Raw genomic sequence first — 114,767 nt, forward strand, 5'->3', positions numbered from 1 at the left:
TTTCAATAGGGATAATGGCAATATTACGAAGGTGAACAAGCAACACTATGGAAGTGAAATAATTCAGTTTTGTGGTTGGGAGTGAATATTGGTTAAAAGTTCAGCTCAGGGTCAAATAGGGGACTGGGATTGTGAATTGACTAGTTTGTCTGCTTTAGAATCCCCGGTGTTGGAATAGGCCATTCAGCCCAATAAGTCCACACCAACCCTCTGAAGAGCATCCCATCCAGACCCACACTATCTCTGTAATCATGCATTTCCCATAGCTAATGGACCTAACCCACACATTCTTGAACACTATGGGCAATTTAACATGGCCAATCCACCTCGCCTGCACATCTTTGGACTGTGGGAGGAAACTAGAGCACCTGGAGGAAACCTACACAGACATGGTGAGAACGTGCAAACTCTGCACAGACAGTTACCGGAGGCTGGAATTGAACCTGGGTCCCTGGTGCTGTGAGGCTGCAGTGCTAACCACTGAACCACCGTGCCGTCCCAACTAGCAGTTGAGAAACAGGAGACCAAAGTTGAATCCTTTGGGGACTCCAGAAGCAATGGTGTAGAAAATTCTGTAACTGCAGTTGGACAGTTGAGCATTGAACCAGGTAGGAACAATCCCAACTACAGGATAAAGAGGCGTGTTTGACAAGGTAGTGCGGTCAAAGGTGGAGAAAGTAACAGACAAGAGGTATTATGTTTCACGATCAACCAGAACATCACCTATGACAGCCTGCTGTGTTCATCCAGCTCCACATTTTTATCTCAGAATATCACCTATGATTGTGTTAAGTGTCGATTGAGCACTGCTGCAAAGCCAGAGACCTATTGAGAGGACTTAAAATGAGTTTGAGAGGCGACAGTATGTCCATGGACATGGTGAGGCAAAGAAAATTGCACAGCGGTAGGTCGGATTTGCAAAGATTTCGAGATATACATCTCTACCTCTCCATTGATTAAAAAGTCATCTCTACGAAAGGCCATCCTGCCTGACACACACTCGCTTTCTCACCAATCCCCACAACATGCCGCCCGACCCGAGCGCTCTAGGCGCTTGGCGGAGAAAGACTTCAAAATCCAGGGTTTTTGTTTTAAAAACCAGGGCAACTTCTATTCGTACTGACCTGAAAATGAAGCGATAAATAACGTATGAAGAGAATGCCTAGTAATTTCAAACAAAGTATATGTAAGTGTTGGCAAATTATTTACATCACGTGCTATTAATTACCTGTTGATAATTTTTTTTGATCCAAAGATCTACTTTTCACCTAAAGCTGGGAGAAACGAGAATGCAACTAACCGTTCCAATCTCCTGCCTGCTCTCTAAAGTTTCCTTCCGGGTCACTGCTGATATGTACTTCCGGGTTCTGACAAATATGGCGGGTCCTGTTCGATGGTAACGGTATCTGTTCAACGAGTGCGAAACAACAAAATCCGGAGTTTACCTGCTGGGAGAGAAACCAAATCGTGGCCTTTGCCGATGGAGCGAGAACTGCCTTTCCGATAACGGCTGGTGATCGACAGGAAATTGTAGATTTTTGTCGGGGCAGTGGGACCTGTGCTGCGAGCTGAAAATGGCCCCGGTTCAGGTGGAGAGCTCGCAGCTGGTGTCTGCTGCTGGCCCGACCTCTGCCCCAGCCGCTGCAGCTACAACGGCTGTAGCCGCCAGCCCCGGCGTCCGCCTTAGCATGTTGATCGAATTCCTGCTGCAGAGAACCTACCATGAGATCACGGTGCTGGCCGACCTGTAAGTAGGAATAATTGTACCCAAGTAATCCAGCGCCCTGAATCAGTTAACTTTCTCCAAGTGCTCTTGCATTTGCTAGTCCTGCCCTCTTTTCAGACATTCGAATTGAGTGAGAAGCTCGCTTTCCTCATCTTTTTTCGTTTTAACTTCTACCCTTTTTATACTCACCTGTGTGCTCTCTTAATGCTTGGTACCCGAAAGCATTATTTGGCATCTCGTGGTACCTTAACTTGCGTTCTAAAGTTATGTACCCTGACTAACATTTCTATACTTTAAACTTTTTGAAACTTTAACAGCATTTTTACACTAAACAATATTGTTACAATTGTTTAACCCAAGTCTGTCTCAAATAGATATTGGAAAGTGAAATAGTGCAAAGTAAAATGAAATAATAAGTGAATTTAACTTCAGAACATGATTTTTTTTACACTTGGGTAAAATTTCACAAGAAGCTCAGTCGTCTGGCAGCATCTGTGGAGAAAGAAATGTAGCTAACACATTGAGTCCGGTGTGACTTCTTCAGGACTGAAAGAAGCTGGAAAATGGTCTTTTTATACTTTTGTCAGAGGAGGCGGAGCAAGTGAACAAATTGTGATGGTGTCTCGTGCAAAAGACAACAGGAGTGATCATGTTTTAATGGAGAAAGAATTGTTAAATGGGCATGAATAAAAGTGTGAAAACAAGAAAATGCTCACAATACATTTTCCTTCGCATTGGTGAGACCAAATACAGACTAGGTGACTGGTTTACAAAATGTATTCGTGCTCTCCGTCATGATAACCCCATCCTTCCATTTTGTTGCCATTTTTGGTAAACTACTTTGCTCCCATGGTAACATTTCCATCCTTGGTCTGCTACAGTGTTCTAATAAAGTTCAACCCTAACTGGAAAAGCGACATTTCATTTTCTGCTCTGACACTTTGCAGCTTCCAGGACTTGATACTGAGTTCTGTAACTTCAGAGCATGACCTGTGTCTTCCATTTATCTTACATCACCTGACCCCTGCCGGCACAGTCCACCAATTTTCTCCGTCTGATAGCTTCACTTACACTCTTTTTAGATCCCCTTCTTCTTTTGAGTATTACCCTTTGTCTTTTATTTGGGAAGCACCAAGTTTGTTGCACTTGCTTGCCCTCCTCTGGGTGTCAATAGCATAGAAAACACTGCTTTCTAGCTCCTTTCAATTATGAAGAAGTGTCAGACTGGAATTGGAGTGTTAACTGTCTCTGTCTTCACAAATGCCAGACCTGCCAAGTTTCTCCAGTAATTTTATTTAAACTTCAGATTTCTAGCATCTACATTTAAGATTCCATGTGGCTGTTGATTGCTAATACCTTCCTAAAGTCGATGTTCAGGTGAAAGTCTCTACATTTAAGCTTTAATATACCATCTGAGAATGACCAAGTATTGCTATATATTGTCACCTGGCAGGAACATATTTCAGAAAATAACCAGGAATTTTTAATCTTATAATTTATTTGGCTGTGATTAGCTTTTTCAATGCAAACTGCGGTTGAATTTGGGATTTTCTTCTGTGATGATCAAATGGGCTATTCCTCAGCTATGATCTTTGCAGAAATGATAGTTTTTTTTGTGCGTTAATTATTTTCTAAATATTGGTAAGGGGAGAAAAAGCAAGGAAGTTATGGAGTCACTTTATAAAACTCAGGTTTGGCCACAACTGGAGTTTTGTGTCCATGCTTTAGGGCATGTATGAAGAGGTCCAGAAAAAAATTTACAAGAATGGCTGCCAGGATGAGGGACATCATTTACATAGAATGAAAAATTTCAGCTCATTTTCTTGAATGCAGAGAAGGTTTGAGAGAAAATTTAATTGTATTTAATGTTAGAAGTCTGGATAGAGCAGATACGAAGAACCTGTTCTGATAGCAAAAGGGTCCGAACCAAAGGTCTTTTAAGAGGCGGTTTAAGGTAATTGGTTGACAAACCCAAGGCAAAAGAAGACTTTAAAATCTTTGAGAAACCCCATTGAGTGAGGATCTGGAATTCATTGCCTGAGAGTGTCATGAAGACAAATTTGATTATCTGAAGAGAGAAAATTGCAGGAAACTTGGACAAGTTGCACTACAAATAACCAGAAAGGACAAGATGGACTATATGTTCCCCCAGTCCAAAGATGTGCAGGCTAGGTGGATCGGCTGTGCTAAATTGCCCATAGTGTTGATGAGTGTGTGGGCTATAGGGGGATGGGTCTGGGTGGGATGCTGCAAGGGGCGGTGTGGACTTGTTGGGCTGAAGGGCCTGTTTCCACATTGTAGGGAATCTAATCTAATCTTTGCTGAAACTATTGCTGATTCTGTAATCTAACTCCTTTTTAGCAACTAATTTAGCTTGTCTTTGTGATTTAGCAATGCAACATTACAGATATTGATCAAAAGCTTTTGAACATCCAAATTAGGAACAGCAGTAGGCCATTTGGCTTCTGAGCCTGGTTTGCCATTCAGTAAGATCATGGCAGAATTTGTTTGGATTCCTCTATTCAGTTTACTATCAATAAGCTTAGCATTTTATTAGGCAGAGAAATCAATCTAACTCTGCTTAAAAAATGTTCAATGACCCTGCCTCCACCACTTGCCTGAGATAGAATCATAGAATCCCTACAGTGTGGAAACAGGCCAATCAGCCCAACAAGTCCACACCGACTCTCCAAAGAGCATCCATCCAGACTTATCCTCCTACCATATCCCTTAACCCTGCATTTTCCATGGCTAATCTGCCTAACCTACACATCCTTGGATACTATGGCCAATCCACCTAACCGGCACATCTTTGGACTATTAGAGGAAATAGGAACACCTGGAGGAAACCCATGCAGGCACGGGAAGAATGAGCAAACTCCACATGGACAGTTACCTGAGGGTGGAATTGAACCAGGGTCCTTGGCACTGTGAGGCAGTGGTACTAACCACCTAGCTACTTTATCGACTTGGAGTTCCAAAGTCGCACAACCCTCGGAAAATCTCTCTCCTGAAAGGGTGACCCCGTCTCTTAAAAAGTGACATGTAGTGTTGGACTTGCCCACAAAAGGAAATATCTTTTCCACATCCATTATATCAACATCATTCAGGATCTTCTTTTGGTGTATGGTGTATGGGCTTGACTGGCTAGGGCAGCGTGTATTGTCAGTTCCTAATTGTCCTGCGGAACATTATGAAAGAAACTGTTGAAAGAGCCCTTGTATGAGCCTTGGTCAATTACTGCAGGGCACTTTAATTGTACACCTTGTTGCTCCTGTGCATCAGAGGTGAAGGGCAAGCGTATTGACGGTGATGAATGCAGTGCTGATCAAGCTGACTGCATTGTCCTGGATGGTGTCAAGCTACTTGAGTGATGTTTGAGATGCACTCATCCAGGCGAGTATTGAGTATTTCACCAAACTAATGACTTGGGCTTCTTGATGACACGGAGGCATTCAGCAGACAGGAAGTGAGTTACTTAGCGCAGAATTCCTACTTGCTGCTTAGCTCTTGGAGATTGTACGGCTTGTTCAGTTTAGCCTCTGGTCCTAAAAACTCCACAGATGTTGATGATAAAGCTAGGAGTCGGGATTCATGATAGTAATGCTATCGAATGTTGAGGGGCGATGGTTAAACTATTTCTTGTTGGCGATTATTATTGACTAATGGACATTACTGGCCATTTATCAGCCCATGTCTGGATATTATTCGGATTTTGGAAAAGATCAGCAGGTCTAGCAGCATCTGTGAAGAAAGATCAGCGGAGAACATTTTGAAGGGTTACCGGACCTGAAATGTTAACTTTGATTTTTCTTCACAGATACTGCTGAGCTTTTTCAGCGACATCTGCTTTTGTTTCCCATTTAAAGCATTCATAGCACTTTCAGTTTTTGTTGTTCAGATCTGACTGTATTTAACTGTTTGAATATTTGAGGATTCTAGAATGGTGCCAAACATTATGCAGTCATCATTGTAAATACCATATGTCTTTACTTTTCTGTATTTTTGATTGTGGATTGAAGTGGTAAAAGGATGGTTTTAAAAACCAAAGATTTTGGAAAGAAGTACTGTATTTCTTTGAAAATTGGCTACTGACCCTCATTGTAAGTGCCGTTTATGCTACTGTTGGTCTTTACAGTGGAGGAGATTTAGTTAAAGTCAAGTTAGAGTTCATGGGTATATACGGAGAAAAATTTGGCAGGCAGCAAGTAGCTGATTTGTGGAATGGTGACCAGTTGTTAATGACGCAGATCTTCTGCCAGCCAACAACTGTAAGTTAGTGTAAACAATAAATCAAAGATTTTATAAGTGTGAACCAGTTGCTCCATGCCTTCTGCCAGCAAGTGAAAGTACCACGAAGGAAAATCAATTCAAAGTCCTGACAAGACAAAGATAATCTCAAGAGAACCCTGTGGTGAGGGACCATTGAAAGGTGTTTTCAGTTTTACCTTCCAGTCATAACCTCCATGTTTTTTTTGGCTTGTTTTTGTGTTTAGGGAGAGTTTTATAAGAAGGTTAGAATTTTAAGTGGAAGAGTTATAGGTCAGTAGTTCATAATTGTTTCAGTTGTAGCTAGAATCTATTTATAATGAATAGTAGTTTTTGTTCAGTGTAGAAACATTGTCCTTGCTTTTTGTCAACCAAGCTCTAAAAGACAGATAAATTGGGCAATTTTGCATATATTTATAAGACCTTTAACTTTTGAGATGACTCCAGGAGTAGTGGTGCGTGATCCTAATTGAGTATAAAATCTGTGAACATCGCACTTCTGACCTCCTATAGTGGGAAGGTGAGAGGGTAGGAGTGAAGTGGACCTAACAAAATCCAAACTGAGAATTAGTGAGCAGGCTATTCTTTTACAAGTGCTGCTTAATTGCATTGTTTACAATCTCTTCCATGACTTTTATGATTGAAGATAGGATGATAGTTGGTTGGTTTGGATTTATCATGCTTGTTGTGCATACCTGAGCAATTTTCCACATTGCTAGGTAGATGCCAGTCTTATTGGAACAGCTTGGTTAGGGACACTTAGTTTTGGAACATTGAATTGCTGGAACTTTGTCAGGGCCCAGAGCCTTTACAATATCTTGTATCTTCAGCCTCTTCTAGATATCGTAGATTGAATTGGTTGCTTGAAGAATGGCATCTATGATGCTGGGAGATGCCTGAAATGGAGCACCCACGTGGCATTTCTGACTGAACATGGATACAAATGTTTCAATCATGTCTTTTTTATTACTCTGAGGATGGGGATGTTTGTAGATGCTCTACCTTCTGTTAATTTAGTTCTCAACCACAGTTGATTGACTGTGGCAGGATTGCAGAGGTTAGATTTGACCAGTTTATTGTAGCATTGTTTATCCTTGATGACTCCATGCTCCTTCCACTATTTAGCATGCAATTAGTCATATGTAGCTTCACCAGGTTGTGACCTTATTTTCAAGTATATCTAAGTTATTGAACCAGGATGATCTTCTGGCTGGATTGTAATGGTAGGGTAGCAGATATGGGAGGCCATGAAGTACTAAGTGTGTTTGAGTACAGTGCTATTGCTGCTGATGGCCCATAGTGCCTTGTGGATGTCCTGTTTTTGAACTGCTAAATCTGTTAAAAGTCTAGCCCATTCTAGCACAGCAGTAGCACATGGCAGATTATAATGGGACGGTAAAGTCACCTTAGTCTGATCAAACCATTGGGCTGCTCTATCATTAAAGGCAGACGAATGGTGGTTAATTGATCTGGGAGTCACCATAACTCAGGCGAGGGGAGAGGTTGAGAAGGAGAGTCCTTCATGGCAACCTCAGCTGCTGCAAGGATTGAGTCCATACAGTTGGCATCACTCAGCATTGCAAACCAGCCATCCAGCCAACTGGGTTTCTGACCCCCTGAAGGAATATATCCTGAATGTGAAGATGGGAATTTACTTCCAATATGGATGCATCAATGACAGGTAGATTTGTGGGAATGAGGTCAAGTATGTAATTCCCTTTTGGTTCCATTGCCACTTGTGGTGAATCCAGTCTAGCAGCTTTAATATGCTTCAACCAAGCTACCCTTCACTCTTCTAAATCCAAGTGAAAACAGGACCATAAAATGTAAGGCTGGATGAACACAGCAGGCCCAGCAGCATCTCAGGAGCACAAAAGCTGATGTTTCGGGCCTAGACCCTTCATCAGAGAGGGGGATGGGGTGAGGGTTCTGGAATAAATAGGGAGAGAGGGGGAGGTGGACCGAAGATGGAGAGAAAAGAAGATAGGTGGGGAGATAGGGAGGGGATAGGTCAGTCCAGGGAAGACGGACAGGTCAAGGAGGTGAGATGAGGTTAGTAGGTAGGAGATGGAGGTGCGACTTGGGGTGGGAGGAAGGGATGGGTGAGAGGAAGAACAGGTTAGGGAGGCAGAGACAGGTTGGACTGGTTTTGGGATGCAGTGGGTGGAGGGCAAGAGCTGGGCTGGTTGTGTGGTGCAGTGGGGGGAGGGGACAAACTGGACTGGTTTTGGGATGCGGTGGGGGAAGGGGAGATTTTGAAGCTGGTGAAGTCCACATTGATACCATTGGGCTGCAGGGTTCTCAAACGGAATATGAGTTGCTGTTCCTGCAGCCTTCGGGTGGCATCATTGTGGCACTGCAGGAGTGATCCTGCAGTGCCACAATGATGCCACCCGAAGGTTGCAGGAACAGCAACTCATATTCCGTTTGAGAACCCTGCAGCCCAATGGTATCAATGTGGACTTCACCAGCTTCAAAATCTCCCCTTCCCCCACCGCATCCCAAAACCAGTCCAGTTTGTCCCCTCCCCCCACTGCACCACACAACCAGCCCAGCTCTTGCCCTCCACCCACTGCATCCCAAAACCAGTCCAACCTGTCTCTGCCTCCCTAACCTGTTCTTCCTCTCACCCATCCCTTCCTCCCACCCCAAGTCGCACCTCCATCTCCTACCTACTAACCTCATCTCACCTCCTTGACCTGTCCGTCTTCCCTGGACTGACCTATCTCCCCACCTATACTCTCCTCTCCACCTATCTTCTTTTCTCTCCATCTTCGGTCCGCCTCCCCCTCTCTCCCTATTTATTCCAGAACCCTCACCCCATCCCCCTCTCTGATGAAGGGTCTAGGCCCGAAGCATCAGCTTTTGTGCTCCTGAGATGCTGCTGGGCCTGCTGTGTTCGTCCAGCCTCACATTTTATTATTTGGATTCTCCAGCATCTGCAGTTCCCATTATCACTGAAAACAGGACCAGTCTGCCCACCCTTTCCTCATAACACAGCTTGGTCATTTCAGGCTGGATGAACACAGCAGGCCAAGCAGCATCTCAGGAGCACAAAAGCTGACGTTTCGGGCCTAGACCCTTCATCAGAGAGGGGGATGGGGGGAGGGAACTGGAATAAATAGGGAGAGAGGGGGAGGCGGACCGAAGATGGAGAGTAAAGAAGATAGGTGGAGAAGGTGTGGGTGGGGAGGTAGGGAGGGGATAGGTCAGTCCAGGGAAGACGGACAGGTCAAGGAGGTGGGATGAGGTTAGTAGGTAGCTGGGGGTGCGGCTTGGGGTGGGAGGAAGGGATGGGTGAGAGGAAGAACCGGTTAGGGAGGCAGAGACAGGTTGGACTGGTTTTGGGATGCAGTGGGTGGGGGGGAAGAGCTGGGCTGGTTGTGTGGTGCAGTGGGGGGAGGGGATGAACTGGGCTGGTTTAGGGATGCAGTGGGGGAAGGGGAGATTTTGAAACTGGTGAACCTATCCCCTCCCTACCTCCCCACCCACACCTTCTCCACCTATCTTCTTTACTCTCCATCTTCGGTCCGCCTCCCCCTCTCTCCCTATTTATTCCAGTTCCCTCCCCCCATCCCCCTCTCTGATGAAGGGTCTAGGCCCGAAACGTCAGCTTTTGTGCTCCTGAGATGCTGCTTGGCCTGCTGTGTTCATCCAGCCTCACATTTTATTATCTTGGAATCTCCAGCATCTGCAGTTCCCATTATCTTTGGTCATTTCAGGTATCACTCTGGTAAACTGCTGCTTCCAATGCATTTACACCCTCTTTCCTTCAACAAGGAGAAAGTAAATGTGATCAAGATGTGGTCTTGCCAATGTCCTGTATAACTGAAGCATAACATGCTTACCATGATAACTCAATTCCTCGCTTCATAAATGATAGTGTTCTATGAGCTTTAAATCCCTTTGCATCTCAGTTCTGCTGTTGTTTTCCAAAATGAATAACATGACCAAACAATGGCTTTAATAGATGTATTTTGTCCTTTCTTTCTAAAGAAAAGTTGAGACAGGTGACGAGTGATCTGCCCAAAGCCAATAGAGTAAACTGCTTTTGAAGTTGGGATTTTCTTTAATAGTTGGAACAACAGAAGCAGCCTAAATGGGTGCGTCAAGCTTCCACAGAACCAGGATTCTCAGGTTTGGCTTTTTGTGGTCTTGAGGCTGGATGTGGAAGCTGTCATTCCTTTCTTGGCTACAGCTAAAAGCTGGGGTTCTGTTCCTGCAGCTAGAATTGCATGAGACACAAACTGTTTTACTGTATTTGCCTTTGCCAAGAGTGTGTTTATAGGACTTTACTATATTGGAGCAGTTATTTAGTAGTTATAGTTAAGCCAATTCTTTTGTTTTTCTGTATTTTAAACTGTAAAAATAAAGTATTTTTGCATAGAGTTGAGTAGTTTGACCAATCAAATTCTGTCTGAAACACAATGTCTTATACTTACCTTTAAAATATGAAAAAGTTAGGGTCTAGACTACCTTCTTAATATATTTTGAGGGGGTTTGGTCTGGTACACAAGAATACTTTTTTTTGGTTTCCTGCCAAACTGAATGACCGTCCATGGTCTTAACTTGCATTCCATCTGCCAGATTTTGCCTGATGCTGAACCTATCTGTTAATGTTCATCCTCTCCACAACAAATTTTCATATCTGTCTTTATATTCTGCAAATTTAGCTACCATGCCTTCACTCCCCTAATCCAAGTCTTTGATATAAATTGTAAAAAACTGAGGCTTCTTCAGTACTTCACTTCTTGTATCCTGCTAATTGAAAAAGACCCATTTATGCAGACTGGTCGGTTGGAAACAACCTTCTGGTGATACGAGCATATTACTTTCTATGTTCCTGTTTGGATGACTGACATATTTTACGTTGACCCAGGCCTGGAAAGCTCTTCTCAGTGTAAAATGTCATCTAACTGACCTACTGTAAAGTTTTATGGTGCTTGAACAGTATTGTTGTTTATGCTATTTTCACAGGACCCTGACTTTGAAATTGCATGTTGTTACATGAAACATGCAATTTCAATGTACACTCCAATTTTACCTGAATGTTATCAGTAAAGTATCCTGTGGAAATTGCTATTCCATTGTATTCTGTATTTTGTGATTTTTTTTACTTATGAAGCACCAACCATTGAGACAACAGCTTAAATTGAAAGAAATCTGTCCAATATACATCCTAAAGTTATTTGTTGAAGTAATAAATCCTAAGGTTAAATGATTGTAGCTTTACTGTGCATTTGAAAATGCCAGCAATCAAATTACATTGCTGCATTAACTGTACCTTTTGAAAAAGGCAGTATTAAAAATGCAATGTCTACAAAATCTTGTGGATCATTTTTGCTTGCTTGCTTTTGACGCAGTGCCTCAAATGATTCAGTGTATGGTTAGAATTGAAATATATTGAGGATGCAGTGCTCACTTTGAGCTGATGGTGCTAGTAACAAATGGAGTATGTTACTTAATAAGTGGGGCTGTTGTGCAGTCATACCGTCCCTACCTATTGGTCAGGTGGCCTGGGTTCAAGTCATACCTGTGCCAGACATGTATAACATGTCTGAACAATTTGATTAAAAAATAGCTAGTTATTTCATTTATAGATGCATTTTGACTTTACAACTGATTAATTATATTATAACTGTCTAACACAAGGCTCATGTAACTATTTTTCTGCAAGATTGTCCTGTTCACCCTGCTGATGTTGCTGTTCTTCCCCATAAGTTGTATTGGTTGAGGTAAATCTTCAGAGTCCTTGTTGAACCTTTGCTTTTCACTCTATTTTCTTTACGATCCTTCAGTGTTTTATAGAACACCTGCTTAGTCACCGATACATTGTGGCAACAAAACAGCAAATCCAAGAGAGCCATGTATTGGCTATTATTCGTTTATACCAAAATATTTCCTCTTAGAAAAAAAAAGGTTGTGACATAACAAGGAATGTATGATTATTAAGTTAAAGGGTGATGTGGCAGTGGAACAGTCTGCAATATCTTACAATTCATCTACATATTAGTTTAAAGAATTTCTGTTTAAAATGTATTTTAAACTTGAATATATTGTGAATACATTTGTGATGTTATTGGCTTAAAGTTGCTTACTTTATTCTGGTAATAATGCCAACAGCCTTTGGAACAGGACCCCATACGTTTGTTGAAGTCTTTACACCATAAAGTATCTGCCGTACTCTGCATTGATACTGAAATAATTAAGAGAAACAGTAATTTCTAAGCTGCTAACTTTGAAATGACTGTTCTGCGATTTGAGAAAGGGAATAGAATATTAAGAAACAGTGTTTCAATTGACGTAGCTGACTATATACACAAAATAAATAAGAACTCTCTATTTGTTTTATCCTGTAAAATGTTGTACTTACAGTTACAGCACCTTTTTAACAAATGTTAGTCAAATAAAAATTCAAAACAAATTAAACTTGTCTGGTGGCTTGAATATATTGTTTCATGTTATTTATAAATAAGAATGTATTCCATCACAGAAGTTCCATGAATAACTAGCTTAAAAGTAGCATTTTGTCATGATGAATGAGTCTTTGAATCGAGCTATGGTTGCTCACAGTTTTCTAGACTCAGAAGAAATTCCAAAAAAGACGCAGACATTTGTATGCCCTGTCTAAAGATTTGACTATTGTACCCTGCCTTCTAGAACACTTTGGAAAGCTTCCACAAATCTTTATCCTCAATTGTCTTTGGTTATCACCCTAAACAGTCTGAAGTTTTTAATGGCAACACATTTTTTGCCATGACAAAGCTCTGAGATGTTTTGAACAATGAATGGCAAGAGGTTTGAAACTGTTAAGTATAAACTTTGTAGTTAAAATATATAGTTTTCATCTGAGAGTAAACCATTTGAAAAGCTTTTACTTGCATTGGTAAGTAACTGATCTTCTTCTGTTTTTTAGATTGCCTCGAAAGACTGACATGGAACGGTAAGTGACTATTTTCAATTCAAGTTATTTCATGAATTTAGTTTAAATTTTTAAAAAGCTCCTTCTATGTTTTTAAAAATGGAGACAATAGCAAGGTATCTCAAGATGTTGACATTAGTTTAAACATTTTTTGCCAATTGATAGTCAGTTTTATTTTATGAATTGAACTAATTTATTTCCCAAAAGTGCTCTTATGATCTGGAATTAGCATTGCATTTAATTAGTTTAAGATGCAGGACTACAGACCGCTGTACCAAAAACAAAACACTTCTCACGAACTCCACAAAGAATTAATGAGTTGTTAATAAAGGTTGAGCATCTAGGTGCTGTAGTGGACTATTTGGCTCTGCTACTGGATTTTTTTTTTTAATATTCATTCATCGATGTGTGTGACTTTGGCTAGAGCAGACTTGTTGCCCATCCCTATGAGTCTGAAGTCACATGTATGTCTGACCAGGTAAATATGGCAGATTTCCTTCTTTAAAGGACATTTGTGAACCAAATGGGTTTTTCTCCTGACAATTGGCAACAGTTTCATTGTTGTCATTTCACCCATATTTCCAGATTATTATTGAATTCAAATTCCATTATTTACCATGGTCAGATTTGAACCCAGGTTCTCAGAACATTACCTGGGTTTCTGGATTAATAGTATGGCAATAATACAATTTGCTGATCATCCAACTCTAACCCTGTTCCTGATCTCTCCCCATACCCTGTATCTAACTCCTCCTTGAAAACAAATGAAACCATTTCAACCTGTCTCTGCCTCCCTAACCGGTTCTTCCTCTCACCCATCCCTTCCTCCCACCCCAAGCCGCACCCCCAGCTACCTACTAACCTCATCCCACCTCCTTGACCTGTCCGTCTTCCCTGGACTGACCTATCCCCTCCCTACCTCCCCACCTACACCCTCTCCACCTATCTTCTTCACTCTCCATCTTCGGTCCGCCTCCCCCTCTCTCCCTATTTATTCCAGTTCCCTCCCCCCCATCCCCCTCTCTGATGAAGGGTCTAGGCCCGAAACGTCAGCTTTTGTGCTCCTGAGATGCTGCTTGGCCTGCTGTGTTCATCCAGCCTCACATTTTATTATCTTGGAATCTCCAGCATCTGCAGTTCCCATTATCTCTGAAACCATTTCAAGCCAGGATATTCCCATATTAAATTGTGGTTCCACTGAATCTCTATTCTTAGCTGGGTTAGCAGGGAGAGGTTATCTATTTTTTTGGCATAGTTGTTAAGCCATGGACTAGTAATTCAGAGTTGGGCTAATATTCTACATATATGCAATTTAAAAGCTAATCTAATGTTGACTGTACAACCATTGACAATTGCCATAAAACCCCACTGGTTCATTAATGTCCCCTTCTTAGGGAAGAAAATCTGCTATCCTTACTTGTTTTGGACTACACATGATTCCAGACTTGGAGCAATGTGGTTAACTCTTAACTGTCCTCCGAAATGGCTTAACAAGCTGCTCAGTTTAAGGGTGATAAGGGTTAAGCAACCAATGCTGCCCTTACCACTAATGCCAACAATCCATGCAAGTATCTAAACAAAAAGCTTCATTAGAAAATTCCTGCCCTTGTTAATGCGTTTCTTGCAATAACCTGTATGGAGGCACAGGAACTGACCAAATGTGATTTTTCTCTCTCTTCTCCTAGTACAAATTGTTTGCCAACAATTACTGGCCAAGTTTGAACATAACAAATAAGTGAGTTTTTGGGAGATGAATTGAAGAGCACTGGCCATCCATAGACCCACATCCCATCAGAAACTAAAGCTGTTGGAGAGAATGGGAAATAATTTGTGAATAACATGATGAAACCTCCACAGGCTCATGCAGTAAACTGAAGAAGAGTTCATGGAGGTCTACAGCATGGAAACAAGTGTTCAGCCCAACTTGTCCATGCTGCCCAGTTTTCACAAGTAATCTAATTCTATCTACCATATCCCTCCACACCTATCCTATCCATGTACCTGTCTAAATGTTTCTGAAATGACAAAATTGTATTCTCTTCCACCACTATCCTGGCATCCTGTCCCAGACACTCTCCACCCTCTGTGTGAAAAAAGATTCCCCCCCCCCCCCCCACCCCGGGACCCTTTTGTATCTCTTCCCTCTCACCTTAAACCTATGCCTTCTAGTTTTAGACTTCTCTGCCATGGGGAAAAGCTGGTGGTATCTATCACTCATGATTTTCTTGACCTCTATAAGATCATCCCTCTGTCTGCTCCACTCCAGGGGAAAACGTCCCACCCTACCCAACCTCTCATTATAACTCACACCTTCCACTCCTGGTAGCATCTTCGCAAATCTTTTCTGCGCTCTTTCTAGTTTAATAATATCCTTTCTTGGGTAGGCCAACCAGAACTGCACGCAGCTGCAACAAGATTGTCCAACTCCCATACCCAATCCTCTGAGTGATGAAAGCAAGCATGCCAAGTCTTGTTCTTCACCCTATCTATCTGTGCCTCCACTTTCAAGGAACTATGTACCTGAACCACTGGATCTCTTAGAAACTAACTTTGTTTTGGAACAAATAACAAGTATTGTCCTACAGCATTATGGTATTAGCTAAATTACCGATGCTAAATATCTCAGTGCTGCAACCTTGCTTTCTACTTGTCACCAAATAATTAAGTCGCACCTCAAATGTAGCATGTTCTGAAAGCACTCCTTGCTGGAGTAACTCTAACTGTTTGTCATGGCACTTTGAAGTTTATTTGAATTAGGTCCCCAACCCTCTATATTTTAACTCCCCACGTGGATTGATTTAATTGCTGAAATGACCCAGAACAGCTGATAGTCTTTGTCTTCCAGCTATATGCACTTCTTGGTAACCCCTTGTCACTGACTGATCATTATCTTCATTTCTTTCTGCAAAATTCATGTATTTGATCCTTTTCTAAGTAAGATTCTCCAAATAGTGTAAGTTTTCTTTTTAATTGCCCTCATAATTTGGAGCCTGCTTGTAAGCTGTGCTCTGTTACTGTGAAGGTTTCTAGTTAGCATTGTGGCATGGGACTTGAAGTAGGTGAAAACCAGACACTGACAAAATTTGTGCGACAGTTGCTTTCTCCATTCATCAATTTCCAGATGCTAGCTTACAACTGATTATCGTTATTGAATTTCACTTCACAATTCACCATGGTGGGATACGAAATTTGCAAAGTTGATTTGCGACTTCACAAACTTAAGTTTTTGACCACTGTACAATTATCTGTCATTTATTTGTGTGAAATATTTACACTCAAATAACTTACTGGGTCAGAGTTACAAATGAATTAGTTAGCGAAAGACTGGTAAAGTGTTTGACTGCTTTGGAATTATCACTGTTATTATGGAATGACAAAATGCTGATCATGTATGTTTATGCAGAAAGGCACGGAGTATTCGCTGCATAGCTCATCACAATTGAAGTAATTACCAGGGTTACTATTGATTTGCATTTTGACAGCACTGCTTTCTGCAAGGCAAGTTATTCCACCGACTTTAATAAAGGTGGAATTTCATGTATTTTAAGTCAGAGTTGTACAGTGCAGAGGAGGCTGTTTTGTCCATCAAGTCTGCAGTGACGTGACAAAACCATCGCCTTTTGACTGATTTCCAGCCCTTGGCCTATAGTCTTGAATGTTATGACATTTCAAGTGTTGATTCAAATATTTTTTAAAGGTTGTGAAGTTTCTGGCCTCTACTACCCACCCAGGTAATGCATTTCAAATTCCCAGCATCTTCTAGGTGACACAGTTTTTTCCTTAAATCCCTCAAATCTAAATCTCCTTCCCATCACCTTTTAAAATTATGCTGCCTCATGATGAACCTTTCAAAGGGGGAACAGCTGCAGTGTGTCCACCCTATCCGTACCCCCCTCAATTTTGTGTGCCTCTGTCAGGTCCTTGCTTCACCCTTCTCTGCTCTAAACAAAGCAACCTGATTCTATTCAGCCTCTCTTAGCTATACTGCTCCAAACTAGGCAACATCCTGATGAATCTCCTTTGCGCCCCTTTCAGTGCAGTGATATGAGTCGTATAGTGTGCCATCAAGAACGGCACATAGTATTCCAACAGTTGCCTAAATGAAGTTGAGTACAGCTCCAACATAATCTCCCTGCTCTTCTCAATTGTGGCATAGATTATTAAGGCAAGTATTCTATATGCTACCTTAACACCCTGTTAACCAGCCTGCTGCCTTCAGGGATTTGTGGACAAACAGTCCAAGACTGCTCTGTTCCTCCAAACTTCCTTGTATCCTGCCATTAATTGACTACTCCCTTGTCTTGTTACTTCTTCCAAAGTGTAGCACCTCGCAACTAAGAGGATTCAATTCCGTTTTCCACTGATTGGCACATCTCACCAACCTGTATATATCCTTCCGTAATCTACGGCCTTCTTTCTCATGCTTCAACATTTGCTCAATTGTTATGTCATACACAAACTAACTTATCAGCCCCCAATATTTTCATCTGTATTGTTTATTGCAAGCAGTAAGGGACCCAGCACTGATTCCTGTGGTATGCCACCAAACACCTGTTACCAGTCACACAAACAGCCATCAGCTACTGCCCTCTGTCTCCCACCACTAAGCCAATTTTTGAGTCAACTTGTCAAGTTACCCTGGATCTTGAGGGCTTTTAACTTTGTATCAGTTTGCCATGTGGGACCTTGCCAAAGGCTCTCTCTCCAAACCATATAAGCTGCATAACCTGCACTGTTCTCATCTACATACCTGATCACTGGCATCACAATAATTAATCACATTTGTCAGGCATGAGCTCCCCTTTGATAATGCAATGCTGACTGTCTCTGATCAAACCTTGCCTCCCCAAGTGAAGATTAATTCTCCCTTTACACTAGGACTGTTGCAGTTAATGTTGGGCAAGTTACCCCATTATTATTACACAGCTCAGTGAATTGTCTATGTATCTGCTGCTCTATTGCAGCTGACCACTTGTAAAATAATAAATAGTTTGTGTAAAAATCCAGAGTACTAAAGCTGTTCATGTGCATTTTTTTGAAGAATATTCTTCAGTTTTTGAAAGTGATGAAATTTGCAACGCTTACAAGCATTTTGACTTCTTTCCACAGAAAAATTGAGATTGTTCAGTTTGCCAGCCGAACACGTCAACTGTTTGTTCGTCTGCTTGCGTTGGTAAAATGGGCAAGTAATGCTGGAAAGGTGGAAAAGTGTGCGGTAAGAGTGGAAGTATTCATGTATTTACTAGTAGGTGGATGTTTACCTTGATGCAAAAGTAACAGATTTTTAAACTTTTTAGTCTGGTAGTATCCATCACATTCACTGGGTGTCACTTAATCATCTCAAAGTATAGCTGCTCGAATTTCTACATTTCATTGAGATTTTGTATGAGTGATAGTAAGAACATATTATCCCTAAACAGGAACTTAATTTAACACCCAGACTTAAGGTAAGAGGTAACATTTTCACAGCGGGTGGTGTGTGTATAGAATGAACTGCCAGAGGAATTGGCAGAGGCTGGTAAAATTTCGACATTTAAAAGGCACCTGTATTGGTAAATCAATAGGAGGGGTTTAGAGGGATATAGGCCAAATATTGGCAAAAGGGCCTCGATCAGTTTAGGATATCTGGTTGACATGGAGTTGGACCGAAGGGTCTGTTTCTCTGCTGTATAACTCTATAACCTCTAATTTTGCATACACATGCTAAATGGAACCAACTGAATTTGCCAGTACAGAACTTTCATAGGCTTTCTGCTGAAACACCACATGAACTTGAAGGGAATTGGCGTGCCAATCCTGCAGGCTGTTTAGACAGAATCCATGTTCAAAAACACACATAGACTCAGTAGTGAGGCCATATGCCTGGCCAGTTACCTAAAGTGTCTTGGTGTCACTTTACTGCTGGTTAAGGTATTGAGTCTGATGTCATGGGTTGACTTGCCTCAAACCTCAACACCAAGTATACCAATGTGGAGACCCCTCAAACTCATGAGAAACTTGTTTTCTTTTCTCCCTTGCTCCCAAGGGGTTAGTTATTGGCTGCTAACTGAACAATTGATGATAAACACATTGTAAGGCCTTCCTTTGCAGTTGTTGGATACCAGGATTGACTGCCAGAGGGGTCATAGTTTTAAGGTGTTAGGAGGAAGGTATAGAGGAGACGTCAGAGGGAGGTTCTTCACCCAGAGAGTTGTGAGCGCATGGAATAGTTTACCAGTGGTAGTCGTGGAAGCGGAGTCATTAGTGACATTTAAGCGAATGCTGGACATGCACGTGGACAGGGGGAATTGAGGGGAATGTAGGTTAGGTTATTTTATTTTTGGATTAGGAATATTCCACGGCACAACATCGTGGGCCAAAGGGCCTGTAACTGTGCTGTATTTTTCTATGTTCTAAATAACACTGATCACGTGATTTGAAGCAATAGCACTTCTGAAGGGTGTACACGGGAATGCCAATCATTTGTCCGCAGCTTTACCTTTGTATAGCGTCGTTTCCAACCTCCTCATCCCAAAGCCAATTAAACACTTTTGAAATATGATCACTGTTATTATCGTGCTGACTTTTACCCATCATTTCTCCATTTTGGGCAAAACTCATCTTGATGACTAAAGAACTCCGATTCCATGTATTTTAAATCTCTTAGTTTAGATTAATTGTGCTTCTGAGTGACTTTAGCTGTCAGCGGATTGAAAGGCACAAATCTTGAGAGCAGCTCCTTATTTCATGTTTGTTCGTTTTGCAGTGTCATTGTGCAATTTCATTGCACTGTGCTGCGCATCATTATTAATTCTTCTTTTGTTTTTGCATGCAGATGATTTCAAATTTCTTGGATCAGCAGGCATTCATCTTTGTGGACACTGCTGATCGAATGGCTTCATTAGCAAGAGATGCTTTGGTTCATGCACGCCTGCCAAGTTTTGCAATTCCTTTTGCTATTGATGTTCTTACAACAGGGTCGTACCCTCGCCTGCCCACTTGTATTCGGGTGAGCTACTGGCCTAGGCTCATGAGACTAGGATTGTGATCTATTTATTAAAGGAGAGTTCTAGTTATGATTTGAGATAACAAAGTGTGGAGCTGGATGAACACAGCAGGCCGAGCAGCATCTTAGGAGAACAAAAGTTGACGTCTCAGGCCTAGACCGTTCATCAGCAAAGTTTTCTGATGAAGGGTCTAGGCCCGAGACGTCAACTTTGTGCTCCTAAGCTGCTGCTTGGCCTGCTGTGTTCATCCAGCCCCACAGTTTGTTATCTTGGATTGTCCAGCATCTGCAGTTCCTATTATCTCTAGTTATGATTTGTTTGTGTTATACTCTTGATTTTCTATGAATTAACAAACTCCACTTTTTTTAAGATGTTGGTAGGTTACATCAGTCAAGCATATTGTTATTTAGGTTGCACATTTTGACCTAACTTCAAAATAATGAAGAATTTGGTTGATTTAAAAAGGGAGAAGTTGTTTCCAATGATAAATGAGTGTGTAATGGAGGACATAAGTTCAAGTTCTCATTAAAATAATGACAGGTGACATTAGGAATTTTTTTCCACTTTTTTTTTGTACGTGAAATGCCCTACCAGAAACAAAAGTGAAGGTAGATTTTAACAAAGAAATACATGAATATTTAAAAACGAAGAGCGTTTGAGATTAGTATAGTGGAGTGGGCTGAAGTAAAAGACACTGAACAATAAAGTGATCATATTACTACTTAAGTAAATAAAAATAAAACCTTATGCAGGACTCAGCTATGAAACAAAGTTAGTGAGTAATGTATATTTTGGCTGAATTAATTCCTTTTTTTAACATGGAGAGAAACAGCATTTTAATTAAACTAAGTTTGCAATTGTAATAATAGTGAGCATTAAACTTGCATAACAGCAACCTGATTCCTTGGGTTTACAATTGATGCTTCAATACAAAGCTCAATGGCTTCCAAATAAATTATAATGAATAGTTCTGAAATTTGTATTGCTCAAATTGTCAACAGGATAAAATCATTCCTCCAAATCCAATTACAAAAAGTGAGAAACAATCCACACTTCATCAACTTAATCAGATTCTGAGACATCGACTGGTGACAACAGACCTTCCTCCACAGTTGGCAAATCTTACTGTTGGTAAGAATTCTATACAGCTTGGTTTCAGTTAAGTTCATTTAAGTTTCATATAAGACCCATTATTGCGAGAACCCATAGCAATCAATGTTTAAATCCTCAATTTTTTTTAACCTTTACTTTCTTCGAATGAAACTCCTGTTGAAAAATGTAATACCGCCTTTGTTATTGTCTCGCTTGGAATTACTTTAGGTTTAAGAAAATTTCTATTTATAACCCAATAATGAGCGTTCACTTCAAGTGGTTTTTAGATTTGCATTAGGAAGTGTTCTTCTAAATTTTCAAATTCTGAACTTATTAAATATTTGTACTTTGTATAAAGCCAATGGACGTGTGAAATTCCGTGTTGAAGGTGAATTTGAAGCCACACTTACGGTGATGGGTGATGATCCTGAAATACCCTGGCGGCTGCTCAAACTGGAAATACTAGTTGAAGATAAGGAAACAGGAGGTAATTTGAGGCTAGCATGAATCAAAGATTTACGTTCAAAGTAATGTCACTTACAGCTTTACACTAAAATATGATCGGGGCCATTATCATTTCTTGTTGATGAATCCAAGAGACTTTCACCTTCTTATTAAAAAAAAATTACACTTCTCCATTTCAATGAGTTTAGACTTTTACCTTGTATTCTAGTCAACATACCACAGCTCATGAAATAATGAATTTTATACTCGAGTCACTACAATACCATGAGAAATCATTACAAAACATTCTTTGTTTGTGCATATCAGCTTGAAAGCATCCTAGACTACAATTCAGCAGCCCGCTTTTGTTTGGATTTGTCAAACAAAAGTTATCCCTCTGTATTGCATGGTTGGTACTGGCTTGCTTGCTAATTCCAATATTTCCTGTGTAAACCATCATTCTGCTTCTGGTTAACTATTTATATTTATTATAATCTGTAAAATTATGTGTTTTAACTTTTTTTTTCCTAGGAATGCCCTACTGATTTTCAAATTGTAGTCATATTAGTTAAACATTAAGTCCAATGACTGAAAACTTATATGATTTATGTTCATTTGATACCATATAGATGTACTGAGATAAATGAGTAGGCAATTGATTTCTATTCCCAATGAGTGTAAAGGCTTTCTGTCTTCTGTTAAACATTATATTTCATTGATTAGCTGGGAACTTGTTTATCAGATCAATATTCATGTGTTGAATTAGGCAAGAAAAGACAGCTATATAGCACCTGCAGTTCTCCTATCTCCGATATATAAGGATGTTGTTGTAAATCTATAATTTAATGCTCATCAATTTCTGCCTTTCCTTTCTAGTGCCTGTCACTGTTTAGGGAAGAACCAGTCCTTTTCTTTTTGTTAATTTACCCTGCTCAGACATGTTATGACACAACTCAGTGCCAGGTGGGATTTGAACTCCGATCTTCTGGCCTAGAGGTACAAAACCAGAAGGCCCTTGAGAAAGAATTCAGCTTTGTTTTTTAATAACTCAGCCTTTATTTAAAATTACCTACTGCCATAATAACTAAACATTTAATTAAGCAAGGGGTGGAGAACTTTTTTAAAAAATTCATTTATTTTAAAATCAACCTCTTCGTGTGTATTATAACACACACCTCTGGAACAGATAGAACTTGAATCTGGGCTTCCAGGCTGTGTTAGGTACACCACAAGATGGAGGTGCAAGGGTTGGCTATGCAAAGGTTGGCCATTCAGCCCATTGAACCTGCTTTGTCATGGTTCACTGAGATTGTGCTGTCCTGATAATCCTGAACTATTCCTCATAACCCCAGATTCCCTCACTGAATAAACACCTGTACATTCCAGCCTTGAATATACTTAACCCAGCTTCGACTGTCTTTTCTGGTGAAGAATCTACAGATTCACTACTCTTTGAACGAAGACAGTCCTCATTGCTGTCTTAAATGAATGACTCCTTATTTTGAGATGATGCAGTCTGATCCTTGACTCTCCAGCAAGGCGAAACAACCTTTTCACATCCATCTTGTCAGGCCCCCTAAGAATCTTGCATGTTTCAATAAGGTTATCTCTCATTCTTCTAATTCCGTTGAGCACAGGTCAAGCCTACTCAACCTCTTCTCATAAGACTGTTCCTCCATACTTGATGTCAGTCAAGTGAACCTTCACTGGACTGTGTAGTGCTAGTGTATCTTTCCTTAGAGTGGCACATAACTATTCATAGTATTCCAGCTGTGGTCTGACTTGTACCTTGTATAGTTTTAGCAAAATCCCCCTGCTTTTAAACTGCATTCCCTTTGAAATAAAGGTCAACATTCCATTTGCCTGCCTTTATAATCTGCTGAAATTGGATGCTAGCTTTTTATGATTCATGATGCAAACATATAAATCTCTCTGTTTTGAAACTTTCTGCAGTTTTTTTCAATTTAAATAATATTGAGCCCCTTTATTCTTTCTGCCAATGTATGACTTCACATTTTCCCAGATTATATTCCATCTGCCAAGTTTTTGCCCACTCACTAAACCTGTCTACGTTGTTCTGCAGACTGCGTCATCCTCACCACTTGCTTTCCTACCTATTTTTATGTTACCTGCAAACGTGAGGATCAAACATTCATTGTCTTCATCCAAATCATTGTACATTGGAAATAATTGTGGCCCTGGCAATTGATCCCTCTGGCACACCACTTGATACACTTCTGTTACAACAGGTGGCTTTAAGAACCCAGCTGTTCCTTTTCATATTTTGAAAACCTAACACAAAATCAATCAAAAATCCACATAACAAATGGCAAGTGCCCAAGGCACTGTCACAGAACCTAGCCCTTGATATTTCTAATTAACCTGTTCAGACACGTTGTGACAATCTTCTGGGGCAGGTGGGATTTGAACTCTACCTTCTCAGCCCAGAGATAGGAACATGAGTCTGCACCTCAAGAGCCTTTTTTTTGTCTGAAAAGCCACTACAAAAATCACCCAAAAGCCTACTGCATCTAGCATTACCAGACAGTCTCCCATCCAAGTACTAACCAGCCGCTGACATCAAATGAGTTTGGGCATTTACAGACCAGTATGGCTAGATGAGTGCATTTTTTAAACCAGGAATTATCAAGCACTGCTTACTGGGTCAATGCAACAATAACAATAAAAGTCTTTATTGCTTAAACATTTTTAATCAACATGTTCAAATCTGTTCTGGCACATATATCTGGGGAGGTGGGATGTGAACCCCGACTTGTGACCCAGAGGTAGGGCCACTGTCACTGTGCCACAAGAGCCCTGAAACCTTATCTCTTAGACATTTTCTAATCAATCTGTTTGAATATGTTGCTGCACACTCCTGGGGCAGGTGAGTGTTGATTGTGGGGAATCTGGCTCAAAGGTAGGGATGCTCCCACTGTGCCATTAGAACCCTAAAGTCGACATTTTAATCAACCTGTTCAGATCTGTTAAGACGCACTGATGAAGCAGGTGGAACGTGCATCCAGGCCACCTGACTCAGAGGTAAGGATACTGCCACTACACCACAAGAGCCGTTCTTCCATTGAGCTTCACCTGTTGGTAATCAGCTCTGCAGTTGTTTGTTTAACCTGCACTTCTAACTCTGACAGTCTTAAAAATATAATTGTATTTACACAGAAGTGCATAAATATGAAAAATGTCACTTCAGATTTCCACTATCACGTTGCGAGACATACTTCTTCTGGAAAATTCAAGAGTTATTCTGTAGAGGAATTTCTCATAATGAAGCATTTCAGTAGTTGATGACTATATCTACCCACCTAAGCTGAGAGATTTCTTTCTTTATCATCTGCTTTAAACTGATTATACCCCAACCCAACTCTCTCATTTTTTGGTGACAATGGCATTATCCCACAAAAACTCAAGTATCTATGTTACATATTCTGTCTTTTCAGCCCCTTTTACATTTTGCATTTCCTTCCTTATCTTGAAGAAATAAAACACTGTGCCGACATCGAGTTGGAATTGGAGCAGCGGCTGTGCTCTTCACCAATCTTCTCATCACCTTAGCCTCTTTTCTGAATTTCTCCCACAAGAAATATCTCAAATCCTCTGCACTTGAAATTCCATCACCACAATTTTCATGTGAGGCAACAGTTGAGTCTTCTGTTTGAGAAGCAGGAATACTATCATTGCATCACAACAGTCTTAATTCAGTGCTTATTTTCTCATTAAAATGTTCGGTGAAGTTATTTCACACTTCTGGAGCTGATGGGACTTTAATTTAGATCTCCTGGCTCCAGAGTTATGTGCATGAACACTGTGCCACAAGAACCCTCAATACATAAATTGTTCTTATTTTTCAATTAACCTGATCAGAGATGAGGAGTTGGAACTTGAATCCAGGCTTCCTTGTCCAGAGGCACGTACACCAACACCAGACCACAATAGCTGCCCTCCAATGCTGCTGTGATGTTTTCTAATTTACTTTTTCAGTGATGTTATTATTCACCTTTGAACTAAATGGGACTTGACTCTTTATTTCCTGGTTCAGAAGGAGGGTCATTACCCCTGCACTGTAAGAACTCTCAATACAATAGCTGCTCTTGATCAACTTTTTAAGGTACCTGGATTTTTACCACTACCAAATTGAATGTACCATGTTGGGAATTGAACTAACCACAGTGAGGCACAGCACATAATTTGAATTTCTGGCATGCCTCTATGTATGCATCTCTTGTCACTTGGAAAATTTCAGATTGAGCTTTAGTGTTTATGCTTAGTAGTTTCTAATGCGTCTAAAACTATTATTTCAGATGGTCGTGCTTTGGTTCATAGTATGCAGATCAATTTCATCCACCGACTGGTACAGTCCAGACTCTTTGCTGATGTGAAACCTCTGCAAGACATGTACAACTGTTTACGTATCCAATTCTTAATAGTATACACTACTAGCAATTTTTAGTGAGAACTTCAGTTAAATTCTTCTCAGAAAGTTGTTTTTAATAAGAAAATTTTGCTTGTCCAAATTTGACAACAATAAAAACTTCCTAACTTGCATTGTGACTACACCATATGTAATGAGAAATCCTGCTGAATTATAGTGACCACAATTGTTTAAAAGACATGAGCAATCTTCTGTAACAGAAGTAACCCCCAGACAGTCCAGACTTAGAACTGTATCACTAATCTTTCATTGTAGCTGAGTAAAAACTGCTCAAACTTCCATCCTAACTGTACAGAAATGCAGTGTTTCAAGAAGGCAGTTCTTTCCCAAATTTTCCAGGGCAATTAGGGTGGTCAGTAAATGCTGGCATCATTGCTGATACACAGATCCCACGTATGAATGAAAAGAAAACTGATCATGTCCTTCCCAAAAGCCTTGGCAACTACATCTATACTTTTCACAGGATCAATGTTTTTTGTCTCCGTTGAATTTTTTCCATCTTTGGCTCTGTCGCTCAAGTGAGAACATAACCATATTGACACCTGACTTATTCACCAATGGCAAGTGACATTTTCAGGTTCTCTTGAGTCGTAGTTGAATTGTAAAGTGTATTTTTTGAAATTTTTGTTTCGTTCAAAATTTGGTCTTTACTTGGATTTACTGTTGTGTAGAAATATCTTTAATATGAGATCAATATCTGCAACTATTAGCTCATGATCCTCCTTGTTCCCAATCTTGATTTGCTCTGTTTTCTAAAATCCTGCGTTTCCTGGAGTTAATCATCATTATGTGCAAATATGTGTAATTAATATTTATGCAAAATACACACATTTTCTTATTGCTAACATGGAAATATTGAGACTTTGCACCAATTTATTTTATTCTGACTAACAGTGTTTTCTTTGCAAGTGTTCCTTAACCTATTACCTCAGATTCGTTCTGTTTGTCACTGCAATTGGAAGTTTTACACTCTCAAGCGCAAATGCTAATACGTGAACGTTGGGGTGATCTTGTTCAGGTCGAGAGGTATCAGCCTGGAAAGTGCCTGACTCTGGTTGTTTGGAAGTGAGTAAATTATAGCCATCACAGATGTTGCAGTGTAAGATTTCCCAGAGATGATGGAATGCAAAACTGAGATGTAAACATGAAAACATTATGATAATTAAGCACTTTTTTTAAGGTCGATATACTGCTCCCTATTCTGGTCACAGAATATTATAATTTTAAATAATTCGTAGAACCTGAAATAACAAGATCAATATGAAGTAGTTATTGAACTAGTGTTAAATGGCTACGAAAAGAATATGACTTTCTTCTGATTATATTAGCAACTTAACTTTCCAAAAATGTATTTATCCAAATATTCTTTAGACAGATTGGGTAGTACTTGAGTGAAGAATACATTGCCCCATTATGCAGACGAACAGGTTGACCAGAGGTAACGAGATCTACTTCGGCTCATTGTTCGAAAGTATGACCAATGCTTTAATCGTTTTCACTTTTATTTTGAAAGAAATTTGCTTCCAGTTGTTCCAATATTCATGTCTTGCTTTGATTTCACTTACATAAAAGATACCATTAGAACTTGGACCTGTATACTAATCAAACGTAAGATGGGCTTGATGCAGGAATTTCTCTTTCTGCAATTAAAGTTTAAGAAATATTATCAGCATTAAGAACTTTGACCTGAAACAATGGGCTGAGGCCAAACTCCACTCTTGAGACTTGAGTGTCGAGTTCAAGCTGAAGATTCCTATTTTTTTCCTTTTTGCTGTTGGGAATGAAGCCCCATGAGTGCTGTTTTTAAGGAGTAGTTTGATTGAAATTGATCTTCAACAGCACACAAGATGGGCAATTAGCAAAATTAGCAGGTTGTGCCAAAACATGTCCATAAATGTTAAAACGTGTTTTCAAAGATATGCGTGTTAGCTAGATTGGCCATGATAAATTTCTCCTTTTAGTGTCCAGGAATGTGGAGGCTAGGTATTTAGCCATGGTAAATGTGGGGCTCAGGGGGTAGGATGGAGGGCCAAGGCTTGGGTTGGATGCTGTTCAGAGGATGGCTGCAGACCTGATGGGCTGAATGGCCATTTTCCACACTGTAGGGATTCTGTGATTTTATGTACAGTGTGTCAACTATGATATAAAATGAGTTGCTGATTTGGCTACGTAGCTCATATTGCGCTACTAATGAAGCCTAATTTCACCTCCCTATCTTTTCTCCTCCAGACTGTGCTTTTGTAAACAATGAGGATTTTATTTTTAGCTTCCACAACTCATTGCTTAAGAACAGGGGAGAAGGGGATTGGAAGAAATGAAGTAAAATACCATTCATAAAAAACAATATATTACCTGTACATCAATGAGTTAGATGTCCCCAATTTCTAGTGCACAGTTCAGGAAACCTCACTTAGAGTTGTCTGTATTCAAGCTACTTTTTTTTTCGTATGATGAAAATACCATGTCTCTCACTCACATTGAGAAAAATTGATCTTTTATGAACAGAAATAGGCTTCTACTCCTGTAAACCTGTTGCATCGCACAGTACCTGACCTGTGGCTGAAGTCCATTCCTGCTTTTGCTCCATATCCCTTCATGGCTTTGGATCCCGAAAATCCATCAATCTTCTTTTTCTGTTAAATGAATGGTGTAGTCGAAGTTGCTACTAGCAAAAGAGGGTTCCAAGCTTCTGTTATTCTTGGCATATGGAATTGTTATCTATTTTCATTCCTTAAGAGGCCGAGACTTCCCAAACCTGACCTGTTTTCTTTACTGTCTAAAAAAGTTTCATCAAACAAATCCTTGAATTCCGAAATTCTAGGCAATACAACCCTAATTTGTGTAATCGCAGAATAAACCCTTGGATTCCGTCTGTCATTTGAGGAAACTATGTGGCAGTCTCTTCAAGGCATGTGTATCTTTTCCACATATGATGCCTAGAACTGCTATTGATATTCCAGCTGTGTCTGAGCAGGCCTATGTCTTAGCAAAACCTGAGTTCAATCTCTTTCTTTGTTAATCAGTAGGTACAGAAGCTGGTATTCTACTAATGTTTTTCACTATTTTCTGTACTTCTCATTGCTTTTTATTTATTCGTGGGATACAAGCATCTCTTGGCAAGGCCACCATTTGTTGTCTTCCCTAATTATCCTTGAGAAATGATCTGTCCATCTGGACCCTCATCATTATCAGATTTTCATTTATAATTCTGTAATGTTGTAATGACATCTAAACCAACTTTAATCTCAAAATAAATCTGCAGTTTATTTGCTTTTCTCAGACAATTGTTGAATGCCTGCTTTGACAATTTTTCCGTCTTGTAATCCATTCTGTCCTGATACACCTTGCAATAGTGTTGGGAATAAAGTTGCACAGCCTTGCAGCACGATGCCAACTTCATAATGAGAGGTTTTTTGACGTTGCTTTGAATTATTTTATGGACAGTGATAATCTTACATTATTAAATTTTATAGTAAAGCATTAAGCCCATTGAACCTATCATAGAATCCCTACAGTGTGGAAACGGGCCCTTCGGCCCAACCAGTCCGTACCGATCCTCAAAACATCGCACCCAGACCCACCCTGCTATAATCCACCTAATCTACACATCCCTGAACACTACGGGCAATTTAGCGTGGCCAATCCACCTAGTATGCACATCTTCACACTGTGGAAGGAAACCCACGCGGACACAAGGAGAATGTGCCAACTCCCAAAGACAGTCGCCCGAAGGTGGAATCAAACCCGGGTCCCTGGCACTGTTAGGCAGGAGTGCTATCTACTGAAGCACCATGCTGCCCAATATGGGGCATCCTGTATGGCCTATATATATCCTATATGGATTATATTGGCAGCTAGCCAAATAAATAGTTGAATAGGACCTGGAAATGCTAGTTATAATAATGGTGACATGGTGAATTTTAAATCAACTAAAAGTATGGGGCACTTGTCCCCATATTTTCAGATTCTTGCCAAAACAAAAATTGTCTATGTTCATTTTAAAATAAAAATCTGTACTCTACCTTTTGAAGCAAAGACCTTTGGCTCCCAGTCATTTTAACTTGCTTGGTTTCATGTTTTTCAAAGCTAAAACATCAGCACAAACAACTCATGATGACCAAATAAAAACTACAAGAACTGCGGATGCTGTAAATTAGGAACAAAAGCAAAGTTGCTGAAAAAGCTCAGCTGGTCTGGCAGCATCTGTGGAGAATAAAATCAGAGTAAATGTTTCGGGTCCGGTGACCCTTCATCAAACCCTTAGTCATCGGTCCCAGAATGTAAACTCTGATTTTTTTTTTTCTCCAGAGATGCTGCCAGACCTGCTGAGCTTTTTCAGCAACTTTGCTTTTGTACTTGATAGCCAAAGAATTTTGTCTGAACCAGAAACTATAAATGCCATCCAGGTCAGGCAGATCTTTTCTTTTATCTTTCAAATTCTACTACTTTTACTATGTGCTTGACATCCTCACTTCGTACTGTTTTTAAAAAAAAACACTCCAGTAGTTTAGTTATTAAGCAATAAATAGCACAGTAATGTCAGTTCTATAGCAAGCTGGAGCTGAGGAGAGTTGAATTGTTTGAAGACTTGGGATCAAATACCTATTTAGGCAAGCATCACCTGAAGTAATAAGAAAACCCTTGTTAAGCTAACTGCTAACGTGGTGGGTAATAACAGCTGCATGTATGCAACCTCATAACACTTTAAAATATTTTTGAACCGAGCAAATCTATAGGGGCTTATAATAATTATTGTAAACTCAACCTTTTGAGTATGAAGTTGTTTTTGCTTAGTATCTTTTAAAATTCAAAAATGTGCACCTCTTTAGGCCATGTGAGGTTCCATCAGTGGCTTCTATTATTAACTAGCTTGTTCTCCTTTCATCTTACCAAACTGGTCACCACTGACCTAAGCTAATGCTGCAGGACAGTACTGAGCAGATGTTTCATTTTTGGAAGTGCCATATTTCCAATGAGATGTGCATCCAAGGCTCTGACCCTACCTTGATAAAACCTGCCCCTCAAAATACGAACTTATTTCATTGCTTTATGGAGATTGCTGTTCAAGTTTGCTTCATAAAGGTAGCTACAGTTTAAAAATATCTGATTCACTTTGGGGTGCCCTGGCCATGAAAGACACTAAATGAATAAAATTATTTTAGTTTATTGAAATCATACTTTTGCATGTTTGCTGCAGAAGTTAGTTATCAATCATCTAATTTTTGGATCTTCATGTCTTAACCACTATATAAGATGATTTACATCACAGTGATTGTTTCATACTTTTTATGATGAACAGTCACAGACCTGAAACACTAAATATTTTCTCTCCACTGATGATGTCAGATCTGAAAGTAATACTTCCAATCTTTTCTGGTTTCATTTTTGTTCTAGATTACTAATTGATTGGTTTTATTTTGTTTCTAGCCAACAGGTCTTGGGGAGAAAAACTGGCAGTGCTTCCGTTCACAAAGTTTTGATAAAAATCGATGAGAGTGACTGTTCAAAACCCTTACAGATATCGCATGATCCACCGTTACCAACATGTGATTCTAAATTAATTGAACGTGCTATGAAGGTAAAAGAAAAAAATTCTTGTTGACAAATCAATGAATTCCTGTGGGTTTACTGCCATAATTTATAGTTAAAACAATAGTTTGTTAGCCTGAGTTTTCTGTGCTTTTGTATATATTACCAATGTCTTTCAGTTTGCATTGGTTCCATAAGTGCATATGAGTATTTTATACTTCAAAAAGGCAGCTCATACCACCTCCTCGAGAGCAACTAGGAATAGACAATAAATGCTGGCACAACCAATGAAGTCCACATCCCGTGAGTGAATAATAAATGTATATTTTCATTGTGTAGTAAATTAATGCAAACTTATTCAGTATGGCAACCAAAATATCACTAAAGTAAACCTGCATTTAAATTTAATGTAGATATATTTTAGTGTACTAAAACTTGCTTCATGAATGCAATGCAACCAGGTTTTTCAGGTTTATATCACCTTGTTTTTACTATGTGTGTTTTTAGTACCTTGGAAGGAAGTGGTGCGGAGAAGTTTTGAATATTGTTGTCATGGCTGCAAGATTATGATTCTGCATGCTTTATCTCTCAACTGCAGCTTATCAATGTGACTGTTTTCAAAAAATAAAATGCTCATTTACTTGTGCTATGAATATTTACTTCAGATCATTTGTAATTTTATTGATGTTAAATACTGTTAGATGAGCAAATTGTTACAAGAAGACAGTCATAACCTTAATGTCAATCAATGTTACCTGCTTTTCAGGTTGATCATTTATCTGTAGAGAAGCTTTTGATTGACAGTGTCCATGCACGTTCCCATCAGAAACTGCAGGAGCTGAAAGCCATTCTCAAGAGCTACAATGCCAATGATAACTGTATGTTGAACCATTTAATTTTTTTCTCAATCTCAAATTATTGCCTGACCAGCATTACTGTTTTTATTGGTATTTTTAAAAAACTTTCTGCATTACTATAACCGCTTGCAAATCTTAGCTGTGTTCAATTTGATGCATAGCTTTTAAGATGAGTAGTTTGTGTTGCATCCAATGTGGCTACATGAATAAGGAAATACAAATTGTCTTGTTCAGCATTCTAAAATAAAAACGTGTGCTGTAGTTAAAGCTTAATTTGTTCTGAATTGGCTGAATTACTCGAGTGAGCAGAGAGGGTGAAGGAGGAATGTACGATAAGTAATCTAATTGTCTTGTGATTTTCTATGAATATAACTTTTCTAGTCTTCTGTGATTTCATCGAATAAACAGAGATTAAAATAAATATTCTGAATCAAGGTTTAATGTTTTATTTTATCCGTCACAGCCTTTGTAGAGACACCCTTGCCTACATTGGTTATTCCTATCTTAGAACCTTGTGGTCGCTCTGAGTGTCTTCACATTTTCGTTGATCTTCATTCTGGAATGTTCCATCCAATGTTATATGGAGTTGGTAAGTGCAGAGATCGGTGAAATGCTGTGAACAAAACCAAGTTCATTTGAAGATTGAGGTGTTCTTAATCAGGTAGGATTTGATGTATGAGAAATATGGAGTACAATTTTGTCCTCTTGCCAACTCCGTATGTCCAGTTGGGGTCACTTTACCTCTCACTCCCAATCCTGACCATCTTAGCCCTCCACTTTCCACATCTGCCTCCTTCAAGGACTGCCAGCTTGGTGAGAACTCCACTGCCACCAACACAGCTTGCATGAACTAATTACCTCTGCTGTGGAGGACAGATTGCTGGAGTGTACACAGGAAGGATTTCTACAACAGTTTGTTGAGGAACCAATTGGAGATTGGCCAATTTAGATCTAGTATTGCAAAATGTAAAGAGCTACTAATAGTATCATAGTAAAGGAACCTTTGGAAAAATTGACTACAATATATGATGGAATTTTACATTTCTTTTGCAAGAGTCTTAAATTTAAACAAAGGAAACGGTGAAGGCACATTGGTCAGATTGGCTGTGCTACATTGGAAAACTACTTTCAAATGCATGTTAGCTGGCAAACTGGTTAGCATTTGACAGATTAATACCTTTTATGGTTTACAACAAATATGCTTTTTGGGATATGAGGTTTCTCCTATAACGCATGTTCTCGCAATGCGAATTTACTATAGGCAATTGATGAATAGGGGAATGGTATTTGTAAAATGCAAACTTTGTGTTGCCTATTAAATGATTCAAATGTTGACATCACACAATTGGCTCATGGGCTTTGTCCTGAGCATGTGCGGGAAGAGTCCCCACTCTGGCATCAAGTATCCTCATGCTTTCTGTGAGCAGTTACTGTACAACTCTGCCATGTTACCCACAAAATGCGATGATTTGGAGCTGGGGACTAAGTGTGGTGTGTCAAAATTGGCAGATGACACTAAGGTGAGTGGTAGAGCAAAGTGTGCAGAAGACAAAGTCTGCAGAGGGATATAGATCGTATTAAGTGAGTGGCCAAAGGTCTGGCAGATGGAGTACAATGTTGATAAGCGTGAGAGAATCCATTTTGGTAGGAATAACAGCAAAATGGAGTGTTTTAAATGTTTAAAAAATTGCAGCACTTGTGTGTCCTTGTGCATGAATCGCTGAAGGTGGGATTGCAGGTGCAGCAGGTGATTAAAAAGGCAAATGGAATTTTGTTCTGCCATTGCTCGAGGGATGGAGTTTAAAAACAGGGAGGCTATGCTGCAGCCGTATAGGGTCCTGGTGAGGCCACACCTGGAGTACTGTATGTGGTTTTGGTCTCCTCACCTGAGAAGAGATATACTAGCACTGGAAGGGGTGCAGAGGAGATTCACTCAGTTGATTCCAGAGTTGAGAGGGTTGGATTATGAGGAGAGACTGAGTAGGCTTGGCTTTTGCTCATTGGAATTCAGAAAAATGAGGGGAGATCATATAGAAACATATAAGATTATGAAGGGAATAGATAAAGTGGAGGCAGGGAGGTTGTTTCCACTAGTCGGTGAAACTAACACTAGAGGGCATCACCTCAAAATAAGGGGAAGTAGATGTAGGGCTGAGGTCAGGAAGAACTTCTTCACCCAAAAGGTTGTGAATCTGTAGAAGTCCTTGCCCAGTGAAGTGGTTGAAGCTACCTCACTGTCTTTAGAGCAAGGCTAGATAAATTTTTGAACAGTAAAGGAATTAAGGTTATGGTGAGTGGGCGGGTAAGTGGAGCTGCGTCTCAAAAATCAGCTACAATCTTATTAAATGGCAGGCAGGCTCGAAGGGCCAGATGGCCGACTCCATCTTATAAAGAGGTATGAACGATAACAAGAAGTGTCCTGGTGATAAAATTGCTGGTGGTGTACATAAAAGAAAGGCTGTAACTCTGGAGGAGAAGCTAGATGTGATAAAATGTTTTGAGCGTAATGAGAGAACGTGTGATATTGCTCAAGCAAAGGAATGGAGGAGCCTACCTTATGCTCTATTAGAGACAGTGCAGAAGAGATTAAACCAATTTGTATTGCTGGAACAAGTCTGCGTGCTAGCAAATCTGGGAGGTTATGGACAAAGGGACGTGAGGAGATGGTGCAGCTTCTAAGTGGAAGGGCAAACGAAGAAGTGATCTGGGACTATGCTTCTCACCATAAAAGAGAAAGTCTTAACAATTTATGAGGATCTAACAAAACAGGCCAAACCTCCTGCCGATGTGCCTGCCTTTAGTGATAGAAGTGGCTGATATACTGGTTTTAGGAATTACTATGCTCTTCATAACGAAAAGTTATGTGCAAAACTGCCGGCGCAGACAAGGGTCGTACGATGGGATTTCTTTCCATAGTAAAAAAAATTAATTGACGAAGAAGGCTACAACTTCGATCAAATTTGCACTTAGGATGAAACCGGTTTATACTGAAAGTGAATGCCATTAAGAACCTACATTTGTATGAATGAAGCACATGCTCCAGGCTTTAAGCAGGGGCCTGTCGGGAAACCGATGAGTGACTGTTTTTGAATCTACAAAAAGCTTACCTCGTGAATAGGCGGAGGTACGCTGAGCAGGAGCGGACAAGGGACTGGTGAGTAAGTGAGGTAATATATTTGTGTGGTTGCGTTACCCGAAACACTACTTGGGTAGTGTCTCCCACCCATCCTCCTCCTCTAACCAAAAAATAGGTTCTGTGTGCCTGATTGGTAAAGTAACAAGTTTATTTTTTTATTCTTCATTTTTTAACAGTCTTGGGAATTTAGAATAATGGGAATGGAGGTCAGGGCAGTTGAATGTTCCTCCTGCATAATGTGGGAGGTAAGGGTCACCACTAGTGTCCCTGCTGACTACATCTGCGGGAAGTGCACCCAAGTCCAGCTCCTTGAAAACCATGTCAGGGAACTGGAGCTGGATGAACTTCGGATCATTCGGGAGGCAGAGGGGGTTATTGAGAGGAGTTACAGGGAGGTAGTCACTCCTCAGGTACGAGAAGAAGGCACATGGGTTACAGTCAGGGGACAGAAAGGGAACGGCAGGCAGTGCAGGGATCCCCTGTGGCCATTCCCCTCAACAATAAGTATACTGTTTTGGATACTGCTGGGGGTACGACTTACCAGGGGAAAGCAGTGGGGCACAGGTCTCTGGCACAGAGTCTGTCCCTGCTGCTCGGAAGGGAAGGGGGAAGAGGAGCAGAACAGTAGTCATTGGGGACTCCATAGTTTAGGGGGACAGGAGGTTTTGTGGGGACGAGAGAGCCTCACGGTTGGTGTGTTGCCTCCCAGGTGCCAGGGTGCGTGATGTCTCTGATCATGTTTTTGGGATCCTTAAGGGGGAGAGGGGGAGCAGCCCCAAGTCATAGTCCACATTGGCACCAACGACATAGGTAGGAAGAGAGACGGGGATTTAAGGCAGAAATTCAGGGAGCTAGGGTGGAAGCTGAGAGCTAGGACGAACCGAGTTGTTGTCTTTGGTTCGTTGCCCGTGCCACGTGCTAGTGAGGTGAGGAATAGGGAGAGAGAGGAGTTGAACACGTGGCTACAGGGATGGTGCAGGAGGGAGGGTTTTGGATTCTTGGATAATTGGGGCTTTTTCTGGGGTAGGTGGGACCTCTACAAAAAAGATGGTCTTCGCCTGAACCAGAGGGGTACCGATATCCTGGGGGGGGAAATTTGCGAAGGCTATTCGGGTGGGTTTAAACTAATTCAGCAGGGGGATGGGAACCAAAATTGTAGTTCGAGTATAGAAAATGTTGAAAGTAGGGTGGTCCAAAATAAAGTTTCAGGGATGCAAGATGGCACCGGCAAGCAAGAAGTTGGTTTGAAGTGTGTCTACTTCAATGCCAGGAGCGTTCGGAATAAGGTGGGTGAACTTGCAGCATGGGTTAGTACCTGGGACTTTGATGTTGTGGCCATTTCGGAGACATGGATGGAGCAGGGACAGGAATGGTTGTTGCAGGTTCTGGGATTTAGATGTTTCAGTAAGAACAGAGAAGATGGTGAAAGGTGGGATAGTGTGGCATTGTTGGTCAAGGACAGTATTATAGTTGCAGAAAGGATGTTTGGGGACTCGTCAACTGAGGTAGTATGGGCTGAGGTTAGAAACAGGAAAGGAGAGGTCACCCTGTTGGGAGTTTTCTCTAGGCCTCAATAGTTCCAGAAATGTCGAGGAAAGGATAGCAAAGATGATTCTCGAAAGGAGTGAGAGAGACAGGGTAGTTGTCATGGGGGACTTCACCTTTCCAAATATTGACTGGGAACACTATAGTTCGAGAACTATAGATGGGTCAGTTTTTGTCCAGTGTGTGCAGGAGGGCTTCCTGACACAGTATGTGGAGAGGCCAACAAGGGGAGAAGCCACATTAGATTTGGTACTGGGTAGTGAGCCTGGCCAGGTGTTAGATTTGGAAGTAGGTGAGCACTTTGGTGATAGCGATCACAATTCTGTTATGTTTACTTTAGTGATGGAAAGGGATACCACTGGGCAAGAGTTATAGCTGGGGGAAAGGCAATTACGATGAGATTAGGCAAGATTTAGGGAGCATAGGATGGGGAAGGAAACTGCAGGGGATAGGCACATTAGAAATGTGGAGCTTATTCAAGGAAAAGCTCCTGTGTCTCCTAGATAAGTATGTACCTGTTAGGCAGGGAGGAAGCTGTAGAGCGTGGGAGCCGTGGTTTATGAAGGAGGTGGAATCTCTGGTCAAGAGGAAGAAGAAGGCTTATGTTAGGATGAGATGTGAAGACTCAGGGCGCTTGAGGGCTACGAGGTAGCCAGGAAAGACCTGAAGAGAGAGCTCAGAAGAGCCAGGAGGAGACATGAGAAGTTGTTGGCAGATAGGATCAGGGTAAACCCTAAGACTTTCTATAGGTTTTTAAGGAATAAAAGAACGACGAAAGTAAGATTAGGCCCAATCACGGATAGTAGTGGTAAGTTGTGTGTGGAGTCTGAGGAGATAGGGGAAGCACTAAATGAATATTTTTCAACAGTATTCACTCTAGAAAATGACAATGTTGTCGAGGAGAATACTGAGATACAGGCTACTAGACTAGGTGGGATTGAGGTTCACAAGGAAGAGGTGTTCGAAATCCTACAGAGGGTGAAGATAGAGAAGTCCCCTGGGCCGGATGGGATTTATCCTAGGATCCTCTGGGAAGCCAGGGAGGAGATTGCCGAGCCTTTGGCATTGATCTTTAACTCGTCATTGTCTACAGGAATAGTGCCAGATGACTGGAGGATAGCAAATGTGGTTCCCCCGTTCAAGAAGGGGAGTAGAGGCAATCCTGGTAATTATAGACCAATGAGCCTTACCTCAGTTGTTGGTAAAGTGTTGGAAAAGGCTATAAGGGATAGGATTTATAATCATCTAGAAAAGAATAAATTGATTAGGGATAGTCAGCATGGCCTTGTGAAGGGAAGGTCATGCCTCAAACCTTATTGAGTTCTTTGAGAAGGTGACCAAACAGGTAGATGAGAGTAAACCGTTTGATGTGGTGTATATGGATTTCAGCAAGGCGTTCGATAAGGTTCCCCACAGTAAGCTATTGCACAAAATGCGGAGGAATGGAATTGTGGGAGATATAGCAGTTTGGATCAGAAATTGGCTTGCTGAAAGAAGACAGACGGTGGTAGTTGATAGGAAATGTTCATCCTGGAGAGCAGTTACTAGTGGTGTACCGCAAGGGTCGGTGTTGGGCCCACTGCTGTTTGTCATTTTTATAAATGACCTGGATGAGGGCATATAAGGATGGGTTAGTAAATTTGCAGACGACACTAAGGTCGGTGGAGTTGTGGATAGTGACTAAGGATGCTGTAGGTTGCAGAGAGACGTAGATAAGCTGCAGAGCTGGGCTGGGAGGTGGCAAATGAAGTTTAATGCAGACAAGTGTGAGGTGATGCACTTTGGTAGGAGTAACCGGAAGGCAAAGTACAGGACTAATGGTAAGATTCTTAGTAGTGTAGATGAGCAGAGAGATCTCGGTGTCCATGTACACAGATCCTTGAAAGTTGCCACCCAGGTTGACAGGGCTGTTAAGAAGGCGTACAGTGTTTTAGCTTTTATTAATAGAGGGATCGAGTTCTGGAACCAAGAGGTTATGCTGCAGCTGTACAAAACTCTGGTGCAGCTGCACTTGGAGTATTGCGTACAGTTCTGGTCACCGCATTATAAGAAGGATGTGGAAGCTTTGGAAAGGGTGCAGAGGAGATTTACTAGAATGTTGCCTGGTATGGAGGAAGGTCTTATGAGGAAAGGCTGAGGGACTTGAGGCTGTTTTCATTAGAGAGAAGAAGTTTGAGAGGTGACTTAATTGAGACATATAAAATAATCAGATTGTTAGATAGGGTGGATAGGGAGAGCCTTTTTCCTAGGATGGTGACGGCGAGCATGAGGGGGCATAGCTTTAAATTGAGGGGTGCAAGATATAGGACAGATGTCAGAGGTGGTTTCTTTACTCAGAGAGTAGTAAGGGAATGGAACACTTTGCCTGCAACGGTAGTAGATTCGCCAACTTTAGGTACATTTAAGTCGTCATTGGATAAGCATATGGACGTACATGGAATAGTGTAGGTTAGATGGGCTTCAGATCGGTATGACAGGTCGGCACAACATCGAGGGCCGAAGGGCCTGTACTGTGCTGTAATGTTCTATGAGTTTTAAGATGACAAAGGATTTTACAGCTGTGCTGCTGGGTGTCAATGCTAGTGGAGACTTCAAGCTTAAGCCTGTGGTGGTGTCCCACCCTGCCAACCCACGAGCCTTGAAAGGCTACTTTAAGTCTACTCTAGGCACCTACTTTTAAGTCAAGCAAAAGAGTTGGATGACTGGGAAAATTTGTTCTGACCTTTTATTGTTGCTGTTTTTGAAGAAGTTTTAGAAAATATTGCTGGAAAATGAAATGAGGATTTCAGGATTCTCCTCATCCTTGATAATGCATGAAACCATCCTCAGACCATTGGTGAGCTTTCTGAAAACATCAAAATGTGCTATTTCTCTCTCCCCCCCCCCCCCCCCCAAACACAACTTCTCTCCATCAGGGTGCAATAGTAGCTTTTAAAACTTATTATTTAAGGTACACATTTAAGAGCCTGAGGGGGATAAGGACAGTGTTCTTCAATTTTGCAAGAGCTTTAACATCAAGAATGCAATTGACATTATTGTGGAGGCCTGGGGTGATGTCAGGAAGGACTGCTTGCATGTATTTGGTGGAAGCTCCTCCCAGATTTAAAAAGCTTGATCAGTCAGAGGATTTTCCATGAATCAAAGAACATTGTGCTGATCTGGATTTGAATGTGGATGTTGAAGAGTTGCTTGAGTTCCAGTTGATCATCGACATTTTGTTGCTGAGGGGGAAGTGGAAGCTGGAGATGAAGACAAAGTCCAGGCATACAACACCATGAGAGCTTTCCGCATCTGTTTTGTCTTCGTTCCTGAGGGAAACTGAAAAGTAGTTCAAACGATTGGAGGACATTGATTACAATGCAGAGTGCAGCAGTTTGTGAAATAAGATCTTCTTTGGCACCCTATGAACTGCTTCTTCATGAATAAAGAGAAAGGGCAAAGCAGCAAAAACTGGATGCCTGTTTTAAATCAACCACCAAGAAGCAGTCAGGAGACAATGAACCACAGCCATCACTTCTGGATTAACTATTTTTTCACCCTAACCCTGTAAACAAAATTGCACCTGAAGGTGATAAGAGTGTGGAGCTGAAGGAACACAGCAGGCCAGGCAGCATCTGAGGAGCAGGAAAGTTGACGTTTCGGGTCTGGACCCTGAATTCCTCCAGCTCCACACTCTGTTATCTCTGACTCCAGCATCTGCAGTTTTTGCTGTCTCTGCACCTGGTGGTTGTGATGATGATGATAATAACTGCCAGCCCCCGCTACAACAACAGAGCTACCTCGGACCCTCCCACCCCCCCACCCCATCAAGTCATTTTGACACTTTTTGAAGAAAACGTGATTAAATTTACTGTCATTTTGTTTATTACATTTGAATTAAACATTTTTTTAGGAAAACAGAAATGCAGAGTCTTTCTTAGATGGTGGGAGATTGTGAAATGTTGATGAGCATAGGGACATGGAAGACCTCATTCATAAGTCACTGAAAACCAATCTGATCTGTAGGTGCAGCAAGCAATCCAGAGCACAAATCATACGTGGACTTTTATGAAAGAAGAGTAAACTTGCTTCACTGCTATTATTATAGGTCCTTGTTGAGACCTTAACTGGAATATTGTATACAGTTTTGATATCTTAACTAAGAAATACTATACTTGTCATGGACAGACTACAATACAGGTGCACCAGACTGGTTTCTGGTATGGTGGGATTGTCTTATGAGATGCAAATGAAGAAACTGAGCCTGTTTTCTGTAGGCTTTAGGGGATTGTGAATTGGTCTAATTGAAGCATGCAAGAAAACAAAGGAGCTAAGTCTCAAAATAAGAGGCCATTTGAGACCTACTTGTGAAGGAATTTCTTCATTGAGAAGCTTGTGAATCTCTTGAATTCTGTATCCCAGAAGGCAGTGACAGTGCAGTCGCTGATTATTTTCAAGACATAGATCAGTAGATTTCTAGAGAATAAAGATGTCAGGGATGTGAGGGTTTTGCAGGAGATGACAGTTCTGGTAAAAGATCAATCATTGTCTAGTTGAATGGGTGAGTGGACTCAGTAGGGTAAATGGCCTACTCCTTTTGCTATATGCAATGCTCCTATTGATGAAGAAGTATGAGCTTCATCTTACTGATTGACCCAGATATTGCATATACAGCAATGATCAGCCTGTGCTAACATTTCCTGGCTTAATTAAGTACAACCTTTCAGCTGTGACCATTTGACCTTAATAAATAGGAACAGGAATAGGCTATTTGGCTTCTCGAGCCTGTTACGCCACTCAAGCATCCTAATTGATCCAACATTGCCCACATCTGTATTCTTCCCTTCCCATAACCCATGATTTCCCGACTAATCACAAATCAATCTGTCTCAGCTTTAAATATACACGAGGACTCTTTTCCCCCATGGCTGTTTGTGGCAAGGAGTTCCAAAGACAGTCGATTGTATGTGATGAAATTCCTCCATACCCCAATCTTAAATTAGCACCCATTTATTTGGAGAGTATGCCTCTGGTTCTGTACTCCCTCATGAGAGGAAATATGTGCCCAGCATTTACCATGTCAAGCCCCTTAAGAATCCTGTATGTTTCAATGAGATCACCCCTCTTTTTCTGAATTCCAGTGAAGAGTGCCAAGATATTTAGCCTTTGCTCATTAGGCAATCCCTGCATACAAAGAGGTATCCTGGTAAAACTTTTCTACATAGCCTCCAGTGAAATACTATCTAAACTAAAGGGACCTAAACTGATCACAGTATTCTAGAAATGGTCTCACCGGCACTTGTGCAGTTGCAGTGAGACTTCCCTATTCTTCTTCTCCGACCCCCTTGAGATATGGACCAACATGCCATTAGCCTTCCTGATTACCTCCTGTAGCTGGGTGCTAATTTTGTGCTTCATACACAAGTACCCCCAAGTCACTGTATTGTAGCTTCCTGCAGTTTTTCTCCATTTAAATAATATTCTATTCTTTTGTTCTTCCGTCCAAAATGAGCAGTCTCACATTTCCCATGTTATACTCCGTTTCCCAATTTTTTTTGCCCAGTTACTTAACATGTTGATATTTCTCTAAACTGTTTGTATCCCTCTCGCAACCTACTTTTCCACCTATGTTTCTGCTTTTTGAAACTTTGGTTACTCTACATTTGCTTTCTTCTTGCAAATCATTAATATATACTGTGTAAGCAGTTGCTGACCCTGTGTAATCCCATTGGTTACAGATTGCTAGACTGAAAAAGTACCCCTTATACCCACTTGCTGTTTCGTGCCCATTAGCCAATTCTCTCTCTCCATGTCAATGCACCGCCTCCAAGATCATGAGTTCTTATCTTATGACTTTACTTTTTGTGAAGAACATTGTCAACTACTTTCTGGAAGTCCAAATGCGATACAACTACTGTTCTCCTCTATCCACTCTGGATAGGTTTGCTGCAAAAATCTCTAATAAATTGGTCAGACACAGCCTCTCTTTCATGAAGCCATGCTGATTCTTCCTGATTAGATTATAATTTTCCAAATGTGCTGCTACTTATTTTGCTCAGAGATGTGAGACTTCAACTTGGGTGTGCCTATCCAAGGGTAGGGACACTACCAATGTGCTGTTATTACTTCATAAAGTATTGATTCCAATACTTTTTAACAATAGAAATTAAGCTAACGGACCTCTACTTATCCATGTTTTGCCTCCCTTTTGAATAACAGAGTCACATTGGCAGTTTTCCAATCCTCTAGTATTTCACCAGAGTGCAAGGATTTTGGAAAATTGCAACCATTATCTCTGTTCCTACCTCTCTCAGGATCTTAGGCTGCAAGTCATCAGAACCAGGGCACTTATTTGCCTTTAGCACGATTATTTTGTCTGACGCTTCTTCTCCTGTGACGGTGATTGCGCTTAATTGTTCCCCCATGTCCTTTGACATCAATGAAATGTTTTGAAGTAACTTCCAAATTAGGCTGATGAGAAATATCTGTTTAACTCCTCTGCCATTCCCTTGTTTCGCAAAACTGTCTCTCAGATTCTAAGAGGCCTTTGTTCACTTTGAACTGTCTCTTCCTTTTTATATATTTGAAGAAGCTCGAGGGTTTTTATATTCCTTGCAGTAGTTTTTCTTTCAAGTTAATACTCTCCTTAACTTCTTTGGTTAGCCATCGTTCATTTATCGCTTTCTTAGTACTTTTTCTCCTTACTGGGATATACTTTTGCTGAGAGTTCTTAAATGTCTGATACTGCTTGCTTACTGTGTTTCCTGCTAATCTATCTGCCCAGTCCACTTCAACTAGGCTCATTTTAGTGTAATTCCCTTCATTTAAGTTGAACACAGTTGTTTGCAATCCAAATTTCTTATACTCAAACTAAATATTAAATGCATCATGTTATGATCATGACTTCCTTGAGGATGTTTAACCCTGAACTTATTGATTCAACCTGCTTCATCACTCATTACCAGATCCCAGAAAGTCTGTTATTTAGTTGACACTCTGTGACATTGGTGCCATCCTGTCTTGGCAGCTGTAAAATAAGACATGAAGTAACATTTTTCTTGCAAGGTTTTCAATGTGACAAATTTACCTGTGAAGATACAGGTAACTGTAAATTTGCATCAGTAAAATCAGGAATTAAGTCAGAAAGCACATTAACTCCAAGGTATGTTGACGATTATACTAAAATATTTTGATTTCCTGCCCAGATTTTCTCCTCACATTATTCGTTGTTGTGTGAATATGTTGTACTGTTACGTTTTTAATGACTTGTTCTATTTGTTTTGATTAGATCAAACGACATTAGATGATATTGAAAAGTCTGTCAATGATGAGATGAAGCGAATTATTCCTTGGATTCAACAGCTAAAGTAAGTATGAAGTGTTTTGAAGTAATTAGAAGGGAGTTAATAAGAACCAACTTTAAATGTGAAAACTACTCTTTCACCTTTGTCCTGTCAAATCTGGGCAAAACGTGTTCAGATTTATCCTTCATTTTAAGATAAAGTGTCCCTGCAGGTTTTGGCTTGGACAACAAAGATGCAGGCAATCCATGAAGCACCTTCCCACAGTCTGCACTGAGACGTTACATCTTTCAAACTTTTCGTCTCATCCAGTTGGAAACCTCTCAAAACACAAGCTATTCATCAAACTGACGCGCCTTCCTCAATATTACATTGTAAGTGCTTTTCGTTCATTAAGCATTCTTTGGTTACAGCTAAGTACTGTTTAAGAAATTATTTATGGACCTGAAATATTTAGCTTCAAGAAAATTGTTTGAAGTCATCTGTTACGTTATTTATTTACGTAGGTTACTTTTTAGTCCAAAATGGTCTGTTCTTTACTGTGTTACATTTCAATGTTTCCTACTTCAGATAGCATCACAGCTGATAACTTGGCGTTCATATCCACAATTGCCTGCTAGTCCTGTTGAGTCATTGAGAATCATAGAGCTGTGCCGCATGGAAACAGACCATTCGGTCCATGGGATAAGCTATCCTAAATAAATCCAATCCGATTTGCCAGTATTTGGTTCTAAACCCTTCCTATTCATTTACCCATGCTGATGCCTTTTAAGTGATCTAATTGTAATATCCTCCTCCTCCTCCTCTGCAGCCCAATCCATATATCCACCATCCCCTGCATGAAAATGTTGCCCCTTAGGCCCCTTTAAAATCTTTCCCCTGTCACCTTAAACCTATGCCCTCTGGTTTTGGACTCCCCTACCCTGAGGGGAAAAAAAACATGGGCTATTCACCCTACCTATTGCTACCATAATTTTGTAAACTTCTATAAGATCATCCTTCTGCCTCCAAAACAGTAGGGAAAATAGCCCCTACCTGTTCAGCCTCTCCCTACAGCTTAAATCCTCCAGCCCTGGCAACATCCTTTTAAATATTCCTGAACCCTTTCAAGTTTCACAACATCCTACAGCAGGGAAGCCAGAATTGCATGCAGCATTCAAAAGTGGCCTAACCAATGTCCTGTACAGCTGCAACATGACCTCCTAACTCCTACACTCAATGCACTGACCAATAAAGGCAAACATACCAACTGCCTCCTTCACTGTCCTGTCTACCTGCGACTCTACTATCAAGGGACAATGAACCTGCAGTCCATGCTGTCTCTTCGTTCAGCAACAGTCCCAAGGACCTTAATAAGTGCTTTCCAAAATGCAGAACCTCACGTTTATCTAAATTAAACTCCATCTGTCACTCCTTGGCCCACCGGCCCATCTGATTAAGGTCCCATTGTACTCAGAGGTAACCTCCTTCACTATCCACTACATCTCACATTTCGGTCTCATCTATAAACTTACTAACCATACCTCTTATGTTCACATCCAAATCATTTATATGAATGACAAAAGGCAGGTCCATTTATTCATATTTCTGTTTCCTCCACTCCCTACTTCCAAATCACCTCAGTAGCACAGTAATCCCAGACAAAAGAAAGCATAATTCCAAACCCCTACTATTATCCCTTGTACACTTCTGAGTAGGCAATTACAAGAGTAGATATCATCTTTTCTCTCCTGCAAGTTTCTTTCCCTGTTTTTTGAGTGCTTGCTTCAGTCAACAGTTTTCTTAAATAAATTACCTGTAATGTTGCTAAAAGTGATGTAATTTTCTTTTGCAATCCTCATTGTAAACATTTACATTTTTCATTTTTTTCTTTCAGGTTGTAGAAATGTTAGACAGGCCAGGCTTTCCTACAGAGCTACAGTATAAATATCATTTCCTCTCTGTAAGCCATGGGCTGACAGATCCAGATGATTGTCCTCCCACTGCAATTCTTTTGCAACAGTTTAAACCAGACATTGAGAAACTAGTACTGGATGCAAGACCCGGGCAGCAGGCCAAAGCTGGAGGCAAGCACAAGGTTTGGATCTTGCATTAACATAAAGGCCATGACACTTGGTGGGAAAAAATTATAAAAGTATTATTACATACAAGGAATACTCTTAATACTTCAGACAATTTACTGCATGCATTGATTTCAGTAAATGATTAAATGAAACCAGTTGCTTGCTGATTTATTTTAGTTTAACTTTTGTGCCTGTGAATAAAAATTTATACATTTGCTGAATAGAAAGTCATCCATTTGTATTAAAAATATCAGTTTTGGATTGACGTAAGATTCTGTGATAGAAGATGCAAATGCAGTGCAGTCATTGTGGAATACAAACAAAGTATTTTGGCCGAGTGGTCTTCTGATTTCACCTCTGGAATGCTGAGAGCAAAACTTTAAAGTGTGAGGACTGTATAATAAGGCTGTTAATGTCCATAGTTTTTGGAGCAAAGCTAATAGCAATTCCTGAGTGGAGTGATGTAAAGAAAGAGAGAGATTCATAATGGGGCCTCAGGATATTCTGAAAGCAGGTTTTATTATTTAACTGCCATTGTTATTAGTCTGTTAGTAAGTGTAGCAACTGCTTTGTGTAAAGCAAGCTAAAATATACAGCAAAAGAATTAACTCCTCCTTAACATCTTTAATAATTTTGACCAAGAACTTTGAACAGAACAGCAGAACGCCATGCTGTGCTTTGGAAAATGCCATGGGGGATCACTGTCCATTTGAACAGGCTTGGAGTATGATTCAAATTGTCGTGCCTCTAATAATATAGCATTCCCTCAATAAAGCTTTGAAGCATTAATGTAGTTTAAATCCTAGAATTTGAGAATTGTTTACTGAACCCTGAAAAATCTGATGTGAGTGTCCAACAGAATGGACTTACGAAGAAAGTTACTGGTAAAAGCATAAAAGGGACAGTAACAATGTGAACACAGACTGACCATTGCTCTGTTTTCTATGATATTTTCGAGCTAGGGGAATGCTTGTAGTGGAGTTCCCAGGGCTTGGTATTTGGGACCCTTGCTTTTCCTGGTGTATATTATTTTTTCATGTTTTTGGTGATTTTGGTTAGGGACAATTTCCAAGTTTGCAGGTAACGTGAAACTTGGAGAATCATGAACTGTGGAGGACAGTGTGGAACTCCCAAAAAAAAATTGACCAGTCGGTGGAGTGGCAATATAGGTGTCAGATGAGGGTCATTGCAGAGAAGTTTGAAGTATTTTTTACTTCTATCATTCAATGTTCATCCTCCCAGTGTAAAATAAGGGTTATAATTCTGAAGAGGATGCAGGAGTAGATAGTATGTACGTGCACAGATCATTGAAGTTGATAGACAAGTGGAGAAAGCAGTAAAGAAAAGATACAATGTCTTTGGCTTTTATTGATGGAGCGGATAATACAAGGGCAGGAATGATGTTGAATTCGTATAAGACATTTGTTAGACCTCAACAGGAGTGTTGTGACAAGTGATGGGTGCTGCATTATAGGAAAGTTGACCATATTGGACATTTAGTGCAGAAGTGATTTACAATGGAATGAGAAACTTAATTCTGAGGATAGATTGAACAAGCTCTGATTGTTCTGTTGTGGAGAAGGCAGCTGAGAGGAGATTTGACAAAAGCTTTCAAAATCATTGGCGAGCTTTGGTAGATATGTAGAAGCTGTTCCCAATTGTAAAAAGAACATGAATGAAAGGGCAGAGATAGTGGGAACTGCAGGTGCTGGACAATCCAAGATAACAAAGTGTGGAGCTGGTTGAACACAGCAGGCCCAGCTCCTTGGCCAGCTGTGTTCATCCAGCTCCACACTTTAGATTCCCTTTCATTCGCGATAATATTTAAAGTGATGGGCAAAAGAAACAAAGGTATGATAAGAATAATTTTTTCAATTAGTGAGTAGTTAGGTTGTGGAATGCAGTGTCTGGAAGTGTGGTGGAGGCAGGTTCAATTACCATAAGACATAGGAGTGAAAGTAAGGCCATTCGGCCCATTGGGTCCACTCTGCCATTTAAATCATGGCTGATGGGCAGTTCAACTCCATTTCCCTGCACTCTCCCCGTAGTCCTTGATTCCTTGTGAGATCAAGAATTTATCGATCTCTGCCTTGAAGGCATTTAACGTCCCAGCCTCCCCTGCACTCCGTGGCAATGCATTCCACAAACCCACCATACTCTGGCTGAAGAAATGTCTCCTCATTTCCATTTTAAATTTACCCCGTCTAATTCTAAGGCTGTGCCCACGGGTCCTAGTCTCCCTGCCTAAAGGAAACAACTTCCCAGCGTCCACCAATATGCCATACATTATCTTGTAAGTTTCTATTAGATCTCCCCTCAACCTTCTAAACACCAATGAATACAATCCCAGGATCCTTAGCTGTTCATCGTACGTTAAACCTACCATTCCAGGGATCATCCGTGTGAATCTCCGCTGGACACGCTCCAGTGCCAGTATGTCCTTCCTGAGGAGTGGGACCCAAAATTGGACACAGTATTCTAAAAGGGGCCTAACTAGAGCTTTATAAAGTCTCAGAAGCACATCACTGCTTTTATATTCCAACCCTCTTGAGATGAACGACATTACGTTCGCTTTCTTAATCATGGACGCTACCTACAAGTTAACTGTTGGAGAATCCTGGACCAACACTCCCAGATCCCTTTGTTCTTCTGCTTTACGAATTTTCTCACCATTTAGAAAATAGTGCATGCCTGTATTCTTTTTGCCAAAGTGCAAAACCTCTCATTTGCTCATGTTGAATTTCATCAGCCATTTCCTGGACCACTCTCCTAAACTGTCTAAATCTTTCTGCAGCCTCCCCACCTCCTCAGTACTACCTGCCTGTCCACCTATCTTCGTATTGTCGGCAAACTTTGCCAGAATGCCCCCAGTCCCTTCATCCAGATCATTAATATATAAAGTGAACAGCTGCGGCCCCAACACTGAACCCTGCGGGACACCATTTGTCACTGGTTGCCATTCCGAAAAAGAGTCTTTTATCCCAACTCTCTGCCTTCTGTCAGGCAGCCAATCCCTAGTCCAAGCCAGTAGCTCACCTCGAACACCATGGGCCCTCACCTTGCTGGGCAGCCTCCCGTGAGGCACCTTATCAAAGGCCTTTTGGAAGTCTAGATAGATAACATCCACTGGGTTTCCCTGGTCCAACATACTTGTTACCTCTTCAAAGAATTATGACAGGTTTGTCAGGCACGACCTCCCCTTACTAAATCCATGCTGACTTGTTCTAATCTGACCCTTTACTTCCAGGAATTTAGAAATCTCGTCCTTAACAATGGATTCTAGAATTTTACCAACAACCGAGGTTAGGCTAATCGGCCTATAATTTTCCATCTTTTGCCTTGATCCTTTCTTAAACAAGGGGGTTACAACTGCATTTTTCAAATCATCTGGGACTTTCCCTGACTCCAGTGACTTTTGAAAAATCACAACCAAAGCCTCCACTATTTCCTCAGCCACCTCCGTCAGAGCTCTAGGATGTAGCCCACCGGGGCCAGGAGATTTATCAATTTTTTTTTTAGATCTTTTTAGCTTCTCCAGCACTTTCTCTTTTGTAATGCCTACCAGACTCAACTCTGCCCCCTGACTCTCCCTAGTTGTTGGCATACTACTCATGTCTTCCATTGTGAAGACTGATGCAAAGTACTTCTTAAGCTCTTCAGCTATTTCGCTAGCCTTCCAGCATCAATTTGGAGTGGGCCCATGTCTCCTTTTGCCTCTCGTTTGTTTCTTATGTATTGAAAGAAGCTTTTACTATCATTTCTAATATTACTAGCTACCCTACATTCATATTTGATCCTCTCCTTCCTTATTTCTCTCTTTGTTATCCTCTGTCTGTTTTTGTAGCCTTCCCAATCTTCTGATTTCCCAGTGCTCTTGGCCACTTTATAGGCTGTCTCTTTCTCTTTGATACATTTCCTGACTTCCTTTGTCAGCCATGGGTGTCTAATCCCACCCCAGATAATCTTTCTTTTCTTTGGGATGAACCTCTGTACTGCGTCCTCATTGGATAAGCATATGGACGTACATGGAATAGTGTAGGTTAGATGGGCTTCAGATCGGTATGACAGGTCGCCACAACATTGAGGGCAGAAGGGCCTGTACTGTGCTGTTATGTTCTATGTTCAATTACACCCAGAAACTCGTGCCATTGTTGCTCTATTGTCTTCCCTGCTAGGCTCTGCTTCCATTCGATTTTCGTCAATTCCTCTCTCATGTCCCTGTAATTACCTTTGTTTAACTGTAACACCATTACATCCAATTTTTCCTTCTCTCTTTCAAACTGAAGACTGAACTCTACCATATTATGATCGCTGCCTCCTAAGTGTTCCCTTACTTTAAGATCTTTTATAAAGTCAGGCTCATTACATAACACTAAGTCCAGAATAGCCTGCTCCCTTGTGGGCTCCATCACAAGCTGTTCCAAAAAGCCATCCTGCAAACATTCCATGAATTCCCTTTCTTTGGATCCACCGGCAACATTATTCACCCAGTCCACCTGCATATTGAAGTCCCCCATGATCACCATGACCTTGCCTTTCTGACATGCCCTATCTATTTCCCGGTGCATCTTGCGCCCCTGATCCTGATCACTGTTAGGAGGTCTGTACATAACTCCCATTATGGCTTTTATGCCTTTGTGGTTCCTCAACCTCCTAAATTGAGGCACTGAAGCATGAGTTTATTATTAGGATAGAAATAGCATGCAAGGCTACGAAGAAAAAGTGGGAGATTAACACAAAGTAACGTGTTTTTGAAGAGCTAGTTCATGCATGATGGGCTGATTGGCTGCTGCCTGCATTATAACAATCCTGTGATTCTGTGACTTGAACAAGGCAAATGGGACATCAGAAGTGGGAAAATCCCAAGCTAGAAAGTGGGGATCAAGCAGAAAAATGGAAGACCAATTCTATGGTAACTGATGGTAATAATGGACAATTAGGATCCCAGTGTGAAACCTGGCTTGTTAAATTTCATGTTATTTGGCATTTTGACTGCCATAAGGGTTAGTCACTGAACAAATTCATAGATTAGATTTGCTAATGTCCTCTAAACAAGAGAAATGTATTATGCAACTGTTGCTTCAAAAGAAAGATATTGATTTTTAATCCTTTATCCCAACAATGTCCTTCACAGACACTCCATTGCAAAGAATTATCCCTCCCACCATACTATTTAATATCTTATTCACTAGACAAAGTCATAAACTTCTAAAGTTTTCACACGTTTTTAAACATTTTTTGTGAATTTTGGCTTATTCATGGATATGATTTTGTCTCTGCGTTACACTGACGTTTTTTTCCATTGAACTCTAAGAAAAGAGTCAGGGCCTTTTCTAACAACTTTGACTTTTAAAGGGTATGCTAGTATGGGTATTTTCTTAAGAATTTAACCTCTTCAAGCCTCTAGTCTCTCCATCAGTCTTTCTCTTTATCTTAAATCTTAATTTAGTGTTGACCTCAACCATTATGTCACTGGGTAGCTTGTTTAGTAACTCCATTTAAGTGACATGATTTCTTGGAAATGCCATTTTGGTCCAATGCTGAAGAAGAGTTTCTGACCTCAATATGTTTAGAAGTTACTTATCTTGTAAAAGTCTTAATTTTCCAAAAATCATTGGCACTTAGAGAAGTACCAATGTGACATCCCCATTCAGAAGGGTGGTAAATAGTGGATAGCTATAAACTGATTAATGAAACATCTATTGTTGGAAAAATAGTGGAATTAATTATTAAGGAAGTAACAGCAAAACATCTGGAAAATCATAATCTAAACAAGCAGAGTCAGCATTGCTTCATGAAAGGGCAATTGTGTCTGGCCAATTTATTAGCCTTTTCCAAACAAGTTTGAGTGGATAGAGAAGAACTAGTTGATGTAGAATCATAGAATCCCTAAAGTGCAGATAGAGGCAAATCAGCCCATTATGTCTGCACCAACTCTCCGAAGATCATGCCACCTAGACCACCCCCCCCCCCCCCACGCCCCCACCCCATCCACTTAACCCCACATTTAACATGGCTCATGCATCTAGCCTGCACATCCCTAGCACTATGGGGCAATTTAGCATGGCCAGTTCGCCTAACCGGCATGTCTTTGGACTGTGGGAGGAAATGGGAGCACTTGGTAAAATCAGAGAAGACATGCGAAGAACATGGAATCTCTTTGCTAACAAGTTTAGAATTAAACCCGGGTTCCTGGAGCTGAGAGACAAAAGTGCTAACCACTGTGCCATCATGCCAATTATTTGGACTACCTGAAGGAGTTCAACAAATTTTCCTAACTGAAGGTTAAGTCACAATATAACGGCCCACAGTGTTGGATGTAGTATATTGGGATGTATAGAGAATAAGTTGATGGGCAGGGAATAGTGAGTGGAGATATCGGGCACTTTTTTTTCAGGTTGCTGATCCATGACCAATGGGTTCTACAGGGATAGGCGCTAGGACAACAACAGTTTACAATATAGATTAATGAATTGGGGGAACAATGTACTCTAGCCAAATTTGTGAACGAGGGGTCTACAGTTGAGAGAATGATGTTGTAAGGCTTAGTAAGTAGACAAAATGTTGCCAAATCGAATACAATGTGGGAAAATATGAAGTTGTTAATTTTGGAAGGGAGAGCAAAAGAACAAAACATCATTTAAGTGGGGAAAAACTGCAGAAAGCTGCAACACAAAGGGATTCAGTGTATGAAAGAAACAAAGCTGGCAGTCAAGTGCAAAAAATGATCAGGAACGCGAATGGAATGTTGGCAATTATTTCAAGCAGGTTGTAGAGTAAGAGCAGAGAAGTCAGAGTCATACAGCATTGAAACCGGCCCTTCAGCCCACCATGTCTATGTCCACTAACAAACACCAAAATACACTAGTCCCGTCTACCTGCAATTGAACCATAGCTTCCAAAACCTATATGCTCTGGCATTTTAAATATTCATCCACATGCTTTTTAAATGTTGAGTGCTTGCCCCCATCAACCCCTCCAGCAGCGTGTTTCATATATTTACCGCCCTCTACGTGGGAAAAAAAACTTTTCCTCATCTTAAACCTCTCACTCCTAGCCTTAAACTTGTGCTGTCTAATCTTAGACACATCTACCATAGGGGAAGAGATTCTCATGATCTACTTTTTACAGTCAGAGCCCCTTAAGCCTCCTCTACCCAAGGAAAACAAACCCAATCTATCCAGTGTCTCATCATAATTGAGACATTAGTTTTGATCTTCTAATTTTCAAGAATGTTTCCTAACAATCAGAAAGTTGCACAGCACCATTATTCAGGGAGAGACAAGGAGAAGAATGCAAACTACGGGGCATTAGTCTGCAATATTGATGGCTGCACTGGTGTTGCCTCGTGCTCATGTGAGGAGCTTGAGCAGTTCATCAACTTCACCAACACCTTTGACCCCACCCTCAATTTCTGACACCTCTGTCCCCTTCTTGGACCTCTTTGCCTCCATCTCCGGAAACCGGCTCACCATTAGCATCCATTTCAAACTCACTGATTTCCAAGCTACCTTGACTTCAACTCTACTCACACCCATCCTGTAAAAATGCTATTTCATACTTTAAATTCCTCTACCTCCGCCACATTTCCTCCCAGGGTGAGGGCGTTTTACTCCAGGACATCCCAGATATCCTCCTAAATTAGGGATCAGAAATTGTCCTGTCGGTAGCTAAGGAATGGTCAACCGCAACTCCCTCAGCCCAACAGCAATAATGATACAATCCCCTCAGTTCTCACATACCACCCCACCAACCTTTGAATCCAACGCATCATTCTCCAACATTTCCGCCACCTACAGTCAGACCCCACCTCCAAAAGGATATTTCCTTCCCCACCCCTGTTGACTTTCTGCAGGGACTATTTATTCTGTGACTCCCTTGTCACCTCCATATTCCCCACCAATTTCACCACAACACACAATACCTTTCCTTGCCCCTGCAAGAGGTGCAACACCTGCCCTTACACTCCCCTGTCACATCCGTCCAAGGCCTCAAACAATCCTTCCAGGTGCAGCAGAGATTCACCTGCACCTCATCCAACCAGATCTGTTGTATCCGTTGCTGCTAATGTGGTCTCCTCTATATCAGTGAGATCAAATGGAGATTCAGGGACTGGTTTGCAGAGTACCTGTGCTCTGCATGCACCAACCAACTTGACCTTCCAGTTGTCAACCACTTTAATTCCTCTTCCCAGTTCCCTGGCGACATATTCATCCTCAGCTGCCTCTATTGTCAGAGTGAGGCCAAATGTAAACTGGAGGAATAACACCTGATATTTGGCCTTGGGAGCTTGCAGCCCAATGGCCTTCAAATTGGCTTCACCAGCTTCAAAATCCCTCCACCTCCAGCCATAACCCATGTCCAGCAACACCCCCACCCCCCCCAACTCCTCCTCACCTCCCTGACCTAACCTAACTTGTCCATCTTTCTACTTGTGTATCCACTTCATCCTTCCCACAGACCAATCACAATAACCTTCTACCTGCATCTCCCTATCACTGTCCCACACCCTACTCTTGCCCCAGCCCCACCCCTCCCTCTATTTATTTCTAGGTTCCCCTCCCCTTCCCAATCCCGACAAAGAGCTTTGGCTCAAAATGTTGACACTCTTGCTCCTGGGATGCTGTCAGACCTGCTGTGCTTTTCCGGCTTCACATCTATTGACTCTGGCATCTGTGGTCCTTACTGTCTCCAAGTGCTAGAATTATTTGTTAGAAATTTGGTAAAAGGGTATTTTTGTCGTAATTTCTCTTTGCTTAATCGTATTATGTATGACAAATCTTTAGAAGCTACATTCTCCAAAAGCTAGGATGCGTAAGGGAGAATCAGTGGGTGGATGTAGCACAACAGATTATGGCACATAATTAGGATTCAGGTCCATACATTAGCATGAATTTCTTATTAAATGGACAGAAAACAGAGTTAGAATGAATTTTTGAGTTGGCAGGCTGTAGCCAGTGATGTACTGCAAGATATAAGCTATTCACTACCTACATTGCATTCAGTCTGTCATTAAAGGCATTAGTGTATTTAGTTTGTTGAAATTTAGGTGATATAGTATGTGTTTAGATGGACCCAAAGAGGCTGCAGTGGAGTATAGATTGGTGATTATGAGTGCCTTATATATGGTGGGTGGTGTTTCCACGTGTGATGGTAGTATCGCTGTCACTGATCTGGCAAGTCTTGCAGAGGTTGCCATGGCAGGCTTGTGTGGTGTTGTAATTGATGTTGTCCTGAAGGCTGGGTACTTTGGTGCAAACGATGGTCTGTTTAAGGTTGACGGATGTTTGAAGGCGAGAAGTGTGGGCATAGGGATGATCTTGGTGAGATGTTCGTTGTCATCGCTTACATGTTAGGGAAGTGTTGAACAAAGTGCAAATAATCCCACTGTACTAGGCATGAGATGAAAACCATTGGAGGATGATGTTGGCTATTTCAGACACGAGAGAGGATGAGGGATATGGCAGCATCCTTCATTATTGAGGATGGATGTTCATTTTGACCTTGGTTAAGGCTACTTGGCTGCTGTACTAGAAACGATAATATGATTGGAGAGATTGATAAAATGATTGGAGTTCTAAGGTGACAACATTTTGTAAATTTTGAGAGGAAGAAAATCTTGGAGTTTAGTAGTTCGCAAGGTCAAAGAGGCCAAGATTATGTAATACCAGGAATAGGTTGTGTGCTTGAAAAGAGAACTACTTCGGTTTTTCGCCTCTTTGTCCCAAATTATAATCATAACACTTGTCACTTATGACATTCAATCATTTCAATGCCCTCCATTTTTTAGTTTTCCTCCCAACAACTTTGCTGTTCTTTGCAACTTAAGTGTAAATCACAAGTTTCCTTTAATTCAGCTGCTTGTTCAGAAGTCTCGCAGACAATAAAGTACTAAAACAATGATTTAAACTTTATTGCACATAGCGACCAAAATCAGACACCTCAAGTAAGCAAGTTACAAGATTGTGAGATAATGGGAACTGCAGATGCTGGAGATTCCAAGATAATAAAATGTGAGGCTGGATGAACACAGCAGGCCAAGCAGCATCTCAGGAGCACTCCTGAGATGCTGCTTGGCCTGCTGTGTTCATCCAGCCTCACATTTTATTACAAGATTGTGATCTGTCTCTGGATTTGTCCAGGGTTCAATCCTTGTGCAGTGTCCTTCTTCAATGTATTGCTGTTGAATTGTTCTCGTGTTGGATTCTGAGACAGTTTTCCTCTTTCAAGTTTGTGGTGTGACATTATGTTGATATTTTAGATTCTTACATTCGCAACATTGTTTATTCTTCTGGAGACTTCAAGTCTCTAGCTTGCTTTCTTATCAGTAGTAGTTCCCCTGTTCCTTGTTACATTTGAAGTTTGAAGCAGCTTGTCCTGCATGTAACCCCTTTACTTCAGGACATTCCTTCTGCAGGGAGTCTTAATTGCCCATTTGTCACAAGGCAGCAGGTTATCAAAGAATGTTACCTTCTGTCTTCCGGAAAACAGTTTGTTTATGCTGCTTTGACTCCTTTCCAAGGATGGTTGATGAGCGTGTTGTTTTTAATTCCTTTATAATAATTTCTCCCTGCTCCTTTCAAATTGATAAACAGTTTATTTCAGAAAGAGTAATTGCTGATTCTTTCAATTCTTTAAATTATTGAAGTTCTAAAGTGTTTAAATTATGGTTGTCTGCTGATCAAATGGTAATGTTTAACTTTTACATGTTGTAGGTGAAAAATTTAATAGTTTTGGATATGATTATAAAAAGATATAAAAGCAATGGAGAAGGCTGCAGCATATATTTGCTAGGAACTTACTAAGTGAGAGGTTTGGAGGCACTACAACAGCACACTCTCTTGAAGTTGGGATTTTTTTCAGTAGAGGTCAGAAGGTTAAGGAGTGACTGATTTAGTTTTTTGCAAATCAATCTGAGTTGTAGACATAAACTGAATAATGGCAAATTTATTTTTGCTGGTTTTAACATGACGGAGGGAAATCTAATTTTGATTATCATAAAAGATTATTTTAAAACAAAGGTATGCAAATAACCTTTTTAAAAGGACATTGGATATTTACTTTCAATATGTTAGATATTTACTATTACTCCTTTATAAATGGAGATTGGCAGGAACTTTTCTGCCTTAGCAGGAAAACATGCACAAAGTGATGTGGTTCAATGCTGTAGTATACTATGAAAATGAAATTCAGCTTAGAATCCAATTTACAGAGGTGAATGAATTCAGAATTTTTCTGATGATCACAGTCACCTGCAAAATGCTCAGTAGTTTTCTTGCATTGCAATATGAAGCACAGTATATCAGAATGCTACACTTCACTGTTGATTCCATCCCACAAGCTCAAGAACAGTGATGTTGCAAACCAGTGCTTTGCAAAATTTGTCTGGTACAGAGGTTGATCTGTTAAACTTTTCTTTCAAACCCTTTGGTAATTGGCAAATGTGTTTAAATTATAGTTGTCTGCTGATCAAGGACCTACAGAACCCAAGAAACCCAAGAGGACAGGAGAAATGTGTGCCTTTAATAAGGTCCTAGCACATTTGGTAGCTATGTGTGACTCAAACATGCCATTTATTGGACTTCGTTGTGAGGTAAGAAGCTTTGAAATTTTCTTAATGTCAAAATTTCACTCCGATAACACACCACTTTTGATCATTCGGTTTTCATTGAAAACTCTGTTTCTCCGGGGGATGGCCTAGTGGTATTATCGCTAGACTATTAATCCAGAGACCCAGGTAATATTCTGGGGGCCTGGGTTCAAATCCTGCCATGGTATTGGAATTTGAATTTTAAAGAAGAGTGATGACCATGAATTCATTGTTGATTGTCAGAAAAATCCATCAGGTTCACTAATGTCCTTTTAGGGAAGGAAACTGCTATCCTTACCTGGTCTGGCCTCCAGGTGACTCTGGAACCACAAGAATGTGGCTCACTCTTAACTCGTAGGGATCGGACAATAAATGGTGGCCTAATCAGCGATGCCCTCATCTCATGAATAAATAAAAAGAAAGGTGAGTCAGATCTAGTACCAGAGAAGAGACAGTGGCATAATGGTAATGTCTTTGGATAGAACCATAGAATCCCTACAGTGTGGATCCAGGCCATTCAGCCTACTGAGTCCACACCAACCCTCTGAAGAGCATCCTACCCTATCCCTGTAACCCTGCATTTCCCATGGCTAATCCATCTAATTTACTCATCCCTGGACACTATGGAACAATTTAGCGTGGCCAATCTGCCTAATCTTGGACTGTGGGAGGAAACGAGAACACCCAGAGGAAACCTGCACAGACACAGGGAGAATGTGCAAACTGTACACTGATAGTTGCCCAGGGGGAGAAATTGAACCCAGGTCCCTGGTGCTGTGAAGCAGCAGTGTCAAGCTCTGAGCTACTGTGCCATACTCCTAAGCCAAAGGCCCTGGCTAATTTTGTGGTGAAAATGGATCCATCACAATAACTAGTGGAATTTTAATTCATCTAGTAAGCATGGAATTTCAAACCTGTCTTGGTAATGGTGACTATGAAAATACCATTGATGTAAAAGCCTAAGAAGGAAGTCTGCCATTCATACCAGATCTGAGATTTAGGGAACAATTTACTCTAGATTCTTCAAAAAGCATTGATGTAAATGTTAGCTGACACCAAAGCTCGACTAAGTGTTTTTGGCAACTGGATTGTGCATAAGCAGGTTTTAATGACTAACTAATTCCAAGAAGGCATTTTCCAGCACTTATTGCTTATTCCTAATTGTTCAGAAGAAGATGGTGATGAGCTGCCCTTTGAATCTCTTGCAGTTTATTTTACTTGTAGTGACATTCACAGCGCTGTAAAGGAAGGGTTTTGATGGATTTTAATTTAGTGATAGGGAAAGAATGACAATGTACTTCCAAGTAACGATAATGTATGGCTTGGAGGGCAACCTGCAAATGATGGTGTTCCCCTGCATCTGCTACCCTTATATTCGAGGTAGTAGAGGATATGACTTCACAAGGTGCTGTTCGAGGAGTCTTGATGCAAGGCACCTTTTTGATGGTTTACATAGCTACTGTTATGTATCAGTAGTGAAGATTCAAGGTGATCAGGTGCCAGTCCAGCAAACTACTTTGATAGCCTCCCAAGGCTGCAATTGAACTGAGGTTTCTGATACTTTGAGGCAGCTGTGCTAACCACTGAGGCACCACATATCCCTGTTCTATCTTTTGCCAGTACCTTTACCTTAACAGCATGGACTCGTATCTTTCATTTGATTTATTGTTGTCACATGTACCAAGATACAGTAAGTGTTGTTTGCGTGCTTATGCAGGCAGATCCATACCACACAAAGTGCATGAGGGTAGCAGAACAGAATACAGAATACAGAATACAGTATTACAACCGTGGAGAAGGTGCAGAGAGACAGATAGAGGTCAATGTTAACATTTGAGACATTGTTCAAAAGTTTGTTACAGCAGGGAAGAAACTGTCCTTGAAGCTGTTTGTACGTTTATTCAATCTTCTATATCTTCCAAACATAAGAGGATGAGAGCATAACTGGGGTGGGAGGGGTCTATGATTACCTTGGTTGCTTATCCAAGACAGCAGGAAACATAGATAGTGTCAGTGGAGCCAAGCCTTGTGTATGTGATGGACTGGACTATGTTCACAACTCTGGTTTCTTGCGGTCTTGGGCAGAGCAGTTGCCATACTACACTGTGATGCGTTCAGATAGAATGCTGGTTTGGGGGGGATTTCAAGACTTAGGCTTTTATTTGAGGTAAAAGGAGAGATTTTAAAGGCATAAGGGGCAACTTTTTCATACAGGGTGGTTCATGTGTCAAATAAATTTCCTGAGAAATTGATGAATGTGGGCACAATGCAATGTTTAAAAGAGACTGAGGTAAGTACGTGAGTAGGAAAGGTTTGGAGAGATACAGAAGGGAGCAGGCAGGTGGAACTAGTTTAGTTTAGGATTATGCTCGGCATGGACTGGTTGGACTGAAGGATCTGTTTCCATGCTGTATAATTCACTGACTTCCAAGTTCACCACTATATCATCCTTTATAATGGACATTAAAAATCACATTTATCCACATTGTTTCCATATCGGTTTAGCCATTTTGTTTCACCCACCAGTCGAATCTAATTGTGAATATTGACATCATTTCCTCTATAGCTTGGAACCCAAGAAATGACTTTTACATTTTCACAACTCACATGCTTAATGTTCTGAAATGCTTTGAATTGTGTATTTTATCTTTCATGACTGGGCAAGGTCTTGTTGTTTTATGACATACGGGCATTCTGGCAAGCCAATATTTGTTGCCCATCCTTACTTGAATGTAATACATGAACTGAGTGGCCTGCTAGATCATTTCAATGATTGCAATGGGTCACCTGTACGTCAGACCAAGTAAGGATGGCAGATTTCCTTCATATTAATGAGCCAGGTAGATGATTTTAATGACAATTTCGTGATTTCATGACTCTCTATTGTGAGATTATCTTTTAATCTAAAGTTACTGATTGAATTTAAATACCCAGCTTCCATGTCGCAATTTGAATCCATAATCCTCGGATTCTGAATTGCTCGTTCAGTGACATTACCACAATGCAACTGCCACCTCCCAAAAGAACCTGAATCTACACTTTTCAATCTACAATTTTTTTTTTCTGAAAAAAAATCATAGTACAATTATTAAAGGGAAGAAACAAAGACCAAATGTTTCATGTACACCCTTGGCAATATGTCACTAATCCTGTGCTATATACCCTGGAAAGTCTGAATGTTCTTCCCACAGTGTAGACCTTAAGATTGTGCAGAGTTTAACTGAGATTTTACTGTGCCCAAGTACATTTCTATATCTAATGCTGAATAATGAAAAGTTCCTAACTTCAGTTTATTTAGGACCTAGAAAAATGTTTTTTAATTTTTATTGCAGCTATTTCAAAAACCTTGTATTTTAAGTGGCTGTGTTCTCTTAAAGCTTTCTGCGATGGAGATTCCTCACCAAGGAGTTCAAGTGGAAGGAGATGGCTGCAGTCATGCTATACGCATACTAAGGTAACTCTTGACCACTTTCCCATAAGTCATGAAATAAGGCCTACTTTACGATTTTATATTATTTTCATAATCATTTTCTTGATTATTGAACAGCTCTGTGAGACTTTCTAATACTCTTCGCCACAATGCAAAACCAATAACATGTTAAATACTGGTGAATTAAGTTGACTTCAATTGTTGAGAAATTTTTGGGTACAATGGTAAATTCTGAAAGTTGGGTTAATATTTCTTCACTGAGCCACATATGGTGTAAACTTCAAGCAAATGGAGTTAACTGTATTTTTACTTAAATGCAGCCGAATTTGAGTTTCAGCTTTCTGTATACATGATAACTAATTTCTTATTTGCTTGACTCTGCACCAAGCTTCTAAATTTTATATGCCAGCACACGTTAAACTTCAGAGGGTTTGTTCTCATTGCAAATTTATTAAGGTGCTAAGCCAAAGAGAGCTTTGTTTAAATATGCGGCAGTGTGCCTATTTGTGGGCCATTCCATTCTGTTCTCCTCGTCATTCAATCTTTCCTGCTACTTGTATATTTGTGGTATAACAGATAGCGTATTATCTTGCTGGGTATATTGAAATTTCTGCACACTTCTGAGAAACCAAGATATTTGGTTCTTGGAGTTTCCTGTTAGCAGCAATGCTGTGCATATTACCACTGACTGTGGGAATGATTAAATGATTACTTAACAAAACAACCCCAGTTGGAACTATGATGTCTTGGTGCAGGATTCTGGAAGGTTGGCGAAGAAGAGCAGTGAACATTATATGTCCACTCTTTTACAACTTTAATTGATGTATCCAGGTAAGTTTCTTAAGGTCTACGGTATTTCAACGGGGTAACCTGGTCTGGACATGATTTGAGGGCTGGTGGGAGGGGAGGTAATAATGGATTGGTTGAACTGTTAATCACCAAGTTACACCCGAGATCAACCAGTGTAACAATTCTTGGGTAAACCTCAAGATAACTGATGCTTGTCTATCTAAGTCACCGAAACTAGAATCGATATAAAAGACAGAGCACAGCAAATCAGCCCTTAAAAAAAGTACAAGCTTCCTGGGCAAAAACAGCATGCGAGCAAATCTGAACTTCCTCGTGTCTCAATATGCACCAACAAATTCAAGGCGTCGCCACTGTTGGTATCAAAATCTGGCCCAATTTGTCTAAACGTGGTAGGAGAACACTTCTTCTTGGAACAAATAGGCACAAATGATTAGAGTGGTATGGTAGTTCAGTAGTTAGCACTGCTGCCTCACGGCACCAGGGACCCAGGTTTGATTCTACCTTTGGAGTTTGCGCATTCTCCCTGTGTCTGCATGGGTTTCCTCCTACAGTCCAAAGATGTGCAGGCAAGTTGGGTTAGCCATTGATTCATTGGGCTGAATGGCCTCTTTCTGGACAGGGATTCTACAATTAAAAGAAGCAGCACAGTTTAATGAAGTTTTTATGTTGGAAAGAAGGGCAAACAACCAGGGTTCATTTCTGAAGTGATAAGTTGAAGTGCAGAGAAATTATGTTGCACTCCTGGAACATTTGACTGTGTTTAGAATGCTTCAAACAGTTCTGATCCCCATATTATCAATAGGATGTGGACATATTTGATAATGTACAAAAAAGATTGACTAGGTTGATGCTAGCATTTACAACTTTAAGGAGAAATTGAACAGATTGAGGGCACCTTTTTTTTAAATAAAATGATCTGATGGGTTTTGCAGAATTTTCAGGTGTTTGTGTGGCTAGTTAGAAAAGACTTTGGACTTATCAAGAAGGCAGAACGAGGACTATAAATATATAGAATGGTCTATAATAAAATCAGGAGGAAGATCTTTACCTGGAGTATTGTTAGAATATGAATGTGGTTGAAGTGACCTGCATAGATACATTTAGGGGACGGGTAGGAATAGATGTCGACCATTGGCAAAGTTCAAGGTAGACAGTCAACCGCCAATTCACTGTGGAAGGAATAGTTAACTAGTTTATTGGAGTTATTTTGAGTAATGCGGATAAAGTGGAACTGGTGGAAGTACTGTCCTCAGATTTTTTGAAGACATTTGCGAAAGTGGCATATCAAAGCTAATGGCGTAGGTGTAACATAGTGGAATGGATATTAAAACGGGACAGCTAACAGGAAGTGATGGGCATAATAAGGTCATTTTCTGGTTGGAAGCTGTAATGTGTGGCATACCATAGGGATCACTGCTGGGTTTTCAAGTTTTTACAATTTATGTAAATAAGTTGGAGGAAGAAACCAAAAGTGTAGTTGCAAAATTTATTGCCTACAAAGTTAGGTACAAAAGTAGATTTGAAGGGACATAAGATGGATGCAAAAGGATATAGATCGTTTAACTGAGTGGACAAAATTCTGACAGATGGAGTGTACTGTAAATCCCTGTTTGAAGTTGAATTAGTCAACATTCTTTTACTTCTGTGCCATTAACATGGCGATCATATATTTAAAATAGAGATAACAAGGTGGTAGAGCTGGATGAACACAGCAGGCCAAGCAGCGTCAGAGGAGCAGGAAAGCTGATGTTTTGGGCCTAGGCCCTTCTTCAGAAGGTATATTTAAAGTTGAGTTTCAGTTTAACATTGTTTGGTGGCCTGCCTTATCACTGACCTTTTCCCCATGTTTTCATTCCCGCACTCAATCCCCCTGACTTAACTTTGTTGCTGTCCCTACCCTCACTCTCTCTTCACCACCCCCATCCTCTTGTTCCTAACCTCTCCATTGTCTGTTGCCAACTGAACTGGTGCTTCCCATTTTGAAATTGTCTGGGATCCTCAGCTCCCCCTGGTGGCAGACGTTTGATGTAAATTGTATTGCCTGCAATGACCAGTGTCTGCCACTAGATGGAGGCTGAAAAACTGAAACTTCAGGTAAGTGTCATTTTAACATTTACAAAGTTTAAACTTGTATTGTGACCTATTATTTTAGAACTTGTTTTCTTTTAGAATATATTTTAGTTACTTATTAATCTAGACAATTAAGAATGCACATCATTTTAGCTTAATGTTTAAAAGCGACCTCAAAGTTGGAGAAACTCAGTAGGTCTGGCAGCATCTGTGGCAAGATAACAAGAATATCAAAGTTTCAGATCTGGTGTGACTTTTCTTTAGAGTCTACAGTGAATAGCCTTTGTTTCCCAGATTATACTTCATCTGCTAGTTTGTTGCCCAGTTGTTTTGATCAGTTTGTGTCCTCGGTTTGTACCCAACTAGTTTTATATCATCAGTAAATGTAAGTACAATACTCTTGGCCTCTTCATCTGTTATTATTATAAATTGTAAATGCTGAGACCCACACACTGATCCTTACCAAGCTCCAAGTCACAAACTGCCAAAATGAAGGCCCGGAGATAATAGGAAATGCAGACGCTGGAGAATCCAAGATAACAAAATGTAGACCAGGATGGTCACAGCAGGCCAAGCAGAAGGGGCTAGGCCCAAAACGTCAGTTTTTCTGCCCCTACGATGCTGCTTGCCCTTCTGTGTTCATCCAGCTCTACACTTTGTTATCTAAAATGAATGCCCACTCTTTGCTTCTTGTCTATTTACCAATTTTCTGCCCATATAAACATATTACCCCCTACTTCCATGAAAGTTTATAGTATATATTAAACTTCTTGTGTGATACTTTAAAACAGGGCTTTTGGAAATCCAGTGTTCTGCATTGTCTGGTTGCCCTTTTCTCTACTGTACTTGTTAGCAATATCTGATAAATTTCTCACACAATGTTTCAAAGAACAAAGAAAAACAGCACAGGAACAGGCCCTTCAGCCCTCCAAGCCTGCACCGATCAAGATCCTCTGTCTAACCTGTCATATATTTTCTAATGGTCTGTGTCCATTTGCTCCCTGCCCGTCCATGTACCTGTCCAAATATATCTTAAAAGACGCTAACGTGTCTGTGTCTACCACCTCTGCTGGCAATGCGTTCCAGGCACCCACCACCCTCTGTGTAAAGAACTTTCCACACATATCTCCCCTAAACTTTCCTCCTCTCACTTTGAACTCATGACCCCTAGCAATTGAGTCCTCCACTCTGGGGGAAAAAGCTTTTTGCTATCCACCCTGTCAATACCCCTCATGATTTTGTAGACCTCAATCAGGTCCCCCCTCAATCTCCGTCTTTCTAATGAAAATAATCCTGATCTACTCAACCTCTCTTCATAGCTAGCACCCTCCATACCAGGCAACTTCCTGGTGAACCTCCTCTGCACCCTCTCCAAAGTATCCACATCCTTTTTGTAATGTGGCGACCAGAACTGTACACAGTACTCCAAATGTGTCCCTTAGTTTTGCTGATATTAAATGCTTTATGTTCTAAACTCTTATTTGCCCATAGCTTATCCTCAATTCTGGGAAAGAATTTCTGTCTTCTACTGGAAAGACAGATGTAAAACACTTCGGCAGTGTATCTGACATTTCCTCATTTCCCATCAAAGTTTCTCCTCTCTCTGCCTGAAAATGATCTTTGTTTATTTTAATTGCACTTCTTAAAAAAAACTTGTCATGTTGCAATCTCTTTTGTTATTCTGGCTAGTTTATGCTCTTTTTCCCTCCTTTTTATCATGTAGTGGCCCCATTGCTAGCTCCTAAAACACTTCTAATTTTGAGGTTTACTATAAATTCTTCATCGTAGTATTATAGGAAAAGGTTTCTATTGACTATTTCCATAGTAACACAAAGACAGAACTTCCATGCTGCTGATTTTTTTTTTGTGCTGGGCTGTAGTTTTGCTGAATATTTTGAATGATTTATTTGTATGTTTCCTAATGTTTGTTTACTGCTGAACCCTTTAGATTATTTATCCACTTAACCATAGCCAGTTCTCCTTTTTGTGTAAATGAATTCAAAATTCTTGTTTCAAACAGAAGTGCATTACTTTGAAATGTAGAATGTAATTTACTTGCATTACCTCTTCCCATGGAATCCCCCCCTACAGTGTGAAAATGGTCCATTCAGCTCAACAAATCCACACCAACACTCTGAAGAGCACCCCACCCAGACTTAACTCACCTACCCTATCACTATAACCCTGCATTTCCCACAGCTAATCCACCTAATTTATACATCCTTGATACTATGCACAATTTAACATGGCCAACCCACCTAGCCTGTGCATCTTTGGGCTTCCTATGCTAAGGTCACGAATTCATCATCTCTTATAACATGATGGTAGATTTTAAAATTTCTATATTTTTCATTGATTACATCAAGTATTCTTTCAAAACTCTGCCAAAACTTTTTGGAAATTCCTCTTTTGGACTGCCTTTGCCAAGTTGGTCCAATCTATATGAAAATTGAAGTTCGCAATGATCCTCTGTCCAATGATATAACTACTGTCACAAGGCTCTTAACTGTTCCCATCAGCATGTTCTTATCCTTGTTATTTGTAATCTCCCTCCCATACAGATTCCGTTGCTTGGTCTTAGCCAATGTCCTCTCTTAATGCTGTCCTTATATCATCCTTTACTACCAGGGTTACTCCTGTTCCTTTGAGTTCTGTCTGTCTTATCAAAACTGTGGAAAATTTAGTTCCCAACTTTGATCACCTTGGAATCACATCTGTGTAATGATGATGAGATGTAAAGCATTTGTTTTTATCTATGTCGTGAGTCAATTTATCTTGCACTGAACACTTTAAAGATTCAACAACAAAGAGTTGTTTCATTTTACTTTTTTGATGTAGTTACTTGCATGGACCTATTTGCTGTTGTAATATTACCATTAAACTCTGTCCATTCATGTCACATTGCTTGTCTTTGCCAATATTGCTACACTGTATTATTGTTTCAACTTTAGATTTCTAAATTTCTTTTTACCTAAACACCTCCCCAACTCCTTGTGTTTATTTTAAAGTCCTGTTGACAGCCCAATTTATGTGATTACCTATGATCCCAGGCAGGTATAAGTACGGTCCATTCCCATGGATAAGCTCCTGAGTACTGGGGCCAGTGGCACAAGTGTCAAAATCTCCTCTTGTGCACCACTTTTTGAATCTCACACAAATTTTCTGATCAGTTTGAGATTATATCAGATAACAGTCCATAGATCATTACATTTGAGATTGGCATTTCAGTTTGTACCCTGATTTCTCTAAATTTCTCAGCAGAACATTATTCCTAGTCTGAATTATTGTTATTGGTCCTATGTAGACCAGAACAATTATCCTCCACATCCCTCTCCAAGTTCTTCTTCAGCCACAAGATGATGTTCTTCATCCTGGAAATAGTCAGGCAACACATATTGTGGGACTCGTGGTCATAGCAGCATCAAACAGTATGTATCTCCGGACTACACTGTTGCCTATCATTAGTACCATATTCCTTTCGTTTCTCCTACCTGAATTGTTTCAGCACCATGGTACTGTGGTCAAGTTGCTCATCCTCCCTAGATTTGGTGTTGTTATGAGGTCTTTTTTTTTCCTATTGGTCAAAATCAAGGGCTAATGTTCCTCCAATGCCATATGCTGGATCCCCATCTGGTTGACTCACAGTCACGCCCTCTTACCCCTGATAATTATCTAGTTCTGAAGTTTTGCTGAACCTAGTGGTGTGACTGACTTGCACAACTAAGTTTCCAGGTAACGGTGTTCCCTGGTGCCTCCTGCGTCTGTAGTTTACACTCCGGTTTAACAGTCCAGACCTGAAGCTGCTCAAGCTGTAGACGCTGGCTGCCTATGTATTTGCCAGCGATGGCTGTGCATTACACAACCTCCCAATCTGCACATCAGCTGTTTTGTAGAGGTGATTGAACCCCAATGATTTACTGGATACTTTACTAAATTAGTAAATAGTTATTTTAACAGATAGAAGGTTAAAGTCTCTGAATGTTCAGCCAAACAGACAGCATTCAGAGGTGAAGAAGTTTTAGTATAGAACATAGAAATATGGAACAGTACAGGCCCTTTGGCCCACGATTTTGTGCCGACCTATTATCCTACTTGTAAGATCAACCTAACCTGCATATCCTTCATTTTACGATCATCCATGTGCCCATCCAAGAGTCGCTTAAATGCCCCTAAGGTATCTGACTCCACTACCACTGCTGGAAGCTCATTCCACATGTCTACTACTCTCTCTGTAAAGAACTTACCTCTGACATCTCCCTAATACATTCCTCCAATCACCTTAAAATTATGCCGCCTTGTGATCGTCATTTCTGCCCTGGAAAGAAGTCTTTAGCTGTCCACTCTACCTATGTCTGTCATCATCCTATACACTTCTAATTAGTCATCTCATCGTTCTTCAGTTAATCCCATTTACCTGCACTTGGTCCATTGCCTGTCATGCCCTGGCATTTTAAGTACTCATCCAGATGCTTCTTAGATGTTGCAAGAGTACTTTGCTCCACCACCATCTCAGGCAGCACATTCGATACATCCACCACTTACTCCTAACCTTAAACCTATACTTTCTGATCTAAGACACGTGTGGTTCATAGCCTACCATTTGACAGCTGTGGTTTGTCAAAGGAACTTGTTAGTGACTTCTCATGTTATCCATTCTTTCACGATTGCTGGTGGATCTTCATGAAGAATGTTGCCGCATGTGGGTCACTAGTATTGAAGGCAGGTGATAGTTGGGTTGAACAGGTCACCTGGGGATCGTAAATGGGATGCTGCATGGATGGTTTCAGCAATCCTGGATATAAAGCAAAATAATAAAAACATATATCCTTTTATTCATGGTATTAAATACCTGACTTAGTACTAGGATCTCAAAGCACCATATATATTGTTTCCCACTCTATGCACTAGCAAACATTCTATTTTGTAGAGAGCTTGTGATTCTCGTTTTCTGGAACTGCTAAGACAGTTTCTGACTACAATATTTAATATTTACTTATTCAAGTAACCACTTTCAGTTGATAGAAACTGCCTGGCAGTTGGAGTTAACTAGCTTGTAGATAACATAAATTTTTTGAAGGATGATCCCAACCCAAAACATCAATTTTCCTGCTCCTCTGATGCTGCCTGGCCTGCTGTGTTCCCCCCCAGCTCTACATGTGTTATCTCTGACTCCAGCATCTGCAGTTCCTATTATCTCTCTTAATTAGCTTGTAGTTCCTTTTGCAGTTTTAAAGTTGAGCCAGATCTTAACTATTAATCTGAATTATAGTTGGTAAAATATTTACTGAAATCCTAATTGGACCGAGTTCCAGAACTAGCATTTGGTTTGTACAGCACTCTATGCTTCCCCCAGAATAAGCTAGATAAACACAAGAGAGAAGGGAAAAGGAAGGTGTGTTGTTGAAATTGGAAAAATAATTGGAGAAGACTGTTGTATAGCATTAAATGGTCTGGATAAGCTGGTCGTAAGATATTAATGCATTGTAATTATTATGAGATCGACTGTCTAAAAGCATGTCTCTACTCCTTGGCAATGAAACACAATTAATATTATCTTACTAACTTTTTTCTCATAAGAGTAGCTTAGAAGTTGTTAAGTTGATGCTGAACTTTAAACTTTGGGATCTTAAGTTGGGAATCCAGCTTTTGACTTTTAGAATTTAATGTCTTTTTTAAAAAAAAGCTTGGATAAAAATCCTTGCCCCTTCACTTTTTTAACTCTTCATATCCAGGTCATTGAGTCACACAGCATGGAAACAACCCCTTCGGACCAACCAGTCCACACTAACCTCGTTCACAAACTGAACTAGTCTTACCTGCCTGCGCTTGACCAATTCCCTCTAAACCTTTCAGAACTTCGTTCTAAACAAATGGTTTTTCTTTTTCCATAGGATTCCTCTATCAACAAGCGTCAGCGAGGAGACACAGAAGGCCTTAGATCGATCTTTGCTGGATTGCACTTTCCGATTGCAGGGAAGGAATAATCGGACCTGGGTGGCAGAATTGGTATTTGCCAATTGCCCTCTGAATAGTACTTCTGCCAAAGAGCAAGGTTGGATAATATACATGTTTAAAACTGACACATCTGTGTAGCTTTCAAAACTTTTAAATTTTAGATTGTCTTTGTTAAGAATGTCAGCATGAAGAATGAAATAGAAAGTTAATAGATAATGTATGTTTGCTGAGGATTTCAGGTTACCCTATTCCATGGCATGGAAACTAGGTAGTTTGCTTCTTAAGATGAAAGTGTTAAGGCACGTGGCAGCTGTAATGGCAACTCAGTCACCATTTTATTCATTCACGGGATGTGGGCTTTGCCAGCTGGGCCAGCATTTATAGTCCGTGAGAAGGTGGTGGTCAGCTGTTGTCCTAAACTGCTGAAGACTATTTGGTGTCAGTAGACCCACAATGCCAATAAGAACCGAGTTCCAGGATTATGACCAAGCAACATTGAAGGAACTACAATATATTTCCAATCCACTACGCTAACTGGATTGGAGGTGAATTTGCACGTGGTGGTCCCATTCTAATGTATTTGCTGTGGTTGTGCTTCGAGATGGTGGTAGTCGTCAGATCGGAAGGTGCTGTTTCAGGAGCCTGAGTTTTTGCTGTGCATCTTGAAGACCCACACTACTGCTATGTGTAACTGGTCGGGGAGTGATTGGCAATGCATCCACAACAATCAAGCAGGCAGTTAGGAATGGGCAATAAACATAGGCCAAGCCAGCAGTACGCTCATCCTGTAAACAAATAAGTTGGGTAAATAAACTTAGTGAACAACTATTTTAAGTCATCATAGTGTATAAGTATTCTGTGTTACATATGTTGAAGTCTTATCAGAGGAAAGGTTATTGCAATATATTCTTAATATTTATTGTCTTATGACCTGAATGTGAAGAATCAAACAAATGAAGGGGCAAGCATTTTTATCCCAAATTTTTAAAAAATATTACATCTTCAAAATCAAAGGCTAGACTGCCATCTTAAGATCCCAAAGTTTAAATTCCAGCATCAATTTATGTTGGAGTTCAAAATGTAAAATATTAATTCAGGATGCTTTAGCTGCTGCGCACACAACTACACTAATGAAAAACAATTTTACCTTGAATTCCAAAACATCTCTTGACAGCATATGGAATATTTTATTCCAAAGCACTGCCGAATTGTGTTCCGATATATGTACTTTTGTTTGCAAGAAATGTAAAATATTTATTAACAGCTAAACTGAAATTTTCAAAAGAAGTAAATTGGAATTGAATGTACATTCTTTTTACTTAGATTGACATTTACTGTCTTTTAAAAGCCCCATTAAGAAAATAGAATAAGTTTTTATTTGCAAACTTAACTTTGGGAACCTTCAACATAAATCTACAGCACCCCCACAGAGTAGGGGTTGTATTTTGTGTGATATTTTCTCAGTGTACCTACAACCTGAGTCTGTGGTTCTGCTCAAGCTGACACCAAAGTGATGAGGAGTATGGTTTTATCCAAAATCAGATTTAAACTTCTCAAATCCAGTAATGGTAAAAAAAACTGAAACCCTTTGCACCAAAACTGAACCTGTCAAAGCACCAAAAGTGGCATTTTATGGGTCACAACCAGTTTTGGTATTGAATTAAATTTTATGTGCAGACAATGAATATGAGCATCAATTGTTGCAATCAAATTATTAAAAAGGTATGTAACCAATATCTTGAGTCTTTGTGGATCTAAAATCATTGTGCCTTTTGATAAACTACAGTCCGAATATGTTCAATTATAACGTGCAGTATATCAAGTGAGACCATAAGATGTATGAGCAGAAACAGGTCATTCAGCCCATCAAGCCTAACTATGCTTTGTATAGTTCTGAAAAAGCTTCCCTACTTTTATGCTTCTTTCCTTTTGAAATAAAGGCCAGCATTCCATTTCCTTTGTACTCATTCACGGGGTGTGGACATTGCTGGCTGGACCAAAATTTATTGTCTATTCCTAGTTGCTCTTGAAAAGGTGAGCTGCATCCTTGAACTACTGCCATTTTTAGTAAGTGAACCCGCAGTGCTGTTAGAACGGGAGTTTCCTGTTGCATGTTGAGCTTCTATGTTAATATTAATAAGACTCTTTTCATATCGGATATGAAAATTTGGTAGTTCATGATAAAAAGAATTCAAATAGATTTGTCTGTCGTTTCCACTTTTTTCCCAGGGTCAACACGTCATGTCTATCTGCCTTATGAAAGTTTATTATCAGAGCCTGTTGGAGGTCGAAAGGTGGTTGAAGCATTCCTGAATGATTTGAATAGCATAGCTAAACTCTATGACTGCGTTCTAGATTTTGCTCGTTCCTTGCCAGGTATGAATTATGACTTGAAATCTTTTATTTCTTATGAGACAACAGAGAGACAGGAAATAATCTAGTGACATTTCATGTTCCAGAAATACCACCCCATCTTAATCATTTCTCGGAGATACGTCTCTATAATTATCGTAAACTTGTCATATGCTATGGAGCCCCTAAAGGCAGCTCGGTAAGCAGAAATCAGTTCATTTCCTTTCATTATCTGTAAGGTATGTATATAGTTTAACAGGCTACAAGTAAACAAAAATTTTAAACTTCGAAAATTTAAGATGATCCATATGAAACAGTGGTTCATGTCTTTCTAAAAGGCTTTTTTAAAATATTTCAGATAACAATCCAGTGGAATTCCACTCACCAGCGTTTCCACATTTCATTAGGAACAGTCGGGCCGAATTCTGGCTGCAGTAACTGCCATAACATCATACTACATCAACTTCAAGAAATGTTCAACAAGTCACCAAATGTTGTTCAGTTGCTACAGGTACTTCCATAAATTAGTTTTTAATAAAATCTTGGTGAGATATTATGTTTCCAATTTTTATGTGAATTCTAGAATTATTTTGCAGAATTTATATATTTGCACAACCATGCAAAGTGCAGAGAATTAATTAGGTTATTGCAGCCTATGTGAACCACTGGGCGTTGATTGATGCTCATCACTTAACCTTGTCAGACCTAACACTTAAATAATAGTTGCTGTGTTTTATGCTCAAGTAGGTGTACAGTAAGGACAAAATAAATTTTGAATGTTGGGGTAATAGGTTGTGGATTTTTCCCAGTTGTAGCCATTATGAATTCTAATGTGGGGCAAAGCCAAAGATTTCTATGGAGACAGTAAATTGTCCACTTTTAAATACGTCTCCATTGCCTCATATATCTGTTGCCCAAAGCCTGAGGTTAGCTTGTAAAGATGAAAATGCCACTTTAAAAGTGTTAATATTTTTGTGCAACTTTGAAACCCTGTTTTGGTCATTTTGTGTTGAGGATTGTCATGGAAGTGCCAGTTGCAACTGAAATGTTCTTATGTTTCCCTCCCAAGCATGACTTTCCTGGTCCTTTGCTCTAGAGGCTACATGTTCTCCTAATGTTGAATAGAGTTGTTGGACTGGTCTGAGGAAAAGTTTGTTGGTGATTTCTGTGTGGACGTTTAAACAATTTCACCCTAGTTTAATGGATAAGCGGGGGAGCTAATTAATTTAGTACAGTGTTTGCCACGTGATTATTTTTGTCTGTAGTTTTTTGGATTGGGGGTTTAATCATCAGTTGCACACGAGCCGCTCAAACATAATCTCTTGGAATGCATCAATAGCTTTTCAACAGTAATAGTCTTAAAAATACCTGGCAACTTATTCTGTTTTGTAATCAGTTCTGTCTACTTTAGATTGTAGACTTTTTTTTAAACATTATTTGGTTTCAGTGACTTTTGCGGCGTCTCCATCCCAGACTCTGTTTCCTTGGAATGTCTCACATGCTCTTGTCAACTTTTGCTTTTAGATGCTGATGTGCCATAATCGTCACTATGTCCATCTTCCTTATTTTTACATGCCATATAACCACTATCAAAGCCCAGAGTTTAAAAACCAGGAGGGAAAACACACCGATGCTTCATTGCAGGCTGCACTGATGATGTTACCCAGCAGGGTAACGAAACCTCTGTGGAACAACGAACCAGCTCGGCGAGTCAACCAACCACGACACCCACAATCTGAGCTACAAATCTACTCCAAAACCTTAGAAACCCACATTGCTCTTAACTGCCCTCTATTTCTGAATGCAGTGGTGTTTAAAAAATGATTTTCTGATATCCCTAAAATTTATTTTCATATTCCATTTTATTGCAGCTCCTAAAATCTACTTTATCACTGTAGTTTTTTTTATATCTTTCTATGTCACCAGGCTTTCTTTTTTAAACACTTCTGGCTACTTTCACTTTTTGTTTTATTTCTTCCATTGTCCTCTCTGCCAGTCACTACTGTTTGTTTTTCTATGGCAAGTGGAGCTTTATTCTCGCTGGTGTTTTCAGAATTGTAGCATTTTCCGTCGTTGGAACCTTGGAGATTCACAAACCAAGCCCGTTCTTCATCAGCCAAACTTTTACTGAACTGATTCGTAACTGTTGCTGAACTCTAAGCTTTGATTGCCCCATTGTATTTTTGTGACTCTGCAAGAAAAGTGTCTATTTTATGCATGTTATTGCTACATTATTACATTTTTGGAAGTTGAATTGCGCAAAGATTAGCGAGGAATACTGCATTCAATTCTGGTCTAGCTGCTACAGGAAAAATGTTGTTAAACTTGAAACATTGCAGGGAAGATTTATTAGGATGTTGCCAGGGTTTGGAGGGTTTGAGCTATGGGGAGAGGCTGAATAGGCTGGGGCAATTTTACCTGGAGCGTTGGAGACTGAGGAGTGACCCTCTATACAGGTTTATAAAATCGTAATTGGCCTAGATAGGATGAATAGCTAAGGTCTTTTTCCCAGGGCAGTGGAGTCCAAAACTAGACGGCATAGGTTTGAGGTGAGAGGAGAAAGAGATTGTAAAGGCATCTAAGGGACACCTTTTTCATGCAGAGGGTGGTGTGTGTATGGCTCGAGCTGCCGGAGGAAGTGGTGGAGGCTGGTACAATTACAACATTTAAAAGGCATCTGGATGGGAATATGAATAGGAAGGCTTTAGAGGGATATAGGCCAAATGCTGACAAATCGCACTAGATTAGTTTAAGATATCGGGTCGAATTGGACTGAAAGCTCTTTCTGTGCTGTACAACTCTGACTCTGTGTAATGTTAGATGAATGGGAAAGGGAGAGGAGCAATTTTTGGAATCTGTTCAGGCAAACTCTGTTGATCAGTAAGTTCTCAATTCAACTTGGAAGGTGCGTTACTGGATTTGATGCAATATATCTAGTATATAACATGTAAATTCATATCTTGAGTACTGTATAGTGTTCCTTATCTTATTTCAAGAAATACATAAATGCTTTGGGAAATCAATTTGAAAAGTTTTACTAGACTAATACCTGGAATGGATGGGTTGCTTTATGAGGAAAAGTTGGACAAGCTAGGCTTGTATCTGTTGGAGTTTAGAAAAAGACAGTTTGATTCAAACTCAAGGTCTTAAGAAAATGTATTCAGAAAGGATATCTCCTTTTGTAGAACGTTCTAGAACTAGATATGTCTGTGTTAAAAATATGGGACTACCCATTTGAGACGGAAAGAGAACTCTTTTCTTATAGGTTTATAGATCACTCGTACACTGTTTCTTTCTTGAAAGTTAGTGTAAGTTGAGTATTTTAATATTTTTAATGTTACATTGTATAGTTTCTTGATAAGCAAGATATTGAAAGGTATTAGGCAATGTGGTGTAATCAGAACAGCTGTGATCTTGTTGAATGGTGGAGAAAGCCTGAAGTGTGGAGTGACCATCTGCTTTTCATTCATATGTTCAAGTGGAAAGAAGTTGAGATGGGATGTGAAGAAAATTGTCTAAGAAAAAATCTGAGAAAGGCATCATAGTTAAATTTTTTAAAACAAGTTTGAACAAAATGTAAACAGGGAGTTGATATTAATAGATGAGGTGGGCCTGTTCGAGGTAAAGATGGTGAAACCTGATGGGAAGAGTAGAATAAAGCTAAATTACTTAATAACTGCTTTGTATCATTGTTTTTTAAGGGCTAGAATGCCAACAGAATATTTATAGAAGGTGGAGTTCATCGGGAGGAGGTGAAAATTGAGAGAACATATCAGAAAGCATGACTGTGTTTAAAATTAAGATGTAATCTCTCCGATAGCTTATTTCCAGGTTGCTCAATGAAGTGGCTGTTAAGTTAGCAGAAAGGCTTGTCATCATCTTTCAATATTATTCAGATAAAGAGATCTACCAGAGAATGGGAAGATGACAAATGTGACACCCTCGCTCAATATTGAGTATGAGGGCATTCCTAGTTAGTGCAGGTTACTCACTTTAACTTCAGTGGTAGTAATGTTCTGAAAATAATAAGCAATGGAGAAAAGAGCAGATACTTTGAACAGTTGCATTAATTAAGGAAGACAAGTGTTTACAAAAAGTAGATCATACTTAACTGATTTAAATTTTTGCTTTTACAACAGAGGATTGAAGAAGGGGTTTTAAAAGTGTTGACAAACCATTGGAATTGACTTGGATTTTCTTGACCCTGTATCAATAATTTGGAGTGTCTTTTCATTGATTTCACCAAGTATGATACAGTAATGCCTTAAATTGAAATGTCAATGAAGATGAGCTGCTCCAACCTGTCTTGCACCCCATATTTCACTTGTATGTGTAAATCGATCAATCAAAGTTCCTTATAAATTTTTTTTAAGAACACTTTAAACTTCATATCCAGTTTTATTTTGCCTATTTTTCTTAGAATCATAGAATTTTACAGTATAGAAAGTGGCCATTTTACCTGTTGTATCTGTAGCAGCTCCTGGAAGAGCTCCCAGCTTGTCCCATTTTCCAGCCCTGTTTCCGTAAGCGTTTAAATTAATCACTTTTAAATATATATCCAGCTCTCTCTTGCAACTTCCGAGGGAGCCTGCACCGCTCTCACAGACATTGCATTCCAAATCCTAAGAAATCTGAGTAAAAAAACTTTCTCCTCATCTCACTCCTAGTTCTCTTGGTGATAATCTTGGCACCCCTAGTCACTGACATAACAATACATGGAGATTAGAATATCATTCTTTCCCCTGTCAAAATTATTCTTAATTTTTGAACACCTCAATAAGGTCACCTCTTAATCTTCTCTGCTCCAAGGGGAATAACCCCAGTTTTTCTATTTTCTTTTCTTGTATCTGAAATCCCTCATTCCTGTTATCATTCTGGTAAATTTCCTTTGAACTCTCTCCAGGGCTATAACATCCTTCCTTAAATAAGGTGCCCCAAACTGAACATGATACTCAAAATATGATCTGACTAATGATTTGTGGAGGTATAACTTTTATACTCAGTGCAAAGGATCTTGTAGGCCTTTCGCACAACTGTTCAACTTGCCTGACCATCTTCATTGAAATATGCACGTGAACCCCAAGGTTCCCCTGCTCATTTACTCCCCTCAAAGTTATAATATTGAGCCTGTATCATCTCGCCATGTTTCTTCTACCAAAATGCATTACCTCACGTTTCTCTGCATTTAATTTCATATGCCCATTTGGTCAATTTATCAGTGTCCCTTTTTGAAGTCACTCAGCATCAGCCTCACAATTCATTGTTCTCCTAGTTTAGTATCATCTACAAATTTAGAAGGGAGTGGTCTAATTCAATTAAAGCTGTCTGCTTCTGTTTTACATTCTGGTATCGGTTCTGTTTACTGTGTTGTTTCTTTGCAAGTAAACCAAACACATTTCTCAGTACCATTTACTGCAGGGATGATTGCAGAGTCAACATGGTTGCAAACTCTTTCTTGGAATTTTCCCAATTCTAATGAATGTGGAATTTGATGAATTAAGGTCATGAGGTCCACTTAGCTAGCTTCAACCTGCTTGACGACTAATCTAGTACTCATTTTGGTTACTGAATCATTGAAAAAAATGTGCGGTATACTTCAAATTTGCTTTACTATTTGAATTCATCAGTATCATATAATAATTAATTTGACGTGGGGATAATCTGGGGATATCATGTTCAGGAATAATTGAATGAAAATAATTTTGTTTATGATTTTGTTGATTATGGACAAGTTTATTTGGATTTCGGATAACCAGGCTCTGTAAATTACTGCTAGAACCTTCCTAGTCTATATGTCTCGCTGACTAGTATAAAATACAGCTGTATGTTATGTTTGTGTGTGCATATAAGCTGTTCAAATTCTACATTTAACCCATTTAGAATAAAAACAATTTTGTATATTTTTCCATAGATATTGTACGACACACAAGCACCACTGAATGCTATTAATAAACTCCCAACCGTGCCAATGTTGGGTCTCACGCATCGAACGAATACTGCTTATCAGTGCTTTTCAATACTACCCCAGTCACCCACACACATCAGGCTTGCTTTTCGTAACATGTACTGCATTGACATATACTGTCGAAGCCGAGGTGTTGTGGCTATTCGTGATGGTGCTTACAGTCTTTTTGACAACAGTAAGATCGTGGAGGGATTTCATCCAGCTCCAGGCTTAAAGGTCTGTAATTAATTGCCATATAGAAGTTATTGGTGTAATTCTTCGGAAATATTTAGTCGGATCGCATAAAACTACTGATTTTTAAAATAACATCATTTTACAAAACTTGTAGGTCTCTTGTGGTGCGGTAGTTGTGTTCCTACCTCTGGGCCAAGAGGCTGTGGTCCACATCCGACCTACTTCAGAAATGTATAATAACATCTCTGAACTGGTTGTTTAGAAAATATCTGATCGCATACTCATGTCTATGTAATGCAATAGAATTTGAGAAAAAAAATTCCAACACAAAGGGTTGAATTACTTCTAAAGTACACTAATTTATGCAAACCAAAGTAGGCAGTGTGTTTTTGTTAGAATATCACTGATAATATTGGGGCTAAAAATCATTTGATATGAAGTGGCAAGTAATTCTAGGGCAAATTTTAAAAATTAAATTTGCTTATCTATTGTATATTTACAAATGGAGTACTTAGACATTTTAATCGTCTTTTTAATTGAACCTAAACCCAAAGGACCTATAGCTTACCAGAAATACAGAGCAACCAGTGCACAATGCGATTTTCCAGGATTTTGGAAATCTACGTGAACTTTGTTGCCATATCAGTTGTGGCTCTGTTTTTAAGAAGTTGCATATTACTCAAATAAACTTGGAGTAAAATGGAGAATTCTTTAGAAATAAAAATCATTCACTCCAAATGTACCTTCTTCCTGAAACATCCAGTTGTTGCGGATGAGTGATATTACACAACATTGTTCCTCTTGATCAGCAGTATAGAATGGCATTGACAGAAACCTTGAAGCATGTCTTCTGCAGGCTATCTTTGAGGGAGGGATGAGATGGGAAATAAAAATCCAATTTCACAGACTTATAAAGGTTAGTTATAATGCCACAAGCTGTTCTAATTGTCATAAAATCAGTGACATCCAAAACTTGGATTAGATCCTTGACCATGTAACAAGGAATTCAAGATGAAAATAACCGGACAATTTATAGCTGATTTTGTGTCTACTATGTTCAATCTTGGATTAAAGAGCTTTGCATTTGTTTTCATTACACCCTTTTTATGGAAGGCAAATTCCTCAATGAAGTTGGGATTAAGCACAAATGTTTGTTCTAATTGTGGTGGAGCAAGGTAGTGGCAAAACTGTTGGTATGTATGACCACAACAATGTTTTATCACCAACTTTGATTGGATTTAGCCACAAATTTACCAAAAATATCTATCCTAAACTTGGTGCCATCAAAATCATTTTTTATCAGCAGTGATAAATGAAAAATCTCCCATTAGATTGCCATTATCCAGTCAAGGTTTTTAACACATGCATTATGTGAACATATTTATGAGAAGTCAGTATGTCTGTGTATTGGGAATACAATCAAAGCAACTGATTGATTCATTAAATTCTTAATACTTTCTAGACATTCTTGAACATGTTTGTAGACAGCACCCAGGACGCACGCAGACGATCAGTGAATGAAGATGATAACCCACCATCTCCTATTGGTGGAGACATGATAGAATCATTAATGTCTCAGCTTCAGTCACAACCACAACAGGTAGCAATCTTTTGAATCATAGAATTATCCATTTGTCAGGAACTGTTGAGATGTAGTGGTTTTTAAGTAGATTTTGGAAGTGGATTTCTGTACAAAGAGGTAAAAACAAAAGCATCTTTTCCAAGAAAGTGATGATCATCAGTATCACCTATATTGTTTGCAAATGGCTGCTGTCAGGACTGAGATGTTGACTGTGAAATAGTTGTTTGAATCTGCTGTATTTGTTCTGTGTGCAACTAATAAGTAATAAAACTAATAAGTAATAAGTAACTGGGCAAAACTAGTTTTCAAAATTGAGTTACCATTTCAGTGCTCCTACAAACCTTTGTATGCTTCACGTCGTCAAGAAGGAAGAAAATTCCAGAAGCAATAGGTTGACCACCTTCCTTGCTTTGCATGACATTAAAGCAACCTCATGACAGTTCTAAGAAATGTTAAATGGCTCTTGAGGTTGATGCACATCAGTCACAGGTTGTTTTTTTGTCTGCAAATTAGCCTGGAGTTACTGCTTAAAATTGAGGTCTTGTCTTCTTTTCTCATATTGCTATACTGACTAGTGAATATATAAATGAGCATACCTTGGGTAATGCCCCTGGATATGTTAAAAGTTAATCCAGAAATCATAACCATATATGGTACAAAGTGAAGTTTATGTTAACATCAGCTACTTACCTCTCAATGTTTGTCACCCTCATAGAGCTTCTGATTGTTTTTATCTGGAATAAAGTTTCCTAAGTTCTGATGAATATTCCAGTATTTGGCCTGAGTGACTGGTTGTCAATAAACCTTATATCCTGTAATTTATTATAGAACCATAATTGCTGTTCCATAGAAATGAACTAATTGTGCATGTTCAGAAATTCAATCTGTAATCTTCTAGCCTCAGTATTCCATCAAGTGTGCAATTGAGAAAATTTTGTGACCTCTCCAAGATTTTTCTGAGTTTAAGTTATTTGCTCCCAGGACTCCTTTCGTGCTGCTTTTGATCTAGGCACTTTGAGATGTCTTCTGTATGATCTTCTGGTTAATGTTGTTGAGGCTAAGTCACACTTTAAGGAAAACCCAGGTGTGACAGAATTGGGCAGCATGTACAAACAGAGAAGCAGCAGTAAATAGGGTCAGAAAGGGCAAAAATGCCAAAAAAACAAAATTATTAGCTCTTTAACTAAAGGTGGAAAATATTCCGGACAAAATAAATGAATCAACAGCACAAACAGAGGTGAAAGGATATGATCATATAGCCATTACAGAGACATGGTTACAGGGACATCAAAGCTGAGAAATAAAAATTTAGGAGTATGTGATTTTTCAAAGTGACAGACAGGAAGGGTTGTATTATGGGTAGCATTGTTGGTGCAGAATGGATTAATTACAAAAGTAAGAAATTATCTTGAATTGGAAGATGTAGAATCCATATGAGTGGAGGTAAGAAATAAAAAGGGAAGGAATACACTGATAGCAGCTTCACACTTTGTTTAGCTTTTGTGCTCCTGCGATGCTGCTTGGCCTGCTGTGTTCATCCAACTTCACACTTTGGTATCTTGGATTCTCCAACATCTGTAGTTCCCCTTATCATTGATAGGAGTAGCCTGCACTAACAGTAGCTATATTTTGAGGCAATGAATTAGGAGTTAGAAGGCATGTAACAACAGCAATACATTGATTTTGGGTGAATTTACTCTTTACATAGATTGGATAGTTAGATTAGCAGAGGAAGCCACGAAGAAAATTCATAGTGTAGTTTGGACAGTTTTTTATTGAAGAAGTAATGAGGAGGATTGATGAGGGCAGAGCATTGGACATGATCTAAATGGACTTCAGTAAGGCATTCGACAAGGTTCTGCATGGCAGACTGGTTAGCAAGGTTAGATCACATGGGATACAGGGAAAACTAGCTGTTTGTATACAGAACTGGTTCGAAGGTAGGAGACAGAGGATGGGGTTGGAGGGTTGCTTTTCAGACTGGAGGCCTATGACCAATGGTGTGCCACAAGAATCAGCACTGGGTCCACTGCTTCTTGTCTTTTCTGTGAAAGATTTAGATGTGAACATAGGAGTATCGTTGCAGCAAAATTGGCAGTGTAATGGACAGCAAAGAAGGTTACCTCAGGTGACCTTGATCAGATGGCCCTGTGGCGCAAAAGAGTGGCACGTGGCGTTTAATTTAAATAAAGGTGAGGTGCTGTTTTGGAAAGGCAAATCAGGGCAGGACGTTTACACTTTATGATAAGGTCCTTGGGAGTGTTGCTGAACAAAGAGGCCTTGAAATGCAGGTTCATATTTCCTTGAAAGTCGTCACAGGTGGAAAGGATAGTCAAGGATGTGGCCAGGGTTGGAATGTTTGAGCTCTAGGTATTCACTGAATACACTGGTGCTATGTCCCTGGAGCGTCGGAGACTGGGGGGTAATCTTACAGAAGTTTATAAAAATGATGAGGTATATGGATAGGGTGAACAGCCAAGGTCTTTTCCCAGGGTAACCGATTCCAAAACTGGAGGGCATAGGTTTAAAAGGGACCGAAGGGAAAACGTTTTCATGCAGAGGGTCACGTGTGGATAGAATAAGTTGCCAGAGGAACTGGTGGAGGCTGGTACAGTTCAAACGTTTAAAAGGCATCTGGATAGGTATATGAATATGAAGGGTTTAGAGGGAAATGGCCCAAACGCTGGCATAAGGGATTAGGTTTAATTTCAGATATCTGGTCGGCATGAGCAAGCTGGACCAAAGCATGTTTCCATTGTTATACACTACCAGTACATAGTGGATCCGACCAGGGATCAGAATATTTTGGGTCTGGTGTTGTGTAATGAGGCAGGTTTAATAAATAATTTCAGAATAGAAGATCCCTTCAAAAATTGTGACCAAAATGTAGCAGAATTTAGCACTCAGTTTGAGAGGAACATGTTTGTGTTGGAAACAACTATGCTAATCTTAAAAAAAGAGTAATTATGAAGTAATGAGGCACAACTGGCTGGAGAGGACTGGGTTAGAGATTTAGTAGCATAGATTTTGAGGAACAACATAGCAGCTATTCATGGCACACAGCAAGGACATATTCCAGTGAGGAAGAATTGTTCTAGTTCGGGAATAAGCTAACCATGGTTAATTGGGGTAACAGTTAAGGATAGCACCAAGATGCAAGAAAAAAATGTACAATCTGGCAAAGATTAGTGGTAAACTAGAGGATTGGGAAAGTTTGAAAAACCAACAAAAGATGACAAAATAAAGCTAAGGAAGAGGGAGAAAAATAAACTTTCACGGTAAAACTGTAAGTAGTGTCATGACAGACAGCAAGAGTTTCTTTTAAATACATAAAAAGTGAACATGAGCCTTTAGAGAATGAGGCTGGTGAAATAACAATAGAGAATCAAGAGATGGCAGAGGAGCTAAACAAATACTTTGCATCACAGGTGCTAACAACATGCCAAAAATGACTAAATATTTAAAGGGACAAAAGGAGGAGAGGAAATGGATACAATAACTTACACTAGAGGAGAAAGTCCTAGGAAAACCAATGGGGCTAAAGACAAATAAGGCCCCCAGGATTTTAAGCAAAGTAGCCACAGAGCTGGTGGATGGAATGATATTCATTTTGTGGGAATTGTTAAATTTTTGGAAAAATGCCAATGTAATGTCTTTTAATTTAAAAAGGGAAGGAAGCAGTATCAGTCACTGTGAGCCATCTGTATTTGGGAAAATTGGAGAGTATATTATAAGAGATGAAATGGTAGAAGGTAGTGGAATTCTTGACCACAGAGGGATATTGAGGCTGGTCATTAAGTATGTTCAAGTTTGAGAGGGTTTTAATCAGTATGGGAATTGAGGGTTACAAGGGGAAAAAGTAGGAAAGTGGAGTTGAGGATTACTAGATCAGCTATGATTTCATTGAATGAATAAGCTGAATGGCCAGATAATGCTTCCATGTCTGAAGCTGTCAGCTTGGCCAAATGCCCTTATCTCTGAATGAACATGCTGAAGGTTGAAGCCCCAGTGGATTTAGGCATGTACTCTCTACTGACACTTAAGTGTGTTACTAGCCTGGTACTGAATTGTCAGATGATTTGCGTCTTGGGTAAAAAATTAAACTTGGGTCTTATCTGCTTGTAAGGAGGACATAAAGGATTGCATGACACAATTGGGTCGAGAGGAAATTTCTTCCACTGAACTAAAACAAAGATCAATAGATGGTGGACATCTGAATCAAAAGCAGAAAGTGGTAGAGAAACTCAGAATTTCTGGCCGAGTCTGTACAGCGATTCTCTTTTCCCTCTACAGATGTTGCCAGACCTGTTGAGTTTCTGCAGCATTTTCTTTTGATTTCTGTGTTTCCTGGTAAGCGTTTATATCTCAACCATGAAAGATTCTGCCCTAAGTGTGTGCAAAGCACTATACAAATGCTTTCATCCTCACAAATGTGAGAAAGCCGTGTGAATATGAAAGGAGATTCCTAATCTGGCTGTCAATATTGCAGTTTGTTTCTCAACCAGCCATGCGTCTTATGACTCCATAGCAAAATAGAGAATCTGATGGGGAGGGAAGGATATGAGTCAGTTGACCTGATCAAAGCTTCACAAGTTGTTTGTCCTTTATTCCATGTATCAACTACAGTGAAGAGTTTTGTTGGGCAGTCAGAATTACAGAAATTCTTCCATGTGTGAGTTCTCATTAGTTTTCAGGTGCTGTTTTAGACTAGAATGGTAACTCGTTATTCTTAAAATGATATACACGCTTGTTTCTCTCAGCCTTTTACCAAATCTAGTGGGACAGCATCCTACCCCCTGACGTCGCCGCCTACGTCCTATCATAATACAGTGACTCCATCACCACAAATGATGCCTACACAATCACCTGGTAAGTGATGAATGTATTTTATAAATATCTAATTTTTCTGCACCAATGCTTATGAATATACTTGAACATGTAGTTCTATACGAACTTGAGCCTCTAACTTCAGTTCAGATGAGGGAAAAATTGGTCCACTATTTGTCTTCAGTTGTGAATGAAGATTAGTTGTTATTCCTTGCACTTTCGGTTATCTACAGACTTTGATTGGACAACCGAGTGACAATTTATGATCATCAGTACTCAGACCTCATGATCCTGTACAAAGAACCTGGAATCCTGTGACTGAAGCAAACAGCAATGTGTCCCTTCAGCTACCCAGATTGTAGATTCCTTGTTGAGGCACACAGAATTGCAACCAGGAAGTGTATGTTAGAAATAATGGGAACTGCAGATGCTGGAGAATCCAAGATAACCAAGTGTGAAACTGGATGAACACAGCAGGCCAAGCAGCATCTCAGGAGCACAAAAGCTGAGGCCCTCTCTGAGGAAGGGTCGAGGCCCGAAACATCAGCTTTTGTGCTCCTAAGATGCTGCTTGGCCTGCTGTGTTCATCCAGCTTCACACTTGGTTATCTTAGTGTATGTTAGAAAGTTCAATTCAATGTACAGAAAACAAAATAGAGGGAAAAGTGAAAGTGTGAGAGGAATATACCACTACCTCCTGACCACCACCATCACCATCATCGTGGTTTTTAAAAAGACCATGAGTGCAGAAACTGACAAGTTGATCATTAGATTCCTTAGTGTATATAGACCACATGTCACTGGTTCAAAGTCCATATTCTACAGTCAATGGTTTCAAAATATATAAGTTATACACCTTACATCACACTTCTCAAGGAATATTAAGAATGAGCAATAAGTGCTGGCCTAGCTAGTGACAACCACTCCTGTGAAGATTTTGAGAGGGTCTAGACCTTTTCCTTCCTGGGAATCCATCAAGATGGAGAATGACCTGTTTCTGTTCCAACTTGGTTTCTGAAATGGCTGTTATAAATGTTGTGCACTCCCTCTAACAGCTTGACTTCACCTCTACATGTTTCCAAGGAGACCTCTGCATTTGGTGTCTTTCTGAAATAGCCTTCTCCATTTTGCTTGTCATAAACTAAAGGTCTATCAGGTCGCTCAAATCACAGGGATGCTAGGTCTGTTCAGAGAATTTAAGAACATTGCTGAAGTGTTCTTATGGGACTTGCCTTCTGCAACTTAGCTCTGAGTAAAGCAGTGATAATGGGAACTGCAGATGCTGGAGAATCCAAGATAACAAAGTGTGGAGCTGGATGAACACAGCAGGCCAAGCAGCATCTCAGGGGCAGAAAAGCTGACGTTTCGGGCTTTGATGAAGGGTCTAGGCCTGAAACGTCAGCTTTTCTGCTCCTGAGATGCTGCTTGGCCTGCTGTGTTCATCCAGCTCCACACTTTGTAATCTGAGTAAAGCAGTTGCCTCAGGAAATGGGTCAGGCATGTGAACAAATTGTTCCACTGAAGAGTTAGTTTTGAATACTTCACATCACAATGTTGAACAAATTGGCTTTGGGAGAATTTTGTTGTTTGACTATTTTCTTTACACTGCATTTGGAGGATTTTGCAAAGTCATAACTGTGGTAGTTGCCAATGTTTTGAGGTGTATGCAAAGCTTGCTAAGTCTCCAAAACACACAGGAGCACAAGTTCACTGTCTAATAAAGTGACTTTAGTCTCTCGTTTGAGATCCTGGTCATCTTCTCATCGGTTGGCGTGATGCGGGATGGAAATGTTCTGGAGTGGGACTGTTTTGCTATAGTTGTTATTGGAAAAGATCCTCTTCCAGATTTTTATTCAAGATACTTGATAAGATTTCCACATTTAACTGTGAATGTGGTAAAGATTAAATTTACTCTCCCATTTACTCCATAAAGACGAACAGTTTCTACATTGTTCCTGTACAAAATCTGAACCAAATCTTCTAGAAGGCATTGGTCTTTTAATGTCAGAGTGTCTCACTGAGCAGCTAGAGACAGTTGCCCTTAAACAGTAATTGTTTCAAACCACTTGCTGGAACTTTATACATAATATATGCAGGAAAAAATCATTCTTCTTATACTGACAGCGATAACTATGAAATTTTCATGCGAAATATATAGAGCCACTGCTCAAATGTCAGTTTCACTTTTCCTACTGAAATCAATAGAGTTTGACATTTGAAACAGTAAGTAAATTAAATACATTTCATGGTCTTTACTGCAGCTTTGCATTTTGATTTGTGGAAATCTATTCAATTTCCTTCCTCAAATATTCATTTCACTGATATTTGTGGGAAAAAGGTGTGGAGATTCCTTTTAAGAGTAAAGAGAAATTGCAATTGTTATGGACCAGCCTAAATCCCCTTCTTTGCATAGACGAAGGCAACTCAACTCCAGCTTGTCTGCCAATTCCAACAGGTTTGCCTTTGTTATTTTCTGTAAAACTCCTGAAGTGACTATTTCAACTCCCAGGAAAATCTTCATGACTGAAAGAACCATTAGTGCACAAGGCACATGCTATTTAAACAAATTAATTTCAACTCTCAAAGAGTACACCAGCACTCGCCATTCACTGTCTTTTGAATCCAATAATCCTGAGCCCAACCTGGAATTTAAGGTTTTGATCCCGACAAGAGCCCCCAATTTGTTATGGACCAGACGTAACCCCTCAAAATATATTAAAAAGATAGCAGAGAGCTAACTTTTTTTATTTTAAGAGTTAAGTGTAAGATATTGTTTTCCAGATGCAATTTGATTGGTCAAACTATGCACTTTTTAAGCAACAAGACTCTTCCTTCACCTCCGGAGATGAGGCATTCCACTCCCAGACATGGCAGGTGCTCTCGTTTTTCAAGGACTACAACTTCCATTCCACAGTAGTCAAAAAAGCCCTCGACCGTGTCTCTCGCATTTCCCACAACTCATCCCTCACACCCCTCCCCGCAATAACAACCAAAACAGAATCCCCTTCATCCACACGTACCACCCCACCAACCTCCGGATCCAACACAGCATTCTCCAACACTTCTGCCATCTGCAATCTGACCCCACTACCAAAGACGTTTGTCTCTTCCCACCCTTATCTGCCTTCTGGAGGGACCACTCTCTCCATGACTCCCTTGTCCACTCCACACTCCCCACCAGCCCCAGCACTCTTCCCTGCAACCGCAGGAAGTGCTACACCTGCCCCTCCCTCAACCCCATCCTAGGCCCCAAGAAAGACCTTTTGCATCAAACAGATGTTCACCTGCACATCTGCTAATATGGTATACAGTATCCGCTGTTCCAGATGTGACCTCCTCTACATCGGGGAAACCAAGCGAAGGCTTGGGGACCACTTTGTATAGCACCTACACTAGGTTCGTGACAAACGAATGCACCTCCCAGTCGCGAACCATTTCAGCTCACCCTCCCACTCCTTGTGCGACATGTCCATCCTGGGCCTCCTGCAGTGCCACAACGATGCCACCCGAAGGTTGCAGGAACATCACCTCATATTTCGCTTGGGAACCCTGCAGCCCAATAGCATCAATGTGGACTTCACGCTTCAAAATCTCCCCTCCCCAGACCACATCCCAAAACCAGCCCAGCTTGTCCCTGCTTCCCTAACCTGTCCATCCTTCCTCCCACCTACCAGCCTCATCCCGCCCCCTTGACTTGTCCGTCCTCCCTAGACTGACCTATCTCCACCCTAACTCCCTACTTACACTCCCCTTTACTCGCTCCATCCCCACCTCTTTGACCTGCCTGTCTCCTCTCCACCTGGCTTCTCCTTTATCCATCTTCCATCCACCTCCCCCTCTCTCCCTATTTATTTCAGAATCTGCTTACCCTCCCCCATTTCTGAAGAAGGGTCCAGACTCGCAACATCAGCTTTCCTGCTCCTCTGATACTGCTTGGCCTACTCTGTTCATCCAGCTCTACACCTTGCTATCTTGCTATTTTTGCACTGTTGTTAAAATACAGACTAAATAAAAATAAGAATTGACTTAACTGTAACTCAATTGAAATGATTAAGAAAGCAATATATCTATTAAGTACTAATTAATTGCTCAAATACAATTACATCCCCTAAACACACCCTTAGCAAAGGCAAATTCAGTAAAATAGATCATCCCAATTCTAGAGGCAGGAAGAGAACCCCAGCTTTTAGCTGTAACAGAAAGAAATAAAAATTTCCACACCCAGCTTCAAGACCCCAGCATTTGTAAAAAGCTACAACTATAAATTTGTGGGAGCTTGATCCCACAAATTCAGGCTGCTGCAGTTATTCCAACTTTTTTTAAAAGAAAACTCAAGGCCACACGAACTGTTTACTTTATTGCCACCTCTGTCTCAATCTTGAGCCATTAAAAACAAAACCAAGACAAAATCAGCTCTTAAAGCCATCATATCATCACAGTTAATTTCGGCCCTTTTTTTGAAGTTTGAAGAAAAAATGTGTAACGACTTGCAACTATTAAATTTCTGGTATTCATTAAATAACTGTGATTTTGGTATTTGTTGTATGCAAAATTATTACTTTTTGTCGCCTAACCATAAAATGGTAAATCATCATCGGTGCACAAAATTCATTGACTTAAACTTTTATACAGGGAGTTTACATCCTGCAAATTCCCCAAGTGGTGCAATACGAGCTCCTTCACCAGCATCATTTGTACCCTCTCCATCTCCATCCTCCCTTGGAATTTCAATGGGACAGACACCAAACTTTGCAAGCCCACATGGTGAGTTCTTAAAGAAAAACAAAATACTGATAATGTTGGAGATTTGAAATAAAAACAAACAGTACTGGAGAAACTCTAAAGGGCTGCCAGCATCATTGTTGAAAGAAACAGAGTTAATGTTTTGAGGCTGAAATAACTTCTTCAGAACTGAACTCTAGAAAAGTTACAGCTTACTAAAAATTCCATCTGTGGCTGTTGTGGTTATGGGTATACCAATCAAATCTAATCATGTTTTCAAAATCTTTGCTAGTTCTTTCTTCAGTCCATTTATTCAGAATAAGTTTACAAATTGATATAAAATTTGAAATTTTCACAATTGCATCAGAGATTTTTCCATTGAATTATTTTATTCATTTTGTAACTCACTTTTGCCTTAAGCGCTGTTCTTGGGCTTGTCCTTTGATTAGGATGATGTTTTCAGAATAATTGAGCGTACTCTGTGTGTATTATCTTGGGCTTAGTCTGTAGCGTATAAGAGAGTCAGAAAAGAAAATCTAACACTAGTTAATAATTATAATTGAAAGGTATAATCATTCTGCAGTATATGTTGGCAAATTAGAACATTTTTAGAAAAGGAATAAAATTAATTGAACTGAAATAAAATTTTAAAATTAGTGAACTATTTTCAGTGCTGCAAGGCAACTTCGGAGGAATGAATATTTTAAAATACATTACAGTAGTCATAGTTCAAACTACTCTGCATTTGAATGCAGTTTATTAGTGATTTTAGTCCAAGAAATTGATTTTCACATGACTGATGTTGTGATAGTTGTTATAATTTCTTTAAACACTATTTTTGGGAAAGTTGAACTGTCATTAGGCATAGACATCTCCATGATTGTGTGAATTCTTTTTCGTGAACTCTTTGCAGAAAGCATGAATCCGGCTTCTGTGAGGGTAGAAGAATGAGAGTCATAATATTCAGTACTGATTTTCTTTTTCTTTTTGTTCAGGCACAATTGACCCAAGTTCACCTTATGCAATGATGTCACCCAGTCAACGTCCTGGAAACTGGCCTGGATCTCCACAATTGCCTGGGCCAACTTTAGCACGCATTCCTGGAATGTCTCCAGCAAATCCATCCTTGCACTCGCCAATCCCGGACGTATCTCATTCTCCACGAGCTGGAACAAGTGGGTTTCAACAACTATTGTTTTCTTCCAAATTGCATTCCACTTTTGCCAATATCCTTTATGATAACGTAATTGTTTGAGTGAATACAAATGCAACTTAATTTTAATGCTGCCCATTTAATGCACCTCCTCCCATCCCACAATATTTTAATTTTTTAATTTATTCTTTCATGGGATGTGGGCACTGACGACAAAGCCAGTATTACTTGTCCTTCCCAAATTGTTGTAGAATTGTGAAGCTTGCTAAGCTATTTCATTGTAGCAGTAAGAGTCCATTGTTGTGGAACTGATGTCATATGGTGGTTAGGTTCTTGTTGAAGATGGTCATTGGCATTTGTGTGGTGCAAATGTTACTTGCGATTTTTTCTGATCAAACCTGGATATTGTCCAAGTCTTGCTGCATTTGGACATATGACTCCTCAGATACTGAAGCAGTCTGAAAAGTGCTGAATATTTTGCAACCATCAGTGAACGTCCCTATTTCAGACCTTCTGATAGAGGGAAGGTCATTGAAGCAGCTGAAGATGATTTAGGTCTAGGACATAATCCTGAGGAACTCGCTGAATCCCTACAGGCTATTTGGCCCATCAAGTCCACACTGAACCTCCAAAGAGTATCCCACCCAGACCCACCCATGTCCTGTCCCTGAAACTCTGCATTTCCCGTGGCTAATCTGCCTAGCCTGCACATCCCTGGATACTGTGGGCAATTTAGCATAGCCAATCCACCTATCCTGCACATGTGTGGACTGTGGGAGGAAACCGGAGCACCCGGAGGAAACTTACACAGACACAGGGAGAATGTGCAAACTCCACACAGACAGTTGCCTGAGGGTGGAATCGAATCCAGGTCCCTGGCGCTGTGAAGCAGCAGTGCTAACCGCCACCATCTGCAGAGATGTCCTAGGACCAAGATAACAGTGCTTCAACAACCACAACGGTCGGTCTTTATGCCAGCTGTGGCTCTAACCAGTGGGAAATTTTCTCCCAACTCCCACTGAAACCAAGGGATCCTTGGTGCCACATTTGGTCAAATAAGGCTTGATGTCAAATACAGTAACTCTCATCTCACCTCTTGAATTCAGCTTTTTTTTCCAAATGTGAACCAAAGCTGTAATGCATTCAGGAGGTGGGTGGCCCTGGTGGAACACAAACTGGCCGTTATTAAGCAGCTTATTGGTAAACACCAGAATTACAATTTTTGTGGAATATCATTGAAACTTGGCAACTAATTCAGGATCAAGAATCTCTTGTTTTAATACAGTTATCTGATAATTTCTAATATTGGAAGATGATCAGTTTGCCTCCTGATTAGCTATATGTGTGGCTCAAAGATTGGTGCAGGAGAAATTGGTTTGAGCTCAAGTAACATTGGTATCAGTACTTAGGGTGCTGTTCTGATCAGACTGGCTCCACCTGATTCATGCTGGGCACCAGAGTCATTGCGAATCATGTAACCAGGGCTGCAGGTCAGGCTTCCAAACAACTATTTGTGGGTACGGGTTCAGTTTCATGCAAAATGTTATTGGGATGGGGGAGCTCAGTGGAGGTTAAATTTTCAGAACAAGTGGTAGGACAAAATATGGAAAGAGTTAGAAATCTAACTTCAGGCACCGCAGATAAGGGAGAAACTATGAGAAGGGGGGGCAGTCAACGCAGGACTGGCGGTGTTGTATTTAAGTGCATGCAGTACACGAAACAAAATGAATTATCTTGTAGAGCAGATTGAAATTGATTGGTACGTTGTTCATATCGCAGAGACGCTGCAAAGGGATCAGGGCTGGAACTACATATCTAAGGATATGTATCATTTGGAAGGGCTAGCAGATGGGCAGAGGGTCCTGTGTCACCTTGTCAGTAAGGAATGAAATTAAATTAGTAGCAAGAAGCGATGTAGAATCAGAAGGCTAAGATTCTGTGTGGGTGGAGTTGAAGAACCAGAAAAGGAGAAAAGGACCCTAATAGGAGTTATGGAAAGGCCTCCAAATAGTAGTCAGGATGTGGGGAAAGAAAGAAATCAGGAGATAGAAAAGGCACGTAAGAAAAGGTACTGTTAAAATCATCATGGGGAACTTCAACATGCAGGTGGATTGGAAAATCAGGTTGGTAGCAGAACTCAAGAAAAGGAATTTGTGGAATATCTACAAGTTTTTTTTGGAGCATCTTGTGGTAGAGCTGACTAGAGAACACGCAATTCTGTGTTTAGTGATATGTAATGAGGCAGATTTGATTAGAGAGCTGAAGATGAAGAAACTCCTAGGGGACACTGACAATAACATGATAGAATTAACCCTGCAGTTTGAGAGTGGGGCGGGGGGGGGGAAGATTGAATTGGGTTTAATATTATTTCATTTAAATCAAGGTAACTACAAAAATATGAGGGCTGAGCTGTCCAGAGTTGATTGGAAGGGGATCGTAGCAGGAAAGATGGTGGAGCAGCATCTCCACCAGGAGTTTCTGGGGGTAATTTGGGAGGCACAGCAGAAGTTTATCCCAAGGAAGAAGAAACATGATCAGTTGAGGATGAGGCAACCATGGCTGACAGAGGAAGTCAGGGACAGAATAAAAGCAACAACAAAAGCAGACAATGTATTGAAGATTAGTGGAAAGCCAGATTGGAAAGCCTTTAAAAACCAGCAGAGAATAAGTTTCTTTAAAAAAGAAACCAATAACGGGGAGAAGGTGAAATATAAGATTAAGCTTGCTAGTAATATAAAAGAAGACTGCAAGAGATTTTTAAGATGTTGTAAAAGGTAATGAAGATGAGTAGAAATTGCATTGTTGGAACATGAGGCTGTAGAAGTAATAATAGAGGAAAAAAAAGAAATAGCGGATGAACTGAACAAGTACTTTGCATCAGTTTTCAGAGTGGAAGGTACCATCTAAACGCTGAAACTTCAAGAGTCAGGGGACAGAGGTGCCAAGTAAGTTGCAAGGTCAGCAGATGGATAAATTGCCCCAGGATTCTGAAGGAGATAGCTGAGGAGATTGTAGAAGCATTGGTGGTGATCTCCAGGAATCACTGGAGTCAGGAAAAGTCTCTCAGGACTGGAAAATCTGTAACGTAATACCCCTGTTTAAGAAGGGAGGGAGGCAGAAGGCAGGAAACTGTAGGCTGGTTAACCTGACTTCAGTCATTGGGAATGTGAGCCCATTCCACAGGATGAGATTGCAGAGCACTTGGAAGTGGATGGTAAAACAGGGCTGAGTCAGGATGGCTTCGTCAACTGGAGGCCATGCCTGACAAATCTATTAGAATTCTCTGAGGAGGTAAGAAGCAAATTAGACAAAGGAGATCTAGTGGACATGATCTAACTGGATTTCCAGGAGGCTGTTAAATAAGATAAAATCCCAAGGTGTTAGGGGCAAAGTACTGGCATGGATAGAGGATTGGCTGACTGGCAGAAGGCAAAGAGTGGGGATAAGGGGATTTTTTTTTCCAAGGTAACAGCCAATGACTAGTGGAGTTCCATAGGGGTCAGTGTTGGGACCATAAGTATTCACATTAATGATCTAGTCAATCCGAGGGCAAGTTTGCAAATGACAAGGACAGATGGAGTGTCAGGTCATGATGAGCAAGTGTGGAGGCTGCAGAAGGACTTGGACAAGCTAGGACAGTGGGCAAAGAAGTGCCAGATAGAATACTGTTTGGGAAAGTGAGAGGTTATGCATTTGGGAAGGAAGAATACAGGCAAAAGTTACAATAGACAATAGGTGCTGGAGTAGGCCATTCGGCCCTTCGGGCCAGCACCACCATTCATTATGATCATGGCCGATCGTCCACAATCAGTAACCTGTTCCTGCCTTATCCCCATAACCCTTGATTCCACTATCTTTAAGAGCTCTATGAATACTTTCAAGAAAGAGATAGAGAGACTTGGCCTCCACTGTCTTCTGGGGAAGAGCATTCCATATATCCACCATTCTCTGGGTGAAGAAGTTTTTCCTCAACTCTGTTCTAAATGGCCTACCCCTTATTTTTAAACTGTGTCCTCTGGTTCTGGACTCACCCATCAGCGGAAACATGCTTCCTGCCTCCAGAGTGTCCAATCCCTTAATAATCTTATACGCCTCAATCAGATCCCCTTTTATCCTTCTAAACTCAAGTGTATACAAGCCCAATCGCTCCAATCTTTCAACATATGATAGTCCCGCCATTCCGGGAATTGACCTCGTGAACCTGCTAAACGTGGAATGGCTTTGGAAATCTGAAGCACAGAGGGATTTGGGAGTCCTAGTTCAGAACGCTCTTTAGATTAACATGCAGATTCAGTTGATGTTTAGGAATACAAATTGAATGTTGGCAATTATTTCAAGAGGGCTAGATGTACTGCTGAGACTGCATAAGGCTCCAGTCAGACCACATTTGGTATGTTGTGAGCAGTGTTGGGCCCTGTGTCTAAGGAAGATATGCTGACATTGGAGAAGATTTACAGGAATGAACCGGGGGATGAAGGGCTTGTCATATGAGGAGCAGTTGAGGGCTCTGGGTCTGTACATGATGGAGTTTAGAAGGATGAGGGGCTATCTGTATTGAAACTTAGGGAATACAGTAGGGCCAGATAGAGTGGACATGGAGATGATCTTTCCTTTAGTAGGAGAGACTAGTACCCAATGCCACAGCCTCAGAGTAACGCGATGATCTTTTTGAACTGAGATGGTTAGCAATTTCTTCATTTGTCGTGTTGTTAATCTGTGGCACTCGTTGCTGCAGAGGGTCATCAAGGCCAAGGCATTGAGTGCGTTTAAGACAGATAGGCTTTTAATAATTAAGGGGATCAAGAGTGATGAGAAGGCAGGAGAGTAAGGTTGAGAAATATATCAGCCATGGTCAAATGGCAGACCAGACTCGATGGGTTGAACAGCTACTTCTGCTCCTATATCTTCTGATATTATGATTCAACAACTAAGGTCCCATGTTAACAATCTAGGACTTTAACTGAGTAAACTTGATTCCCGTGTCTGTGCCAGAGCCTTCCTTTTAAACTTAATACCTGTGAGTTTTGTGTATTTCATGTTGCACTGTCATTTATTAATTTTTCTCACAGTTCATGAGTAATAAAATTCTTTGTTTCACTTAAGAAAACCTGGGTAATTCTAGCAAACTGTTTTTATTGAAATGTTGAGACAATGAAAAATATTTACTGCAACTGAGTGGAGATTAAAAAGCAAGGAGCCATAATACTGGCCAACTATACCAAAACTTGGCAGGATCTGGGGAATGTAGATTGGGAGAAACTGTTTGAAGGTAAATCCACTTTTGATATGTGGGAAGCTTTTAAAGAGAAGTTAATTAATGTGAAGGAGAGATGTTCCTGTGAACATGAGGGATAGAAATGGCAAGATTAGGGAACCATGGATGACAGGTGAAATTGTGATACTAGCGAAGAGGAAAAAGGAAGCATACATAAGGTCTAGGCGACTGAAGACAGACTAAGCTTTGAAGAATGTGGAGAATGTAGGGTGAATCTGAAATGCGGAATTAGAGGGCGAAAAAGGGACATGAGATATCTTTTGCAAGCATGGTTAAGGAAAATCCCAGAGCCTTTTATTCATATATAAAGAACAAGAAGGTACATCAGGTGTAGATAACTGGGAAAGAGTGAATCATAGAATCCCTATAGTGTGGAACAGGCCATTCGCCCAACAAGTCCACACCTCCGAAGAGCATCCCACCCAGACCAACTCTCCTATCCCTGCATTTCCCATGTCTAACCCACCTAATCTAAACACCCCTGGGCACTATGGGCAATTCAGCATGGCCAATCCACCTAACCTGCACATCTTTGGACTGTGGGAAGAAACCAGAGCACCTAGAAGAAACCCACACAGACGCGGGGAGAATGTGCAAACTTTGGGCTTTCGAAGGTAAGAACCTTGGAAGCTTTGCTGTGTGGACTTGGGGAAGGGAGGAGTATGGTTGAGGGAAATGTTCATCCTGGAGTTCAGTTACTAGTTGTGTACTGCAAGGATCCGCTTTGGGGCCACTGTTGTTTGTCATTTTTATAACTAGAGAAAGGATTGGCCCACTTAAGGACAAATAAGGAAAGTTATGCATTGAGTCAGAGAAAATGGGTGACATTCTTAACGAGTACTTTACATCGTTATTCAACAAGGAGAGGGACGTGATGGATGTTACGGTTAGGGATAGATGTTTGATTACTCTAGGTCAAGTCAGCATAAGGAGGGAGGAAGTGTTAGGTATCCTAAAAAGTATTAAGGGGGACAAGTCCCCAGGTCCGGTTGTGATCTATCCCAGGTTATTGAGGGAGGCGAGAGAGGATAGCCGGGGCCTTAACAGATATCTTCGCAGCATCCTTAAACACGGGTGAGGTCCTGGAGGACTGGAGAATTGCTAACGTTGTCCCCTTGTTTAAGAAGAGTAGCAGGGATAATCCAGGTAATTATCAACCAGTGAGCCTGACGTCAGTGCTAGGGAAGTTACTGGAGAAGATACTGAGGGATAGGATCTATTCCCACTTGGAAGAAAATGGGCTTGACAGTGATAGACAACATGGTTTTGTGCAGGGAAGGTCATGTCTTACCAACTTAATAGAATTATTTGAGGACGTGACAAAGTTGATTTGATGAAGGAAAGGCTGTAGATGTCATATACATGGACTTAAGTAAGGCGTTTGATAAGGTTCCCCATGGCAGGCTGATGGAGAAAGTGAAGTTGCATGGAGTCCAGGGTGTGCTAGCTAAATGGATAAAAAACTGGCTAGGCAACAGGAGACAGTAATAGTGGAAAGGGTTTCTCAAATTGGAGACCTGTGACCAGGGGTGTTCCACAGGGATCTGTGCTGGGACCACTGTTGTTTGTGATATATGTAAATGATCTGGAGGAAGGTACAGATGGTCTGATTAGTAAGTTTGTAGATGACACAAAGATTGGTGGAGTAGCTGATAGTGAAGGGGACTGACAGAGATTTCAGCAGAATATAGATTAGAGAGTTGGGCAGATAAACGGCAGATGGAGTTCAGTCTGGGTGAATGCGAGGTGATGCATTTTGGAAGATCCAATTCAAGAGTGAACTATACAGTAAATGGAAAAGTCCTGAGGAAAATTGATGTATAGAGATATTTGGCTGTTCAGATCCATTGTTCCCGGAAGGTGACAACGCAGGTCAATAGAGTGGTCAAGAAGGCATACGGTATGCTTTCCTTCATCAGACGGGGTATTGAGTACACGAATTAGCAGATCATGTTATAGTTGTGTAAGACTTTGGTTCGGCTGCATTTAGAGTACTGCGTACAGTTCTGGTCGCCACACTACCAAAAGGATGTGGATGCTTTGGAGAGGGTGCAGAGGAGGTTCATCAGGATGTTGCCTGGCATGGAGGGTGCTAACTATGAGAAGAGGTTGAGTAGATTAGGCTTATTTTCATTAGAAAGACGGACATTGAGGGAGGACCTGATTGAGGTCTACAAAATTATGAGGAGTGTAGACAAGGTGGATATCAAGAAGCTTTTTCCCCAGAGTGGGGGACTCGATTACTAGGGGTCATGAGTTCAAAGTGAGAGGAGAAAAGCTTATGGGAGATATGCGTGGAAAATTCTTTACGCAGAGGGTGGTGGGTGCCTGGAACGCGTTGTCGGCGGAGGTGGTAGACGCATCCTCTTTTTCTTGAAAATGATCACTTGTGGTTCACAGAGAAATGCTGTCAGAATTCTTGTGTGTTTGGGATGCTATTAGAACAAAACTACTTGGCAACTTTCAGTTTAAGGCCAATTTAAATAAATCGATTGCAATATTTAACATTTTGCCTTTGTAATTTTAGGTTCCCAAATAGTACCAACCAACATGCCCCCTCCTCGTACACTACCTCAGCGTTCATGGGCTGCATCAATCCCCACCATCTTGACTCATAATGCCTTGCACATTCTACTTTGTCCATCACCAACTCCGGGTCTTGTCCCAGGATTGGCTGGTAGTTATCTATGCTCCCCACTAGAGCGATTCTTGGGATCTGTTATGATGCGACGGCATCTGCAAAGGATCATACAACAGGAACCGGTAGGAAGATATATATATATATTCCCCATTAAAAACAACAAATGCTGTAATAATATGCCAAACTCTTCAGCTTTTTGTTTTGGGGAATGGGGATGGCAAACATAAATAATGGTTTGTTTTCTGTTTCAAATTACCACATTTTGGATTATTTTGTTTTCATCACTTTTGAAATGATCTTATCCGTAAGTTTGAAAAATTGTTACATTGTGTTCATGAGAGTTTTTTAGAAACTAATTTAACTGTTTTCATAAAACTAGTTACAAAGTTTAATTGTAACAATTCTAATCATCTCATTGGATACAGTCTCCAGAGAATGTAGTTAAGATTTCTTGATCAGATAATTTAAAACTGGCTTTTAATTATAAATTCTGTCTGATTTTTAGTTGCAGCTTATAAATTCCAATGAACCTGGTGTGATCATGTTTAAGACTGAAGCGTTGAAGTGTCGAGTAGCACTGAATCCACAGACATATCAAACTTTACAGTTCAAAGTAACACCTGAAACACCAGACCCATGGACACAAGAAGAACTACAGGTTTTAGAAAAGTTCTTTGAAACAAGAGTAAGTATGATAGTGACGCAATTCAAATTGTAAAATTATTTATTGTGCAAACAAATGTCTTATTACAGAAGAACTTTCCAAGTTGTATGCCTCCTATTATTCTATAATGCACAGCCATGCAAAATGAAGCTGCCATAGTTTTAGCAGACCATTATTAGGCTTAATCTGAGGGTCACCACTTCTGAGGCAAGGGGTGGTGTTCAGGAGGAGAGTCCTTCATGGTAACCTCAGCCATTGTGGGAATTGAACCACGCTGTTGACATTGCTCTGCATCCCGAACCAGTTGTCTAGCTAACTTAGCTAATTAGTCATCTACAAGGCCAAGCATTACGATAACAGTAATAATTAGCTGTCAAATTTTAACTTCCGTTATTTGATTGACATACCTAATATCTTTCATGGACTAAAGTTGCTTTTAAAAGGGAAGAAACACACAACTAAAATGCAAGGGTCACCTGGCAACAGATTGAAACTTCATGAGACCTGCATGTAATTTTTCAACAAAAACATCAAAGTTAAGCAACAGAGTCAGTGTCAAAACATTTGCATCAGTTGTTTTATTTCACACTTGTATGGTATTTCCCATCAAAATCCATCATCCCAAATAGTTAGTGTTCTCATGCCTGTACCTTGGAAAGGCTAATTAAATTTGACATAATAGAGATGAAAGGTTTACTTGCCAGTCAGCTTCAAAGGAAAGTGGAGCTAAACTAAATTTCAGTTGCTTTTGCAAAGCAGAGAAGGGAGAAGGAGAAATGGATTTGTTTGCTAAAACTGGATGCCTCACTCACTCTTACAGCAGGTTATGATAATATTCTCACCCTTGCTTTTTAGGAAAATTATGACGGTTTAAAAGAAGAGGTCATGCATGAAGTTTTCATTTCCCATCAAAATCCATCATCCAAATAGTTATTGTGTTCTCATGCCTGCACCTTGAAAAGGCTAATTAAATAATTTATGCATTTTAAATTGGTGATGGTTAAAACCATTTTCCATAAATATTGAGCCAGATAGTTGAAACAAATCACAGTAAATATGGAAACTATTTCTATCACTTAGCATGGCTACATTTATTATTGTTATAAAGCTCTAGTGCTCTATGATTAATAGCTTTTCTTTTGGTTTGGTTAAGGTTGCTGGACCCCCATTTAAAGCCAATACACTAAATGCCTTTGCTAAGCTATTGGGAGCGCCAACACACATTCTCAGGGATTGTGTGCGCATCATGAAACTGGAACTAGTAAGTGACACTATAATACTGCCTGTAACATTGAAGTGGAGGGGATGGGAGAGTCGCAGAAGACATGTGGAGGTGGGTAATAGTGAGAGTCAATTATTGAGGATTACAGCTTCAAAATTGGAGGTGAGAGTGAGGCTGAGCAGAGGAGTAGTTATTGTGGCAATATGACTAAGCAATTCAGGTTTTGGTGGTGCAGTTTTAAGTAAAATGACGGACAGTGATTCTGGGAATAAATTCAGAACAAGGACATTCCTGACTCCTGTCTCATGTTCAAGACCGAGCACAGGGACCATTTACTCATTGGCATAAAAGTTCTGATAGGTTGACCAAGTGTTTAATTTTCTTTCTGATTTTTTTGATGAAATATTTGATCTGTATATTTGAATAGTGCAACATATGAAGTAGCTCAATCTAATTATGATTAATAGTCTCCTCAAAGCATTTTAACCCTTTTGGATTTCCATTAAATCATGTTTTGGTTCCACAAAAAACAGCACTGCTGGCTTAAGTATTATGTTGTTAATCACAGTGCATCTTTAAGATATGAGATGCTGCTATTATCAACATTGCCCATCATCCAGTTTAACTTAATTGGGACTCACTTATCTACTTCTAATTAAATTATCATGCCAATTTTGCTATAGAAAAGTTTGACTGCATAAAATTATCTTGACAAAGTATTGCTTTGTATAACTTCCATGAAAATACTTTTTGCTGATCTATTAAAATCATGCTGGAAAGTACCAAAATGCCAAAACCAAAAGAACTGCAGATGCGGTAACTCACGAACAAAAACAAAGTTGCTGGAAAAGCTCAGCAGGTCTGGCAGCATCTTTGGAGGAGAAAACAGAGTTAACGTTTTGGGTCCGGTGACTCTTCCTCAGAATTGATGGTGGCTGGGAAAACGTCAGTTTATATGCGGAAAATAGCGAGGTAGGTGGGGTAGGGAGTAAACGATAGGTTAGAGCCCAAAGAGAGAGAAAGACAGTTGGACACACAAAGGAGTTGCTAAAGCTTCCAGTTTAGCAGCTCCAGCCACCACCTCTTTACCATGGATGTGCAATCCCTTAACACATCCATTCCCCAACAGGAGAGTTTCAGGGCTGACTGCTTCTTCCTAGAGCAAGGGCCTGAACCATCCCCACCCACCACTCCTCCGCTTGGCTGAGCTTATTCTCACCTTCAACAACTTCTCTTTCAACTCCCCTCGTTTTCTTCAAGTAAGAGGGTTTGCTGTGGGTACCCCTCTGGGCCCTAGTTATGCCTGTCTCTTTGTGGGGTATGTGGAACATTCCTTGTTCCAGTCCGATTCTGGCCTTCACCCACAACTCTTTCTCCAACACATCGATGATATCAGGTGCGGCTTCTGTCTCTCGTCTAGAATTGGAAAACTTCATCAATTTCGCCTCCAATTTCCACCCTGCCCTCACTTTCATCTGGTCTACCTCTGACTCCTTCCTTCCCTTCCTCGACAATGCTGTTTCCATTTCTGGGGATAGACTGGCCACTAATATCCATTACAAACTGATCCCACAGCTACCTGGGCTGTACATCCTCGCACCCCACTTCTTGTAAAGACTCCATCCCTTTCTCTCAGTTCCGCCGTCTCGGTCGCATATGTTCAGATGAGGCCAGCTTCGACAAGGGAGCCCCTGAAATGTCCATGTTCTTCCTCAGCTGAGGATTCCCCAGCTCCATTGTTGACAGGGCCCTCAACCAGGTCCGACCCATCTCCTGCACTTCTGCCCTCACCCTTTCGCTTCCCTCCTGCAAAAGCGATAGGGTTCCCCTTATCCTCACCTACCATCCCACCAGCATCCACATCTAGAAGATCATCCGACGCCACCTCCAGCAAGATGCCACCACCAGCCCCCTATTCCCCTCCCTTCCCTTGTCCGTCTTCCACAGGGACCTTTCCTTCCGGGCGACCCTAGTCCACACTTCGTTCACCCCCAACACCTCCCCACAGCCCTATGGCACCTTCCCCTGCAACTGGCGAAGGTGCAATATCTGTCCATTTCCCTCCTCCCTCCTCCCCAGTATCCAAGGGCCCAAACCTACCTTCCAGGTGAAGCAACACTTCACCTGCACTTGCCAGAATCTAGTCTACTGCATTCGCTGCTCACAATGTGGTCTCCTCTACACTGGGGAAACTAAGTGTAGATTTGGTAACAGCTTCGCAGAACATCTACATTCTTCTGGCAAAAAAGACTCTGAATTACCTGTTGCCTGCCACTTCAATGCACCACCCTGCTCCCTGGCCAACATCTCTGTCTCCGGCTTGCTACAGTGTTCCAGTGAAGCCCAGCACAAGCTGGAGGAGCAACAACTCATTTCCCGCTTGGGGACCCGACAGTCCTCCAGACTCATTATTGAGTTCAATAATTTTAGGGCCTAAACTCTCCCATGTCCCAGCCTCCCACTCCACACACCAGGCCTTGTTACCACATAGCCTGCCACTACACAACCCCCTGCCCGTTGTTAGTCACTAACAGTCCCCATTAACAACTATTCACCCTCCCAGCCTGATTGTTAGCAACTCCTTTGTCTGTCCAACTGTCTTTCTCTCTCTTTGGGCTCTATACTATCGTTTACTCCCTACCCCACCCACCTCGCTATTTTCTGCATATAAACTGACGTTTTCCCAGCCACCATCAGTTCTGAGGAAGGGTCACTGAATCCGAAACGTTAACTCTGTTTTCTCCTCCACAGATGCTGCCAGACCTGTTGAGCTTTTCCAGAAACTTTGTTTTTTTTAAAAGCACTTTCACCTTGGTTTAACATTTCTATAAATCATGCTTTGTTTTGTTGTGAACAGTTTCCAGATCAAGCCACTCAGCTAAGGTGGAACGTGCAGTTCTGTTTGACAATCCCACCCAGTGCTCCTCCAATAGCTCCTCCGGGAACACCTGCAGTGGTGCTGAAATCCAAGATGCTGTTCTTTGTAAGTAGTACACTCCTTTTTGTTGGCATGTACTGAGTCGAAGATCATGAAATTGTAACTTATTAAACGTAATGGACTATTGGGACTGGAGGTGAATGCGTGCAGGTCCATGTCCACGTAATGGTCATTCAAGGACGTTGCTACCAACAATAGAGTGAACCAAAGTTCTTCATAAGTGATGGATACTAGATAAAAGTGTGGAGTTGGATGAACACAGCAGGCCAAGCAGCATCTTTAGGAGCACAAAAGCTGACGTTTCGGGCCTAGACCCTCCTTCAGAAAAGGGTCTAGGCCTGAAACGTCAGCTTTTGTGCTCCTAAGATGTTGCTTGGCCTACTGTGTTCATCCTGCTTCACACTTTATCTTGGATTCTCCAGCATCTGCAGTTCCCATTATCTCTGATACAATCAAGTGATAGATACTGTTGCATATCAAGCTTAACATATCCTGTTTCTAGAAGTGTTCTATTGTTCATTTCCTCTATCATTGTTGATTCGTCTACCTGTTGCACCTGGCCTTTCAACTGATGTAATGTGTCAACTCCATGCTCTTTGGCACACTCGTAGTGTCTGATGCTAATGTTTCTGATAAATTTAGTAATTAATTTTGCATTGCTTCAAGTGAATCTTCAGTGTGTCCGTGTAATGCCTTTGTTTTTTGCATTATTTTGTCTTATCTTACACTGGGTCTCCACAAAATCTATTTGCTTTGGTAAACTTGCACCATTCATGCTAGCCAATCTAGTCCAGCTTGATCACTGAATTTCATAGATTTTGCAATGATGCCATCAGCAAATTCAGGTACTTCATAGTTAGTAATGTTGACCTGCCATCTAAAAAGAAACATGTTGTAATTGTATCTTTGCTGAAATATTTTTCGCTGTTGAATGTTAAGTGTACACTTTTTACTAACTATCCATGTTTCATATCAGAAATGAGATTTGTATGGACAACTCCATTCTAATACTTCAGTTTAGTGGCAATTTTGTTGCTATGTGCTGATGTCAAAGACAACATGAACAAAAGAAAGTATAGCACAGAAAGAGGCCATGCGACCCTACTTATGCCTGTCAGCATTTCTACTCCCCTATCAAAAGTGGTGTCTGTTCTCTGTATGCAAGTCATGAATTCCTTTACAGTCCTTGCAGAAAACTAGTAATACACTTCCAATATATGAACACCTTTCTCACATGCTATATTCAGTTGTACCAGTGGTAATTGCTGATCTTAACATGTAACTTTTTAAGTTGACTGCATTTTTTTTTGTCTCTGGCTAATGGTAAGCACAACTCTCAGCAAGAAATGCAAGAGTATTCACTAACAGTCCACTTTGAAATGTGCCACAATTGTGCAGTCAGTGTGCAAAATTCATCTAATTTTTATTTGTTTGAGGACTGTCATTGATATTCGGTGTTGTTAGATTTGACATTATTGTATTGTGCGTATTTATGTCCAAAATCTAACTTGGAGATCCCTGGCTGTATCATCTAGTGTAGCTGCAAAAGAATGATTAAAACAAGGCACATGATCTGTCTGTATTTCATGCCATGCTACACTGGAAGCAGTTCAAAAGTGAAATCATGAACACAATACAGATGCTATTATTGAAATAAATGGAAGAAAATTATGCTTAAATTGGTTTTTGAAATCTGTGTTTATGAAACTGAAGTTTCACACTGTCACGTCTTTTGTCTCTTCCTTTCACCCAACCACCCAACTTGTCAAAAGCTGCAACTCACTCAGCGACTAACAGTTCCACAAGAACCAATCAGCATAATTGTGCCAATTGTCTATGATATGGCAACTGGGGCAACGCAACAAGCTGATATTCCAAGGCCACAGAACACATCAGGAGCAGCTGCCTCAATGGTGAGCAACATCTTGAGGAGGTTTTCAGAGGTGCACCAGCCACCACAAGGTAAACCAAAAGAAAATCATTTTGCAGAATATTTGTTTGCCTTCATCTCATCATTTATTACAAAGTGCGCAAAATGTAAAAAGCCACAGTAAATAAACAATTTGGTAAACAATATTGGAACAGTGAAAAATGTTTCTATTTAGAAACCTAGATTTTGTACATAAGCTTAGGCATGTCACCAATGTCTATGTTGCTTCTCGCTTTTCATCTCATCCTCAACTGGCTGTTAATTTTCAATTTTGAAATGAGTTTGGACAGTTTCTAACAGACATGACCCCAAAGCACATTGGCCCAAATTTTGGGACTAATTGACTAATAAAGTTAAAATTTCTGTGGAAGATGACCGCAGCTCATATGAGAAATAGTGAATAAAATTTTTGCCAGTGTAGAGAGCCCTTTCGCACAGATTAGATGCTGTATTTGACGTTTGGACTTAATAACACTAGTTCACTGCTTTGGAGAATATCCTGTCTAAAAGCAGTAAAGTATCCTTCAAAATGCAGTAAATATTAACAAAGATATATGTTTAGTTTGAAATTTGCTCGTAAATCAAATTTACCTTACCAGAGCTTCTCTATATGGCTATCCAGTGGATAAGGGAAAGGAGAGCTCAAATTTAGGATCTCCAAATGAATTCCAGTACTGCGTTGCTTCAGATTTCTGGACCAGCCTGTTTTTGTTTGCTTGTTAAGTTTTTTTTGTATGATAAGCCTTAGTTCTCCTGCGCTGCTGCAAAACTGTACCTGACATTTTAGTGAGAAGCCACTTTTTGTTTGGTTTTGTTTTTGATTGAATTGGGAAAAAGGCTGTTTTTCAACCAAGGACTGTTATTTTTAAAAAGCAAGTTACTTAACTCTATTGTGGATCATATTTCCACTGTTGCTTGGCAAACAGTAAGGAATGGTGCAAAAGGACACAACTTGCACCAGGATGTGTATACGAAGTAAGATTCAGAGAGCAACAAATTGCTGCTGGCTTGTGTAGCAGGCGTGGTCTTTTCCTAAAGAAACTCTGTTGTTTTCTCCCATCAGTAGCTACAAGGTGTTAGTTTTAACCAGTTAGTGAGATACTTAATCATTCATGCCATTTCTGCCTTCTGTGCAGAGTGCAGTAATCTGAAGGAAAAGAACATCAAATTCTGAGGACTGATGCTACTGAACTGTTACTCCAGCATTTTATTTTATTCCACCTATAATGCCAATTTGGTTCTTTCTGTCTATGATACTGTGTGTGTATGGGGTTTTTTAGAACAGAGAGTTTATCTGCTTGAGTTGTATGTTGTGTGTTTGTAAATTTATCTGTAGTAATTGAATTTATTTATTTGTAATAGTTCTTGATAAGTACAGGAACCTGCTCTGTGTTTTCGGTTAGCCTGAGTCTATCAAACAAGTAAACTCAGGACTCTGCATATCTTGATAAAACGTTTGAATTTGTGTGACACCTCCAGGAATAACAGGCTTTGATTTCCATATGTTGCCCAATGAAGCATCACATGTTAAAGAGTACATTTCATCTTAAAACAAAAGCCTGTTTGTTGTCGGTATTTGTTCCAGAAAGGTGGTGGTGCAGTGGTAATGTTGCTAAACTAGATTTTAGTTCCAGATTTCTACGTGGAATATAAATTCCATGAACTTGCTTAATGGGATGTGAATCAGTGGCCCTACAGCATTAGCCTACACCTCTTCTGAACTAACAACTTTGAACCTTCTGTTCTAAAGGTTCAGATGGAAACAAATTACTTTAATGTGCTCACTCTCTATCATAAACTCAATGACAAGTGTCTTATCCATTAATATAAAGAGGGGTCCCCAAAAACTGGAATGCAGTCATGTCTTTTGGAACTGATGTATTTAAGTCTCTGTTTCAAATTGACTTTCTGACTTTCTTAAAATAAACCTTCACAGAACTTACCCACATTTATTTACTTCTGATTTAATATCGAAATCCCAAAAATATAGTATATATATATATATATATATATAAAAAACACCTTGCATAACACAAGTTACAGCCATGCTTTGAAAATACTTTTGAGTCGGCACGGTGGCACAGTCGTTAGCACTGCTGCCTCACAGCACCAGGGACCAGGGGTTCAATTCCACCCTCGGGCGACTGTCTGCGTGGGTTTCCTTCAGGTGCTCTGGTTTCCTCCCACAAATCAAAGATGTGCAGGCTAGGTGGGTTGGCCATTGCTAAATTGCCCATAGTATTCAGGGATGTGTAGATTAGGTGGGTAATAGGAGGTGGGTCTGGGTGGAATGCTCTAAGCATCCGTGTGGACTTGATGGGCCAAAAGGCCTGTTTCCACACCGTAAGGATTCTGTGATTCTAAAATGCTGAACAGTGACCATCTGTACAAAACATACCTAATTATCTCTGTAATGTTCAAACGGCATAGCCATAGGGTTGCATAGCATGAAAATAGCCTAACGCGTCTAACCAGATATCCTAAATTAATCTAATCCCATTTACCAATATTTTCCCATATCCCTCTAAACCCTTCCTATTCATATACCCATCCAGATGCCTTTTAAATGTTGTCGTTTGTACCAGCCTGTACCACTTCCTCTGAGAACTGATTCCATACTTGCACCACACTCTGCATGAAAAGGTTGCTGCTAAGGTCCCTTTTATATCTTTCCCCTCTCTTACCTTAAATCTACGTCCTCAAAGTTTTAGGCACCTCTGCCCTGGGAAAAAGGCCTTGGCTGTTCACCCTATCCGTGCCCCTCCATAATTTATACACCTCTGTAAGGTCACCTCTCAACCTCCAACACTCCAGGAAGAATAGCTCCAGCCTTCTCAGCCTCCCTATAGCTCAAACTTTCCAACCCTGGCAACACTCTCAAATCTTTTGTGAACCCTTTCAAGTTTCACAAATTCCTTCCTAATGCAGGGAGACCATAATTGAACACACTATTCCAAAAATGGCCTAACCAATGTCCTATACGACCACAATGTGACATCCCAACTCCTACATTCAATGCACTGAACAATAAAGGCATGCATATCAAACACCATCTTGACTACCCTGTCTGCTTGTGACTCCACCTTCAAGGAACTATGAAAATACACCTCAAGGTCTCTCTGCCGTTGTTGAACTCTTTTTCAACAACACTCTGGAGATTATCAGGAGCTTAATTAGAGGCCACAAAGTGCTACACAGGTAAGCTGTAGGTAATACTGTAGTGTGTAGCTCACCTTGAAGCCTGTCCATCTGCAAGAAACTAGTTAGAAGCATATTTAAAAACTCCCCACTTGCCTCTATGTGAAGCTAAAACAACACTCGAGCTTAACACCATCCAGGACAAATTAGAACCTTAACAATTTGAGCATTCACTCCCTTCACCACTGGCACACTGTGTGGTTGCACTGCAGCAGCTCACTAAAGCTCCTTCAATAGCACCGTCCAAATTCTCAAATTCTACCACTAAGCAGATTATGCATGGGAACACTACCACCTGCATATCCCCCTTCAGGCCACACACTATACTAACTTTGAAATAAGTTGCCTTTCCTTCACTGTTGCTGAGTCAAAATCCTAAACTCCATTTCTAACCGTGAATGTATCTCCACTGTGTTCACTGCTCAGGCTGAAGAAGGTGACTGTCCACCACTTTTACCAAGCGCAGTTGGGGATGGGAAGAAATGTTAGTGCAGCTAGTGTTGCCTAGATCCCATGAAAGAATAAAAAAAACTTATTGTTATCTTAATCTAGTGAACTTGGTTATTTACCTCACCATTTTAAAAAAAATACTTGTTACTTTTTCAGGTGACTGCACAATCTATGCAGCAGTGAGGGATTTGATGGCAAATCTAACACTGCCCCCTGGGGGTCGACAGTAACACTACAGACTGCCTTAGGGTGTCCTTCAAGTAGAGAAAAGGATTGATTACAACATCATTCGGTGGACAGTTTGGGATGCAAAATAAAATTAATTATCAAAGTCATGCTCCAACTTGACTTGAGAGCATGATATAATTTATTCTTCAGGGATGAACTTCTTCCATTAGAAGATACATTCATTACTTTGTTTACCTGCTGTTATATAGTGTATTTTATAAACTGCATTTCAAACAAATATAAATCCCAAAAAATTCCTGTTTGGTTGATTTAGATTTAACCATAGTATAGTATTTGAAGATTTGAGAAGATCATTAGATTATGATGATGCCAAGAAAATTTTTTAGAGAATGCAAATCTGTCAATTTTCACATGTTCTGACATAATAGCTTGAGTTTTATTAATTTTCAAACTCATTTGTTATATTGGTTGTTGTAAATTGTGAAACTTTAATGGAGCTGTATTTTATTATGACTGCTTTAAATCTTTACATAAAATTTGATTTCTTTGGTCATATTGCCTCAGAAATATTTAATAAACAAGCAAATAAAACCACCACACCATGTAACACCTTATTCAAACAACATTCATAATATGTGCAGTTAGATGCAACAGCACAATTTTGTTTGTATAATTCTGATAAATACTTCCCCCTTCATTGTCTTTTCTGAAAATGTTTCATGTGTTAAGGTAAGTATTTCTGTTTTATTTGCATTGCTACCGTGCTTTACAGCAACTTTGACAGGTACAACTCCAAAACAATTAATTTATTTTGGTGGGGTGATATTTAAAAGGCTGCTTTTCAAATTTTTTTTTTAAACTTTAATTAAAGTTGTATTTCTTTGTTCTAAACATAGCCATTGAATTTATTTTAGATTCCTCTGACATATCGTATCTTAAAGATAACTCTGAATTGCTTGATGTTCATTGTGGTGCTTTTGCTTTAAGCAACATTGTCAATTTGCACCATTCTCCCATCTCAGCGTTGTTTCTTTATTCCTGCTATTCTACACACAATCCATTTTACAGTCTTTTTTCAGTGTTTGAAAGTTGTGCTCCTTTCAATCCCTATGTCTTTTGCACTCCACCTTTCATCTTTCCTTATTTCGTTTTTTGTTTCCATCCCAAAAAACCCTTTACTTTCATCATCTCTAGTCATCAGAAGATCTTCTCTTCCTCTCAACCCAGGCTTGAGTCCCCAATCAAACTAATCTGTCATTTCTTTTGTCTCTCAGCATACGGACCTATTGTGGCAGTTTTCATTATCTTGAGCAATCTCAATGTCCTATGCTCCATTCTTGGTGTTCTCTCTCTGCTCCATCCTACTCCCCCAACACATGCTTGTTGGAGTCAGCATCACTAACCTCCTTCCCAGAGACACATGTCGTAAGGGTTAGTGAATGAACAATCAATACAATTTACAACAGTTTCCTCTAGAGCATTAAATTGCTTATCATGGACCTCGCTCCTGTTCTTATTGGGAATGATCATATTGATACACTGGCTTGGTCTTTGACAAAAACTTGATATCTATGGTTATCACTTGTCCCTATTACTGAAAGTAGCTCACCTAACAACTTTTTAGGTGATGTAAAGTATCCATATATTTTGATACCAAATTGAAATTTCTATTTCTATGGAATAAAATCTTGTAACACAGTAGATGTCAAGTATGAGATTTGAAAGAAGTGCTTTGGATTGGGGCGGTGACAATTGAAGAGAACTTTAGGACAGTGGCTGACAAAGATGGAGTAACTGGAGAATGTATTCCAGAAGACTAACCGTAGCAACAAAAGTAGGAGAATGCTTCCAAGGATAGAGGAAATTTATGAGTGACTTTGAAGTTAAGGATTTGGATAATAAAGGCAAGACAGAGAACACTACATGCTGGAAAACTGAAATTAAAACTACCTGAAACTCTCAGCAGGTCATACAGAATTTGCAAAGAGAACGGGATAGCTTTTTTCAGGTCTGAACCTTTTCTCAGAATTGGAAACTCTTAAAGATGAATTGCCTCTAAAAATAACATTTAGATTAAAAGCCATGGGTGGACGTGGCAGACAGCACTCTCTAACAAACCCACATAGGCAAAAAATACTGACATTTGAGACTTAGGAATTCAGGATGCTGTGGTAAGGCGTATAAAAGTGGAAGGATGAACAAAATGATGAGCTAGACCAAAATCATTCACTTCCTTAACTGAAAATCAAATTCCAAAAACAGAATTGGCCAGATAATTTAAGTGGAAAGTGGCAAGGAGCTTGGGACCGAAGTGTAGAAAGTCCTTGACTGGAAGAAGAAATTTTCAGACACAAGCTTCTGTGTTCCACCTAAATTGAAACTTGACTAAAAGGGGACCATAGAGGTGAGGGTAAAGACAGCAGCATTTTGAACGAGCTGTTGTTTGTAATGGGGGAAGATTGTCAGCAAGAGCAGAATTTTGTCATCATGAAGCATATGTAGAGTACTTTTTCGGGCATTGAGTATATTGTCCCAGATGTTATGGCAGTACTTTTGTAGATGACACTTGGCATTCACTATGGTCACTCCTTTTGAAATTGACAACAGTGTCTGGGATCTACGCATGTATAATTCAGTGCCGAAATATGCCCCTGCCCCTCTCCGCCCTGCCAACCCTTGCCCCAGCTGGTTGCGATCGCAAGTTTTGCACCAGTGGTCTCAGTATTTTTAATCTTGAAAAATTACACCTTGTTATGAACTGTCACTGGATTTTTAATGGCGTACCTATTCCATAATTACTGCTAAACTGCATAATTTTCCCTGAGAAATGATTATATTTGTATTATGTCAAATTTGTAATAATAAAAATTTCAATTTGCTAATTTTAAAATTTCATTTATGATCTTTCAGATTTTACATAATCCTATTTGTATATCCCATCATTTATTATGGTCTGTAAAGCTTTTTAATGAATAGTGAAAAGTTAAATGCTTGCTGGGTTTCTGTTCAAGAATATTTTAATGGGATTGGCAGTTTATTCTATTGCAAGATGACATTGTTACACACCTGGAGATCCTCTTGACTTGACACCAGATTCAAACTGATGTTGAAAAAGCATCAATTCATGCTACAATTATGCTGCTAACTCTGAAATCCACTATTGTTTACAATTAAAATCGTTGTGAAAATTCTGGTTAGCACTTTTCATGGAAAAATTTCCAATAAATGGGTTTTTTCAATATCTACATTTTTTATTGAATGACTTTTCGTTGTATACCTTTCTTTCCCAGAAAAATGACCCTAATAAATCTTGCATGTATTGAAGAAAATAATCTCAGAATTTTTCTAGGATATTTTGTATGATTTTTTTTTAAAAGTTCTATTCTAAAATTGCTTTTTTTTAAATTGTTTCTGAACAAAACTTTTATACTTTTTTTTATTTTTAAATACAGCAGGTAAGATTTTTTGGGGAAAAATTTAGGGAAGTAATACATGTGACATTTAGAGCGGAATAGAACTTTGATTTCATGGTCAAAAGAAGTGATAAAGCATCAGCTACCCACAAAAATCTATGAATATGCGGTATGGATTTTCACTTTCTTAACATCTGTTTGAATGTCATTCTCCACCGGTCAACTGTGGTTCCCAATTTTAATTAATACTACTTCCCCACCTTAGCAGCATCTAGTCAAATTTAAAATTGACTAATGCAGAAGCGGTTCTTAAATGTTGTTGTTTCCATTTAAATTACAATTTTTCAAATCACTTTTTAGAAGTATCCGTATTTATTTGTATGGCTATTCTTTTTGGTGTACCTCAGTTTTAAAATAAATATGCTTAACTTTCTAACTTCTTATTTCTGCAATTACTTCAAGTTACCAAATGTATCTGAATATCATTTTTGAACAACAGGGAGTAATGAACCAATTTGAACAGACTTGCAGTTTGAGATGGTAATAAATAAAAGATGATGTCATATGGCATTATAATTCAAATGATCTACCTTGAAGAATGAAATGCTGTTTTAGAAAAATATTCCTAAAATTGATGCATTGTAAACATTTTGAATGTAAATTGCTGATAAGCAGGGAGGGCAGCAACAACAGGGGGTGGGGGTGGAGGAAGATAGAGCACAGAAGACATGTCGGGGGGGGGATGGGGCTTCAGAGGAGGTGGACTGAAGAGGGAACAACATTAGGAAAAGAGGGTGACAGGGAGAGAGAGGATAGGGGATGTGGACAGGATGGGGGTGGGTGCAAGGGGAAGAGCATGGAAGGAGGGTTCATGGGGGAGGGTGCATTAGTGGGGGAGAAGGATGAACCATGACCTTGTGCATATGACTGTGTTCTGAATGTTATTTCGCTGGTCTGTGATACAGCTCCCCAATTTTGACTGAAGCCTCCAGATGTTGTTTGCCATTATCATTTCTGGTGCCTTGGTCAATGTGATTTGTCCACCCAGTCTCATTACTTTTTCAAATAAAATTAGTTTGTTACAATGGAATAGCTTGCTGCGTCTTTTCAGAAGGCCTTTGAGACAACAACACTGCTGTGAACACACAGGCCACTTCAGATAAGGTCAGTGAATTTCTTTCTCTGATAAGCAGTAATTTAATGATCACCCTAAGCCTAGATTTATTATTTGACTGCAGTATGTATATTCTGCCTATTAGAAACAACCAAAGAAATACACTGGTTCAATTAATCAGCCAAACACAGTCCTCCATCCTAAACATTGATTCTTTTTCTCATACACCAATATTAAAGCTCCTCAATAGTCATTCAGCACAGAAACAGACCCTTCAGTCCAATTCGTCCATGCTGACCAGATATCTTAAATTAATCTAGTGCTATTTGCTAGCATTTAGCCTATATCCTTCTTAAACCCTTCCTAGTCCTATACTCATCCAGGTGCCTTTTAAATGTTGTAATTGTACCAGCCTCGTCCACCCCCCTGGCAGCCCAATCTATACATACACCACCTTTTGCGTGAAAATGTTGCCCCTTCAATCCCTTTTAAATCTTTCTCCTCTCATCTTAACCTGTGCCTCTAGTTTTGGACTCCACTGCCCTGAAGAAAAGGCCTTTGGTATTCACCCAATCTACGCCCCTCGTGATTTTATTAACCTCTGTACAGGTCACCCCTCCGCCTCCAACACTCCAGGTAAAATTACCCCAGCCTATTCGGCCTCTCCCCATAGCTCAAACCCTCCACCCTGGCAACATCCTTGTACATCTTTTCTGCAAATGTTTCAAGTTTAACAACATTTTTCCTATAGCAGCTAGACCAGAATTGAATGCAATATTCCTGACTGATCTTTGCCTGAATCAATTTG

The 114,767-nt window shown here is 40.1% G+C and overlaps 1 protein-coding gene across 1 annotated transcript; it reads left to right on the forward strand.

The window, feature by feature from the left end:
* The first annotated feature begins 1,370 nt into the window (after positions 1 to 1,370).
* Positions 1,371 to 109,985, forward strand: med14 (mediator complex subunit 14). Its single transcript, XM_048540547.2, has 31 exons — positions 1,371 to 1,747; positions 12,912 to 12,938; positions 18,027 to 18,132; positions 19,732 to 19,905; positions 20,905 to 21,034; positions 21,354 to 21,482; positions 25,756 to 25,863; positions 26,819 to 26,951; positions 31,314 to 31,464; positions 32,182 to 32,293; positions 32,736 to 32,861; positions 44,221 to 44,299; positions 44,448 to 44,607; positions 46,110 to 46,310; positions 57,755 to 57,889; positions 61,264 to 61,340; positions 70,088 to 70,248; positions 72,381 to 72,527; positions 72,611 to 72,702; positions 72,862 to 73,014; positions 78,415 to 78,684; positions 80,105 to 80,242; positions 84,985 to 85,093; positions 89,683 to 89,814; positions 90,768 to 90,947; positions 98,728 to 98,963; positions 99,347 to 99,526; positions 100,659 to 100,766; positions 103,585 to 103,710; positions 105,438 to 105,627; positions 109,400 to 109,985. Exons 1-31 carry the CDS (start codon positions 1,575 to 1,577, stop codon positions 109,471 to 109,473), a joined length of 4,317 nt encoding a protein of 1,438 aa, XP_048396504.1. The 5' UTR covers positions 1,371 to 1,574; the 3' UTR covers positions 109,474 to 109,985.
* The last annotated feature ends 4,782 nt before the right edge of the window (positions 109,986 to 114,767 follow it).

The sequence above is a fragment of the Stegostoma tigrinum genome, chromosome 12, assembly GCF_030684315.1.
Source record: "Stegostoma tigrinum isolate sSteTig4 chromosome 12, sSteTig4.hap1, whole genome shotgun sequence".
NCBI classification, from domain to species: Eukaryota; Metazoa; Chordata; class Chondrichthyes; order Orectolobiformes; family Stegostomatidae; genus Stegostoma; species Stegostoma tigrinum.

Coding starts and splice junctions, on each gene's coding strand:
- med14 (XM_048540547.2), top strand. CDS start 1,575: ATGGCCCCGGTTCAGGTGGAGAGCTCGCAGCTGGTGTCTGCTGCTGGC. Junction 18,133..19,731: donor GAAAGGTGGAAAAGTGTGCG/GTAAGAGTGGAA, acceptor TTTTGCATGCAG/ATGATTTCAAATTTCTTGGA. Junction 72,528..72,610: donor TTTTGCTCGTTCCTTGCCAG/GTATGAATTATG, acceptor TTCATGTTCCAG/AAATACCACCCCATCTTAAT.